The sequence below is a fragment of the Alosa pseudoharengus genome, unplaced genomic scaffold (assembly GCF_046254945.1).
Source record: "Alosa pseudoharengus isolate Yale_2024_CS ecotype anadromous, Long Island Sound unplaced genomic scaffold, YU_APseudo_1.1 YU_APseudo_1.1_scf_1, whole genome shotgun sequence".
In the NCBI taxonomy this organism is placed as follows: Eukaryota; Metazoa; Chordata; class Actinopteri; order Clupeiformes; family Clupeidae; genus Alosa; species Alosa pseudoharengus.
This window is the reverse complement of record NW_027468564.1, coordinates 41,792,756-41,926,898: the sequence shown is the minus strand read 5'-3', so window position 1 is coordinate 41,926,898 and position 134,143 is coordinate 41,792,756. Positions and strand designations below refer to the sequence as shown.

Here is a 134,143-nt window from a genome sequence, read left to right as displayed (position 1 = left end):
ACTCTGTCCACCTCTGCTTGACACTATATCATCATTAAGGTTACATTTTTATTTAGTCATGAAGCACGGCACATAAAGAGTAGTCCTATATACCAGTGGTCTCAAACTTCCGGTCAACGGGGCAAATCTGGCCAGCAATTTTTGTGCAGCCCCTGCCCCTTGGTTGATTTCGATTTGTAATAAAAATTCGGCCTTTTTTCTGTTAGCTTTGGGAGCGCAGTTGCACAGACTAACATTAATTGTGTAAGATGATGTTGCTGTGGCTCAGTAGACCATCAAAAGAGCTAACCAGCAAACCAGAGCTAACTAGCATGTATTGAGCTATCCTTTACAAGGGAACCAATAGAGCAATTCCTTCCCATCAAAAGAGCTAACCTTTACAAGGGAACCAATAGAGCAATTCCTTCCCATCAAAAGAGCTAACCTTTACAAGGGAACCAATAGAGCAATTCCTTGTCAATACATGCTAGTTGTCAAATTAAATATTAACGTAAGCAAACATGTCTTTTTGAAGTAAAAAGGAAATGTTGACTAGGAGCATCGCCAGTTTCTGATTTGCAAAGAGAAACACCACCAAACATGCAGAAGAGTAGCACTACGAGAGTCAGAGAAAATAACTCCAGAGACGTTTCCTTTTAACTTTCCCAAGAGCCATGAGAAGAATGTGATGCAGCAGTGAAGCTAATTTTGTGGTACACAAAGCAATAGCCAAAGCAACTAGATGTACCGTATAGTGGTACAAAATATGACCGCCACTCAGCCCTGTACATCCTCTCCCTCTTGTCACGCTCGTCAATTTGTCTCTATCTCCTACTCCACCCCCTACTCTTCTCTTGCAACATTTATGTATGCTTGTATGTGCGTGCCTGTTAACCGATATTTCAGCCAATAGTCATTTTTAACAAACACAATGTAAAAATTTTCTCCCATAACAAGGTTCTAATCAAGGTGGGGCATTATGTATTTGAATAGGCATAACTATCTAGATTCCTAATGAAAGGCTCTTCATATACAGTAATTTATTTGTTAATTAAAGAGTGTATAGAATAGAAAGAATAATAATAAGAATAAGAATAAGAATAAAATAGGTCTTTGTTCTGAATTAAACCACATTGGCATAAACTACATTGTGAGCAGTTTATACTTGCAGTGCCCGTTCAAACATGCTATTTCTGTAGAAAAACCATAGCCTGCAGGTAGGCATGCTTTAAAATAGAATGATATGGAAAAGCATCATTCCAGCTAAGCATTCAATAATGAACATTAAGTATTATATTATAATACATTAGCAGTGTTGGGCAAGCTACTGAAAATTAGTAATTAGTTACAGTTACTAGTTACTTCTTTCAACTTTATGTCAGAGTTCAGCTTGATAGACTACAAAACATTTGAAAAAACGGTACAGAATCAGCTCTTCTACATGTGTCTTAGACACTATGCCTACCAATTTCTTAAAAACTGTTTTTCACTGTTTTTCATAGCAGCAGATGTCCTTCAAACTGTAAATGTATCACTGCTGTCTGGCACTTTTCCTAAGTCACTGAAAACAGCTGTTGTAAAGCCACTTCAAGAAAAATAGCCTGGATGCCTCCATACTAAACAATTACCCATATCCAATCTACCTTTTATTGGCAAAATTATTGAAAAAGTAGTCTTTAAACTAAAACATTTTGTCCCAAAAATGGATATCATATGGTGTGACGCCATATTCCTTTTTTAAAATGGGCAATTGTTTGGAGACCTTTGGGGAGTGGGGGTCCTCCTTCTTTCAGGAGGAAGAACAACACCTCAGAAGGACACTGAAAGTTACAAGGTGATATATCAGTATATCAAGTATATGGGGCACTCCTGCTTAAGTTCCCTTTTGCACTGTTTTTTGGTGTGACAAAAAAGCCCAAATTAAATGACTTTTCAGTCAATATTACCTTTAAAACTGTATTGCCATATTGCAGTTAGCATTGTTTTAGGATGATAGCATAAAAGCACATTGCTTAATGTCATGCTAAGTGCATGAAACCTCATATGGTGTGACCCCATATCATAATGTGTGACCCGGTTTTGTTGTCACACCATATGATTTATTTGTCACACTATATGATATAAACTGCATTTTCCAACATAAAAAATGTTTTTTCATACATATGTTTAATATTATTAAGTATTATATATATATTGACATATTTAAAAATGTTTTAACATTTATTATTTATTGTATATATTGTGCAACTATTACATGTATGGTGAATCACACACACATAAAACACAGAAATCAACCCCACACACACTCACTCACTCACACTACAACAAAAGGTACATGAGACTCACTCATTTCATTGGCTTCACACACTCTCACACCACACCCCCGATTTTCTCACGGTGAAGTAGTGTCAACCCAGTCAGTCAAATACTGAGTTTATCTGTGCTAGGGTGACCAGATGTCCTCTTTTCCCCGGACATGTCCTCTTTTTGAGACCTAAAAAAGTGTCCGGCCGGAATTTCAAAATTGTTTTTCAAAACAATTGTATTTCAAAATGATTTTGTTCTTCCTCAGCAGGGGCGTCACTAGACCCTTTTTACTGGGGCAACTAGAAAATTAACATTGAATCATATTTGTATTCTGCACACAACTCTGCACACCCATTACTCTCTATGAAATATCTCACAAACTCTTCACTCAACACATGACAAACCCTACATCACAATAAAGAGCAGACCTTACCGAATATGAGGATATAAAGCATTCCTCTATACAATAAGAGGTTCCTGAGTAATCCGGTTTTGAAAATGCATTCTAATGTAAACTATTTACATCAGTACATACATTTTTGTAAATTGCTTAGCCATAGAGTATCCCACCATCATGGTTTTTACAGTGTTTGTAAAAAGTATTCACCCCCCTTTCCACTTTTACTGCTTTTATAAATGGAATCTTGATTAATCTAATTTGGCCTTTTTTACAATCATTTACAAAAATGCCCTTTTTAATGTCAAAGTGGAAGCAGATTTCTACAAAGTAATGTTAATTAAGTGATCAAGTGATTACATAAATATTCACCCCCTTCAAGTCAGCATTAAGTAGATGCACCTTTGACTGCAATTAAAGCATGGAGCCTGCGTGGATAGGCCTCAATTAAGCTTGCACATCTCTGGGTATTGCAATTTTACTCCATTTTTCTTTGCAAAGCTGCTCAAGCTCTGCCAGATTGGAAGGGGATCGGGTGTGAACAGCCCTTTTTAAGGCCACAGATTTTCTATAGTATTGAGGTCTGGGCTTTGACTCGGGCACTACAGAACATTCACCTTGTTTTTCTCTAAACTATTTCTGTTTAGTTTTCACTGTAGGCTTCGGCTCATTGTCTTGCTGGAGAGTAAATCTTCTCCCAAGTCATAGTTCTCTTGCAGACTGAATCAGATTGTCCTCCAGGATTTCCATATATTTTGCTGAATTCATTTTACTTTTACATTTACAAGCCTTCCAGGGCCTGGTCTTCTGTCGAGAAATATCCCCACAGCATGATGCTACCTAGCCTGGGTGCCAGCCAGGGGCGGAGCTACGTGGTGGCCAGGGGGGGCCACGGCCAGGCAGCTGGTCAGGCAGAGGCAGGCTGCTTTGCCTGAGTTCTTGTTACATTGCTCCAGAACTGTTCATCGCAGCGAGATGAAACCTTAATTACGTGACAGAGCAGAAGTGGGGCTTTCCAACGAGACTAAACACTTGTCTGTGCGATCAACTATGAAAATAAAAAATCATGAAATTAAATCAAATTGATTCATATTTACAGTTCACCTGTGCACCCATTACTCTCGCTTGAATTACTCGCGAACCCGTGATCGTATAGCCTAGATATGGCAAGCATATCAGAAGAAAGAGGAGACACAGGGCTATATACAGGGCTACGAGCCTACTTCAGTCCATCAGCCCGACCATCGCACCAGCTATCACACACGTGATCAATGCCTCGCTAACCTCCGGCACATTTCCAACAGCGTTCAAAATGGCCGTTACCGTTACTTAAGAAAGCTTCTCTCAACCCTGCTCAAGTCGAGAACTACCGCCCTGTCTCACTCCTGCCTTTCCTATCCAAAGGCATTGAACGAACAGTCTCCAAACAGGTCCCTGACTTCCTTTCACAGAACAACCTTCTGGATCCAAATCAGTCTGGGTTCAAAAGCGGTCACACTACTGAAACGGCTCTGCTGTCTGTAACAGAAGCCTTAAAAGAAGCCAGGGCGACCGCTCGGTCATCAGTACTCATTCTGCTTGACTTATCGGCTGCCTTTGACACGGTTAATCACTGCATCCTTCTCTCTATACTCGCTAACATGGGAATCTCCGGTTCTGCTCTCTCCTGGTTTGAATCCTACCTCACAGGACGCTCGTTTAACGTATCATGGCTTGGTCAGCTATCTGCACCTCACCATCTCACCACAGGGGTCCCCCAGGGCTCAGTACTGGGCCCCCTTCTCTTTGCTATCTACACCACCTCCTTGGGACAGATTATCCGTTCGCATGGCTTCTCATACCACTGCTATGCAGACGACACACAGCTCTATCTGTCCTTTCCACCTGATGACCCCTTGGTTTTAGCACGGATCTCGGATTGCCTCTCAGACATAGCTACATGGATGAAGGCACACCACCTCCAGCTGAACCTCTCAAAGACTGAACTGCTGGTCCTCCCAGCTAAACCTACCATACACCACGACATCAACATCAAATTTGACTCCCTGTCTGTTTCACCTACCAGGACTGCAAGAAATCTAGGAGTTGTTCTCGACAACCAACTAAACTTCTCAGATCATGTTGCCTCAGTCGCCCGGTCATGCCGTTTCGCACTCTACAATATATGGAAAATCACTTCACTCAAGATGCCACCCAACTTCTGGTTCAGGCAATAGTCATCTCACGACTCGACTACTGCAACGCCCTCCTGACAGGTCTCCCAGCCTGCGCAGTGAAACCACTTCAGATGATCCAGAATGCGGTGGCGCGCCTGGTCTACAACCAACCCAAGAGGGCACATGTTACCCCGCTACTCATCCAGCTACATTGGCTACATATGGCGGCCCGCATCAAATTCAAGGCTCTAACGCTTGCCTACAAAGTAGTCTCCAGTTCTGCTCCCACCTACTTGAATGCCTTCATACAGACATACGCTACCTCCAGACCGCTGCGCTCCTCAGACGAACTACGTCTAGCTCTACCTCCGGTACGCTCAGGTCAATCCAAACTTTTCTCATCTGTTGTTCCTCGTTGGTGGAACACACTGCCAGTTCCTACAAGGGCAGGGACATCCCTCTCCATTTTCAAAAAACTCCTGAAGACCCAGCTCTTTAGAGAACATCTCCTCTCATAGCAACACTTACAACAAGTCTTGCTGATCCTAGCACTCACCAGCCGTCTTAAACTGACACGTAACTGTTAAAAACAGCACTCACTGATGCACTTATTCTTACTGTACTCTAATGTTTTTTAAATTGTCCTAATATTGTTGAGAATTGCTCTAAAACTTAAACTGTTTACCATGTTGTTAGTCGCTTTGGCTAAAAATGCGTCAGCCAAATGTAATGTAATGTAATGTAATATATTGGTACCAAGTATATTGATGCTTCTGGGCTATAAAAACAGACAACGTGACTGCAAAATAACATCATGTACAAAAAACCAACGCTGCACACCCATTACTCTCGTTAGGCCCTACTCACGAACCCGTGATCGGATAGATGTGCCACGCATGTCAGATGAAAGAGGAGACACAGAGCTATAATTTGATACCACGTACATCCTCCGGACCTAGGTTATAAAACAGACGAAATGACATAAAAATAATAACTTCATATAGCTCAACTTACCCCACGTTTTTGTGTGTTGTGGTGGCAAAGCATGTTCATAATCCAACGCTATCATGTGTTTCTCTATGGCAAAGCATGTTCATAATCAGGTTCTGAGATCCTAGCAAATTCCTGCATGGCATCCAATTCAAAACTCACATTGCATCCCAATTGATCTGACAAAGAAACACCTTTTTGCCTTCACTTTGTTCATGACAATGCAGTAAAAAGTTGTTCTAGAATCATCATGAGTGTACACACAGAACACACAAACTCAGGTTCAGTCAGGTCAGATCAGTTCATGTCACAGAGCGCAGAAAGGTCATTTTTCATTACTAAATTAAATAAATGGCATTTAATTCTGTAAGGCGCACACCACGTGTCTGTAAATTGCTCAGCCCCAAAGCCCCCCTCCACCATGATTCTTATATTGCCAGATTCAGGACAGTCTGCCCTACACATACATGAAAGTCATGTCCAGCTGACAGAGATACATTTTTTAAAATAAGAATGGTATAAAACGCTTTTTGTCTTTGTATTATTTAAAAATCAAAATCAAATCAATGCAAGTATTAATATGAATTGGTGGCAGATCTGGGTAGCCTAGACTTTTCTGAAAAAATATAGCATGTGTAAATGGCACTTACAATGACCAGGATAAATGCTTATAACTAAAGGTAGTGAAAAAGCCCTTAAAACAGTCTAGGGTTCTAAGGGTTAATTTCTTAATTCAGAGCCATGTTACTTACAGCCAAGTACTTGGAGTGGATATCAGAAAGAAATATAGTTTGGCCATCAGTATAAGATTAAATATCTGCCTACAATATTTGTAGTATTTATTATTGTTCTTTGAGTTAACATAATTTGAATAAGACTGATTAAGTAAGGTGCATTATCATAATACTTTTTTATAGCATTGGCCTATTTATGGAAAATGTGTTGGAGTGGACAACAAACTGACCTGTGTATCAGTGTTGGCTTTACACAATTTATTGCCATTATTAAAATAGGCTATCCTAATCTTCAAAACTTTTTGAGTAGTTTTCAAATAGTAGTTTTGATTCCCAAGTGCCACCCCAATAAAAAGTCTGGACCCAGCTGGCCCCCCCTATAAAATAATCCTGGCTACGCCCCTGGTGCCAGCAGAATTTAGTCCCGCCCACAACATTTGAGGTCAGGAAGTTCGGTCTGGCATTGCTCCATTGTGGCAACTATGCTCTCCCCAGAGCTGGCGGACCAATCAAATCGGGCTGTACGATGATAGACAGGTGAGCATCAGCGCCTCGTCTATCACATCATCTGAGCACACATAGGTTGATTATGTTTGCAACAAAACGCTGTGGCTAGGAGACAGATGGCTTCTAAGACCCCATATGGAAAATTCATATTATTTCAATGAGGTTTTATCACTGAAAACGATTATTTCTGAAAACTTAAAAACTGAAAAAGCCAAAGTTGAGATGAGGGAAAATTCATGGTTTCACTTTCATCAAGAGAAAACAGCGTGTTGCATTGTGACATGTTGTTCCCTCGTTCGTTTGAAATCTCTGATTGACCACTTGTTCGAGGGATTTGCAACAGCCTTTCCCAGCTGTTTATAACATGTTTGTAGTCAGTGTTCAACAGAATTATTTTTAAAAACAGAGGGGATAGTTTTTCCTAATAGCCTACCCTACCACGTATCTCTTAGATTTCACTAATGAGTGTTGTAGGAGATATTGACGGCACAATAACTTTTACAAAAGACCAGAAAACAATGTTAAGGCATTTGTGGAGAAGAAGGATGGTTTGTGTGTTCTTCCTACATCTCACGGTAAGCAATTTCGTTGCTCTGATTGGTTAGGTCTATCCAATTGAGTGCAGAGGCATTCCCCCCTGTATCAGTTGAAACACACCCCATAATTACGTCCCAATGGAGCAGTATCAGACTCATATTCTGACTAGAATTTGAGTATGACAACATCAGGCTAGATGCTACCACCACCATGCTTCAAATTAAGGATGGTGCGTTTTTGGTGATGTGCAGTGTTTGGTGCCCACTAAAACTCTAGTCTGATGGCCAAAAAGCTACATTTTGGTCTCTCCAGACCAACAAACCATTTGACCTTGGAGTCTCCCACATGTGTAGCAGCCAATAATGTAATAATGGCCAATAACGTAATAACGGCCCATAATAATGTAATAACCTGGCAATAATGTAATTATATTTCAGAACCAATAACATAACTTTTTGGCAGGTTATTGGTTATTGGCTGCAATGTAATAACTGCAGCCAATTATGTAATAACATATAGATATCACTTTATTTAAGGTTTATTTACTGGATATAAAGTGTCTCCATGGCAGTCTACTTAGCTCTTTCAAATAGCTGCTCAAAAACATTACCATACAAACACTCCTACCCTTTCTCTCTTTTATTTTCTTCCTGAATTTTTGGTCAATGATTCCGGGGACACCGAAACACCGGGGCTCATTAAACTTGGTGGGCATGTAGCCCCACTAGCTTTTTAGGAAAATAAGGGTTTGGTCCCCAGGGACATTCCGCACTGGGCTCCCGAAAGCCGAGAAATACCATTTTCGCTAAATAACTACCGAACCGTTGTGGTATGTTGGTCTCAAGGGCCCGCATCAACCTAGCCCATTACCACTCATTTGTGATTTGCACCTCCCCCTCCCCCCCAGCAAAAAATGACATTCCATCCATGGTGGGCCATACAATAAATTAATTTATGTGTAAGTTAGTGACTGTACACCCATCGGCCTGTAGATGGTGGTGTTGAGCGAAGGGTTGCCGGTAGAGGATGATGTTGAAATGTGCTTTCTACTGAGATAAAAGGCACAACTGTCACACACTCACGTAAGGGATAATGGACTCCACTAATGGATAATGGAGTCCATTATCCCGCTTATTCCACTGTTGCCACTTGCGTTCAATGTGTTCATTTCCTGTTACAATTTAAACGTTTTAAACTGTCTTGTTTGTAGAACTAATTTCTTCCGACACATATCAACTAATTTCTCAACTTGCAGGACAAACTGCCGTTACTAGTTCTAAATGGATGGTTGCTACGGCCAAAGGCCAGTCGTTAGTTCTATCTATCCGGTTGGCGTATCCCAAGATTCTGATGAACTTTAGCTTTGAAACATCGCTATTTTACTTAGCCTGCTGTAATCCATCTAGCTAAAAGCCACCTCCGTCATATGCTACAATGTTACTATGTTCTGAACGTCTGCATTTTACAGCTCGGATGCAACGTGACAGTTCATTTAAACTTCACAACGAGTTCGGCGAATTAATATACAAGTGTGATACGGCCAACAAAATGGATCTACTTCATAAGTGTGCAAATAACATACGGTTAATGGTCGTTCTAAATTACGTAGGACAATGGGAAATTCAACCAAGCAGTGGAATAAACACACCTAAAGACACACGTGCATGCACATGCACGCATGCACACACAAACACACATAGACAAACACACTCAGGCACACACACACACAGGCACGCACGTACATGCACACACACATAACCCCCCCCACACACACACACACAGAAGCACACATATACACAAAAGCAAACTCGCACATACACACATGCACACTCATTTACATACACATGAGTTGCAAGTGCAGGGGATGGAGTAGGAGATGGAGACAAATTGACAAGTGTGATTTATTTTTGCAGAAAGAATGTGCAGGACTGAGCGACGGTAATATTTTATACCGCATTGTGGTACATCTAGTTATAATTATGAAGTTAAGTTAAAAAAACAAATGTTGTAATTTCCAGGGAGAGAGAGAGATTAGGGGTGTTTGTGTGTGGTCAGCAGTGGTTTAGTCTAGTTAGTGGTATCACAGTATACCCGTCGCGCTGTATCACCGGGAATGGAAAATGACCACGAAGGGTAAATATAAAGATGTATTTACAAAAATAGAATAGGAAAAATAACTAGAAAAGCATTTCCTGAAGGAAATACAGTGCATGAAAATGCAAAAAATATGATGTAAAATATCATACAGAGTAAAAACAAACTATATTGGTTGCTAGGTAGATGAGGTTTAATATAGTTGGAATGACTGAACAGTTAAATAGGTGGATAGTTTAAAAGGTTAGATTATTTGCTAGGTAGATGAGGTTTAATATAGTTGGAATGACTGAACTAGGTAGATGAGGTTTAATATAGTTGGAAATGACTGAACAGTTAAATAGGTGGATAGTTTAAATGGTTAAATTATTTAGGTAGATAGTTGACGATAACTGACAGTTGGAATGGCTCTAATGTTTGCTAGCAGTTATGTTAACAAAGATAATAATGTTAACCAAGTTACTATGCTAACTAGCATGCTAATAATGTTAAAATGATAACTAAGCTAACCATGTGACTTAGCTAACCTAGCTAATCATTTTTAGTAGTTATGCTAACTATGCTAACCATGTGACTTAGCTAACCTAGCTAATCATTTTTAGTAGTCGTGTTAACTATGCTAATTAGCATGCTAGCATGCTAACTATATTAACCATGTTACTTAGCTAACTTAGCTAATCATTTTTAGCAGTTTTGCTAAAAATGTTAGCTAACATGCTAGCATGCTAACTATGCTAACCATGTTACCAGAGCCCGTCTACGGAGAGCCTTGCCACTCCGTATTAAGTCCCATTGTACCGAATTTTGGTTGCAGTTCCACCAGATTTCCACTGGGGGCGATCGCCATGAGTGCAGAATGAATGGGAGTCAATGGAGCTAGACGGCTAAATTTGTCTCTTTAACCTGATTGTCGTTGACAAATCTCAGATTTGATTGTAGTTTATATAACTTCAACATGGGTTATAGGTCAAAAGTTGAATGAACGAGTACTTATGTCCTTTTGATTTCTTACAGTTTGGGTCGTTGTTGCCCATAACACGCTAGCATTGTGCTAATGAGTGACGTCATTGACACATTTGAAAGGCTTTTTAGAACAATTAAGTGACTTTAAAAAATATAATACTCCACCAAGTGTATTTCCTTTGCCTCCCCTTTCGAATACAATATTCAAATTACTTGAAAAAAAATTATATCCTGAGAAAAGTGGATTTTGAGGGGTACAGCTCCATAGACCTCCATGCATTCTGCACTCGTGGACGAGCGCCCTCATGTGGAACCACAGAAGGAACTGCAACCAGTTCAGAAACCGGAAGTTTTCCGAGAGTGGCAGTTCTCCCCTTATTAGACATTCTCTGATGTTACTTAACTAACTTAGCTAATCATTTTTAGCAGTTTTGCTAAAAATGGTAACTAGCATATTAGCATGCTAACTATGCTAACCATGTTACTTAGCTAACTTAGCTAATCATTTGTAGCAGCTTTGCCAAAAAATGTTAGCATGCTAACTATGTTAACAATGCTAACATGCTAACTATACTAACCATGTGACTCAGCTAACTTAGCTAATCATTTTTTAGTAGTTACGCTAAAATGTTAATTATGTTAACAATGCTAATGATGTGAACTAGCTTACTAGCTAGTGAGGACTTTTATTTTGAAATAGTTGAAGGCAGAGGATACAGTTGATAGGAGTCATAGTTGACTGACAGTTACAACAGTTGAACAGTTGACAGTAGTTGAACAGTTAAAAAGTTGGATAGTTTAAAGGGACTTTTATTTTGAAACAGTTGTGGGCACAGGAAGCAGTTTAACAGGATCTGTAGTCTTTATACAGCCATATTGTATGCTTAAAGACTGAGACAGCCTGAGACAGTTGGCCTGAGCAGGTGGCCTGAACACCTGGCATAGGATTCTAATTAGAGTGCACTCTACTGTTATCCGAATTATTAGAGTGCATGAAAATGCACTCTATTGTTATCCGAATTATTAGAGTGCATGAAAATGCACTCTATTGTTCTTCCTAGGCTTCTTATTATAGTGCATGAAAATGCACTATACTGTTCTTCCTAGGCTTCTTATTATAGTGCATGAAAATGCACTATACTGTTCTTCCTAGGCTTCTTTTTATAGTGCATGAAAATGCACTATACTGTTCTTCCTAGGCTTCTTATTCTTCTTCTTCTAACGCGTTTAATGCAGCTTCAACCGTTTAACGTAGAAACTTCATTCAAACTATGTTACGTAGGTCTTACTTAGGACATGGGTGCTATGTATTTTTCAACTTTGTAACTTTTATACTTTTTAAACTATTAATTAAAAACTATCAACATTTCCCCATTGACTTAACATTATGATTATGACATCACAATAGAGCCGTTAAGCAATTAGAATCCTATGGCAGGTGTTCGGGCCACCTGGATACACTGCCAGTCTCAGGCTTTAACCCTTAAAGGTATAGCAGAGACGGTTGATAAAGCGAGACGATTCACAGAAGGGTTCTTCCTGTTCCCCTATGACGTAGGGTTCACTAGCGCCACGCCTTTTTAGGAGACTAGCGAGAGATTCTTTACACTGTGGCCCTATGGAAGAAATCATTTTTTCTCGGATTATGCCCCAGCCCTTAATTATACAGCTCGAGATTGGGCATTTTAATGCATTTTCTGTAATTCACATGTGTTCCTTACATTCTGACATCGACATGGCGTTTTTCAGATGAACAGTTAATGAGAAAAACGACTTTGTTTGCCACTTGTCTGTCTGTTTCTGTAACCCACTGGCACGCGATCTACTAAGTAGCCGAAGGTTCTCTGGAATAAGTTACCGTTGCTTACCACTTCGATGTTGATCGATCACTCAATCGCGAAAATGGATTGCGTTCAAATAGGCTGTATAGCAGACGGCCATACACATAAACTAGGGCAGTGGTTTCTCAACCTTTTTTCAGTGATGTACCCCCCTGTGAAATATTTTTTCAGCCAAGTAGCCTTCCCCCTAACCAGCGCAAAGTATTTTTGGTTGAGAAAAAAAAGATTTAAAACAGAGCACTGTGCCATCAGTGTCTAATTTATTAAACTTTGGAACTAATAAACACATACAAAATTCAAACATTTGGATAGTAATCCATGACTACATTTATTGCAAATTATTTGTATATTTTAAAATCTCACGTACCCCCATTTGAGAACCACTGTACTATAGTATTGCATATTATTGTTTAACAAGTAGGTCATATCACATAATAATCTGGACAGCCAGGGGTGCGTTTCCCAAAACCATAGTTTGCATTGTAACCAACAAAGTAGCTAACTTAGTTAGCAACTATGGTTATGGGAAACGTGCCCCTGGTTAACAAGTTGCTAACTAGCACACCTAACCAGACGTCTGCTTTCTCAATTAGCCTTACCTCTGATGTTTGATAAAGTAGCGCCAATCGATGTATCCCACAGCGCCGCCACACGGCCATATCTTTAGGCCTACTACCCACGCAAATTACAATGGAAATACACCACTTATTTTTTCATTGACATAAGGCTAAAAATATGATGAACACTGGCATTTCTCTTTCAGATACCATATTATTGAACTAGTAGAAGAAAGAGGTAGCTTGTTAATATAAGGAGTGCCGACTTGTCCATCCGATCCAAACAAGTAAACCTGAGGAAAGGAGGGTATAAAGTGTGTGAGGCTAACTTTGAATGGTATGGTTTTATTTGAAATTCACATTTTCAACAAATCCCACAATTTAACACCTGCATACATAGCCACATTCTGCAGTCTACCCACAAGGAAAAGAATAGCACAACTGCCCTAAACCCCCTCCATCAACTGCCAGTAGATGTGTCCTGCATTGAGTGGTAGTTAAGCATTTACAAAACTAAATACTGTTATTGTCTTTGAATTAACTAACATCCTGAATAGAGTGTAGGAAAGCAGGATCTCTTCGTTTGGTTGGATGAAGGTTGAAGTCATATGGCCAGCATTTACAGCACCTAAAACAGAGACAACACCACGCAAAGTAAAAAAAAAAAAAAAAAACATCATGAATTACAATTATGTTCTTATGTTCTTGAAATTAAGTTACCTGCACATTGCTTTGCTTAATATGATCCTTCATACTATAAATGCTGTGATAACACAATAGGACTGAAGACTATGATACAGCTGGAGAGGCTGCCAAGTTAGGCAAATACTACGACTGACTTCTTTGAGGCCATGAACAGGCTTTTTGATGTCTTAAATTCACGGTATAAATGTCCATTCAAATCCCCTACTCCAGTTTTAGCATCAGTCAAATTGTGATTACAGCACTTGATTACAAACACAAACACTTACTTCTCAGGCGCATCTCTGACCCCAATCCATGGCGTCGTCCTATAGGACCACAAAGCAGACATCAGATCCACCATCTTACGGAGAGCCTTCAGTGGATTGAGTCTTGGACCTTCAGGTTGCTAGAGAACAATACATATAGTGCAGCAATCATTCTCAGTGTGTTAACTAATGTTGAATAATAGATCTTTTTTTCCATACAGAGGGAAGTTTAAATCTAGTTACAGAGTTTCATAGTGACAGGCTGTTGGTCGAAACATGTTGGCCAATGCAGCCAAAAAGGCTTTTCCTTTGGAGTGCCTTTTGTAGAATTAGTTTCAACTTTATTTTGGTAGTGTTTCATTAAGTCTTCAGGTCTGATTGTTAGTAGCCTATATGAAATTATATTTGATATGTTTAACTTTGAAAGTCTGTAACTTGTATAGGGCAATTCCACGCAAAACTGTCACATCCATAATACTAAACTACTAAATACCATGGCATTGTGTTGGTGTTATGGATGTTACAGTTTTGCGTGGAATTGCCCTATACATTTGAATGGCCACAAGAGCGGACAGTTACAGAACACAGTACATAGCATTGACTTATCCTCTGAATAACACAGGTTCAAGTTCATTCCTCCCTGTCATCGCGGGTTCATCCTCACCATCCATAGCGTCCTTCTGCTCGTCCAACAACTGGGGAGAGAATTAGCAAACATGACGTTCATTTTAGTGCTGCTTGATAAGGGTCTGTGCAAGACCATCCGAGAAAAACTACTCACAACTGATGTAACGTTATTCAACACAATCGTTGAGCGCCACCCTGACTACACATTTGCCATCAGAGACAAACTTAATACAAAAATATGTAATGTGCAGGATCGGGGCAGAGATCAGAAGAGAAAATCGTCGCGTCATCAAGGACAGACAGAGAATATGGCGTAAAACTAAATGTTTCACTAGCTGCTACGCTAGGCTGATAATAAAATTCAGTGCACCAACAACTGTGTACATACGGTAGCTACTCATTTTTTACTAGCAACTAAACACATTTCAAAACTGCTAAATCAATGTCGCTTGCAGTAGATCTGATCCACAAGCTATAGTGATGCCGATTTAGGTAGAGCAAATATCAGGTTCGTAAATTATCTTTGTAGCCTAACTACCAAATTAATCTGGTAGCTAGTGCCTCAGCTAGCTCTGCTATCGGTATCAGATGGTTAGCTAGCTAACGTCAACTAACGTTACTCCTCAATGAGCTAACATTCATGACGGCGACACGAGATAATAATAATGTTATTACCTAAACTCCGCAGACATTTTACTACATAGATAACTCGTTACACTGACACAGACTAATCACAAATACCTTGCCACATTTCAAACTGCCACTTACCTGGAAATCAGACCGCATCTTGCCACGACGATGTACCAAATTCAGTCACCCAGGCCAGCTCCAGTTGGTCACAGCAAGAGAGAGGCGCGAAAATGAAAAATATTTGACGTTTTCATCAACGAGGTAGCGTCAGCGCATTCTGACCACGCCTTTTTAGGAGGCAGGAACTGTGTACAATTCCATTCCATTGTAGAAGCCTGTGCTGCTTTATCTTTGTATATTAAGGATCTTTGGGTATAGGTTTTTGAACATTCTAAGTTCCGCAACAATTGAAGGTTCCAAAATTCTATGTTGAATTCAATGAACCCAGATATTCTTTAGAATGTTAATTTCCCAACATTCCCGTCACACCGGTGTGACGGTACTCCTTTAAGGGTTAAGCATACAAACTGGCCCTATTAAGACTACACATCCTGTCCAACTGCTTCCTCTGCCAAAAACTGTTTCAAAATAAAAGTCCTCACTACAATATTTCACTGTTAAACAATTTAACCCTTTAAACTACTGAACGTTTTAACTGTTCAGCCATTACTTGTCATCAACTATGACTCTTACCCACTGTAGCTAGTTAGCATGGTTAACATAGTTAGCATGTTAGAATACTAGCATGTTAACATGCTAATTAGCATTTTTAGCTAAGTCACATGGTTAGCATAGTTAGCATGCTAGCATGTTAACATGCTACTTAACATTTTTAGCAAAACTGCTAAAAATGATTAGCTAAGTTAGCTAAGTCACATGGTTAGCATAGTTAGCATGTTAGCATGCTGATTAGCATAGTTAACATAACTACTAAAAATGATTAGCTAAGTTAGCTAAGTAACATGGTTAATATAGTTAGCATGCTAGCATGTTAGCATGCTAGTTAGCATAGTTAGCATAACTGTTAAAAATGATTAGCGAAGTTAGCTAAGTCACATGGTTAACATAATTAGCATGTTAGCATGCTAATTAGCACAGTTATCATAACTAATAAACATGATTAGCTAGGTTAGCTAAGTCATATGGTTAGCATAGTTAACATTTTAACATTGTTAGCATGCTAGTTAGCATAGTTACTTGGTTAACATTATTATCTTTGTTAACATAGTTAGCATAACTGCTAGCAAACATTGGAGTCATTCCAACTGTTAGTCATCGTCAAGTATCTGCCTAAATAATTTAACCATTTCAATTATCAACCTATTTAACTGTTCAGTCATTCCAACTATAGTAAACCTTATCTACCAAGCAAATAATTTAACCATATGAACTCATCATATTTTTGCATTTTCATGCACTATATTTCCTTCAGGAAATGCTTTTCTAGTTCTTATTTTTCTTCATCTAACGCAGTTAATGCAGCTTCAACCATTTAACGTAGAAACTTCATTCAAACTTTGTTACGTAGGTCTTACTTATGACATCCGGGCTTTGTATTTTTCATCTTTCTAACTTTTATACTTTTTAAACTATTAATTATTAACTTTTAAAAAATCCCCATTGACTTAACATTGGGCCTTTATGACATCATAGCAATTAGAATCTTCTGCCAGGTGGCCAGGCCACCTGCATCAACTGTAAGTTTATCAGGCTTTATGACATCATAGCAATTAGAATATTGTGCCAGGTGGTCAGGCCACCTGGATCAACTCAGTTTCTCAGGCTTTAAGCATAGGCCCTACAGTCTCATTCTATGCTATAAGCCTGAGAAACTGTTCAGTCATTCCAACTATATATCTAGCAAATAATTTAACCTTTTAAACTATCCACCTATTTAACTGTTCAGTCATTCCAACTATATTAAACCTCATCTACCTAGTTCAGTCATTCCAACTACATTAAACCTCATCTACCTACAGTAGTTCAGTCATTCCAACTATATTAAACCTCATCTACCTAGCAAATAATTTAACCTTTTAAACTATTCACCTATTTAACTGTTCAGTCATTCCAACTATATTAAACCTCATCTACCTAGCAAATAATTTAACCTTTTAAACTATCCACCTATTTAACTTTTCAGTCATTCCAACTATATTAAACCTCATCTACCTAGTTCAGTCATTCCAACTACATTAAACCTCATCTACCTAGTAAATAATTTAACCTTTTAAACCATCCACCTATTTAACTGTTCAGTCATTCCAACTATTTTAAACCTCATCTATCTAGCAAATAATTGAACCTTTTAAAACCTCATCTACCTCATAACTGCTAAAATGATTAGCTAAGTTAGCTCACATGGTTAGCATGTTAGCATTGTTAGCATTTTTTCCAAAACTGCTAGAAAACATGAGCTAAGTTAGCTAAGTAACTTGGTCAAAATAATTAGCTTTGTTAGCATAACTGCTAGCAAACATTAGAGCCATTCCAACTGTCAGTTATCGTCAACTATCTACTTATATAGAGCCTTTGAACTATTTGTCTATCAACACACATTAAACTATCAGTCTGTCAACTACTTTTAAACTATCTACATTTAACTTTTAAACTTTCAACATTCATTAAACTATCTGTCTATTAAACTATCTGTCTATTAACAACTGTTAAACTATCTACATTCAACTTTTAAACTGTCTACGTCTAAACTATCATCTTTTTATTATCTATGCTATGTCTGTCCTAGCTTCATTTTCATGCACTCGTAATTCCCTGGAATTACATTCTCTAGTTCTTCTTCTAACGCTTTTTGTGCGTTTAATACAGCTTCAACCGTTTAACTTAGAAACTTCATTCAAACTGCGTTGCGTAGGTCTTACTTATGTGACTTCAGCTATGTATTTTTCAACTTTTGTACTTTTTAAACTATTAATTAAAAACTACTAAAATTTCCCCATTGACTTAACATTAGATTATGACATCACAATAGAGCAATTAGAATCCTATGCCAGGTGTTCAGGCCACCTGCAGCCTCTGTCTCAGGCTGTCTCAGTCTTTAAGCATACAATATGGCTGTATTAAGACTACAGATCATGTTCAACTGCTTCCTGTGCCCACAACTGTTTCAAAATAAAAGTCCTTTTAAACTATCCAACTTTTTAACTGTTCAACTACTGTCAACTGTTCAACTGTTGTAACTGTTTGTCAACTATGACTCCCATCAACTGTATCCTCTGCCTTCAACTATTTCAAAATAAAAGTCCTCACTAGTTAATTAGCTAGTTAGCATCATTTACATTCATTAAACTATCTGTCTATTAAACTATCTGTCTATTAACAACTGTTAAACTATGTACATTCAACTTTTAATCTGTCTACTTCTAAACTATCAACTTTTATTAAGCTATAATATGTCTGTCCTAGCTTCATTTTCATGCACTCGTAATTCCCTGGAATTACATTCTCTAGTTGCTCTATTGTGATGTCATAATCTAATGTTAAGTCAATGGGGAAATTTTAGTAGTTTTTAATTAATAGTTTAAAAAGTATAAAAGTTACAAAGTTGAAAAATACATGGCTGAAGTCACATAAGTAAGACCTACGCAACGCAGTTTGAATGAAGTTTCTAAGTTAAACGGTTGAAGCTGTATTAAACGCACAAAAAGCGTTAGAAGAAGAATAAGAAGAAGAAATCGGATAACAGTAGAGTGCATTTTCATGCACTCTAATAATAATCAGAAGAAGAAAAAGCCTTGGAATAACAGTACAGTGCATTTTCATGCACTGTAATAATGAATCAAAACTAAGGCTGCAAGTCCTAAGTCCAAACGAAAGGCCTCAAAAGCAGGCCCAGGCAATCCCCAGCCTTTTCTCAGACTCTCACTCTGAGAGCTGGCAGTAGCGACGGTGACAGCATTGCTGGTGTGCGTAGCATGCGCTGAGCAGCGGAACATGACAGTGTCAACCCAATCCAAATAGTTTCTTCCCTCTCAGCTACTGAAGCTTTTAACTTCTTCAGAGTTGTCATAGGTGCCTTTGTGGCCTCCCCCACCATTACTCTTCTTGAACGATCACTCAGTTTGTGGTGAGGACTTACTCTAGGCAGATTTGCATATTTGACAAATTCCTTACATTCCTTAATGGTGGATTTCAGGGGATGTTCAGTGACTTGAAAATGTTTTTGTATCCATCCCCTCACTTATGCTTGTCAATAATCTTTTGTTTGAGTTGTTTGGAGTGTTATTTTGTCTTCATGGTGGAATTATAGCCAGCAATACTGATTGACCAGTGACTGGACCTTCCAGACGCAGGTGTCTTTATATTACAATACTATACACATTCACTGCACTCAGGCAATCTCCATTTCACTAAGTGTGAGACTATTAGCACCAATTGGCTGGACCACTGTTGATTTAGGTCAGTTACTTTAAGGGGGGGGGGGGTGAATATTTATGCAATAGCTTATTTTCTATTATATATTTTTAATTAATTAAGCTTACTTTGTAGAATTTTGCTTCCATTTTGACATTGAAAAGGGGGAAATTATTGTAAATTATTATAAAAAAAAGGCAAATTAAATTGACAAAGATTCCATTTATTAAAGCAAAAAACTTTTTATAGGCACTGTATATTGCCAGATTCCAGACAATCCTACACAGATATGAATATGTCTACTGGCATGCTTCCTAGTGACATTAATGCAAAAACATGAAGAAGAAAAAATAATGAGACACAAATGATTTTGGAAAAGGACTCTGGAAGGTCCGGTCAGAAGAGTTACTGCTAAAACCCAGAAAAATAAAAATAACATACATACATAACGGAACATATTATACCCAAGCCATGGATGTAATCAACGTTTTAAGAAGTTGCATATAGAAAAATCTATTTGTTGATTTGCTTCTTATTGCTCCTAACTCCTCACACTCAGCAGTTACCACTCAGCTCCTATCCTAGAGAGAATTGACACAAAAGGATATCAGACAAACTAACTTCATCAGCATAAAATGACAAACCACATTTCATAACATTAGACTAAGAATACACAAACAGTCAAGTCTTCTAGGAATAAAAACATATAAGACAATGGTATAAACTATGGTTTAATATTTTTCCCGAAAATTAGATGAATCAGATCCTGGGAAAAGACAACTCATAACATAGCTGTTTTTTTGTTTTGTTTTGTTTTTATGTATCGATATCATTCACATGTGTTCCCAAATCCCAAACTGACATTATTTGTTAGCCTGGAGATTCCAGACCCAAATCCGAAAGATTAAGGGTCTGGCCACGAATAATGTAAAGGCCAAACTTGAGGGGCGGCACCAAGCATGCATTTGAAAATCTCACTGCACGCAATTGGATAACACTATACAACCAATGTTTACTGACTGATTCCAGACTTCGACGCAATTGGATAACACTACGACTGTCATCTGTTTAACTCGCCTCTGGCCCACCCATATCAGATAATCGATGTGATTGGTTCCCCGCGATGCAAGGGGCAAAAGTAACGTGCATCATTACTCATTGCCATTGTCTCTCGCTGAGCAAATTGATATTGTGCTCCCGTGAGAACTCTGGATTCCCAGGGTAATTATTTGTATCATTATTAGGGCAAAAAAACACAGTTTATGTCCATCATCAACACAGTTTGCAATGATCAATTTTGCTGCTTGATCAAGTGAGCTGCGTGTGTGACATCTGCTGCAGCGCTAATTATGAAATGCCAGGTGGATTGTCTGTGACTTCTAGGCAACCCTTATAAAACCAATATTTTACAGAACTCCATTATACAAACTAACAAAATCTGCTAAAGTAGGCCTAATGATGATTCCTAAACCATTATGTTAAACGAAATCCATTCTGTGGCTGTTGAAATCTGTAAGCGGCTGCAAACGAGAAGAATCAAATTTTCTTTGGCAGGGCAGGCATATTTCTCTCTTAAACACAAGTTCAACTAAATTAAAGAAAACGACCCACATAAATGTACAACTTTGCACTGCAAAAAGACAGGGCCATAGGCCTATGTAAAACTGAATAAAATAATAAAAATGCAATATCAGCATTGCATTGAACTCATGACAACTTAGGCTACATATTTCTTTTAGTTTACAATTCATTCTCACTCTGCCCTTCTTTCTTTATTTTCTGGAAGTGCACTTTCAAGAAGCAGAGAGCATCAATAGATCTCTGCGTTCAGGCGGTTTCGGATTTTCGTGACAAATTGGCCAGATAATAAACGTTCTCTCCGTCTCCACGGATGTAGCCTTAAAAGTACTAGAGCTTCAAACAACTGTTGCGGGTGAGGTGGTCTCCTGTTAGTGACCTCGAAGAGGGCCTACGGCACCGTCGCCTGCATCAACGTTACAGCATGACAACAATAGACGTGCACTCCTTGCATTTTTTATTTTATTTTATTTCCCGTTTCCGTCATTACCTTTCCCGGGAATCGAGAAATAGTATCAGTTTCCCGGGAATCCCGTCTCCCGGAATTAAACCCTAGTATAAAGTGCAGTATGAAACATACCGTGCAATGGGATTGGAGGTTCAGATTCTGAATCGGACTCTGTGAGATGTTTGAAACACATAGGAAACAAAAACATGAATCATAACAAGAATTAAAACAAATACATTATAACAACATTCTAAGTTGCATATTTTTTTCTAATTAATTTTGTTGATAATACAAATCAACACAATGCCTTCTCATAAATTAAATGCAGTATTACTGTAATACAATGAGACAAACATTTTAAGGTTAAGAGACTGATGATCAAGATTCTATCAAAATAAGTAAACTAGAAGTGAGAGCATCTCAAATTTTGTCAGGTTAGTTTATTGTATCAGGTTTATAGTTGTAAGAGATACTCACGCTCTGCCTTCTTGTAGCCTGTAAAGATACAACAGAATGATTATTACATTGATGCATCATTGAGTCTGAAAACAGTTTAACACTGAAAGTGCATGATCAAGGTTATTCTAACCTTTGTTCTTCATCATTACAATGCCAACAATCACACCAATCACGACAAGAGCAGCAATGACACAGCCAATGATGATACCAAGGGTATTGCCTACAGAAAAAATGCATATTTAATCACCTTCGCAACAGCATAAAATACACATATATGACCCTGTACATCCTACAATAAGCCTGGGAGTGAATAGCACACAGACTGATTAAATGTGACTAAGTAATAATTTCTCGTCTCTGTTTACAGAACAACACTGTGTCCCATATGAAAACCCAGAGGGAGACTAATTTTACAAATTAACACTGATTTTACAGAATTACAAGATGCGAAACAGCCTACAAATCCATCAAGAGTGTAAATAAATGATACTCTGTAATACGCATGATTGTGTTATTGACAGATCAGTGGCACATCAATGTTCTCATGAATTGTGTTCCTCCTTATCATTTATACAGTGGTGTGCATAAGTTTAAACACCCATGCTAACTCATGCTACCATACCTAGAGATTGGCATGGGGTACTTTCCATAAGATCATCTCTCAGTGCAAATCAAACCAGCTATTGGGCTAACTGAAATTAAACCATGCCAATCTCTAGGTATGGTGAAGAGTATGTGATGTGTGGCTATTTTAATTCCAAAGGCCAAGGGAACTTTATCAGGATGCATAGTATCCGCCTGCCTCTATGGGAATTTAACATAGGGGTGTGTATCCTTATGCCCCCTGTATTTTAAGGAAGAGCATTTATTTATTTACGATACATTCACAAAGAACATTGGTGTCCTTAAAGGTTGGATTTTTCCTCATTTTTTTAAATTAAGGCATAAAGATGAATTTGCAAAAGATGATTTTTCATTCCTCTCTTTAGTCAACTTTAGCATGGGTGTGTATTAAACTTGCATGCCACTGTAACTATTTATTATTTCCTGATTGGACAAGAGGCATTCGAGTAGGGATATACTGGCCATAACCTCTCTCGGACAGCTAATAACTGCTGTGTAATAATATTTTATACTTGTTGCTGGGGGGGGGGGGGGGGTATTGAAATTCAACTGTAGGCATGAGGATGGATACCCATGAGACAAATTATGGCTTTGGATCATCAGAAGGCATATAGAGTTACAGTAATTCATTTGACCAAAATTACATACAACAGGGCAACGGTCCATCTCAATGATCAATCAGTAATTGCTGAGTAAGATGTTCTTACCATCTTCTACAGTCAGGGTCATAACAATGGGAGGTCCGCTCTTGTGGGCCACCTCACAGGTGTACTGCCCCTTCTTCCTCTCTTCAGGTGACACAGTAAGCACAGCTCTCTTCTGGAAAGTTCCATCCTCATTGGGCAGCGTCTCCCCCACATAAACATCCTCCTCCCTCTCCTCTCCATCTCTCTTCCAGATGATCATTACTGCTTCTGGGTAGAAGCCTGTGGAATGGCACACCACTCCAGAGCCTGCTTGGAAGAGAGTGACCTCTGGGCGAACTGGAAAGACAAGGTAGTAAAAATGAAAATAGAAACAATACAGCAGTAAAAATGAAAATGGTGGCAATGCAGGAAAAAGAAGACACATGGTGGTATAATGTTTGTCAACATGGAATAACTATTTGAAAACTAGAGAATGTAATTCCAGGGAATTACGAGTGCATGAAAATGAAGCTAGGACAGACATAGCATAGCTTAAAAAGTTGATAGTTTAGACGTAGACATTTTAAAAGTTGAATGTAGATAGTTTAACAGTTGTTAATAGACAGATAGTTTAATAGTCAAATAGTTTAATGAATGTTGAAAGTTTAAAAGTTAAATGTAGATAGTTTAAAAGTTGTTGACAGACTGAAAGTTTAATGTGTGTTAAAAAGTTGGATAGTTTAAAGGGACTTTTATTTTGAAACAGTTGTGGGCACAGAAAGCAGTTTAACAGGATCTGCAGTCTTAATACGGCCATATTGTATGCTTAAAGCCTGAGACAGTGGCTCCAGGTGGCCTGAACACCTGGCATAAGATTCTAATTGCTCTATTGTGATGTCATAATCTAATGTTAAGTCAATGGGGACATTTTAGTAGTTTTTAATTAATAGTTTAAAAAGTATAAAAGTTACAAAGTTGAAAAATACATAGCTGAAGTCACATAAGTAAGACCTACGCAACGCAGTTTGAATGAAGTTTCTACTTTAAACGGTTGAAGCTGCATTAAACGCACAAAATTTGTTGAAGAAGAAGCAGAATAATAAGAACTAGAAAAGCATTTCCTGAAGGAAATACAGTGCATGAAAATGCAAAAATATGATGAGTTCATATGGTTAAATTATTTGCTTGGTAGATAAGGTTTAATATAGTTGGAATGACTAAACAGTTAAATAGGTTGATAATTGAAATGGTTAAATTATTTAGGCAGATAGTTGACGATAACTAACAGTTGGAATGGCTCCAATGTTTTCTAATAGTTATGCTAACTATGTTAACAAAGATAATAATGCTAACCAAGTTACTATGCTAACTAGCATGCTACCAATGTTAAAATGTTAACTATGCTAATCATATGACTTAGCTAACCTAGCTAATTATTTTATTAGTTATGATAACTATGTTAATTAACATGCTAACTATGCTAACCATGTGACTTAGCTAACTTAGCTAATCATTTTTAGCAGTTTTGCAAAAAATGCTAACTAGCATGCTAACATGCTAGCATGCTAACTATGCTAACCATGTGACTTAGCTAACTTAGCTAATCATTTTTAGCAGTTTTGCTAAAAATGCTAACTAGCATGTTAACATGCTAGCATGCTAACTATGCTAACCATGTGACTTAGCTAACTTAGCTAATCATTTTTAACAGTTTTATAAAAAATGCTAACTAGCATGCTAACATGTTAGCATGCTAACTATGCTAACCATGTGACTTAGCTAACTTAGCTAATCATTTTTAGCAGTTTTGCAAAAAATGCTAACTAGCATGCTAACATGCTAGCATGCTAACTATGCTAACCATGTGACTTAGCTAACTTAGCTAATCATTTTTAGCAGTTTTGCTAAAAATGTTAACTAGCATGCTAACATGCTAGCATGCTAACATGCTAACTATGGTAACCATGCTAACTAGCTACAGTGGGTAGGAGTCATAGTTGATGACAAGTAACAGTTACAATGGCTGAACAGTTAAAAAGTTCAGTAGTTTAAAGGGTTAAATTGTTTAACAGTGAAATTTTGTAGTGAGGACTTTTATTTTGAAACAGTTTTTGGCAGAGGAAGCAGTTGAACAGGATGTGTAGTCTTAATAGGGCCAGTTTGTATGCTTAAAGCCTGAGACTGGCAGTTGATGCAGCTGGCCCGAACACCTGCCATAGGATTCTAATTGCTTAACGGCCGTATTGTGATGTCATAATCATAATGTTAAGTCAATGGGGAAATTTTGATTAGTTTTTAATTAATAGTTTAAAAAGTATAAAAGTTACAAAGTTGAAAAATACAAAGCTCACATGTCCTAAGTAAGACCTACGTAATATAGTTTGAATGAAGTTTCTACGTTAAACGGTTGAAGCTGCATTAGCTGCGTTAGAAGAAGAATAATAATAACTAGAAAAGCATTTCCTGAAGGAAATACAGTGCATGAAAATGCAAAAAATATGATGTAAAATATCATACAGAGTAAAAACAAACTATATTAGTTGCTAGGTAGATGAGGTTTAATATAGTTGGAGTGACTGAACAGTTAAATAGGTGGATAGTTTATATGGTTAAATGATTTGCTTGGAAGATAAGGTTTAATATAGTTGGAATGATTGAACGGTTAAATAGGTGGACAATACTTAACTTAGTTAACTTAGCTAATGCATTTTTAGTAGTTAGCAATGCTAACATGCTAACTATGTTAACCATGTGACTTAGCTAATCTAGCTAATCATTTTTAGCAGTTTTGTTAACTATGCTAATTAGCATGCTAACATGCTAGCATGCTAACTATGCTAACCATTTTACTTAGCTAACTTAGCTAATCATTTTTAATAGTTTTGCTAAAAATGCTAACTAGCATGTTAACATGCTAGCATGCTAACTATGCTAACCATGTGACTTAGCTAACTTAGCTAATCATTTTTAGCAGTTTTGCAAAAAATGCTAACTAGCATGTTAGCATGCTAACTATGCTAACCATGTGACTTAGCTAACTTAGCTAATCATTTTTAGCAATTTTACAAAAAATGCTAACTAGCATGCTAACATGCTAGTAACTATGCTAACCATGTGACTTAGCTAACTTAGCTAATCATTTTTAGCAGTTTTGTAAAAAATGCTAACTAGCATGCTAACATGCTAGCATGCTAACTATGCTAACCATGTGACTTAGCTAACTTAGCTAATCATTTTTAGCAGTTTTGCTAAAAATGCTAATTAGCATGCTAACATGTTAGCATGCTAACTATGCTAACCATGTGACTTAGCTAACTTAGCTAATCATTTTTAGCAGTTTTGTAAAAAATGCTAACTAGCATGCTAACATGCTAGCATGCTAACTATGCTAACCATGTGACTTAGCTAACTTAGCTAATCATTTTTAGCAGTTTTGTAAAAAATGCTAACTAGCATGCTAACATGCTAGCATGCTAACTATGCTAACCATGCTAACTAGCTACAGTGGGTAGGAGTCATAGTTGATGACAAGTAACAGTTACAATGGCTGAACAGTTAAAAAGTTCAGTAGTTTAAAGGGTTAAATTGTTTAACAGTGAAATATTGTAGTGAGGACTTTTATTTTGAAACAGTTTCTGGCAGAGGAAGCAGTTGAACAGGATGTGTAGTCTTAATAGGGCCAGTTTGTATGCTTAAAGCCTGAGACTGGCAGTTGAAACAGGTGGCCCGAACACCTGCCATAGGATTCTAATTGCTTAACGGCCGTATTGTGATGTCATAATCATAATGTTAAGTCAATGGGGAAATTTTGATTAGTTTTTAATTAATAGTTTAAAAAGTATAAAAGTTACAAAGTTGAAAAATACAAAGCTCACATGTCCTAAGTAAGACCTACGTAACATAGTTTGAATGAAGTTTCTACGTTAAACGGTTGAAGCTGCATTAAGTGCGTTAGAAGAAGAATAATAATAATAATAATAACTAGAAAAGCATTTCCTGAAGGAAATACAGTGCATGAAAATGCAAAAAATATGATGTAAAATATCATACAGAGTAAAAACAAACTATATTGGTTGCTAGGTAGATGAGGTTTAATATAGTTGGAGTGACTGAACAGTTAAATAGGTGGATAGTTTATATGATTAAATGATTTGCTTGGTAGATAAGGTTTAATATAGTTGGAATGATTGAACGGTTAAATAGGTGGATAATACTTAACTTAGTTAACTTAGCTAATGTTTTCATTTTTAGTAGTTATGTTAACCATGTGACTTAGCTAACCTAGCTAATAATTTTTAGCAGTTTTGCTAACTATGCTAACTAACATGTTAGCATGCTAACTATGCTAACCATGTTACTTAGCTAACTTAGTTAATAATTTTTAGCAGTTTTGCTAAAAATGCTAACTAGCATGTTAACATGCTAGCATGCTAACTATGCTAACCATGTGACATAGCTAACTTAGCTAATCATTTTTAGCAGTTTTATAAAAAATGCTAACTAGCATGCTAACATGCTAGCATGCTAACTATGCTAACCATGTGACTTAGCTAACTTAGCTAATCATTTTTAGCAGTTTTGTAAAAAATGCTAACTAGCATGCTAACATGCTAGCATGCTAACTATGGTAACCATGTGACTTAGCTAACTGAGCTAATCATTTTTAGCAGTTTTGTAAAAAATGCTAACTAGCATGTTAACATGCTAGCATGCTAACTATGCTAACCATATTACTTAGCTAACATAGCTAATCATTTTTAGCAGTTTTGCTAAAAATGCTAACTAGCATGCTAACATGCTAGCATGCTAACTATGCTAACCATGTGACTTAGCTAACTTAGCTAATCATTTTTAGCAGTTTTGCTAAAAATGCTAACTAGCATGCTAACATGCTAGCATGCTAACTATGCTAACCAAGTTACTTAGCTAACTTAGCTAACTAGCTACAGTGGGTAGGAGTCATAGTTGATGACAAGTAACAGTTACAATGGCTGAACAGTTAAAAAGTTCAGTAGTTTAAAGGGTTAAATTGTTTAACAGTGAAATATTGTAGTGAGGACTTTTATTTTGAAACAGTTTTTGGCAGAGGAAGCAGTTGAACAGGATGTGTAGTCTTAATAGGGCCAGTTTGTATGCTTAAAGCCTGAGAATGGCAGTTGGGCCAGCTGGCCTGAACACCTGCCATAAGATTCTAATTGCTGTGATGTCATAAAGGGCAATGTTAAGTCAATGGGAAAATTTTGATAGTTTTTAATTAATAGTTTAAAAAGTATAAAAGTTACAAAGTTGAAAAATACAAAGCCCACATGTCCTAATTAAGACCTACGCGTCAATGTTTGAATGAAGTTTCTACGTTAAACGGTTGAAGCTGCATTAACTGCGTTAGAAGAAGAGGAATAATAAGAATAAGAAGCCTAGGAAGAACAGTACAGTGCATTTTCATGCACTGTAATAAAATGCCTTGGAATAACAGTACAGTGCATTTTCATGCACTGTAACTAGAAAAGCATTTCCTGAAGGAAATACAGTGCATGAAAATGCAAAAATATGATGTAAAATATCATACAGAGTAAAAACAAACTATATTGGTTGCTAAGTAGATGAGGTTTAATATAGTTGGAATGACTGAACAGTTAAATAGGTGGATAGTTTAAATGGTTAAATTATTTAGGTAGATAGTTGACGATAACGGACAGTTGGAATGGCTCTAATGTTTGCTAGGAGTTATGCTAACTATGTTAACAAAGATAATAATGTTAACCAAGTTACTATGCTAACCATGTGACTTTGCTAACTTAGCTAATCATTTTTTGCAGTTTTGCTAAAAATGCTAACTAGCATGTTAACATGCTAGCATGCTAACTATGCTAACCATGTGACTTAGCTAACTTAGCTAATCATTTTTAGTAGTTTTGCTAAAAATGTTAACTAGCATGTTAGCATGCTAACTATGTTAACCATGTTACTTAGCTAACTTAGCTAATCATTTTTAGCAGTTTTATAAAAAATGCTAACTAGCATGCTAACATGTTAGCATGCTAACTATGCTAACCATGTGACTTAGCTAACTTAGCTAATCATTTTTAGCAGTTTTGCTAAAAATGCTAACTAGCATGCTAACATGTTAGCATGCTAACTATGCTAACCATGTTACTTAGCTAACTTAGCTAATCATTTTTAGCAGTTTTATAAAAAATGCTAACTAGCATGCTAACATGTTAGCATGCTAACTATGCTAACCATGTGACTTAGCTAACTTAGCTAATCATTTTTAGCAGTTTTGCTAACTAGCATGCTAACATTGTAGCATGCTAACTATGCTATTCAACTTACTTAGCTAACTTAGCTAACTAGCTACAGTGGGTAGGAGTCATAGTTGATGACAAGTAACAGTTACAATGGCTGAACAGTTAAAAAGTTCAGTAGTTTAAAGGGTTAAATTGTTTAACAGTGAAATATTGTAGTGAGGACTTTTATTTTGAAACAGTTTTTGGCAGAGGAAGCAGTTGAACAGGATGTGTAGTCTTAATAGGGCCAGTTTGTATGCTTAAAGCCTGAGACTGGCAGTTGATGCAGGTGGCCCGAACACCTGCCATAGGATTCTAATTGCTTAACGGCCGTATTGTGATGTCATAATCATAGTGTTAAGTCAATGGGGAAATTTTGAATAGTTTTTAATTAATAGTTTAAAAAGTATAAAAGTTACAAAGGTGAAAAATACAAAGCCCACATGTCATAAGTAAGACCTACGTAACATAGTTTGAATGAAGTTTCTACGTTAAACGGTTGAAGCTGCATTAAGTGCGTTAGAAGAAGAATAATAATAACTAGAAAAGCATTTCCTGAAGGAAATACAGTGCATGAAAATGCAAAAAATATGATGTAAAATATCATACAGAGTAAAAACAAACTATATTGGTTGCTAGGTAGATGAGGTTTAATATAGTTGGAGTGACTGAACAGTTAAATAGGTGGATAGTTTATATGGTTAAATAATTTGCTTGGTAGATAAGGTTTAATATAGTTGGAATGATTGAACGGTTAAATAGGTGGATAATACTTAACTTAGTTAACTTAGCTAATGTTTTCATATTTAGTAGTTATGCTAACTAGCATGTTAGCAATGCTAACATGCTAACTATGTTAACCATGTTACTTAGCTAACTTAGCTAATAATTTTTAGCAGTTTTGCTAAAAATGCTAACTAGCATGCTAACACATTAGCATGCTAACCACGTTACTTAGCTAACTTAGCTAATCATTTTTAGCAGTTTTGCAAAAAATGCTAACTAGCATGTTAACATGTTAGCATGCTAACTATGCTAACCATGTGACTTAGCTAACTTAGCTAATCATTTTTAGCAGTTTTATAAAAAATGCTAACTAGCATGTTAACATGCTAGCATGCTAACTATATTAACCATGTGACTTAGCTAACTTAGCTAATCATTTTTAGCAGTTTTGAAAAAAATGCTAACTAGCATGCTAACATGCTAGCATGCTAACTATGCTAACCATGTGACTTAGCTAACTTAGCTAATAATTTTTAGCAGTTTTATAAAAAATGCTAACTAGCATGCTAACATGCTAGCATGCTAACTATGCTAACCATGTGACTTAGCTAACTTAGCTAATCATTTTTAGCAGTTTTGTAAAAAATGCTAACTAGCATGCTAACATGCTAGCATGCTAACTATGCTAACCATGTGACTTAGCTAACTTAGCTAATCATTTTTAGCAGTTTTGTAAAAAATGCTAACTAGCATGCTAACATGTTAGCATGCTAACTATGCTAACCATGTGACTTAGCTAACTTAGCTAATCATTTTTAGCAGTTTTGTAAAAAATGCTAACTAGCATGCTAACATGCTAGCATGCTAACTATGCTAACCATGTGACTTAGCTAACTTAGCTAATCATTTTTAGCAGTTTTGCAAAAAATGCTAACTAGCATGCTAACATGCTAACATGCTAACTATGCTAACCATGCTAACTAGCTACAGTGGGTAGGAGTCATAGTTGATGACAAGTAACAGTTACAATGGCTGAACAGTTAAAAAGTTCAGTAGTTTAAAGGGTTAAATTGTTTAACAGTGAAATATTGTAGTGAGGACTTTTATTTTGAAACAGTTTTTGGCAGAGGAAGCAGTTGAACAGGATGTGTAGTCTTAATAGGGCCAGTTTGTATGCTTAAAGCCTGAGACTGGCAGTTGATGCAGCTGGCCCGAACACCTGCCATAGGATTCTAATTGCTTAACGGCCGTATTGTGATGTCATAATCATAATGTTAAGTCAATGGGGAAATTTTGATTAGTTTTTAATTAATAGTTTAAAAAGTATAAAAGTTACAAAGTTGAAAAATACAAAGCTCACATGTCCTAAGTAAGACCTACGTAACATAGTTTGAATGAAGTTTCTACGTTAAACGGTTGAAGCTGCATTAGCTGCGTTAGAAGAATAATAATAATAATAATAATAATAATAATAAAATGCCTTGGAATAACAGTACAGTGCATTTTCATGCACTGTAACTAGAAAAGCATTTCCTGAAGGAAATACAGTGCATGAAAATGCAAAAAATATGATGTAAAATATCATACAGAGTAAAAACAAACTATATTGGTTGCTAGGTAGATGAGGTTTAATATAGTTGGAGTGACTGAACAGTTAAATAGGTGGATAGTTTATATGTTTAAATGATTTGCTTGGAAGATAAGGTTTAATAAAGTTGGAATGATTGAACGGTTAAATAGGTGGACAATACTTAACTTAGTTAACTTAGCTAATGCATTTTTAGTAGTTAGCAATGCTAACATGCTAACTATGTTAACCATGTGACTTAGCTAATCTAGCTAATCATTTTTAGCAGTTTTGCTAACTATGCTAACTAGCATGCTAACATGTTAGCATGCTAACTATGCTAGCATGCTAACTATGCTAACCATGTGACTTAGCTAACTTAGCTAATCATTTTTAGCAGTTTTGTAAAAAATGCTAACTAGCATGCTAACATGTTAGCATGCTAACTATGCTAACCATGTGACTTAGCTAACTTAGCTAATCATTTTTAGCAGTTTTGTAAAAAATGCTAACTAGCATGCTAACATGCTAGCATGCTAACTATGCTAACCATGTGACTTAGCTAACTTAGCTAATCATTTTTAGCAGTTTTGCTAAAAATGCTAACTAGCATGCTAACTAGCATGCTAGCATGCTAACTATGCTAACCATGTTACTTAGCTAACTTAGCTAACTAGCTACAGTGGGTAGGAGTCATAGTTGATGACAAGTAACAGTTACAATGGCTGAACAGTTAAAAAGTTCAGTAGTTTAAAGGGTTAAATTGTTTAACAGTGAAATATTGTAGTGAGGACTTTTATTTTGAAACAGTTTTTGGCAGAGGAAGCAGTTGAACAGGATGTGTAGTCTTAATAGGGCTAGTTTGTATGCTTAAAGCCTGAGACTGGCAGTTGAAACAGGTGGCCCGAACACCTGCCATAGGATTCTAATTGCTTAACGGCCGTATTGTGATGTCATAATCATAATGTTAAGTCAATGGGGAAATTTTGATTAGTTTTTAATTAATAGTTTAAAAAGTATAAAAGTTACAAAGTTGAAAAATACAAAGCTCACATGTCCTAAGTAAGACCTACGTAACATAGTTTGAATGAAGTTTCTACGTTAAACGGTTGAAGCTGCATTAAGTGCGTTAGAAGAAGAATAATAATAATAATAATAAAATGCCTTGGAATAACAGTACAGTGCATTTTCATGCACTGTAACTAGAAAAGCATTTCCTGAAGGAAATACAGTGCATGAAAATGCAAAAAATATGATGTAAAATATCATACAGAGTAAAAACAAACTATATTGGTTGCTAGGTAGATGAGGTTTAATATAGTTGGAGTGACTGAACAGTTAAATAGGTGGATAGTTTATATGGTTAAATGATTTGCTTGGTACATAAGGTTTAATATAGTTGGAATGATAGAACGGTTAAATAGGTGGATAATACTTAACTTAGTTAACTTAGCTAATGTTTTCATTTTTAGTAGTTATGCTAACTAGCATGTTAGCAATGCTAACATGCTAACTATGTTAACCATGTTACTTAGCTAACTTAGCTAATAATTTTTAGTAGTTTTGCTAAAAATGCTAACTAGCATGCTAACATGTTAGCATGCTAACTATGCTAACCATGTGACTTAGCTAACTTAGCTAATCATTTTTAGCAGTTTTATAAAAAATGCTAACTAGCATGCTAACATGTTAGCATGCTAACTATGCTAACCATGTGACTTAGCTAACCTAGCTAATCATTTTTAGCAATTTTGCAAAAAATGCTAACTAGCATGCTAACATGCTAGCATGCTAACTATGCTAACCATGTGACTTAGCTAACTTAGCTAATCATTTTTAGCAGTTTTGCAAAAAATGCTAACTAGCATGCTAACATGCTAGCATGCTAACAATGCTAACCATGCTAACTAGCTACAGTGGGTAGGAGTCATAGTTGATGACAAGTAACAGTTACAATGGCTGAACAGTTAAAAAGTTCAGTAGTTTAAAGGGTTAAATTGTTTAACAGTGAAATATTGTAGTGAGGACTTTTATTTTGAAACAGTTTTTGGCAGAGGAAGCAGTTGAACAGGATGTGTAGTCTTAATAGGGCCAGTTTGTATGCTTAAAGCCTGAGACTGGCAGTTGAAACAGGTGGCCCGAACACCTGCCATAGGATTCTAATTGCTTAACGGCCGTATTGTGATGTCATAATCATAATGTTAAGTCAATGGGGAAATTTTGATTAGTTTTTAATTAATAGTTTAAAAAGTATAAAAGTTACAAAGTTGAAAAATACAAAGCTCACATGTCCTAATTAAGACCTACGTAACATAGTTTGAATGAAGTTTCTACGTTAAACGGTTGAAGCTGCATTAAGTGCGTTAGAAGAAGAAGAATAATAATAAAATGCCTTGGAATAACAGTACAGTGCATTTTCATGCACTGTAACTAGAAAAGCATTTCCTGAAGGAAATACAGTGCATGAAAATGCAAAACATATGATGTAAAATATCATACAGAGTAAAAACAAACTATATTGGTTGCTAGGTAGATGAGGTTTAATATAGTTGGAGTGACTGAACAGTTAAATAGGTGGATAGTTTATATGGTTAAATGATTTGCTTGGTAGATAAGGTTTAATATAGTTGGAATGATTGAACGGTTAAATAGGTGGATAATACTTAACTTAGTTAACTTAGCTAATGCATTTTTAGTAGTTAGCAATATTAACATGCTAACTATGTTAACCATGTGACTTAGCTAATCTAGCTAATCATTTTTAGCATTTTTGCTAACTATGCTAACTAGCATGTTAGCATGATAACTATGCTAACCATTTTACTTAGCTAACTTAGCTAATCATTTTTAACAGTTTTGCTAAAAATGCTAACTAGCATGCTAACATGTTAGCATGCTAACTATGCTAACCATGTGACTTAGCTAACTTAGCTAATCATTTTTAGCAGTTTTATAAAAAATGCTAACTAGCATGCTAACTATGCTAACCATGTGACTTAGCTAACTTAGCTAATCATTTTTAGCAGTTTTGTAAAAAATGCTAACTAGCATGCTAACATGTTAGCATGCTAACTATGCTAACCATGTGACTTAGCTAACTTAGCTAATCATTTTTAGCAGTTTTGTAAAAAATGCTAACTAGCATGCTAACATGTTAGCATGCTAACTATGCTAACCATGTGACTTAGCTAACTTAGCTAATCATTTTTAGAAGTTTTGTAAAAAATGCTAACTAGCATGCTAACATGTTAGCATGCTAACTATGCTAACCATGCTAACTAGCTACAGTGGGTAGGAGTCATAGTTGATGACAAGTAACAGTTACAATGGCTGAACAGTTAAAAAGTTCAGTAGTTTAAAGGGTTAAATTGTTTAACAGTGAAATATTGTAGTGAGGACTTTTATTTTGAAACAGTTTTTGGCAGAGGAAGCAGTTGAACAGGATGTGTAGTCTTAATAGGGCCAGTTTGTATGCTTAAAGCCTGAGAATGGCAGTTGGGCCAGCTGGCCTGAACACCTGCCATAAGATTCTAATTGCTGTGATGTCATAAAGGGCAATGTTAAGTCAATGGGAAAATTTTGATAGTTTTTAATTAATAGTTTAAAAAGTATAAAAGTTACAAAGTTGAAAAATACAAAGCCCACATGTCCTAATTAAGACCTACGCGTCAATGTTTGAATGAAGTTTCTACGTTAAACGGTTGAAGCTGCATTAACTGCGTTAGAAGAAGAGGAATAATAAGAACTAGAAAAGCATTTCCTGAAGGAAATACAGTGCATGAAAATGCAAAAAATATATACTATATAAACTATATTGGTTGCTAGGTAGATGAGGTTTAATATAGTTGGAATGACTGAACAGTTAAATAGGTGGATAGTTTATACAGTTAAATGATTTGCTTGGTAGATAAGGTTTAATATAGTTGGAATGATTGAACGGTTAAATAGGTGGATAATACTTAACTTAGTTAACTTAGCTAATGTTTTCATTTTTAGTAGTTATGCTAACTAGCATGTTAGCAATGCTAGCATGCTAACTATGCTAACCATGTGACTTAGCTAACTTAGCTAATCATTTTTAGCAGTTTTGTAAAAAATGCTAACTAGCATGCTAACATGCTAGCATGCTAACCATGTGACTTAGCTAACTGAGCTAATCATTTTTAGCAGTTTTGTAAAAAATGCTAACTAGCATGCTAACATGCTAGCATGCTAACTATGCTAACCATGTGACTTAGCTAACTTAGCTAATCATTTTTAGCAGTTTTGCTAAAAATGCTAACTAGCATGCTAACATGTTAGCATGCTAACTATGCTAACCATGTGACTTAGCTAACTTAGCTAATCATTTTTAGCAGTTTTGCTAAAAATGCTAACTAGCATGCTAACATGCTAGCATGCTAACTATGCTAACCATGTGACTTAGCTAACTTAGCTAATCGTTTTTAGCAGTTTTGCTAAAAATGCTAACTAGCATGCTAACATGCTAGCATGCTAACTATGCTAACCAAGTTACTTAGCTAACTTAGCTAACTAGCTACAGTGGGTAGGAGTCATAGTTGATGACAAGTAACAGTTACAATGGCTGAACAGTTAAAAAGTTCAGTAGTTTAAAGGGTTAAATTGTGTAACAGTGAAATATTGTAGTGAGGACTTTTATTTTGAAACAGTTTTTGGCAGAGGAAGCAGTTGGACAGGATGTGTAGTCTTAATAGGGCCAGTTTGTATGCTTAAAGCCTGAGAATGGCAGTTGGGCCAGCTGGCCTGGCCACCTGCCACAAGATTCTAATTGCGATGATGTCATAAAGGGCAATGTTAAGTCAATGGGGATTTTTTAAAAGTTAATAATTAATAGTTTAAAAAGTATAAAAGTTACAAAGTTGAAAAATACATAGCCCCTATGACACAAGTAAGACCTACGTAACAAAGTTTGAATGAAGTTTCTACGTTAAACGGTTGAAGCTGCATTAAACGCGTTAGAAGAAGAAGTATAATAAGAATAAAATGCCTAGGAAGAACAGTACAGTGCATTTTCATGCACTGTAACTAGAAAAGCATTTCCTGAAGGAAATACAGTGCATGAAAATGCAAAAAATATGATGTAAAATATCATACAGAGTAAAAACAAACTATATTGGTTGCTAGGTAGATGAGGTTTAATATAGTTGGAGTGACTGAACAGTTAAATAGGTGGATAGTTTATATGGTTAAATGATTTCCTTGGAAGATAAGGTTTAATATAGTTGGAATGATTGAACGGTTAAATAGGTGGACAATACTTAACTTAGTTAACTTAGCTAATGCATTTTTAGTAGTTAGCAATGCTAACATGCTAACTATGTTAACCATGTGACTTAGCTAATCTAGCTAATCATTTTTAGCAGTTTTGCTAACTATGCTAACTAGCATGCTAACATGTTAACATGCTAACTATGCTAACCATGTGACTTAGCTAATCATTTTTAGCAGTTTTGTAAAAAATGCTAACTAGCATGCTAACATGCTAGCATGCTAACTATGCTAACCATGTGACTTAGCTAACTTAGCTAATCATTTTTAGCAGTTTTCTAAAAAATGCTAACTAGCATACTAACATGTTAGCATGCTAACTATGCTAACCATGTGACTTAGCTAACTTAGCTAATCATTTTTAGCAGTTTTGTAAAAAATGCTAACTAGCATACTAACATGTTAGCATGCTAACTATGCTAACCATGTGACTTAGCTAACTTAGCTAATCATTTTTAGCAGTTTTCTAAAAAATGCTAACTAGCATACTAACATGTTAGCATGCTAACTATGCTAACCATGTGACTTAGCTAACTTAGCTAATCATTTTTAGCAGTTTTGTAAAAAATGCTAACTAGCATACTAACATGTTAGCATGCTAACTATGCTAACCATGTGACTTAGCTAACTTAGCTAATCATTTTTAGCAGTTTTGTAAAAAATGCTAACTAGCATGTTAACTATGCTAACCATGCTAACTAGCTACAGTGGGTAGGAGTCATAGTTGATGACAAGTAACAGTTACAATGGCTGAACAGTTAAAAAGTTCAGTAGTTTAAAGGGTTAAATTGTTTAACAGTGAAATATTGTAGTGAGGACTTTTATTTTGAAACAGTTTTTGGCAGAGGAAGCAGTTGGACAGGATGTGTAGTCTTAATAGGGCCAGTTTGTATGCTTAAAGCCTGAGACTGGCAGTTGATGCAGCTGGCCCGAACACCTGCCATAGGATTCTAATTGCTTAACGGCCGTATTGTGATGTCATAATCATAATGTTAAGTCAATGGGGAAATTTTGATTAGTTTTTAATTAATAGTTTAAAAAGTATAAAAGTTACAAAGTTGAAAAATACAAAGCTCACATGTCCTAAGTAAGACCTACGTAACATAGTTTGAATGAAGTTTCTACGTTAAACGGTTGAAGCTGCATTAGCTGCGTTAGAAGAAGAATAATAATAACTAGAAAAGCATTTCCTGAAGGAAATACAGTGCATGAAAATGCAAAAAATATGATGTAAAATATCATACAGAGTAAAAACAAACTATATTGGTTGCTAGGTAGATGAGGTTTAATATAGTTGGAGTGACTGAACAGTTAAATAGGTGGATAGTTTATATGGTTAAATGATTTGCTTGGAAGATAAGGTTTAATATAGTTGGAATGATTGAACGGTTAAATAGGTGGACAATACTTAACTTAGTTAACTTAGCTAATGCATTTTTAGTAGTTAGCAATGTTAACATGCTAACTATGTTAACCATGTGACTTAGCTAATCTAGCTAATCATTTTTAGCAGTTTTGCTAACTATGCTAACTAGCATGCTAACATGTTAGCATGCTAACTATGCTAACCATGTGACTTAGCTAACTTAGCTAATCATTTTTAGCAGTTTTGTAAAAAATGCTAACTAGCATGCTAACATGTTAGCATGCTAACTATGCTAACCATATGACTTAGCTAACTTAGCTAATCATTTTTAGCAGTTTTGTAAAAAATGCTAACTAGCATGCTAACATGTTAGCATGCTAACTATGCTAACCATGTGACTTAGCTAACTTAGCTAATCATTTTTAGCAGTTTTGTAAAAAATGCTAACTAGCATGCTAACTATGCTAACCATGCTAACTAGCTACAGTGGGTAGGAGTCATAGTTGATGACAAGTAACAGTTACAATGGCTGAACAGTTAAAAAGTTCAGTAGTTTAAAGGGTTAAATTGTCTAACAGTGAAATATTGTAGTGAGGACTTTTATTTTGAAACAGTTTTTGGCAGAGGAAGCAGTTGAACAGGATGTGTAGTCTTAATAGGGCCAGTTTGTATGCTTAAAGCCTGAGACTGGCAGTTGAAACAGGTGGCCCGAACACCTGCCATAGGATTCTAATTGCTTAACGGCCGTATTGTGATGTCATAATCATAATGTTAAGTCAATGGGGAAATTTTGATTAGTTTTTAATTAATAGTTTAAAAAGTATAAAAGTTACAAAGTTGAAAAATACAAAGCTCACATGTCCTAATTAAGACCTACGTAACATAGTTTAAATGAAGTTTCTACGTGAAACGGTTGAAGCTGCATTAAGTGCGTTAGAAGAAGAATAATAATAACTAGAAAAGCATTTCCTGAAGGAAATACAGTGCATGAAAATGCAAAAATATGATGAGTTCATATGGTTAAATTATTTGCTTGGTAGATAAGGTTTACTATAGTTGGAATGACTGAACAGTTAAATAGGTTGATAATTGAAATGGTTAAATTATTTAGGCAGATAGTTGACGATAACTAACAGTTGGAATGGCTCCAATGTTTGCTAGTAGTTATGCTAACTATGTTAAAGATAATAATGTTAACCAAGTAACTATGCCAACTAGGATGCTAACAATGTTAAAATGTTAACTATGTTAACCATATGACTTAGCTAACCTAGCTAATCATTTTTATTAGTTATGATAACTATGCTAATTAACATGTTAACATGCTAACTATGTTAACCATGTGACTTAGCTAACTTCGCTAATCATTTTTAGCAGCAGTTTTGCAAAAAATGCTAACTAGCATGCTAACATGCTAACTATGCTAACCATGTGACTTAGCTAACTTAGCTAATCATTTTCAGCAGTTTTGCAAAAAATGCTAACTAGCATGCTAACATGTTAGCATGCTAACTATGCTAACCACGTGACTTAGCTAACTTAGCTAATCATTTTTAGCAGTTTTGCAAAAAATGCTAACTAGCATGCTAACATGCTAGCATGCTAACTATGCTAACCATGTGACTTAGCTAACTTAGCTAATCATTTTCAGCAGTTTTGCAAAAAATGCTAACTAGCATGCTAACATGCTAGCATGCTAACTATGCTAACCAAGTTACTTAGCTAACTTAGCTAATCATTTTCAGCAGTTTTGCAAAAAATGCTAACTAGCATGCTAACATGCTAGCATGCTAACTATGCTAACCATGTGACTTAGCTAACTTAGCTAATCGTTTTTAGCAGTTTTGCTAAAAATGCTAACTAGCATGCTAGCATGCTAACTATGCTAACCATGTGACTTAGCTAACTTAGCTAATCATTTTTAGCAGTTTTGCTAAAAATGCTAACTAGCATGCTAACATGCTAGCATGCTAACTATGCTAACCAAGTTACTTAGCTAACTAGCTACAGTGGGTAGGAGTCATAGTTGATGACAAGTAACAGTTACAATGGCTGAACAGTTAAAAAGTTCAGTAGTTTAAAGGGTTAAATTGTTGAACAGTGAAATATTATAGTGAGGACTTTTATTTTGAAACAGTTATTGGCAGAGGAAGCAGTTGAACAGGATGTGTAGTCTTAATAGGGCCAGTTTGTATGCTTAAAGCCTGAGAATGGCAGTTGGGCCAGCTGGCCTGGCCACCTGCCACAAGATTCTAATTGCGATGATGTCATAAAGGGCAATGTTAAGTCAATGGGGATTTTTTAAAAGTTAATAATTAATAGTTTAAAAAGTATAAAAGTTACAAAGTTGAAAAATACATAGCCCCTATGACACAAGTAAGACCTACGTAACAAAGTTTGAATGAAGTTTCTACGTTAAACGGTTGAAGCTGCATTAAACGCGTTAGAAGAAGAAGTATAATAAGAATAAAATGCCTAGGAAGAACAGTACAGTGCATTTTCATGCACTGTAACTAGAAAAGCATTTCCTGAAGGAAATACAGTGCATGAAAATGCAAAAAATATGATGTAAAATATCATACAGAGTAAAAACAAACTATATTGGTTGCTAGGTAGATGAGGTTTAATATAGTTGGAGTGACTGAACAGTTAAATAGGTGGATAGTTTATATGGTTAAATGATTTGCTTGGTAGATAAGGTTTAATATAGTTGGAATGATTGAACGGTTAAATAGGTGGATAATACTTAACTTAGTTAACTTAGCTAATGTTTTCATTTTTAGTAGTTATGCTAACTAGCACTATGTTAACCATGTGACTTAGCTAACCTAGCTAATCATTTTTAGCAGTTTTGCTAAAAATGCTAACTAGCATGCTAACATGCTAGCATGCTAACTATGTTAACCATGTGACTTAGCTAACTTAGCTAATCATTTTTAGCAGTTTTGCAAAAAATGCTAACTAGCATGCTAACATGTTAGCATGCTAACTATGCTAACCATGTGACTTAGCTAACTTAGCTAATCATTTTTAGCAGTTTTGTAAAAAATGCTAACTAGCATGCTAACATGTTAGCATGCTAACTATGTTAACCATGCTAACTAGCGACAGTGGGTAGGAGTCATAGTTGATGACAAGTAACAGTTACAATGGCTGAACAGTTAAAAAGTTCAGTAGTTTAAAGGGTTAAATTGTTTAACAGTGAAATATTGTAGTGAGGACTTTTATTTTGAAACAGTTTTTGGCAGAGGAAGCAGTTGAACAGGATGTGTAGTCTTAATAGGGCCAGTTTGTATGCTTAAAGCCTGAGACTGGCAGTTGATGCTGGTGGCCTGGCCACCTGGCCTAGGATTCTAATTGCTTAACGGCAGTCTTAATAGAGCCATATTTATTGTATGCTTAAAGCCTCAGACAGAGTATATAGTTTAAAAGTTAAATGTAGATAGTGTAATGGATGTTGATAGACAGAAAGTTGAATGGATGTTGATAGGCAGATTGTTTAATGGATGTTGATGGATAGTTTAATGGGTGGATGAGTGAATGGTTTGAAGAGGATGAATGGATAGAAAGTTGGATGAAATGTGTCTTATATCCTTGTAGAATGGAGAGACAAAGAGAGTTGGTCTAGTTCAGTAGAAAGCAGTTGATACAGGTGCAATCAGTTGAACTGATTCTTTGATGGGGCCTAGATGAGCAGCTGGAAGATGATACCAGGTGCAAATCAAGTTAATTAGTCCATTGTGATGTCATCAGCCCATGTTAAGTCTATGGGGAAATTTTGAGTAGTTTTTAATTAATAGTTTAAAAAGTATAAAAGTTACAAAGATGAAAAATACAAAGCCCACATGTCATAAGTAAGACCTACGCAACGCAGTTTGAATGAAGTTTCTACGTTAAACGGTTGAAGCTGCATTAACTGCGTTAGAAGAAGAAGAATAATAATAAGAAGAAGAAGAAGCCTAGGAAGAACAGTAGAGTGCATTTTCATGCACTCTAACTAGAAAAGCATTTCCTGAAGGAAATACAGTGCATGAAAATGCAAAAATAGCATGCTAATAATGTTAAAATGCTAACAATGTTAACCATGAGACTTAGCTTACCTAGCTAATCATTTTTAGTAGTTTTGCAAAAAATGCTAACTAGCATGCTAACATGCTAGCATGCTAACTATGCTAACTATGTGACTTAGCTAACTTAGCTAATCATTTTTAACAGTTTTGCAAAAAATGCTAACTAGCATGCTAACATGCTAGCATGTTAACTATGCTAACCATGTGACTTAGCTAACTTATCTAATCATTTTTAGCAGTTTTGCAAAACATGCTAACTAGCATGCTAACATGCTAACTATGCTAACCATGTGACTTAGCTTACTTAGCTAATCATTTTTAGCAGTTTTGTAAAAAATGCTAACTAGCATGCTAACATGCTAGCATGCTAACTATGCTAACCATGTGACTTAGCTAACTTAGCTAATCATTTTTAGCAATTTTGTAAAAAATGCTAACTAGCATGCTAACATGCTAGCATGCTAACATGCTAACTATGCTAACCATGCTAACTAGCTACAGTGGGTAGGAGTCATAGTTGATGACAAGTAACAGTTACAATGGCTGAACAGTTAAAAAGTTCAGTAGTTTAAAGGGTTAAATTGTTTAACAGTGAAATATTGTAGTGAGGACTTTTATTTTGAAACAGTTTTTGGCAGAGGAAGCAGTTGAACAGGATGTGTAGTCTTAATAGGGCCAGTTTGTATGCTTAAAGCCTGAGACTGGCAGTTGAAACAGGTGGCCCGAACACCTGCCATAGGATTCTAATTGCTTAACGGCCGTATTGTGATGTCATAATCATAATGTTAAGTCAATGGGGAAATTTTGATTAGTTTTTAATTAATAGTTTAAAAAGTATAAAAGTTACAAAGTTGAAAAATACAAAGCTCACATGTCCTAAGTAAGACCTACGTAACATAGTTTGAATGAAGTTTCTACGTTAAACGGTTGAAGCTGCATTAAGTGCGTTAGAAGAAGAATAATAATAACTAGAAAAGCATTTCCTGAAGGAAATACAGTGCATGAAAATGCAAAAAATATGATGTAAAATATCATACAGAGTAAAAACAAACTATATTGGTTGCTAGGTAGATGAGGTTTAATATAGTTGGAGTGACTGAACAGTTAAATAGGTGGATAGTTTATATGGTTAAATGATTTGCTTGGAAGATAAGGTTTAATAAAGTTGGAATGATTGAACGGTTAAATAGGTGGACAATACTTAACTTAGTTAACTTAGCTAATGCATTTTTAGTAGTTAGCAATGCTAACATGCTAACTATGTTAACCATGTGACTTAGCTAATCTAGCTAATCATTTTTAGCAGTTTTGCTAACTATGCTAACTAGCATGCTAACATGTTAGCATGCTAACTATGCTAGCATGCTAACTATGCTAACCATGTGACTTAGCTAACTTAGCTAATCATTTTTAGCAGTTTTGTAAAAAATGCTAACTAGCATGCTAACATGTTAGCATGCTAACTATGCTAACCATGTGACTTAGCTAACTTAGCTAATCATTTTTAGCAGTTTTGTAAAAAATGCTAACTAGCATGCTAACATGCTAGCATGCTAACTATGCTAACCATATGACTTAGCTAACTTAGCTAATCATTTTTAGCAGTTTTGTAAAAAATGCTAACTAGCATGCTAACATGTTAGCATGCTAACTATGCTAACCATGTGACTTAGCTAACTTAGCTAATCATTTTTAGCAGTTTTGTAAAAAATGCTAACTAGCATGCTAACATGTTAGCATGCTAACTATGCTAACCATGTGACTTAGCTAACTTAGCTAATCATTTTTAGCAGTTTTGTAAAAAATGCTAACTAGCATGCTAACATGCTAGCATGCTAACATGCTAGCATGCTAACTATGCTAACCATGCTAACTAGCTACAGTGGGTAGGAGTCATAGTTGATGACAAGTAACAGTTACAATGGCTGAACAGTTAAAAAGTTCAGTAGTTTAAAGGGTTAAATTGTTTAACAGTGAAATATTGTAGTGAGGACTTTTATTTTGAAACAGTTTTTGGCAGAGGAAGCAGTTGAACAGGATGTGTAGTCTTAATAGGGCCAGTTTGTATGCTTAAAGCCTGAGACTGGCAGTTGAAACAGGTGGCCCGAACACCTGCCATAGGATTCTAATTGCTTAACGGCCGTATTGTGATGTCATAATCATAATGTTAAGTCAATGGGGAAATTTTGATTAGTTTTTAATTAATAGTTTAAAAAGTATAAAAGTTACAAAGTTGAAAAATACAAAGCTCACATGTCCTAATTAAGACCTACGTAACATAGTTTGAATGAAGTTTCTACGTTAAACGGTTGAAGCTGCATTAAGTGCGTTAGAAGAAGAATAATAATAATAATAATAATAATAATAAAATGCCTTGGAATAACAGTACAGTGCATTTTCATGCACTGTAACTAGAAAAGCATTTCCTGAAGGAAATACAGTGCATGAAAATGCAAAAAATATGATGTAAAATATCATACAGAGTAAAAACAAACTATATTGGTTGCTAGGTAGATGAGGTTTAATATAGTTGGAGTGACTGAACAGTTAAATAGGTGGATAGTTTATATGGTTAAATGATTTGCTTGGTACATAAGGTTTAATATAGTTGGAATGATAGAACGGTTAAATAGGTGGATAATACTTAACTTAGTTAACTTAGCTAATGTTTTCATTTTTAGTAGTTATGCTAACTACTATGTTAACCATGTTACTTAGCTAACTTAGCTAATAATTTTTAGTAGTTTTGCTAAAAATGCTAACTAGCATGCTAACATGTTAGCATGCTAACTATGCTAACCATGTGACTTAGCTAACTTAGCTAATCATTTTTAATAGTTTTGCTAAAAATGCTAACTAGCATGCTAACTAGCATACTAACATGCTAGCATGCTAACTATGCTAACCATGTGACTTAGCTAACTTAGCTAATCATTTTTAGTAGTTTTGTAAAAAATGCTAACTAGCATGCTAACATGCTAGCATGCTAACTATGCTAACCATGTGACTTAGCTAACTTAGCTAATCATTTTTAGCAGTTTTATAAAAAATGCTAACTAGCATGCTAACATGTTAGCATGCTAACTATGCTAACCATGTGACTTAGCTAACCTAGCTAATCATTTTTAGCAATTTTGCAAAAAATGCTAACTAGCATGCTAACATGCTAGCATGCTAACTATGCTAACCATGTGACTTAGCTAACTTAGCTAATCATTTTTAGCAGTTTTGTAAAAAATGCTAACTAGCATGCTAACATGTTAGCATGCTAACATGCTAACTATGCTAACCATGCTAACTAGCTACAGTGGGTAGGAGTCATAGTTGATGACAAGTAACAGTTACAATGGCTGAACAGTTAAAAAGTTCAGTAGTTTAAAGGGTTATATTGTTTAACAGTGAAATATTGTAGTGAGGACTTTTATTTTGAAACAGTTTTTGGCAGAGGAAGCAGTTGAACAGGATGTGTAGTCTTAATAGGGCCAGTTTGTATGCTTAAAGCCTGAGACTGGCAGTTGAAACAGGTGGCCCGAACACCTGCCATAGGATTCTAATTGCTTAACGGCCGTATTGTGATGTCATAATCATAATGTTAAGTCAATGGGGAAATTTTGATTAGTTTTTAATTAATAGTTTAAAAAGTATAAAAGTTACAAAGTTGAAAAATACAAAGCTCACATGTCCTAATTAAGACCTACGTAACATAGTTTGAATGAAGTTTCTACGTTAAACGGTTGAAGCTGCATTAAGTGCGTTAGAAGAAGAATAATAACTAGAAAAGCATTTCCTGAAGGAAATACAGTGCATGAAAATGCAAAAAATATGATGTAAAATATCATACAGAGTAAAAACAAACTTTATTGGTTGCTAGGTAGATGAGGTTTAATATAGTTGGAATGATTGAACGGTTAAATAGGTGGACAATACTTAACTTAGTTAACTTAGCTAATGCATTTTTAGTAGTTAGCAATGCTAACATGCTAACTATGTTAACCATGTGACTTAGCTAATCTAGCTAATCATTTTTAGCAGTTTTGCTAACTATGCTAACTAGCATGCTAACATGTTAACATGCTAACTATGCTAACCATGTGACTTAGCTAACTTAGCTAATCATTTTTAGCAGTTTTGTAAAAAATGCTAACTAGCATGCTAACATGCTAGCATGCTAACTATGCTAACCATGTGACTTAGCTAACTTAGCTAATCATTTTTAGCAGTTTTGTAAAAAATGCTAACTAGCATGCTAACATGCTAGCATGCTAACTATGCTAACCATGTGACTTAGCTAACTTAGCTAATCATTTTTAGCAGTTTTGTAAAAAATGCTAACTAGCATGCTAACATGCTAGCATGCTAACTATGCTAACCATGTGACTTAGCTAACTTAGCTAATCATTTTTAGCAGTTTTGTAAAAAATGCTAACTAGCATGCTAACATGCTAGCATGCTAACTATGCTAACCATGTGACTTAGCTAACTTAGCTAATCATTTTTAGCAGTTTTGTAAAAAATGCTAACTAGCATGCTAACATGTTAGCATGCTAACATGTTAGCATGCTAACTATGTTAACCATGCTAACTAGCTACAGTGGGTAGGAGTCATAGTTGATGACAAGTAACAGTTACAATGGCTGAACAGTTAAAAAGTTCAGTAGTTTAAAGGGTTAAATTGTTTAACAGTGAAATATTGTAGTGAGGACTTTTATTTTGAAACGGTTTTTGGCAGAGGAAGCAGTTGGACAGGATGTGTAGTCTTAATAGGGCCAGTTTGTATGCTTAAAGCCTGAGACTGGCAGTTGATGCAGCTGGCCCGAACACCTGCCATAGGATTCTAATTGCTTAACGGCGGTATTGTGATGTCATAATCATAATGTTAAGTCTATAGGGAAATTTTGAGTAGTTTTTAATTAATAGCTTAAAAAGTATAAAAGTTACAAAGCTGAAAAATACATAGCACCCATGTCCTAAGTAAGACCTACGCAACGCAGTTTGAATGAACTTTCTACGTTAAACGGTTGAAGCTGCATTAAATGCGTTAGAAGAAGAAGAAGAAGAAGCAGAAGAAGAAGAAAAAGCCTTGGAAGAACAGTGCAGTGCATTTTCATGCACTGTAATAAATCGGATAACAATAGAGTGCATTTTCATGCACTCTAATAAATCGGATAACAATAGAGTGCATTTTCATGCACTCTAATAACAATAATTCGGATAACAGTAGAGTGCATTTTCATGCACTCTAATAATATTAATATTAAGAATAATTCGGATAACAGTAGAGTGCATTTTCATGCACTCTAATAAGAAGAATTCGGATAACAGTAGAGTGCATTTTCATGCACTCTAATAAATCGGATAACAGTAGACAGTAGAGTGCATTTTCATGCACTCTAATAAAATGCATGTAATAAAGTAAACATATCTGATTAGATTTTGAAAAGATTAAGGAATGAGTAATGAGTAAATGAGTAAAACATAAAAAATGGAATCCTTCCCACTGTACAGTAACAGTTGTCAGGGTTGTGTGCTGCTGTACCTTTCCTCTCCAGAATGCTGTTCCTATACTGCACATACTCCTTCCCCCACTTAATTCTCCGGTAGAAGTAGGATTGTTTCATTTCAAAATGACCTGGTGTATTCTCACGATTTAGCTTTGACAGGACACTCTGTGGTTTTATGGCAATGTATCTCCGGTTCTTCAGATCCAGAGACATCCAGTCCTCTCCATCATAACCATAGTGCATAAATCCATCTGTAGCTCCACTCTCATCATCCCACTGATAGCCGTACATTTTCTGGAAAGTGTGCACACCTTAGGATGGGATAGCAGGGAGATTTTTTAGAACAATCAGAATGACACATCTGGTTAATTAATCCAAATCTCATCCACAAGCTTTATAACCACCATCAGCTTGTATCTGCTTCCATGTGTGTATGACCTGCATGCATGTGTATGCAATCTTAATGTAGGAGTCACAAAACCGATGAGTCACAAAAATGCTTCAGTCTCTCTGTGGTGCATCTTTCATCATTGAGGATTTGTAATACATTACAGGTACTACTACTGCACAACTATTTCAGTGCATGTCATTATTTTTAGAATTTCTCATAATCGCATTAGTGTGTGTAGGTTAACAAGTGATTTGGGGAAGCAATGTTTTGTTCAGGGCATTACAGGGGTTGATGTATTTTACAGACTACAAACCAAGTGACATAGGGCCCCATCTTGGCGATCTGAAACCTCTGGTCAGAGACGAAAAGTTGAAAGACATAAGGTGTGTCCAGTCCACATTCGCTAATTTAATGGCATGGTGTTGTGATTAGAGTTTAGATTATCTGCCCGAGCCCGCGGGCCGGGTCGGGCCGATATTTCCAGCCACTATCCTCGGGCCGGGTCCTTGATCAGGCATTTAAAAAAAAAAAATCATTAGCCTACTTGGGTGGGGAGCTAAAGTTATGCCATAGTCAGAAATATTAGATATTTAACAAGTGTGCCTAGTAGGCCTAATTAACAAGTGTGTACACAGTTATACAAGTTAGGCTCAGAGTTACAAAATGTCATTTGTAATGTCATCTGCGCAACACGTGTCATGCGCAGCTTCTCCACTCGCACGCATCACACTGGGCCTGCTGTGCTGTATTGTGTAGCTTAACAATAATGCAACAATATGATACCTGCCAAAATTATCTTGATACTAATGCTAAAAGGATTGTAGTAATGGGAGAAAACCAAAACATCAGCAAAAGTACAGGAATGACCAACATGGAACTTAACATTTTAAAAAATTGCCTATGTCAATGTAAGACTGTTCAGAGATAATGATATTAATAATGCCATGATTATATGTTGATACCATTGAAAGAGAAGGATCAATTCTGGCGTTGTTGATCTGAATGTTTGGCATTGTTGATCTGATTTATTTTTACAGCTTGTATGTTACAGTAAAGTTAACGTTACCAGTGTGCGGTATTTGCATATAAAGGTGTTTGCCACATTGCTAAAGACAAATTAAATACCCTAGTTATCATTTACCTTGTTAAAATCGGACAGTGATTTTTTTCATGGCTCTCACCAACTCCTACATGCGATGCGATCAAGCATTAGCGATAAAAATCAGTTTAATTAGACTATAGGGGATCAATTCTGGCGTTGTTGATCTGAATGTTTGGCATTGTTGATCTGATTTATTTTTACAGCTTGTATGTTACAGTAAAGTTAACGTTACCAGTGTGCGGTATTTGCATATAAAGGTGTTTGCCACATTGCTAAAGACAAATTAAATACCCTAGTTATCATTTACCTTGTTAAAATCGGACAGTGATTTTTTTCATGGCTCTCACCAACTCCTACATGCGATGCGATCAAGCATTAGCGATAAAAATCAGTTTAATTAGACTATAGGCTACTTTTCAATTGGAATACCCTGACAGTAGGCCTACGTGACGTGAAGTTGGTGTGCTGTGGTATGCAGCACGATGCAACGCATCGTTTAGAGCAGACCTTTTGTTGGATGCCCCGTTTCTATTTATATTTCTGTCACTTGCGTTACTCTGCTATTTTAATTGAGTAATAAGAGGCATATAACGGAATCAATGTGGACAGAGGGCATTCAATGTTCCACAACAGTCGGATGCAGTTAGGATTCTCTCTATGAAAGCGATGGTTCGGAGTAATTTCACCCTAGGGTCCTTTGCACCATGACCCCGAGCCAAACACCCTCCCAGAACCTGTTTTCCCTTGGTCGAACCCTGGTCGAGTAGTGCTGTCAGAAACTAATGACTTTCTGCAGGCGCTTTTGGAAGTATCTCGTAAATTACCCCTCTAATAATTCACTGAATGGTACGAAACAGTAGTATAAACAGTAACAGTAGTATAACTATGTTCTTTACTCATAAAACGAGGCATTGGAAAGTTTGTAAGTACACCAGGAGTTTATTTAAATAACACTTGCCTGATGGCTTCTACTCTGCTGCTATTTACCGCTGCATCGACGTTACTTCTGTGATTTGGGAAAAGCCCGTAAAAGTCCTGGAAGGAAGCGACTACTTCATAGCCTGGCCTTGCCTTCCCACGTACTTCCGCTCGATGTTCATCTCCCTCCACGACTCCGTCTGGGATTCCGGCCATTGGCCTTGCTCGCAACGTGGAATTCGACTCCGAGCCAATCAGTGAGCAGGAGGCGGGAGTTGTGAGAGACGACTTTGAGATTCTGCGCTGTGTTTGAATTGTAGTCCTCGAGGAGTTGGCAATGGCATAAGTTAATGAAGCAATTCAGTCCGTGCTGGCTACGCTTCCAAATATTCAGGAATTGAAGTCCGAACAAAAGGAGTGTTTAACACATTTTATTTCGGGCAAAGATGTCGTGGCCCTACTCCCTACGGGATTTGGGAAACGTTTGATTTGTATCGCGCAGTAGCCTCGATATTAAATTACAGCATGTGCGGCAGACCCGGTATGAACAAAGCGGCGTGTTTTCAATGATCACATCTAGCTTTGACAATGGTGATGATATTGTAGCGCCGAGGCTATTTGCCCCCGTGTTGGGCTTTCCCCTGTGTTCCCCTGTGTCTTCTGTTTTCCCGGTGTGTGTGTGTGTGTGTGTGTGTGTGTGCGTGTGCGAGTGTTTGTGTCTCCCTCTCCCTCCTGTGTCATAGAATGTGTCAATGAGTTCTGATGTGTTTTGATTGGGGGGAGGTGTCCGGGAGGGAATATTTAGGGGTTCAGATAGGTTAGCGATTGATAAGGGGAGGGAATAGAATAGGGGGTTCTAAGACGTCTAGTAAGTTTAGTCAGAGTAGAATTGGATTACTTGCGAGTGAGTTGTGTTGCGTTGCGTTGTGTTGTTGGCCGATGAGTGTGAATGACAAGTGATTGAGACCATGATTTATCAGCGATCAGTTTGTTGTTTTGTAGTGGACACCTCCTGTTGCCCGTGCACTAGCCTGTACATCTATAGGAAATAAACTACCGGAGTTTTGGAACGATATATCAGCTTCTCCGTCTCCTAACTTCTAATCGGCGTTACAATACAGTATGTTATCTTCAACCTTACTGTTGAATAGTAATCTGCTATTTGCTATTCTTCCACTAACTCTTACATTTGTATCGCAAAGCTGGCATCGGTCATTTACATCCATCTTGTTCGCTCTGGTGGGGAATGGTTGTTGTAGGCTACAGCGCACGCAATTGAGCGTTGTAGTGTAGCTTACTTCACGATGGAGCTGGCGCATAACATACGTCACGGCCAAACGTTAGCGATTGAGTGAAATTAGATCCAATCGTTTCAAACTTCTACAGAGTCCACGCATCCAGCTTGCAAACGTTCTTCAATAGCCGAGATCCCAGACCCTTGTAGAAGCGAAGCGTACCAAAGGGAATAGCAAATGGCCAGTCTAATTACAAAATTATCAAAGTTATATCCAGTTTTTAATATTTTTTTCTGAAGTGTTTACAACTTAGTGTTAAAGGAACCATATGTAAGATTGTGGCCTAAACTGGTACTGCAATCACTTTCAAAATACTGAAGAGCGGTGTATCCCCATCCCCTCCCCCCTGACTCGAGGTTGCCAACCCTGATGGCGAAACACTACTGACTTTGTGATTAGGAGATAGGTGGAGGGTGGCGCATCAGGCCAAAACACAACATGACATGACAAAACACAACATCAACAACAGTTGAGGGCTGCAACTTCACTTTTTAAATGACAATATCCTGGCTGGACTACTGTTGTCAGTGATATAAGTATTTGAAATTAACATGATTTCTTAATGTCTAGTGACATATCAGGGCCATTTTATGATTAATTGATATATTTTTCTTACATACGGTTCCTTTAACTAATAATTGTTGCAAACTGGTACTACGAACAAAATATTAGTGCATTCCTGGATCTACATCCTTATGCATGCTTCCTGCCAGGACTTTTACGGGCTGAATCACGGAAGTAACGTCGACGCAGCGGTTAACAACTAAAGCAGACATCCTTAGGACGTAAGGCTATTCAATTTGCATCATTGGCTGCAGATAGTTTCGATTGAAGATGCACTCTTAAAAAGGTAATAGCAGCCTCCTCACATTCCTTCTCATTTTGGATTTAAAACACACAACAGGGCATTACATTAGACTAGGCCTATTATTTAAATGGACATTTAAAACGCTTTTCCTTACGTTTTCCATCTCGTGAACTCCACTAGTAGCCTTAAGGCGCATTATCGTTCATCTTTCAGCTATTTTGCAAAAGCCTCTTGTTCTGACATTTATTCATTTCATATTCTTACAACATAAACACAACACCAATAACTAGGCTACAATATAACGACTTCAGTTATTTGCTGTTTACATCGGAATTGTTCACAGTGTTATGGATCCATTTGTCTGCAACACAACATCTATCTTCAGAAATATAGGAGCAGCTTAGGCTACTATATGCTATATATAGTTAACATGGTCGAGAACTCTTGAAATTTGGCACACACGTCAGGTGTCACGCAACGCAGTTAGGTACAAGAGCTTGACCCCGGGCGTGGCCCAGGGACTCGCTAGCGCCCCCTTAGGTGACTGATCCCGTGGTTGGCAAAAATTTTGAGGTGGTTAACATAATCGAAAAGTCTTGAAATTTGGCACACACATCAGGTGTCACACAAAGCAGCTAGGTAAAAAAGCTTGGCCCCGGGTATGGCCCAGAAACTCGCTAGCGCCCCCTTAGATGACTGATCCCGTGGTGGGCATATACTTTCAGCTACACACACCAAATTTGGTAGGTGTCTGTATCTCCCCAAGATGAACGACTTTCGTATGTACAATGAATTGCCCAACAGGAAGTGAGGTATTTGGGATTTTGTGCAGACTAATATGTGATGAAATATGTGATGAATCATGATGCCAAAAGAGGTGCTTCCCATGAGTGAAAACGCATGAAATTTGGCACACACATCAAGTGATATAGTGAATAGACAGGGATAAAAGCTTGGCACCGGGCGCTGCCCAGGAACTCCATAGCGCCCCCTTATGTCACTGTGACTTGTGGTTGGCATATAGTTTTAGATACACACGCCAAATTTGGTGGGTGTATGTAACTCCCAAAAACAAACAACTTTTGTATTAACATGCCATTAGCCACGCCCACAGGAAGTGAGGTAATTGAGATTTTGTGCGTTGTGGACATGATCAATTTTAACGTACTCCTCCTAGACGGTTGATCCGATTCATGTCAAAGTTGGTATACATGACGCCGAGATGTTCCTGATTATAAATTGTGAAGCTTTTTTTGGATATGTTGTAATTTGACGAAATGGCGAAATTATTAATTTTAATACCCTTCCACATAAACAATAAATGTGTCATAATTCACCATGCATGGCTTGAAATGTTTTAAATTTCACAGGTCATTGAAGACCATGTTAATAAATAATATTCACATGCCAATAATGCATGTTTGGCATAGCGCCACCAACTGGCAACAGAAAGAATGACGATTATACTGATGTCATTTAACATACTGCTCCTAGACGGTTTGTCAGATTCATGTGAAATTTGCCGAACATTATGCCAAGATGTTGCTGATATTAAATTGTGAAGGAATTTTTGATATGGTGAAATATTATGGTCACAGTGCATTGAAAGAATGGTCTGAAACTTCTCAGGTTAATAGATATTATGATTATGATGATATCCAGACACCCAATGGGCCTGCCTGGCATAGCGCCACCACCTGGCCAAGCAGGAAATGTGCCAGAAATGGACAATGCCTTAAGTGATTGATCTGAAACTTTATAAAATATTGGATATCATTATTGTGATGATATTCACACATATAATTCACATGCCTAGCATAGCGCCACCATCTGGCCAAACAGGAAATATGCCAGAAATGCTCTATGCTTTGAATGAATGGTCTGAAACTTCTCAGGTTAATAGATATTATAATTATGATGATATCCAGAGACCCTATAGGCCTGCCTGGCATTTCGTGTCGCTGGCCCTTGTCGTTTTCGCGGTATTCCCGTTTTTCTGCGTTTTTTGGGCCCATTGAAATGAATGGCGGAATGCTGGGGCTTTATGACATCACAGCACCTCATTACTTGCACCTGGTAGAGCTCTGCTGCTAGAGTTGATTACTTGCACCTGGCAGAGTTCTAAGCCATCTGGCAATGTCTAATGGGCTGGGCTGGGCTGTCTGTGTATATGAAGGTGTGTGCATGTAACTTTTGACCAGTATGTCCGATTTTCATGAATGAGGTACCGTTGGAATCCTTGAATGAAGCCCAGTTCAATGCCTTGCCAGCACTAAGTGTAAAGGTAATGTAAAAAAAGATGAGACAGCGCGAAGCGCTGTCTCATCTTTTTTTTAAAGCCAAACCATGTTGATACAGGTCATTAAAAATATATATATATTTTTTCCAAATCCATTCAGCCCAGTTCAATGCCTTGCCAGCACTAAGTGTAAAGGTCATGTAAAAAAAGATGAGACAGCGCTTTTTTTAAAGCCAAACCATGTTCATATAGGTCATTAAAAAAATAAATAAATAAAGTATTTCACCAATCCATTCAGCCCAGTCCTATGCCCAGCTAGCTCCATTCGAACTTAGTCATGTGTACAGTTGTATAGATTATTACATTGAGAAACACACTTTCATACAGATATCATGCACATCCATGCATCATTATTATTCAAGTTACCCATCGTTGCCCAGCAAGAAGTCCACAATCAATTCAATTGTCTTGCCACGATCTGTGGAGCTTACAGACAACGTTATATTACTATTGGTTCTGTATGCTGTTTAAAGCCGACCTAACACTGAGTCCCTTCTAGGGTGCTGTGCTGTGATTCGACGGCTCGTCACCTGACCCACCAAACAACAACTCTCTGGGATGTGGCGTAAATATCGCGTAAAAACCTTGTTGCCGGAACAACAGGGAAGAGGCAACAGGATAGCAGCACGAAAGATACACTGGATACACACGGAATTTTGATGGACGTCCTTATCATTCTATGGTCTAACTTATAAACGTGTCGGGTCAACGTCAACGATATGTAAGTTAGGCTAACGTAAACGTTAGCTATTTGCTGTTGTCATATGCTTTACGTGATGGCCATTCATCACACTGAATCAGAATTACCTTAGCTCTCAGTAAGTTACAGTTTATTATAGTCATGTGATTTACATAAAGTAGTAAACAACAGTAATGTTAAACGTGTGAACAAGTTAAATTCTACCCCACAAGCCACAATAGGAACGTTCAAGTAAGCGTTAGCACATGTACAAACCTTTTAATGTTAGCTAACATGCTAAGCATTGAAAATGAATGCGTTAGCAATAGCCACTGCTTTTTTTGAGCTGACAAGCCCTGGAAATGCGTTAACGTAATCAGCCAAATTGACTCACTTCTTAAGACCCTTGGTATGGTGTTACAAGGATGTGGAGTCGACATGTCAATTGTTAGTATGGTTTTAATGTGTAAACAGACCAACCGTGATTTTGCAATGAAGTCATTTTAGGTACTACTTTCACGAAGTCTGTAGTTCTGTCAAAGTTTATCTTATCATTCAACAGACTACATGGTTATCTTCCTTAGACTTCGTAGATGTAGTTACTACAATTTGGAAGCGAAATTCAAAGTGTAAATATTGTTTTAATGTGTAAACAGACCAACCGCGATTTTGCAATGAAGTGAATGGAGACATTTTAGGTAGGCTACTACTTTCACGAAGTCTGTAGTTCTGTCAAAATTTATCTTATCGTTGAACAGACTACATGGTTATCTTCCTTAGACTTCGTAGATGTAGTTACTACAATTTGGAAGCGAAATTCGAAGTGCAAATATGGTTTAAATGTGTAAACAAGACGCCTGATGTTTAATATATGTTACTGAATGGGCACAGTATTATTGTGTACAGTAATGGGCTATCAGTAGTATGTAAACAGTTCATGTGTTATGTGATTTACATAAACTAGTAAACAACAGAAATGTTAAAAGCTGGTATTGTGTTTCCTGAATTCTTACATTCAGGCATTCAAATGAAATGTAATTAAATAGCATATATATACTCTATCAGTGTATGATGCTTGCATGAGGGAAACATCCCAAAACAACGGCACCCATATAATTGCTGTTGTTTTGAGAAGTATTTCTCATGCAAGCATCATGCAACAATGCAAAAACAAAGAAACTAGTGTAGGTACTACTTTCACTAAGTCTGTAGTTCTGTCAAAATGTATCTTATCGTTAAACATACTACATGGTTATCTTCCTTAGACTTCGTAGATGTAGTTACTACTACAATTTGGAAGCGAAATTCGAAGTGCAAATATGGTTTAAATGTGTAAACAAGACGCCTGATGTTTAATATATGTTAATGAATGGGCACAGTATTATTGTGTACAGTAATGGGCTATCAGTAGTATGAACAGTTCATGTGTTATGTGATTTACATAAACTAGTAAACAACAGAAATGTTAAAAGCTGGTATTGTGTTTCCTGAATTCTTACATTCAGGCATTCAAATGAAATGTAATTAAATAGCATATATATACTCTATCAGTGTATGATGCTTGCATGAGGGAAACATCCCAAAACAACGGCACCCATATAATTGCTGTTGTTTTGAGAAGTATTTCTCATGCAAGCATCATGCAACAATGCAAAAACAAAGAAACTAGTGTAGGCCTAATTATATTTTACATTAGTAAAGCAGTACTCTGATGTGCATGCTTTCACAAACTTTTGTGAACAATCTTAGCACTTTAAACATTGACTGTTTTAAAGTGCATGTATAGCAATATAGTATAAAAATAATAATTGTGATATCATTACAATTTGATAGGGGTTGGGAGGAGGGGGTGGGTTCATGTAGGTGGGCCCTATGACCCCAATGTATGCCTTGACTGGGCCTCAGGTCAAAGAAGTTTGAGAAATGCTGATGTAGACAACAAAGCAGCAAGGAGGCGTCGTGTGATCATTTAAACAAGTTTTATGACAAGGTCGATGAGGGTGGGAAAAATCGTACATTTCTGTGCAAACTTTGCCCGCACTTCAGTCACATTGTCTTTTAAGAAAATGCAGTCCATTTTTCGGTTTCAGCAGTCAACAACCTTGACTATTCGAAGATACTAATCTATTGTGTACAGTAATGGGCTATCAGTAGTATGTAAACAGTTCATGTGTTATGTGATTTACATAAACTAGTAAACAACAGAAATGTTAAAAGCTGGTATTGTGTTTCCTGAATTCTTACATTCAGGCATTCAAATGAAATGTAATTAAATAGCATATCAATCATGCAACAATGCAAAAACAATGAAACTAGTGTAGGCCTAATTATATTTTACATTAGTAAAGCAGTACTCTGATGTGCATGCTTTCACAAACTTTTGTGAACAATCTTAGCACTTTAAACATTGACTGTTTTGAAGTGCATGTATAGCAATATAGTATAAAAATAATAATAATTGTGATGATATTACAATTTGATGGGGGGTGGGAGGAGGGGGTGGGTTCATGTAGGTGGGCCCTATGACCCCAAAGTATGCCTTGACTGGGCCTCAGGTCAAAGAAGTTTGAGAAAGGCTGATGTAGACGACAAAGCAGCAAGGAGGCGTCGTGTGATCGATCATTTAAACAAGTTTTATGACAAGGTCGATGAGGGTGTGAAAAATCGTACATTTCTGTGCAAACTTTGCCCGCACTTCAGTCACATTGTCTTTTAAGAAAATGCAGTCCATTTTTCGGTTTCAGCAGTCAACAACCTCAGAACTGACCCTTCAGGCCTCTCAGGAGGCACTGGCCTTCTAACCTAGCGACCACCTGAGCAACCAGCATGATTGCCCTAGCAACCAGTATAGCAACCACGTTATTTATGCGTTTTAGCTTATTGGATGTTGCGTTGATGCAGATAACTTTTGATCCGTGTGCCCGATTTTCATAAATGAGGTACCGTTGGAATCCTTGGATGAGGCCGAGTTCCATGCCCCTGATCAAACCCACTCTTGCAGTTCCTCGGAACCGCAATTCTAGTTATTATTATTTTTCTTTTTACCTTTTTGTGCGCGCTATTCAGCCCAAACCGCTTAACGTACAAATTTGGTTCAAACACCGTTCCGTAGATCTTCCAAGGCTTTACCGTCCTATCCGTTTCTCATTTTTGAGAAGTTTATACTTTTTGAGATATTTGTAATTAAAAGTGTATTTTTCCCCCATAGACTTGAATGGGGGCTGTGATGTCATAATAGAGCCAGCTGCGCTCGTTAAGTAGTTCTCAGAGCAGTTCCCAGGCTAATCAGAACACTGGCACAGGTGTCACCTGTGAGGAATTCAACTGTCTCAGCCTCTAAGCATACAATCTAGCTATACCTGAACTACACATCCTGTTAAAGTGTTTCCTGTGTGTCAAAATAAAAGTCCCAGCCATATCTCATGCATTCAGCATTATATCTCCAGAATGGCTTGACGTACATGCTTCAAATTTGGTACGAGTGTTTTTATGGACTCAAAGGTGAAGTGAGATGATGTTGGAGGTTGAAGGTCAAATGTCAAGGTCAAAAACACCTTGAGTGTGATATCTCAAGAATGCCATGTCACACAAGATTCAAATTTGGTTACTCCAAAAGCACCTTTGCAGGTATCACAATTACCCTATCAACCAGCTAGCAGCAAGCTCAACAGCCCCACCAACACCCTAACCAGCAGATTGCATCCCCTCGTGTAATTCCTCGGAATTGCATTTCTAGTTATTTATGAAAAGTCAAGTGGTGACGGTGTTGCTGAAAGCCCTCAGCAATCCATAGACCTAGGCCTAGTTAATGGCTTGTCCCCAGAACTCAAACCAGTGTCCAGCGCCACTCTTCAAAGCCCAGAGCGTTAGTTACGACATAATAGAAGACATCCATGTCTGCAAGGGAGATTGCTTGTTAAGTCTAAATGAAACCGGCGTAGGCTTACATATTCCACCAACTTCAAAGGAGATATGCGAACATCTTAGTACAGACGATGTTGCTATATTAAAAAGTCTTCGATGGTTAAATGATGTAATTATTGATTCTTACCTCGACCTTTTAAACAAACAAAGTAGGTCTAAAGGCAACACCCTAACAGTGCCAGCGACGTTTGTAAGTCAAAGTCTATACAAGTCATACATGTCTGATCCTGGGTCGTTACCCCTTCCCTCTAAACGAAAAAAGAACAACTGGTGGCAGTATCATGAAATAATTGTTCCCATAAATATTTCGTCCCATTGGGTGTGTGTCATAATCAGGATTGATGCTCATAATAAAAACGGCAATGTAGTAGAGATATCTGTAAAAGTAATGGATTCTCTAGGTAAATTCGACAATGAGTTTCAACTCAGATTACAATTAATTCAGAGGTATCTCACGGTATAATATTTAGATCTTTTTAGCGAGATTGTCAAGGTTACATTCCTTGTTAGCATAGAGCATGAATGCTCCACATTTATTAAACAATCTGATAACAGCAGCTGCGGTTTATATGTGTGCTTGTTTGCGAAAAAAATATGTACAGGTATAAATCAAATGAGTGGCGATGGGCAGGACATGCGTAATGCAATAATTGGTGACTTTGAATTTTTATTGGACCATTCTTTGCCATCGAGATCTGGGTATAAAGGCAGACGGTGTAAATAGAGAGATCATAACACGCGATAAACGTCATGATAAGGAAGGTGTCATTTCAATGAGAAGCAAGAAAGCTCAGTGTGTAAGCTTAGTCGAAAAAGGAGACTTTACGCCAAATCTGTCCTATCATTCAACCATATGAATAATTGCTGGTTTGATATTGTAACTCAAGCCATTGTAAATGCAAATTATGTTATCCAGCACTTGGCGTGCCGTAACCCTGTGCTGTGGTCAGAGGTAGACTATCAGACTTCTGTTTTCATGTGCAGTTATACATAATACTTATGTCGACAATGGTGAGAATGTATGATCGATCGCAAAGCCATACATGGTTAGTGTAACGGTCAGTGTTTTGTAAAGGTCAGCTGTGTGCGGTGTGAAAAAAAATTACAGCGCAGACAATTTGAGGTCAGTAGGGAGAGTAAAAATACAATGTAGGCTATGCAATGTTCTAACTTTCCAGCATGGCAAAGGAATTGTTTTTGTAGGGTTCGAATGTTGGCATTGTTTACCACCTCCTGGGTGTAGATGTGCTCCGCCATCCCTAAGCATTAACTGGGCAGAGAGAAGAAACCATAAGAAAAGAAAAGGCATAAGACCAGACAGTCAGGATAGGAAGGTAACAGGTACTGTAGGGACAGTTGGAGGAAGGGCAAGTCATATATGGTTACAAGTAGAGATGTCCGATAATATCGGGCAACCGATATTATCGGCCCGATATTAGCATAAAAATGTAATATCTGTTAATATCGTTATCGGATTTTTTTTGCCTTAAAACCGATAACATAATGCTTGCGTTACACCCAAATAGTGCCTATGCGCTTCTGAAGCGTTTACCGGCGCACAGATGATGACCTCATCAATCTGCGTCTTGAAGCATACAAACAAGCGTGGATGGCTGCAGTAACAAACTTGCTCGTGGCCGTAGTAGCCCCTTGCGTTGGCCGTGACACCCCTTTGAAAATCAGAGGTTTACAGGCTACGGTGGCATTGGTGCCCCCTTCTTTAAATATTCTGCTTTGCGTCCTACTAATAGCGATATATATTTAGCCTATGGCCTATGGCCAAATTACGCAGTGGAGAAAGTGACAGCGCAAGAAAGAAAGTGCGTCCAAATTAACCCATCCTACTCATCACACAGACATCACAAGTATCACATGAAAGAGCTTTTTCTCAGCTTTTAATCGATGTTAGCCGCTAATTGCTGTGGTGAACGGTTCACGAGAAAAGTAAATAATATCATTCAATTTAATCATAAATTCTACCGAAGGTTTTGCGTCCATCTCCCTACCCATTCATCTCGGTGGAATACTTCAGAACCCTTCGTTTAACACATGACAAACCATATATCAGAATAAACAGCAGACCTTACCGAACAGAAAGGTGTAAAGCAGTCCCCTGTACAGTTAGCCGTTCCAGACTAATCCCGTTTTGAATTTGCAGTAAATTTCAACATACATGGATGTCTCCAAATTTGGGATTTAAGTTTTACACTGTGTTTAAATTGTTCCACATTATTTCATAACGGGCCAAATACAAAACAAATATTACAAATGTCGCCTAGATATCGGTAAATCAGAGGACAGCGGACTATAAGAGTTTGTGAAAGTAGCCTTCATGATCACAAAATGCTAAGCATGCATCTAGGCTATTTGAGTTTCTTAAAGCTGAGCTGTGCTTAAATTGTTCAGTACATGATTTCATAACAGGCCAAATATAAAATAAATGTTAAATATAGCCTAGATATCTGTATATGAGGAAGGACGGGTTTAGAGTGAGGGTCTGTCTTGTCTGTAAAAACAGACACCCGTGACTCATATTTGTGCATTAATTCAATTAAGGTGATTGAGTTTTAGTTAAAGAAACAGTTCATGAAGCATCCTACAAATGCAGGCTCATTTAACACAGAAAAAGGGTAGCCTGTCATACACTATGCCTGTTATTTTAGTTGGCTTTACATTCTGCTATGTTGCACATAGTTGTTCAGGTACAATGTTTTATCATTTGCCCTATTTGTTGTGGGCATTGTCAAGATTATCTCAGGGAGAGTGTAATCCAAACTGTTGTTTGAGACAATAAAAAAAAAATAAATAAACATGGCACTTTTTCCCTAAATTAAGTTGAAGTATTTTTCTTATTTTGCACAGACAATGTTAACATTTGGAAAGCCTTGTTGCATTCAAGAATGCATCCAGTGGGGCATCACAATAACATTAAGCATGTTGTGTTAATTCCATAACAGGAGATATGTGATGTTACCTAAATTAGTTTTGAGGAAAAATAACCCACATATCGACATCGGTATCGGCTGATATCGGAATCGAAATTTGAGAGTTGGACAATATTGGCATATCGGATATCGGCAAAAAAGCCAATATCGGACATCCCTAGTTACAAGTGTTTTGTAATTGTCAGGCTATGTGTGGTGTGAAAAAGATTGCTGAATTCCTGTAGTGCAGCAGCTCTTTTGCATTTCGATGTCAGATTTTTCTTTTGTAGCACTGTGCATAGTCAACTGATGTGATCTATGATCTTAAATCAATACTATGTCACAGGGGAACACCAACACATGGACATCATTGGACCATTCTTTGCCATCGAGATCTGGGTATAAAGGCAGACGATGTAAATAGAGATCATAACGTGATAAACGTCATGATAACAACGGTATCATTTCACCTATGATCTTAAATCAATAATGTCACAGGGAAACAAATCCCAGAGCGTTAATGTGAACATAGAAGACATCCATGTCTGCCTGTTAAATGAAACCAGCATAAGCATAGGCTTAAATATTCTACAGACTTGTAAGGAAATATGCAACGTACCTGGCGATGTACAAGACTTGCGAAATGCAATAATAGCTGACTTTTGAATATTTCAAAGTAATACACAAATAGGCCTAATTTGTAATCTAATGTTATGTATTATACTGTACTGAATGGATGGTTGCTATGGGCAGAAGCCAGTCGTTAGTACATATTTAGATTGTTTATTGCGCTTCTCAACCAGAGGAGGGACCCCGACAGCGAACACGTGTCATAGGTGTGCAAATAACCTATGTTGTAAAGAGCAAATGACCATGGGAAATTCAACGAAGCAGTGGTATACTATACTATACTATAACCTACCTTAATATGAATACTCTTTTTCTATCTGAATACTCTTCAATACTCAGTGTGAATTAGGCCTATGTGATGCAGACACTTGCCACAAGTTGTACAGAGTGTCATGAGTGGTAGCCTAGCACTCTCAGGTCACATATTATTTGTATTATTATTATTGCCTGAAAGTGTATAACTGCCTATTCCCTGCGTTAGCAGGTTAGACATGAAGCTTCTCTGGTCCTCCCAGCTGGTGAGACAAGGAATGGACTATGTAGTTTATTTACAGACATAATTTCTGAAGTACATTGTATTTGTTTAGTGCCAGTTGTATGCACTGTAAGGTCCTTCAGCTCTCGGAATAATGTACTAGGCTATGTTGGTAGAAACCTGACTTTAAAGCTACCAAAGGGTACCACACACACATTTGCATGTTATGTCCATGTAGCTTCTTATCATATAATGTCAGCTTAAACACAAACAATTCAGTTTACTGATTAATGTCTACATTTGAAGGCTAATTGGTTTCGTTTTCCCTGCATTACATATGTATGTCATTAATTAGCTTAACACTAGGCTTAATTGTATCATATTGTGTGTAATGCAGGTTTTGCTTTTCCCTACAATAAGGCAAAAAATGCTGATGGTGGCACTTCTGGTTTTACCAGGGTGGGGTTCAACTCCCCATAGCATTGCCTTGTGTTGGTAGAAAAGTATTTGGCCAATTGGGTCACTAATTGGCTAATTATTATGTATTTTTTTGGAAATTATAATGTACTGTAGGCAACTTTATGTACCATTTACTGAATTACCTGGTAAACTGCCTTAGTGTTATTTTAGGTGTAGTGTCTTTTGCTATATTTAACTACTGTTAACCGTTTTGTACTTTCTGTGCTGTACGACATTACTGTGACTTGACCCTCAGATTTTCAATATAATGCATGTGTCTTCCAGCTGTTCACTGTTCCTGAAGGATGCACCGCAGGATGAGAGCTACGACTCCAGTGCCTGAGTGTGGTCATCATCATTGATCAAGCATCTGCATAAGATGACCACAAATTCGTTATTACTGAAGTTGTGTGGATTAACAAAAGTATTGATTTTATACCACTAACATGGGGTTAAAACATCAGCTTAATTAATACATGTGCATGTTTTGTACTGTCTCTTCTGTTTTTAAACTACTCTACATTTCAGTGCTGTACAACGTTACTGTGACTTGACCCTCAGATTTTGAATATAATGCATGTGTCTTCCAGCTGTTCACTGTTCATTGGGGTTAAAACATTAGCTTTATTAATAAATGTGCATTCTAAATTGCGGCATTGTATCATTAATTCTTCAGTATTTATGTGTAGCCTAAATAGGCCTAAACAAACAACTGATTGTTGATAAGGAAACAATGAAACTACTTGTGCAATAGAATTACACATTCTTAAACCTATTAAATATTTATTGCAAATGAAATGAAGAACAATAAAATTAAATTTAAACAAAACATTTACCACATTTGTTTCGCTTATTTTTTATTGTTAGGCATTTGATTTCTGGTCTTGTGTCCTGTAAACAATAAAGCATATTAAATGGATATAAAGCAAATCAAATGGACCGATATTCTGTATGTAATTAGTGTCTGCACGGACCCGTTTGGGTGTTGCACCTAGTGAATCAGTACGTTACACTCAGAATAGCGACAGGTTCAAATTTCTCCATTTCATCTGACAAGTCAATCGAACTTGAGCAATTATACACGGGTTTGCGTACCTACAAAGACGGAATCTGCTAAAAAACAGGTCTAGAACACGTTGTGTATTACGCAACTTTTATTTAGCAAATTCTGCTCAACCGGAAGTCTTATTTTCGCTGAACAATCGCTAATTTCGCTAGAATACACAAATCCGGCGAAACACGGAAGTAAAGCAGTGCCGCCATTACTGCGTTGCCTTGCTGCTAAGGAAGTAGCGAAGTAATGTGTTGGTCCTGTAGGCGGCTGTAGCAGACGTTAGCTGTAGATGCGAAATCTTCTTCTTTTTCTTAATTTTTATTTAGTACGTATGTGTTATGTCTCCACGACATGGTTTTATATGGTGCCTTTATTTTGATATGACCGCTGCTGGTTTCCGGTCTCTGTGTGTTCGTTCATACGAGTGAAAGTAAACAGCTGAACATGCCGCGGCTCTCCCAATTCTTTTAGTGTTTTGCACACATTACATTGGCGACGAGGATGGAGCTTGCACTCCCACCACCTACACCTTTCCTGGCATTACCGGGCGAGCCTCCGGTACCGTGGATCCGTTGGCTGGAGTCGTTTGAAACTTATCTCGCAGCTCTCGGCCTGGAGGAGGCTAGTGACCCGCGACGGAGAGCACTTCTCGTGCATTGCCTCGGTACCGAGGGACAGCACATTTTTAGAACCCTGGGACAAGGGAAAAAGTATAAGGAGGCTACTAAACTACTCGAAGCACACTTTGCTGCTCCACAGACTGTCATTCTCCGCCGAATTGTCTTCCGGCAGCGCAAGCAAAAAGTGGGTGAGTCAGTTCAGCATTATGTAGCCGACCTCCGCAGTTTAGCTGTTTTCTGCAAGTTCGGTGATATGGAGGAAGAAATGATAAGGGACCAGCTTACCCACCCCAAAATTCGCGAGAAGCTTATCATGTCACCGGATGATCTGACTCTTAAAAAAGCGCTGGAAATAGCCTTGCAAATAGAAAAAGCTACCGAGCTGACATCACAGCTAGCTTCCCGCGCACCTCCTCAGCCCGCCTTAACTCAGCATGTAGATCCTGAGCGCTCACCTAGCCCCGCATCATCAGACACGGACACAGGGATAAATTACACAGCTTGCACGCGTAGCCAGCCACGTCGCAGCTGTGGCAACTGTGGCTCCTCTTCTCACATGAGCAGAGCCCCAACATGCCCTGCCAGAGGACAAGCATGCCAGCGCTGTGGGAAAGACAACCACTTTGCCAAAGTCTGTCGTTCTGCACCGGCTGGGGTCGGCCCACGGTCGGGCCCACGACAGGCTGGGGCTAGCTCGTCAGCCCCAACACCAATACACTCAGTCAGCTCTGCCCGTGTGTCCTTCAAGACGTGCACGGTGGAATTAGATGGGGTCTGTGTACCGTTGCTGCTGGATACAGGAGCGGCTTTATCTCTTCTCAACTGGGCCACAGTTAAGCGCTTCCTGCCCCACGTCATGCTGCAGACACCTTCGGCCGTTCTCCATGGATATGGCAATGCACAGATCGACTTAGTTGGCTCCCTCAGCTGTTCAGTGCGACACGGCAACAAATCCATGGCTTCCTTCACCTTTCAGGTGGCGCGGCATGGAGCTAACCTCATGGGCTTGGACCTCATCACCAGCTTGGGCTTCACGTTCATGGACAGCTGTGGGGCTAAGATTCTCCAGGTCAGCACACCATGGGAACAGCGATGGCCAGCACTCTTTTCAGGCCTTGGCTGTATCTCGGCTTTCACCCATCAGCCTCTACTCCACGTGGACATACACCCGGTCATACAGCCTCTCCGCCGCATTCCCCTGGCACTACGAGATGACGTCACAGCAGAGCTGACAAAGCTGTTGGACATAGGCATCATCGAGCAAGTCAACGCCTCGCCCTGGATCTCTAACCTGGTCATTGCGAAGAAGAAGTCAGGGGGTTTGCGTGTGTGTGTGGACCTGAGGGCGGTGAACAAGGCCGTTGTGCCCGACAAATACCCGCTGCCCACAGCAGAGGAACTGACTTCTCAGTTTTACGGCTCCACAATGTTTTCAAAGCTGGACCTCCGCCAAGGCTACCTGCAGGTACCTCTGCACCCGGACAGTCGTAACCTCACCGCTTTCGTCACACACGCAGGCGTCTTCCGTTACACGAGGGTCCCTTTTGGCCTATGCTCCGCCCCTAGCTGTTTCCAGAAAATAATGTCCACCATCTTCGCTGGTATCCCAGGGGTGGTGATATTTCTGGATGACATAGTAGTACATGGACCAACACCAGTCATCCATGACCAGCGACTCACACGGGTGCTCGACACACTGGCCTCCCATACTCTCACGCTAAATGGGGAGAAATGTATTTTTTCTGCGTCCGAAGTGGAGTTTGTGGGGTTTCGTCTGAGCTCAGAAGGCCTCAGCCCACTTCATTCTAATGTGGAGGCCATTCAACGGCTACCCATGCCCTCCAGCCCGGCCCAAATTGCCTCTTTCCTTGGCATGACAGCCTACTACTTGCGCTTTCTTCCCCAGTACTCCTCCACCACCGCCCCTCTACGGCAGCTCCTCAAAAAGGACGCCCAATGGGTTTGGACCCCTGCCTGCAACGATGCTGTCATACAGCTGAAGGCCCAGCTCATCGCACCACCAGTACTCACACACTTCGACCCATCCAGCCCAACGTTTCTCACCTGTGATGCCTCCAACTACGCAGTGGGGGCTGTGCTGTCTCAGTTCCACAGCGGCACGGAGCGACCTATTGCGTTCGCCTCCCGAGCCCTCAGTTCTGCAGAACAGAAGTATTCCGTTGGGGAGAGAGAGGCCCTGGCCTGTGTCTGGGCTTGTGAGCGGTGGCATATGTACGTGTATGGCCGTTCATTCACATTACGGACGGATCACCAAGCACTTACAGCCTTGCTGGCAACATCTGGTTCTGGGCACAGGCCTCTGCGCATCCACCGATGGTACGAGAGACTTCACCAGTAAAATTTCACGCTACAGTTCACACCGGGGCGAGAGAATGTGGTGGCGGACTTACTTTCACGCTCCACGCCACCTTCAGCTGTGGACCCGAATCCAGACAACAGCGACCTGGACCTCATCCAACTCCTCCACTCCCCTCTGGAGGCGACAGTGTCACTTCACGAGCTCCAACAGGCCTCTGAACAGGACCCAGTGCTCTCACAACTCCGCACTTTCATCCACTCTGGGTGGCCTCCAGCCTCCAGCCTACCAGAGAGTCTGGCGCCATTCCGCCGCTTTAAAGATGAACTTTTTTGCTGGAACGACCACTGCGTTGCAAGGGGCCATCGCACAGTCGTACCCTCCGCCTTACGGGCACGCGTCCTGTCCATGGCTCACGAAGGCCACCTCGGCATTGTCAAGGTGAAGCAGCGCTGCCGAGAAGTGGTCTGGTGGCCAGGCGGTGACGGTGATGTTGAGGCTATGGTGAGAGACTGCACAGCCTGCTTGGTGAGTGGGAAGACTGGCCCCCCACCAGCTCCGCCCCTTCAGCCACTGCAGTGGCCAGCTGGGCCTTGGGACCACATCCAAATGGACATTTGCGGTGAGCTCCGTGGCGTCCCACATCACCAACGGTTCCTCATCGTGGCCTATGACCTGTACTCCAAGTGGCCGGAGGCAGTCTCTACCGGGTCGGTCACCACACAGGCGGTCATTGACTTTCTGGAGGTGCTTTTCGCTCGTTGGGGCATGCCCAAGACAGTCACCACAGACAATGGGCCGCAATTCATCTCTGCGGAGTTCACAACTTTTCTGGGTGAGCGGGGAATCAGACACTTACGTACAGCTTTCTATAACCCTCAGGCGAATGGGGGTGTGGAACGCATGAATCAGACGCTGAAGAACGGTATTAGAGCTCACTTAGCAGAGGGATTTCAGTTCTCAGCAGCACTTCTGCGGACCCTGCTGCACTACAGAGCGACTCAACATACCACAACGGACAGCTCACCAGCACTCCTGATGTTAGGGCGTGAGCTACCACTGCCCCTGGATCGCCTGCGTGTTCCTGCTCACCTGTCATCACAGAAGGCCCAGCGGGAAACAGCTGGCCAGCTACGCGACCGGGTCTCAGCACGACAGCAGGCAACTAAACAACGCTTTGACCGGTCCCACAGGGTCAAACACCCAAATTTCACCATTCTGGACTGGGTCAGGGTCCGGAGGCCCACACGGGGCCATAAGCTCCTGTCATTTTGGTCAGCGCCTTACCAGGTGACTGAGCAACTGGGCCCTGCCACCTTTCACCTTTCAGACGGAACGCGGTGGCATGCACGCTGTCTCCGCAAAGTGGCCCCACCTACCGCAACAGACCTGGAGGTCAGCCGAGATCCTGATCCGGACTCTGGAGGCCCAGTTAACCCCGCAGCACGACCAGTCCGTGCCCGCACCAAACCGGGCTACCTTGAGGATTATGTTGCAGATTTTTAAGATTACTGCTGTTTACTATGCGTTGCGAGTACCAGCTCATCCAGACTGTTCCAGAGTCTGGTGTTTTAAGGCACTTTAGGCCAAGTTCGAAATACTGTAGCCTTGTAATGATTAGTTAAAGTTGGACTGTCACAGTAGTCATGCGTAAAGTATCCGACTGACACCTACTACAGGTTTTATTTAGGATTTATTAATTGTGTTGTATTTCACTCAGGGATATAAGTTGTGTCTTCCCTGGGGAGGGGAAAAAATGTTATGTCTCCACGACATGGTTTTATATGGTGCCTTTATTTTGATATGACCGCTGCTGGTTTCCGGTCTCTGTGTGTTCGTTCATACGAGTGAAAGTAAACAGCTGAACATGCCGCGGCTCTCCCAATTCTTTTAGTGTTTTGCACACATTACAGTATGCTGTCCAGTGATGCCGGGAAAAGCGTGTTGTGTGGTCGGCTGTTTTGACAACAGTAGGAATAATACAGACCTAGAATTAAACCGTTTGTGAAATTCACAAACCTTTGTTGCACATTGAGTGCCCATGTTCACAGGCTTACGGATGACACAGAGTTCCTTGTCGAGTGGAGGACCAAGATGTGCGTTAAAAGTGGATGAAATACATACGATTAATAAAATAATCCTGAATACCTGTAAGAACATGTATTTTACTGCTACAAGTGGTCGTGGCTAATAGTTATTTGCAACTTCTGAAGCTTGTGAACATATTAGCAACACAGCTACTAATGATAGCATTCGGCTTATTGTTGTCATTAATTAATACACGTCTTAATACATTATGTTGTCAATAAATTACCTTCATTGGTAAGTTTTGGCCACTGCCTGACATCATCTACCCAATGTTCCCTTTCACCTGACATTTTTTCATGAGCAGGATCTGCTATTTGATATTCTCTAACAGGATGCTTTTATTGAAAAGCCATTAGAAGGCACTGGCAAGTGTCACACCGTCACACACCGCAGGCACGCAGTAATGGCGGCAGGTAAGATGGCAGCGCCCATAAAGTTTGCGGCGGATTGGTGTATAACGGAACTGGCAACAAGGTTTCACGCGAGATTACGCCACATCCCAGAGAGTTGTGTTGTCTCAAGATGGCGCCTGTCTGTGTAAACGAGACGTGAACGGTACTGTTTTTCTTTTTAATAAACTGCCTGTAGACTTACACAGTTCTGAATGCTTCGGTTTACATGTAGATACCCTCATTATGCTACGGTGTAGTGTGTTGCTATTTGGAGCCTTGGTAGCTATTTATTTTTACTACGTTTAGATCAAGCGCTCTGGTTCAAGCATCGTTGTGTTTGGTGGGTCAGGTGACGAGCCGTCGGATCACAGCACAGCACCCAGAATGCATTGCAACACACCGTCATGAAGGGACTCATCGTTAGGTCGGCTTTAAATAGCATACAGAACCTATAGTAATATAACGTTGTCTGTAAGCTCCACAGATCGTGGCAAGACAATTGAATTGATTGTGGACTTCTTGACGGGCAATGATGAGTAACTTAACTTGAATAGTAATGATGCGTGGATGTGCATAATATCTGTATGAAAGTGTGTTTGAATGGAGCTAGCTGGGCATAGGATGGAGGCTAGCTGGGCATAGGACAATATTTTATTTATTTATTTTTTTAATGACCTATATGAACATGGTTTGGCTTTAAAAAAAAGATGAGACAGCGCTAGGGCTGCACAATTAATCGAATTTTAATCACGATCACGATTTTGGCTTCCCACGATCAAATTTGCGTGATCGAGCGATATTTCAAATGCGTGCTCTACCCATAGAACCAACCTGGCAACCCATAGAACGCTTCGCTACAAAACAAATCAAGCGCTCCTTAAACCTGTCTGACCATGTGCCTGCATGCAGCCTACCAATGACAGCTGTTCCCTGCACTGCTCAGTGATGCACTGCGGACTAGTGACATTATGTTAACTATTAGTAGGCTAGTTAGACTATACAATAAACGACAATCAAAAATCAAATGTGTGGCACAGCAGAAGGCCAAGAGCTTGTCCCTCGAAGCTCTTCCATTGTTCGAAAATATTTCGGATTTCAGGCAAGTTAAGTTAACCAAAAATATAAGCAAGGCAGGGCTCTCAACTCCGTGAAACACATCACATGACGTAAACCACACGTCTTTTTTTATCACGTTAACTTTTAGTCCTTGTTTGCTTCCTCTTATAGCCTATACTGTAATAAGAGTTGAGCTAACGACGGGATCCGTGAATTTTATTCATGTATTTTATAAGCTACATGTGCAACCTACAATGCATATGCGTTTCAAGGCACAGCCTACTCAAAACGAGTGAACAATAATGAAAATGTAGCCTACACGTCAGTGTTTTACATATCAACGAATGACTAAACCAGGGGTGTCCAAACTGCGGCCAGCCATGCACTTTAATCCGGCCTGCCGAGCATTTATTAGTTTATCATAGGCCGCTCGCTATTTTTTTCCAGCGATAGACGACGTTGTGGTTAACTTTAGGCTACTGCAAACTGCTTTACACTCTTCTTAGAGAACGTTTACAATGTCAATGTCAAAACAGCTTGTCACATCGAGATACATAGAACCTCCATTGCAGCAGATCTAACTACGTTATGCTAGTCCATTTAATTGGGGACGCATTTGGGCGTGGGAGAGAGGGAGATGGCAACAGTAGTTCCCATTACTGACCATTTATAAACTGTGAGAGGGCACAGCCATACGCACAGCACTAGCCATAGGCTATATTTGAGTGGAGCTGGCAAAGAGTCTTAAAGTGACAGTGCACCATTTATAAATGAATTAAACAGCATCAAATTAACAGTATTTCTTAAGAAATTAATTTTCTAAAAAAAAATTATTTTGTCATTTAAATAATACAAAACATTATTATTATTATTATTATTATTATTATTATTATTATTATTTGTGTGTGGCCTGCTGGCCAATTTTCAAAACCCAATGTGGCCCTTCAGTCAAAAAGTTTGGACACCCCTGGACTAACGATTACAGTAAACTTATGAACATGAATTTCCAGAGCGTGTTACAACACACTCAGCAATAAGACTCCTACGGACTTTCCCCTCAAGGTGGCGGCAAAGATTGCAACATTTCCGGAAAGGTACTGGCTTGATGAAATTCATTCTGGACTCTCTATTCGACCACATAAAGACCTCGGGATCGGTTTGGCTTTAGGGACCCTCTACTCACTACCACGTAAGTGTTATGTTGTTTGGAACTGTAGAAGAGGTATAAAAATAGCGTTTTGTAGCGGCGCAATTGAAATGCCCCGCTCACTTCCAGGCTACGAGTTGTGACTGAAAACGGTACAATCGAACTTTCTCAAAACACATCCGAATGACATCATTTTGATGTCAACTCAACGTATGTACCCCCAATCATCCGGAAATCGATCTAATTACTCCGGATAATTCCTTTAAGTGGCTAATGAGGAGCGTTGGGAAGATTCCCGGTGGGCGTTTTCCCAAATATTAACAAAGTAGCACGCACAAAACATTTGTTTGGAAGTTTGGAAGTCGCAGTCAAATCTATATTTGCAGTAATTTAGGGGAGTAAATGTGAGGGGAAGAATTTGGGTGAGCCAGATAGCAAGTCCAATATGTTTAGGGGAAAAATATTTTTGTCAATAAAATTAATTAATAATCGTGATAAATAATCGTGATCTCAATATTGATCAAAATAATCGTGATTATCATTTTGGTCATAATTGTGCAGCCCTAGACAGCGCGAATCTTTTTTTACATTACCTTTACACTTAGTGCTGGCAAGGCATTGAACTGGGCTTCATTCGAGGATTCCAACTGTACCTCATTCATGAAAATCGGACATACGGGTCAAAAGTTACATGCACACACCTTCATACACAGACAGCCCAGCCCAGCCCATTAGAGCTCTGCCAGATGGCTCAAAACTCTGCCAGGTGCAAGCTTAAACAATTAGAGCTGTGATGTCACAATCGGAATTAGAATCCTTGAACATTCCGCCATTCATTTCAATGGGGCCCAAAAACGCTGAAAAACGGGAATACCGCAAAAACGACAAGGGCCAGCGACACGAAAGTAACAAGCAAGTTACACCGGTTCGGCCCTGAATTTTTGGAGTTCGAACTGCGTCGATAGCTCAAACGGTCTAGGAGCAGTAGTTCGGCCAAAAAGTGGGTGAAAAGGAATAATAAACTAGAATTGCGGTTCCGAGGAACTGCAAGAGTGGGTTTGATCAGTGGCATGGAACTCGGCCTCATCCAAGGATTCCGACGGTACCTCATTTATGAAAATCGGGCACACGGATCAAAAGTTATCTGCATTAACGCAACATCCAATAAGCTAAAACACATATATAACGTGGTTGCTATGCTGGTTGCTATGGTGGTCGCTAGGTTGACATTACAGGGGTGGTTTCTAGGTTGTTGCTAGGGTAATTAGTTAGTTGCTAGTAAGCCATCTTAAGCTGACGGCATAAAGTGATTATTTTAAGAGATACATTTTCAAACCAGAACTGTGTATAAGTGATGGTTAAAAACGTATCAGAATCTCAGAAATAATCACGTAATGCAGCCAGTTTAAGATTTTTTAAGAAGTCAGATTTTTTAAAGGCAATCAAATTTCTGCTGACTCTCTTCTGGCTGCGGTTAAAGGCCAGCGCCTCCTGAGAGGCCTGAAGGGTCAGTTCTGAGGTTGTTGGCTGCTGGAACCGAAAAATGGACTGCATTTTCTTAAAAGACAATGTGACTGAAGTGCGGGCAAAGTTTGCACAGAAATGTACGATTTTTCCCACCCTCATTGACCTTGTCATAAAACTTGTTTAAATGATCACACAACGCCTCCTTGCTGCTTTGTCGTCTACATCAGCCTTTCTCAAACTTCTTTGACCTGAGGCCCAGTCAAGGCATACTTTGGGGTCATAGGGCCCACCTACATGAACCCACCCCCTCCTCCCACCCCCCCATCAAATTGTAATGATATCACAATTATTATTATTTTTATACTATATTGCCTACATGCACTTCAAAACATTTAATGTTTAAAGTGCTAAGATTGTTCACAAAAGTTTGTGAAAGCATGCACATCAGAGTACTGCTTTACTAATGTAAAATATAATTAGGCCTACACTAGTTTCATTGTTTTTGCATTGTTGCATGATTGATATGCTATTTAATTACATTTCATTTGAATGCCTGAATGTAAGAATTCAGGAAACACAATACCAGCGTTTAACATTTCTGTTGTTTACTAGTTTATGTAAAGTACATAACACATGAACTGTTTACATACTACTGATAGCCCATTACTGTACACAATAATACTGTGCCCATTCATTAACATATTAAACATCAGGCGATAAGATAAGATACATTTTGACAGAACTACAGACTTTGTGAAAGTAGTACCTAAAATGACTCCATTCACTTCACTTCCTTTTTTCTAGCTTGCAAAATCGCGGTTGTTCTGTTTACACATTAAAACCATATTTACACTTCGAATTTTGCTTCCAAATTGTAGTAACTACATCTACGAAGTCTAAGGAAGATAACCATGTAGTCTGTTCAAGATAAGATCAATTTTGACAGAACTACAGACTTCGTGAAAGTAGTACATAAAATGACTCCATTCACTTCATTGCAAAATTGCGGTTGGTCTGTTTACACATTAAAACCATATTTACACTTCGAAATTCGCTTCCAAATTGTAGTAACTACATCTACGAAGTCTAAGGAAGATAACCATGTAGTCTGTTCATAGATAAGATACATTTTGACAGAACTACAGACCTCGTAAAAGTAGTACCTAAAATGACTCCATTCACTTCATTGCAAACAGTGTGATAAATGGCCATCACATAAAGCATATAGCATATGACAACAGCACATAGCTAACGTTTACATTAGCCTAACTTACTTATCGTTGACGTTGACCCGACACGTTCATAAGTTAGACCATAGACTGATAAGGACGTCCATCAAACTAAAAGGGTTCGTTCTTCGATGTCTTCAAATTCGTTCGAATTCCGTGTGCATCCTGTGTATCTTTCGTGCTGCTATCCTGTTACCTCTTCCCACTGTTCTGGCAACAAGGTTTCATTTGTAATTTTGTAAAAATTAAATTGTTTTACATTACCTTTACACTTAGTGCTGGCAAGGCATTGAACTGGGCTTCATTCTAGGATTCCAACGGTACCTCATTCATGAAAATCGGACATACTGGTCAAAAGTTACATGCACACACCTTCATATACACAGACAGCCCAGCCCAGCCCATTAGAGCTCTGCCAGATGCCTCAGAACACTGCCAGGTGCAAGCTTAAACAATTCATACTTTGCACGTGACGTCACAACCACTGGCTGGCGGGCAAGAACGTCGTTCTCCAGCAATGAAATCCAGTAAATGAGTCTAGGATCTGGCCAGGACGTCGCCAGTTTTACTATACAAAAGTTGGTGTTTTGAGGTGTAAATAACATGTCAGATAGTTGTTGTGCGATTGGATGCACTAACCGCCGAGGAGATAAGCCGGGGTTATGTTTTTACCGGATCCCATCTGATAAGGAGAATTCAGAGAGAAGACAACTAACGTTATGAATACAGGCAGAGGTGCAATCGTTTCAGGAAAAGGGACCTGGCAACCTTCACAGTATACACTGTGCAGTGACCATTTCATCAAAGGTAATTTCAACATTTGTTTGAATACAATGGGTGTATGATCATGTAATTAACCATGTCTTAAGTTACCCTGTAGTTTCGTCAATCAACACCACCAGCTGGTTCCGCGAGTCAGCTGTTTGTGTTATGAGTCTAAGCTAGGCTAAGATGCCGTCTTTTGCTAACAACAAAAGTTGTGTGATAGGTTGTTTTGACTTTTGAGGTTTGTGATATCTATGGTTTTCAATGAGAACCAGAGATGAACCAACAGTAGGCCTAGAGCTAGATTATTTACAGAGGAATTATTACTGCTCGATTATAAAAAAAATTAAAAAAACTTGTCTGCTTCACACAATTTAGCTACCTTGGAGTTAATCTTAGTCCATGCAGCTAGCTCGCTAACAGACTTGATGGCTACTAGAAAGACCTGGAACTAACGTTACAGGACTCAATGTTGAACATACCCAAAACCTTGTGTGGCAATAACGTGTTTTATCTATTATATTATCTTATTTTATTATTCCAGGTGCCAAATCTGATGACCCCTGATTGGGTTCCATCTGTCTTCTCTCACACCCCTGCCACCAAAAGGAGGAAGAGGGAGAAAGACATGGAAAGCTTGTCCCATCATTTTTATTTTGGACACAGAGAGAAGAGCTTCGGCTGTCAATGCCCATGATATTTAGACAAACTTACCCTAGATGTGCCTGCATAATTAGTTTATAGAAAAACCCAAAGACTTAGAAGCAAGAGCACAAACATATTCAACCTATAAGCACCCTCAATCATTCCTTCTGGTTAAATACTACAATAATACAATGCAAATATGCAATGATTTATTTATACAAACACACACTGTAAATAATAATAATAATAATGAATATACGACATTTTATATATTACAATAATACATGTATTACATTTTCACTTTAAATACCTGTGTGTATTGTATTTATTTGTATTCATCTGTTTTATTTATCTGTGTATGTGCATTTTATTTATTTATTGAATAAATCTCTATTTGTCTGTCTAACAGTACAATTCAAAATGTATTGTATTGTTATTGTTTTCTTTGTGCACGCTTGCGTTTTGCCAATTCCTGTTTGCAAACACTGCACCTCCAATTCAAAACACTAAGATCAGTAGTCTGCAAACAACTTCTGTGCATGTACAGTCTCTTACAGATTCCTGATGTACACTACATGTGAGCACACTTCACCTAACCCGGCCATACAGATGCATCGGCCAAATCGAACCAGTCCCTCCTTTTCCACAGCAACCCAAGCTGTCAGAGGCGATTCATTCAAGCTGTGGGAATGATGTAGCTAACATAGAAAAAAGGTTTTAGTTAGCTAAAGTAGCCTATATCATTCACAACCACAATAGCCTACCACAGATATATTTTAAAGCTACACATTTCTTTCCTTTTTTTAATTAGGTATACCATATGTTTACATGGCATCACGTCGGTAGACAAATCAGATGAACCAAGCTGACCAAGCTGTGCGTCCAGCTGGGTTTTACTTCTAAGTGATGGTCATACATTTTCCTGTCATAGAGAGAGTTGACGTGCATAATTTCAGACTTATGATTCGCTGATGTTTCATGTAAATCGTGTAATCTTAACATAAACGTGCTTACACGTTCGCCAGTAGGTGGCGAGAACGCGTTATCATCTGTACGTGATTTGATATGAGAAGAATACATGGTGAATGAATGACACGTTACTGTTGTACTGCGTTATTACTTACAGTTACTTTGCATGCATACTATCGTACACTTATTACTACTACATTACAACCTAACAGATTGCTAACAGGATTATACGCATTTCGCTGCCCCAACTGCTCTTGTCTGTTGTCTGATGCTATGTGGAGTGAGTGGATAGATAAGCACTAAGCAGGTAGGCTACAATGTTGACATCCTGCTATAATACAGTTGGCATAGTAGGCGGGTCAATATATGAAAAAAAAAACACCTAAGTTCAAAAAAATGTATACAAAAGGTTTTTCAACTGATTATGATACCTTTAGATGTACTTAATAACATATTAAAAATCTAGTAAAATCTGACCCCACTAAAGGGGTCATTTTCAAGATGGCGTCCAAGATGGCCACCAGAAGCTAATTTTGGCTATGAAGCATTATTCAGCTTAGGAAAGTATTTTTCATGTTTAATCAGATTTAGCGGTCACTGAGTCATATATGTCACACTAAAGTATCAGATTATCATTTTCAAAGACTTAGAATTTTCAAGATGGCATCCAAGATGGCCACCAGAAGCTAATTTTGGCTATGAAGCATTATTCAGCTTAGGAAAGTGTTTTTCGTGTTTAATCAGATTTAGCGGTCACTGAGTCATATATGTCACACTAAAGTATCAGATTATCATTTTCAAAGACTTAGAATTTTCAAGATGGCGTCCAAGATGGCCACCGGAAGCTAATTTTGGCTATATCTGATGCATTTTTCAGCCTAGGAAAGTGTTTTTCGTGTTTAATCAGATTTAGCGGTCACTGAATCATATATGTCACACTAAAGTATCAGATCATCATTTTCAAAGACTTAGAATTTTCAAGATGGCGTCCAAGATGGCCACCGGAAGCTAATTTTGGCTATATCTGACGCATTATTCAGCCTAGGAAAGTGTTTTTCATGTTTTATCAGATTAAGAGGTCACTGATGACTCTTCATCTCCACCTTTTTTAGTGTTCTTATAGTAGGACCTGAGGATGCATGATGTTTTCTCTCTCAGTGTCACCATGCCTTCAAAACCTTTCCCTTCTGTGAAACATATGTCATTCCCGTACCGCTCCCTCAGTTTAGCTTTCAGATACTGATTACCGAATGGAATGGAATCAACCTCAATCAAATACTCTTTCATGTTAGATCCAAGTACAGAGACAGTCAACTGTTCTTAATTGTGTGCATTTCTGCAAGACACTCCGCTGTTCGTGTAGAAGATATGGATTACCTTGCACTGCTGCCTGTGGAACGTGTCAAAATGAACAATGTGACAATCCACACAAGTTCCTTTCAGAGGAGTCAGAGGATGATGAATAATGATATAATAATTATTTCTGATCTACTTATGCATATAGTTTAAGATTTAGGTTAATTAGCTCCCCCCTAATGATAGATGCCAACAATTATTGATCTACACAAATATACAATGCATGCCTAAACAGTACATGGGTCATGGTTCATTAAAGTAAAAAAACAGCCACTTACTCGCAAACTCTACTCTACATATTGTAAAAGCATACCTGTACATGAAATATAACATTAATCAACAAAATAACATTTCCATCTTCCTCCACACCAAGCATAATACATACTCTATTCTGTATAGGCAAATATAGTGTAAAGCCGATACATTTTGGCATATACAGTCCAGGGAAAACAAATGAAACACCCTAAAATATCTATTTTCTGAAAGCATATAATCTGTAGATAAGATATAGCATCATTTAAAACATGTCCCATCTTCCTCCATGCCATGGACGATGCATTGCCCTCTATTCTGTATAGGTGAATCTAGTGTAAAGGGGATACATTTTAGCCTATATTGTCCAGGCAAAACAGATTAAACCCCCAAAACCATATATTTTCTAAAAGCATATAACCTCTAGATGAGATATAACACCAGTTAAGACATGTCTTATATTCCTCCATACATGCACAATACAATGCCCTCTATAATGTATAGGCGAATCTAGTGTAAAGGGGATATATGTTGGCATGTTAAGTCCAGGGAAAACAAATTAAACACCCTAAAATATATATTTTCTGAAAGCATATAATCTGTAGATAGGATATAACACCATTTAAAATATGTCCCATCTTCCTCCATGAATGCACAATACAATGCCCTCTATTCTGTATAGGTGAATTTAGTGTAAAGGGGATATATGTTGGCATGTACAGTCCAGGAAAAACAAATTACACACTCTAAAATATATATTTTCTGAAAGCATATAATCTGTAGATAAAATATAGCACAATTTAAAACATGTCCTATCTTCCTCCGTTAATACACAATACAAAGCCCTCTATAATGTATAGGCGAATCTAGTGTAAAGGGGATATATGTTGGCATGTACAGTCCAGGAAAAATAAATTAAACACACTAAAATATATATTTTCTGAAAGCATATAATCTGTAGATAAGATATAGCACCATTTAAAACATGTCCAATCTTCCTCCATGAATGCACAATACAATGCCCTCTATTCTGTATAGGCAAATCTAGTGTAAAGGGGATATATGTTGGCATGTTAAGTCCAGGGAAAACAAATTAAACACCCTAAAATATATCTTTTCTGAAAGTATATAATCTGTAGATAATATATAACACCATTTAAAACATGTCCCATCTTCCTCCATGAATGCACAATACATTGCCCTTTATTCTGTATAGGCGAATCTAGTGTAAAGCGGATACATGTTGGCCTCTTTTGTCCAGGGAAAACAGATTAAACATCCTAAACTATATATTTTCTGAAAGCATTTAACCTGCAGATGAGATATAACACCAGTTAAGACATGTCCCATCTTCCTCCATGCCATGAACAATACATTGCCCTCTATTCTGTATTGGTGAATCTAGTGTAAAGCAGATACATTTTGGCATGTACAGTCCAGGGAAAACAAATCAAACACCCTAAACTACATATTTTTTTGAAAGCATACTGTATAACCTGCAGATGAGATATAACACCAGTTAAGACATGTCCCATCTTCCTTCATGCCATGAAAAATGCATTGCCCTCTATTCTGTATAGGCGAATCTAGTGTAAAGGGGATACATTTTAGCCTATATTGTCCAGGCAAAACAGATTAAACACCCCAAACCATATATTTTCTAAAAGCATATAACCTCTAGATGAGATATAACACCAGTTAAGACATGTCTTATCTTCCTCCATGCCATGGAGATGGTTAATAATCCTGTATTGCACTTGCTCTGTATTAAAACACATTGATTTTAATTTATGGCTGAAAAAGGTAGAGCATTGAAACATTTTACATTTTAACATTTAAAATCCTATTCTTGTTTAATTTGACCATCATTTGATATCAATTTCACCCCTGTAGGCTGAATAGTAATTGAGATATAGCCATTCTAACCTGTTGACAGCCATTTTGGCGGCCATTTTGAAAATGACCCCTTTCCCAAGGTCAGATTTTACTAGATTTTTAGTATGTTATTTAGCATGTCCAACAGTACCAGAATCCATAAAAAAAACCTTTTTTTATCAATTTTTTTGACGTTGAACCCTATATTGACCCGCCTAATAGGTTTTTTAACTACTTATCAAGCTGTCATTCGCCGGCAGACAGGGTCTACATATTCAGATGAAGACTTCATCACACGATGGAACAGATGTCACTTTGTGTAACTTATAGCTACAAACATGCAAACATTAGCAAACAGGTAACGTTAACGTTAGCTAACTAGTAACACTCACCTTTTATGAAGATATTCCTGTTTTTCACCTCCCATACGACAGCGTTGTTAACCCATCCACTCTTGAAAAAAAGATAGCTATCTGTACTTTTGTAGGCTTTAATTTTTTGTGCGGTGTAAGGTGACGGATTCTCTATAAGATATATGTAAATATCTCCAAACTCCAAGTCTGGTATAGAGACTTTGCCAGCTTCAAAGCAATGAAAACATCAGCGGGTGCTGTGTAACGTTATGGATCACACGTTCTGATTAACGTTATGCTAATCTTTTCTTGATATCGATTTTAAGATTTGGTGACATATGGTCTAAATAGTTAATTGATTGTAGTAGGCTATTGGAAATCTGCAAGGCTGCAATTCCCCTGGCTGGCCACTGTTCGTCACCATTTTGCTAGCGTTTCTTGCCCGCCAGGTATCCATGGTAATCACGTGACTGCAAAGTATGAATTAGAGCTGTGATGTCACAATCGGAATTAGAATCCTTGAACATTCCGCCATTCATTTCAATGGGGCCCAAAAACGCAGAAAAACGGGAATACCGCGAAAACGACAAGGGCCAGCGACACGAAAGTAACAAGCAAGTTTCACCGGTTCGGGCCTGAATTTTTGGAGTTCGAACTGCGTCGATAGCTCAAACGGTCTAGGAGCAGTAGTTCGGCCAAAAAGTGGGTGAAAAGGAATAATAAACTAGAATTGCGGTTCCGAGGAACTGCAAGAGTGGGTTTGATCAGGGGCATGGAACTCGGCCTCATCCAAGGATTCCAACGGTACCTCATTTATGAAAATCGGACATACGGGTCAAAAGTTACATGCACACACCTTCATATACACAGACAGCCCAGCCCAGCTCATTAGAGCTCTGCCAGATGGCTTAGAACTCTGCCAGGTGCAAGCTTAAGCAATTGACCGATCCCAAGCCCCGCCCCCTTTTACTATGTCACAATGAGGACTTCGGAGGACCTCGGTCAATTTTGAATTTTCTAGTGTCCGTTCTGTATGACAATACGGCAGTTATGCGAATGCTATAATGCTTCTTTTGCGAGTAGCTTAAGTAACTAAATAACTAAAGAGCTCAAAAAGGTTCAAAGATAAGCCTGGGATACTTGTAGAAGTGACATCCGATATCCTGACCGTGTGAAACGTTAACACACATAGGCCTAACTTTGCATAACTTTGGATAGGCTGCTACTTTTCAGTAAAGAAATCTGAGTGTGTACGAAAATGTTCCCTTTATTTGTGTTCATAACTACACACAAAAACACACTGATGAAACGACAACATAAGCCTACGCAAAAAAATATACCTAGGCCTACCTTGCAGGAACTGAACTCGCACATACGATTGGAAGACGCGCAAAAGGCTACACAATCACGTATCGCCTTACACACATCAAGAACATACTTTCAGCTTTGCTACATTGCCATGTTTAACTTGGGATAGAAGACTGTTGACAGAAATAGGCTAATGATCATTTTTTCAACAAAAGCAATAATAGTCGCCTACTGCGATGCATTATTAATTGCTGAACGAGAGATAGACAATGTCTTCTAAAGATCGAATCATGTGCTGATTCAAAACTATGCCTTGCTATAGGCTATGCAGTCTCGAAATCGCCAATATTAGACCTAGCCTACTACATTGCCCACGTTTAAATTAATTATAGCATAATGATGAAGTCTAGTGCAAGACAAACCACGTCTGCAAACTGCAGATAGCCTATAGGTAGGACATAGATGTCATGCGTGGTATGGGTTTGAACTCGGAGTGGGTTCTTTTTTTAAATACACTTGTATCATGTTTATTTGAACTCTTCCTTCTAAAGCAGCCATTCAAAATAATAAGTAGACTCTCGGCCTACCGAAGAGAAGCCATCTCTCCACCTCCCCAACATGAGCTGCTTAACAGGCTAGTCACTCTCCCAAGTTGCGTGAACTTGGATCTGCAGCACTTGGTCCCGTCTTACTAATCCTCGAAATATGGTTAGATTTTGTTATGGACACGTCAACACCATATGTTCGCAAAGACCTGTTTATTGAATCAGAGTCACATCTGCAGCAAATAAGGTAAACTACCTGCTCCGAATAACGTGCTAATTGTTTATCCAGTTAACATGCATCCCATTAAGATCCACGACACCGGATTTTTTTTGTCCTCAATTTGTGGTGTTCCACCTCGTTGATGACAGCGGACATTGTGAATGTGTCCTTCTGCATACTGAAGGCCTTTCTGACCTCTGTTTTTTGAATATATCAATATTACTTTACGCCCAGAAATCCAGCATACACTGTTGCACTAGGCTAAATGGGGGTGCTGCGTCCCCATGTTGAACAAGCGTTCTCGCACACTTTTTCTGCAAACTTGTCCGACTTAGCAACAGTAACTATGGGACTGACAATGGGAGGAGGGGCTTGGGATCGGTCAATTAGAGCTGTGATGTCACAATCGAAATTTGAATTCTGAACATTCCGCCATTCATTTCAATGGGGCTAAAAAACGCAGAAAAACGGGAATACCGCGAAAACGACAAGGGCCAGCGACACGAAAGTAACAAGCAAGTTACACCGGTTCGGGCCTGAATTTTTGGAGTTCGAACCGCGTCGATAGCTCAAACGGTCTAGGAGCAGTAGTTCGGCCAAAAAGTGGGTGAATAAGAAGATATAACTAGAATTGCGGTTCCGAGGAACTGCAAGAGTGGGTTTGATCAGGGGTATGGAACTCGGCCTCATCCAAGGATTCCAACGGTACCTCATTTATGAAAATCGGACATACGGGTCAAAAGTTACATGCACACACCTTCATATACACAGACAGCCCAGCCCAGCCCATTAGAGCTCTGCCAGGTGGCTTAGAACTCTTCCAGGTGCAAGCTTAAGCAATTAGAGCTGTGATGTCACAATCGAAATTTGAATTCTGAACATTCCGCCATTCATTTCAATGGGCCCAAAAAACGCAGAAAAACGGGAATACCGCGAAAACGACAAGGGCCAGCGACACGAAATCAACAAGCAAGTTACACCGGTTCGGGCCTGAATTTTTGGAGTTCGAACCGCGTCGATAGCTCAAACGGTCTAGGAGCAGTAGTTCGGCCAAAAAGTGGGTGAATAGGAAGATATAATAACTAGAATTGCGGTTCCGAGGAACTGCAAGAGTGGGTTTGATCAGGGGCATGGAACTCGGCCTTATCCAAGGATTCCAACGGTACCTCATTTATGAAAATCGGACATACGGGTCAAAAGTTACATGCACACACCTTCATATACACAGACAGCCCAGCCCAGCCCATTATAGCTCTGCCAGGTGGCTTAGAACTCTTCCAGGTGCAAGCTTAAGCAATTAGAGCTGTGATGTCACAATCGAAATTTGAATTCTGAACATTCCGCCATTCATTTCAATGGGCCCAAAAAACGCAGAAAAACGGGAATACCGCGAAAACGACAAGGGCCAGCGACACGAAATCAACAAGCAAGTTACACCGGTTCGGGCCTGAATTTTTGGAGTTCGAACCGCGTCGATAGCTCAAACGGTCTAGGAGCAGTAGTTCGGCCAAAAAGTGGGTGAACAGGAATAATAAATAACTAGAATTGCGGTTCCGAGGAACTGCAAGAGTGGGTTTGATCAGGAGCATGGAACTCGGCCTCATCCAAGGATTCCAACGGTACCTCATTTATGAAAATCGGACATACGGGTCAAAAGTTACATGAACACACCTTCATATACACAGACAGCCCAGCCCAGCCCATTAGAGCTCTGCCAGGTGGCTTAGAACTCTTCCAGGTGCAAGCTTAAGCAATTAGAGCTGTGATGTCACAATCGAAATTTGAATTCTGAACATTCCGCCATTCATTTCAATGGGCCCAAAAAACGCAGAAAAACGGGAATACCGCGAAAACGACAAGGGCCAGCGACACGAAATTAACAAGCAAGTTACACCGGTTCGGGCCTGAATTTTTGGAGTTCGAACCGCGTTGATAGCTCAAACGGTCTAGGAGCAGTAGTTCGGCCAAAAAGTGGGTGAACGGGAATAATAAATAAAGTAAACTTAAGAAGAACAATAGTGGGTTTGCTCCGCAAGCCCACAGCATGGCGAAGCTGTGGTCTTGCTGGATCAAACCCACTAATAAGAAAACTTAAGAAGAACAATCCATGCTGTGGTCTTGCTGGATCAAACCCACTAATAAGAAAACTTAAGAAGAACAATAGTGGGCTTGCTCCGCAAGCCCACAGCATGGCTTTCAGCCATGCCGTGGTCTTGCTGGATCAAACCCACTAATAATAATAAGAAAACTTAAGAAGAACAATAGTGGGCTTGCTGGATCAAACCCACTAATAAATAAAGTAAACTTAAGAAGAACAAGCCCACAGCATGGCGATCAAACCCACTAATAAGTAAACTTAAGAAGAACAATAGTGGGCTTGCTCGATCAAACCCACTAATAATAAGAAAACTTAAGAAGAACAATAGTGGGCTTGCTGGATCAAACCCACTAATAAGTAAACTTAAGAAGAACAATAGTGGGCTTGCTGGATCAAACCCACTAATAAGAAAACTTAAGAAGAACAATAGTGGGCTTGCTGGATCAAACCCACTAATAAAGTAAACTTAAGAAGAACAATAGTGGGCTTGCTGGATCAAACCCACTAATAAGAAAACTTAAGAAGAACAATAGTGGTCTTGCTGGATCAAACCCACTAATAAGAAAACTTAAGAAGAACAATAGTGGTCTTGCTGGATCAAACCCACTAATAAATAAAGTAAACTTAAGAAGAACAATAGTGGGCTTGCTGGATCAAACCCACTAATAAGAAAACTTAAGAAGAACAATAGTGGTCTTGCTGGATCAAACCCACTAATAAATAAAGTAAACTTAAGAAGAACAATAGTGGGCTTGCTGGATCAAACCCACTAATAAGTAAACTTAAGAAGAACAATAGCCCACAGCATGGCGAAGCCTTGCTGGATCAAACCCACTAATTACCTTGAGTTTGGTTGGTACGCTGCATAGCGGTGTTGACTCTTTCCTTGTATACTTGAGCATTATACATCAGGAGGTTTGTTTCTCTCTCCTCATAGTCCTGCCACGGGGCCCCAACCATCCAGCCCTGCTTGCTCTCAAAGCGTTTGGCCTTGCTGTCGAAGTAGCCCATAATCTCATTATCAAGTATATTTAGGGCCACAAACTCAGGAAACTCACTCAGCCCCGTAGTAGCGGTCCAATAGGATTTCCAGCTGTGAATCACTGCAACAGAATAAAATAATCATCAGTCCAAACAGACTTTTCAATTGTTTTAAATTCTAGTATGACAGTTAAAATATTCTCTTGATATGATGTGATCACCACAACAATTTAAGCATTATAACCATGACACTCAGACCATCACATTTATTTTCTATGAGCTTTACTCTGTAGAAGTGGCTGTTTGGACCTGATATATTCAAATAAACACTACACTGAAAAAACAGTGCATTTCTTTATCACATTTGAAATTATGTCAGGGATTTTTAGAGGTTTTTATTCACCACAATGGGATGTACATAAGGTCACAGTGATCTTGACCTTTGGCTACCAAACTTTTACTTTACTTTTAAGTTATTATTTTAGTCCAAGTGACTGCTTCTAGGCCTGAGATATATTTGAGATAATACATTTGCAAAAATTGGACCTAGGGGTATACGGGTGTATATCACCCGATGATGTCACTTTGAGCTACCTTAAGGAATATGTTGCACTCAGGACATACAATCTAGCTTGGATTTAATCAGTAGACATGATTGATGATAATGTATCTCAATTTGTCCACCATAGATGACATAAACATTATTTTTCAACCAATCATTGAAGTAGATATGTATTTGAAATAGGGCTGTCAAAATAACTGATTAATTTCGATTAATTAATTTGAGAAAAAATAACTGATTAAAAAAAATTGTGCAGATTAATCGATTCTGTATGACCTTTGACCCCGAGTTCTAGTCAGTAAAAATTAGACTGTAAAATGAAGGAGAGAGAAGAAAACGTGCTGCCTGGATCATTGATTGGAACATTTACTTTAAAAAAACGGCCTAATGGTGTTAATAAAAATAAAGTGTTGAAAATAAAGTCCTCTAATGTCTGCAGCAAGGAATGTGCTCTTTATACATCAATGCAAAGAAATAGGTCTTGACATTGAGGGGAGTGTTAATTTATTTTCATTGTGTCCCCTAGGTCATATCTGTGGCCTGAAATGCCTTGTATGTGATAATATATCATAGATTATTATGGCAATTATTTGAAGAGTGAAAATAATAATAAAAGAGTTTTTGAAGTCAATGTCACAAATGCTGATTATTCAATGATTCATTTGAATTTAAAATACTTTCACAGCAAAAATTATATATGCGATTAATTTAGATTAATTAATCACAGAGTATGTAATTAATTCGATTAATTATTTTAATCGATTGACAGCCCTAATTTGAAATCACTGGCCGGATCACACTATTTAGGCGGATACAGAAAAAAATAATAAAAAGGCAGAGCATTTTTCTTTTGATTTATATAGTCCACTGATGTGCTGAATGAATTTTGAAAAAAAGTAGGTTGCTCATCGAAGATATTCAGGTCTGAATATTGTAGTTTTTTCTGCGTTGTTTCAAAATGTGTACTATTTTGGCTAAACTGGCCAAGTTTCATCAAAATCGGTGACGTACCATGTATCACCCCCCGCCTGGTCCTCTCATGGACACACTCTTAACAAAACATTAACAATTGTTCAAGGATTGTTGTTGGCACATGGAAGCATTGCATAGAAGACGAAGGGCTAAATTGCTATTTAATCCGCATCATGACCATGCTGCGCAAATTTGTTCAAAACTGAGTTAAGTTACTCAAGCAAGCCGTATCTCTAAGGTAACCAGTGTTGGGAACGTTACTTTAAAAAAGTAATTAGTTATAGTTACTCACTACTTGTTCCAAAAAGTAACTGAGTTAGTAACTGAATTACTCTATGATAAGAGTAACTCGTTACCAGGGAAAGTAACTATTTGCGTTACTGTTAAAAAAAAGTTGCTATATGTCAAAGAATTTGGATTTTTTGAGCAGTTTTGAAAAGCCAGTTGAAATTAGTAGAACAGACAGGTGTTTGTAGGCTACATAACTTTCGATATTTATTAGATAGATAGATACTTTATTGATCCCCAAGGGGACATTCAAGATATTGCACATCGACAGACCTACGGTTGACTTCAGCCTGTGTCATAGGTTTTTGTTGTGAGGCAGAAAGATCTAGCTTTTGCTGCTTGGAGGACTTTGCTCCGAGTCCTTCTTTGCTAGTGGATGGCGAGCTATCATCTGTGGTGGAGGTAGGCTATCGGTGTTTTTGGCCACTAGCTTGGAATTCGTGTGTGAGATGCCTCATTAAATAAGAGTTGCTCACAACGGATGTCGACAAAGTCTTCGCTCCTGGACATAATGTAGCCTACACATTACATGAACGTTCTTGCCTTTGACCACAATGAATTTGAAGTAGTGCTTATATCTCCACCTTGAAAATGCCAACTTCGGATTGCTCCTGACCTCTGCTGTTTCATCGAATCTCTACTTTAGCTGTTGCGTGTGTGTGTGGCGCGTGTGCTGGCAAGTGTGTAAAAACACTGGCTCTGATTGGCTATCATGAAACATGACTCTGCCTTAGCCAATCATAATCGCTTACGTCGTTATTAACCCACCTCCTCACCAGCTGTGAGCCAGGGGTGCGTCCGGATTACACAGTTTATTTAATCAATGCAAAGTAAGTAACGCACCGCATTTAATACCCAGTAACGTTAACGGCGTTGTAACGTTGTAAAAAGTAATTAATTCGATTACTCCGTTATTGACAAATTAACGCCGTTAGTAACACCGTTATACTTAAACGCCGTTACTCCCAACACTGAAGGTAACGTTAGAATACTTTTTGGATGTCGAACTTAGCAAGCTTGGTTACAACTGGTTGTCAATATCGACTAGGCTACTCATGCAGGGCTACAGTACATTTTATTGACTCTGACACTGAATGTTTGCAAAATTCCAATGTAAATTGAAAAGTATTTTCCAAGACTCAAAAGGGCTTGTCCCAAACATTGTTGTAACTAATTATATTGAAAACATTATGAATTGCATCCGCACTTTTCAGTAGCCCATAACTGTGTGACTGTTAAAACTGCAAGCCTTCCTCCCTCATGAATGTCTTAAAGTGAGACGCACTCAATTAGACCTACACACGGGAAACGGGATTCCCGGGAAGTCTGATCAATATGGCCCTGTGTTTTTGCAGTGCGAAGTTGTACATTTCTGTGGGTCGTTTTCTATAAATTAGTTGAACTTGTAAAGAGAAATATGCCTGCCCTGCCCTAGAAATATTTGGTTAACTTCGAGTGATTATTCCTGTTTGCAGCCGCAGGGTTTCCCGCAGCACTTTGCAGCTAAGCAACACATGCTTTAGCAACACACGCCTGCCGCCTTAACTAGCCTACGTTGTCAAAAAAAAAAAGTATAGGTAGGCCTATATGAGCGATATGCGCCATTTTCTCCCTTTCAATTCAAAATGTGACCACCACCAGTCTCCCTACTCTGCAGAACGCATAAAAAATAATAATAAAAAACGTGCCGTGAATTGGAAGTTCTTACAATTTTTAAATGCCGTAAATCCTCAAATTATGGCCAGGTTGTATTATTTACTTAGGCTGCACAAATCACAGGGCTTTATTTGGGACAGGCTTGTAATCGAGACAGGCCTTTATTTCTACGTTTTATTGTGAGGCATGCGTTTTGCTTGGAGCGGCATAACAGCGGTAGGCTATCAAAAGCATACGATTTTCGGTTTGGTTTGGGATTTAATTTACTTTTGGACTGTTTGATTATAATGCTAAATGTTGGGACTGATGGGCACTGAAATCTGGGGGGTATTTGATGGTTCACTATTAAGTTTCATGTAGTTGAAAGAGTGTCGGGATTTCCACCCGCTGCGTTTATTGCAGTAAAGGTGGTCGCTTTAATTCATTCATTGAACGTGCGCTGTGCTGTAATGAAAACCTTATTGCGTATAGCCAAGTAGGCCTACGGTAGCCTAAATTTAGTTATTTTTTTTAATTATGCATGATTTTGCCTACTTTTTTTATTAAATTCGTAGGCTGGAATGCCTCGCGGCAACAATTGTGTTTAAATGTAGTAGCCTAAGGGCTTCAGCCTCTGGCAAGCTTAGAAGGTCATATAAAACGAAGTCCATAGAATCCAGGCTGCCTAGCAGCGTGAATAAAATTGTGTGCATAAGCCAGCATGGGAAAACCCAGGCTACCCACGCAGCAGAATTGATCATTGCAAACTGTGTTGATGATGGACATAAACTGTGATCTTTTGCCCTAATAATGATACAAATAATATAAAAAATGTCAGTTTGGGATTTGGAAATGCATATTTGAATGATATTGATACATTGGGTTTGAAACAAAACAAAACAAAAAAACAGCTATTTCCCGGGATTCCCGGGAAATGGATTGTCTTTTCCCAGAATCTGATTTATCTACCGTATTTTCCAGACTATAAGTCGCTCCGCAGTATAAGTCGCATCAGTCAAAAAATTTGTTATGAACAGGAAAAAACATATATAAGTCGCACCTGACTATAAGAAATGTATTTCACAAAATCCAAAATCAAAAACAGACAGAGACTAAGTAACTGGACTATTGAAGCCAAAAAGATTAATGTCAATGAAGACGGTAATTGTAAAGCAATTGTGACCCTGCAAGGCGAAACCAGTCGCTTTGCGCACAGTGCTATTTTGAGAAAATCCACGATAAACAAACGTACAGGTTAAAATGTCGAATTTCACGTTTTCGCATAATTCGACAGTATATAGTCTACACTTTCATAATGTGAACAAATTTCACGGATAAACATATGTTTTGACTGTTAAACCCTGACTTTATTTAGGTGAAGATTCAACACATTAGCAGTCATTCCCTTTGTCCACGCCGCTATAAGGTTTTACGGTAGAGCTAAAATTTACTCATTACTCGTTACTCAATGTGTCAGCTCTCTATCGTTCTTGGCAGATCTAACCGAATATGAATGTGAAAGACTTGCCTTTCAGGGCCCGAACAGTCAAAAGCACGAACTTTTAGATATATCCTGGCGTCATTTTACGGACCAGGAGAAGTTTTCCATTGACATAGCGCATTTTAAAAGTAGGCCTATACACAATCTGTGTACACAGAACTTCCTCTCTCCTTACTTCCCCCGAAATACATTTATTATATTCTATACTGACACCTTATGACCGTCCCAGGTATTCACTAGGGGGCAGAAAAAGACACTCACTCGGTTGATGAAACTGGACATAGTCAGTCATCCGCTTCAAAGTCACGCTACCGTAAGGCTAATAATAGCTGTGTCCTCACACTATCGCACGTGACAATTTACTTAAAAAGGTGATTTTCTCTTCTTCTGGCGTATCGTGACAGGAGAACCATGGCAACTTTGGATGCGATTATCTTAGCGATACTTTTTTCCAATACCCTCGATATACATATAGTTGGAACACTTAGTTAATGGCCGTTCATGTGAGCACAATAGCGACTGGTTTCGCCTTGCAGGGTCACAATTTACAAAAGATTCACTGAACAAAAATGCTGATGTGGTACATGAAAATTTAGCTAAAATGTGGAGAATGCAATGCAATCAAGAATTATGGGCGATGCGGAGAGACAAGGCGGCAGCAGATTAAATGCTCACGAGAGAGAAAAAGATGCGGTTTTTAAAGGATGTGCAGACCAAAGCTGTAGCAAGCAGGTGATATTTAGAAATGTATTTTCACAAAATCCAAGACCAAGAACAGACAGACTATGTAACTGGACACATAAAGGCCAAAAATATTGAGAATTCTACCGGGAATGTTAATGAAGACGAAGGAGTGAATGAATAGTGGCAAGCTGAGGCAAGCCGAAGGCTGGCAACAAGGGCCCGACGCTAATTGTAAAGCAATTTACAAATGATTCACAGAACAGAAATGCTGCTGTGGTACATGAAAACTCAGCAAAAAATGTGGAGAATGCAATGCAATCAAGCATTTTGGGCAACATGGAGGCACAAGCCGGCAGCAGTGCAAATTTTCGGGAGAAAAAAAGATGCACATTTAAAACCAGGGCCTAAATTTCAGCACGGGATTGCGTGTATTGCGCAGAAGTTAGTAAGTACAGTATTGCGCATAATAATAATAAAAGTCCCGCAACTCTAGCCATCATAATGCGAGAAATTCCCGCACACATTTTACAGTGCTGTCTGAACGTTAATCTAATAATGGAGCGGCCTGAATGCGGGACTATTGACTGGGCAGAGACGCGCATGCGCAGGACCACTTTGCGGGTGCCTCCCTCTCTCTCTCTCTCTCTCTCTCTCTCTCTCTCTCAGCAGCATTTGTCACCGCTGAAGTCAAATTATAGCCGAGGTGCTTCTACATCAACCGCTATTGACAGGAAAGGAAAACAAAAGTTTAGCGATCAGGAACCGTCAGGAAGCCTATAACGTGAGAGAATATGGATGTGTTCTTCATTTGAGGAACGTTATCATTATCTATTACACCTTTACATGGTATAATTGATTGCGGACGTGAACAGACAGCTACAGACACAGAGCGCATAGTAGGCCTACTTTCACTTTCTAGTGTGCGCATTCATTACATGAAAGATAATTTGTAGCAAAACAGCGATTAAATATTACATATAAGTTTTGTTTTCAAATGTTTTCATGCATGTCTGGATAACAGGTGAGGAATGTTTAGGAGACAGACTATCGTAAATCCTCAAATTATGGCTGGGGTCTTTCATTTAGGCTGTGCAAAGCACAGCACCTTTATTTAGGGTAGGCTTGTATTCGAGACAGCTAGGCCTTTATTTCTTACGTGGTGCGTTTTATTGTGAGACATAGGCCTACTTTTCGTTTGAAGCAGCAGAAGATGTTCGATTTGGGATTTAATTTACATTTGGACTGTTTGATTATATTGCTAAATATCGGAACTGATGACCACTGAAATCTGTGTGGTATTTGATAGTTCACTATTATAGGTTGTATCAGCGATTGCAGACCCCCAAAAGGCCCAAACATAAATGATCACATTCATCTAAACTTTCCTAACGATCCACTAGCTGTCTGCCCCATAAGCAGGCTGTCAAGAAAACGTGTCTCTGTTGGCAGCCTAGGCTCCGAGATATGTACACAAAAACAATTGCTACCAACAAGGGCTGGCAACCCACTCAAAGGCAAAATAAAGTGTTTCAAACATTAACCGACGAGATGCGCGTTTAGGAGAGATATAATTGCATGGGAGGGAGGGGGAGGGACTAGCGAGCTAGCTCTCTGTTTTGAACATCAACAGAAGTGACGTATCCCCACTATCGCTGATACAACCTTTAAGTTTCATGTAGTTGAAAGAGTGTCAGGATTTCCATCCGCATTGCTAGATAAGGCATCCGCTTTCATTCATTCATGAAACGTGTGCTGTGCTGTAATGGAAACCTTATTCCATATAGCCAAAGAGGTCTACGATAGCCTAAATTGCGTTATTTTTTTAATTATGCATGATTTACTTTTTCATAAAATTCGTAGGGTACGCGAGCCGAGTCAGGATGTAGCAGTTTGGGAACCACTGGTGTAGGACAATGACTTTTCATTGGCAACAATATTAAACCAACCAACAATATGAAATATTAAGAAGAGCTCTTTTATGAGTTAAATGGAAACAAAATTATTACTGGCCTTATTTGTCCGAATCTGAGGCCCGGCTATCAATAGAATCCAGGCCATAATTTGAGGATTTAGGTATGTATGTGTGTTTCAGGCATAGTGCAAGCACTAATCTCTGACTGAAAGTTCACAGAACTTGTGCATTTGAGAGCGCTCTCTTGCGGCTGTAGACGGTTTCATGTAGGGTTCATGTCAGTTAAAGCTGCAGTTGGCAAGTCTGACAGATTGAGGAGACTTAGACAAATTGTTGAATGTTTACAACTCTCATGCCCCTCCCGCACTACCACCGAGCACCCTCTCATCAAGTTTGTGCTCGTCAGTGCGCACAAGACTGCACCAGACTTTGATTGACAGTCAGATCTCACTCAGCCCTGCTCTGATTGGACCAGAAGAACCGGGAGCTGTGGATTTTTGCAAAACAAATAACAAGCTCTAGGTGGAGGTAGAAGTGCAGTTTTTTTTATAAAACTGGCTGATTTATGATGTTCTGTCGTTCTGTGTCAGTTTCAGTGAATATGATCAAAAAGATCTTGCCAACTGCAGCTTTAATATGAATTAACATTTAAAAACATATATCTTTTCATATATAAGTCGCACCTGACTATAAGTCGCAGCCAAACTATGAAAAAAAGTGTAGTCCGGAAAATACGGTAAATTATTTTGCACTGTCTCTCTCAGTAAAATCTGACAGGGCAACAAAACATGATCTCATGTGACTCTAATGTTACTACTAGAGACCTTTGTAAAATTGGTGTGGCTCCTTTAAGAATTTAGAGCGAGCGGCCACCGAGAGAGGGAAAGAGAGAAGATGCTTCTGCCGTCTACTGATTGCTGCCAAAACAGAGAGACTTATGCATTGTCTAAACTATTGCCCATTGAATAAAGTGGTGATTTTTCACACGTCTTGCATCTGCCTGTTGCTCATGACTTCGGATACAGTAGAAGTTGGGCGCTGACTTTGGTCTTGGAGCATATACATTAATTATAAATTATCCGACTAACGTGACGATCTGGACTGAAATACAGGCAGGGAAGGTAACATTTCTCAGTATAAATGACCAAAATGTGTGATAACAAAACACTATGCAAACAAATCACATATATCTACTAAAACGGAAACCCCACGGAGTTTGTTTTGTATGCCAAGCTACTTATTCCCAACTAACGCGAAGTACAGAGCTACACCTAAGATTGTTGGCGACACTACACCAGCGACGCTCAACAACAACTAGGCTACACTCATGCATAGTTTAGGTAACAGAAAACCATACATGCGAGGGTATTAGCTGCATTCAACGCAGATACATGAATCTACAGTGGGCATCGCTTTCAAATGGCCACTTCAGTCGCGCATTACGAGGCGTGAAGCTGCGTGAAGCTTTAGTACCACTTTCAGCCACTGTGCGTCGCTCTGCCACTGTACATCGCTCTGTCAGTAGCCTGACTGCCGTTCCTTCTGAAAAAGCAGGAGGCTAGGCTACCTTTAAACGTAATTGTTACAGAGAGGAATCCCAGCCTACGAATTCAATAACAAAATAAATCGTAATTAAACATTACCTCGATTAAGGCTACTTGTATGGCTTAAAGGAACCATATGTAAGATTGTGGCCTAAACTGGTACTGCAATCACTTTCAAAATACTGAAGAGCGGTGTATCCCCATCCCCTCCCCCCTGACTCGAGGTTGCCAACCCTGATGGCGAAACACTACTGACTTCGTGATTAGGAGATAGGTGGAGGGTGGCGCATCAGGCCAAAACACAACATGACATGACAAAACACAACATCAACAACAGTTGAGGGCTGCAACTTCACTTTTTAAATGACAATATCCTGGCTGGACTACTGTTGTCAGTGATATAAGTATTTGAAATTAACATGATTTCTTAATGTCTAGTGACATATCAGGGCCATTTTATGATTAATTGATATATTTTTCTTACATACGGTTCCTTTAAGGCTTGACTATACGGTGGTAGCGAAAATCGAAATCTGCTTTTGATAGCCTACCGGTGCCGCTCCACAAAACGAAAAAATATCTTAATTTGCTGTCTATGTTATTGTCAGTGTTGAGGGTAACGCAACTACGCAAATCAAAACAGTGTCTTAATTTGTCCTACTTCTTGACTGCAATGTAGTCAATTGACTGCTTGACATGTCATTTTTATTTTTCTGTACAATAAACAAATACATCTGCTTTATGCTGCAGAATTACATTCATATTTGGCTGACTGCAGACGCGCCACTTCCCTCCCCATACTCCAATATTAAGATAGTAGTCTATACAAAAAGCACTTCATACTATCATAAAAAAATAGTTAAAACGAATAGCTATTTGCAATTTGACAAAACACTGGTCCTCATTTTGCAAATGCGAGGACGATATGAGCCTGTTGCATTTAGTTAGATGTCCGAGTCACGCATAATGTTTGAAAACCACTGGCTCGTAATCACAATAATTATGACCGCCGCGCAGCGAAGCGGCGGTCATATAGGTTTAGTCAGATTTTTATTTTTATTTATTTATTTATTTATTTATTTATTTATTTTTTCGTATGCCCAAATTTCATTTCTAATTTTGTAATTAACAGTACACTTGGGGCATGGAAGAAGATTAAAAATATTATAGGAGTGCATATTAGTCTCCCTAGGAATACACACCTGTGGAACAATCCATCTATAACTATTCAAAGTTTAAAACTAGAATGGCAATCATGGATTGATAGAAGTAGGACATTCTCTATCTCTGACATTATATCCCAAAACAAAATTCTGACTTTTGAACAGCTCAAAAATAAATTTAACTTAACAGATAATGAAACATTTAGATATCTACAATTGAAAAATTGGATATCACAGAATGTTGAGCTAAATTATAATACTCAATCAACAACATTAGAGAAGCTTTTTATGAAAATTGGAGAGAAAAAGGAACTAATTGGTAAAGTATCACAGATACACATACAAAATGGAAGGAAGGACTAAACCTAACCAATAATATTGCCATCAATGAAAACCTGAGGCTTACACAATATAAGCTCATGACGAGAATATATTACACAAAATCTAAAATACATAAATTTGACCCATCATCCTCTGCTTTGTGTGTGAAATGTGGCTCTCATGTGGACACTCTTATACATGCCTTCATGGAATGTAAGAAAATTAAACAGGGTTGTCTGGAAATTCAAAAGTTGTTGACTGAAACCTGCAAAATTGAGTGCAAATTAACACCTATACTATGTATTTTGCAGAGAACAGATAACCTGAAGTATCCAATAGAATGGCAGATTCTTTTGTCCTCCTTGGTTTATAAGAAAATCATTTTGAAACATTGGAAAGACACACAGGCCCCATCCATGCAGGCATGGAAGGGATTGATGAAATATTATTTAAGTATAGAAAAAGCAATGTGTGAGGACAGAAATAAAATAGAACAATTTAATAGAGTATGGCAGGACATTTATGAATCTTTATAATCAAATGTTGGGCAAGTTATAAAGACTATACGGGAGAACCTCATGGAGAACAATGTGTGAGTGTAGGGTTGTTAGTGTGATCGGGTGTGTGTGTGTGTGTGTGTGTGTGTGTGTGTGTGTGTGTGTGCTAGGGCATCCAGCAGGTATATAGATGTATGGAGTATGAATGGGTATGGGTGTCCTAGGTATATATAGGTGCATGGGTGTATGAGTAACAGAATGTGAATACCATGCCTGAGTAGGATTATAAATTGATAATAGTTAATATGTCTGTACTGGTATAAGCAATTTCTGTTACATGTATGAAATCAAATAAATATAATTATAAAAAAAGAAGGCATTAGAGGATGTTGCCAACCGTGCCAAGCTTCCAGATTTGTTTTAGGACAGACACTGGCAACTGGTAAGAGAGATAGCAATGATTAGTAGGGTGGTTTTTTTGCAAAATGTAACCTCTTAAACTGTTCCTTTTAACTTCAAAATTAGAAATATGCAAACATTTTGACCTTTGACCAACCCCCAACTGAGAGAGCTGAGGTGGCTATCAGTAAGTATATTTGAGTGGACAAACATAATTTCTCTGACAGGTGACATGTTGAAATCTTGCTTTAGACCTCAATAATCTTGTAATATATATTATTTTTTACCTTAATGCAGCAACAGAAAGAGAAGGAGGGTGGCAAAGGTTGCTGCTGTTGAAAAATACTTTGAGAGTAAGTGTGTGTATGTATGTGCGTGTGTGTAGCTGGGTAGGTCATGGTACATGATACAAAAATACAGAATTTAAAGCTCTAACACCACACTTAACTCACAACCCACTACTGACAATGGAATAACTCTTTTAGAGAGAAGTGTGTATGTGAGTGAGGGAGAGAGACAGAATATTTCTGTAAATGTTTAACTATGTGAAGTAAGGGATAACGGCCGCCGAGTTGTCCTGTTATACGGAATTAATGGACGAGGGCAAGGGGCAAAGAACTTCATTCAAGAAGTCCTTTAATTCCGTATAACTGGACACACCTCGAAGGCCGTTATCCCGCTTATCACCCAGTTGCCACTGTAAAGCCATGCCTTTATAGCACGCAAAGGAAACACGTGGTATCGTGTAAAAAGAAGCCCACTAGTTCAGCTTCTTGTACAACTTTCGTTGGCCCTATAACAACGATAGCATGGACAGTTAGCTTGTTTACAGTTGATTCCATTGTTGCGACCCGTCGTCCTACTATCGTTGTTATAGTTACCATTCATAAGCATTGATATGGAACGGCGATTAAACTTTTTTTTACCAGATCTACTTCATAGGTGTCCCGTTATTCAGAATTAAAAGCCACCCCGCAAGCCAATCAGAAAAGAGTAATAAGTAATTTTACTGTGTGTGGGCCACAACTGGGCCAGAGCAAACTCTTTGTGTCAGTTATCAGTGACTGGGCCATTTTTGGGCCGGGGACCAAGCCAGAAGTGGGCCAACACTGAGGCAACCCATAGGCAAGGTAGTGGCCCAGAAGTGGGCCAGAGAAATTTTGCTATAATATGATATATATAATTCTTTATTTCAGACCCAGGGGGATCCATATCACAGTAAAAAACACAGGGTAAAAATACAACAATACAAAGAAGCCTCCCACAATATTCAATGTCTAGCATATCAGACATTTTCGCCAATGGTTCCACAGTCTGGAAGAAAATCTAACAGAACTGCGTATAGGATTAGCCAACACAGCAATTAAGTCATTTTCTGACACAGATACCCTACACATAAATCTATACATCAGATTACGTAAAACAGCAGAGCAGGTAGGTACCCCAACACTGACAAATAACTGGATTGCACTGGAGCTTCTTGGCGCACTCAGCAGCAGCCTCATGCTGTCATTATACGCCACTGTGAGTTTTCTAATGCTGCCTTGTTTATAACTACACCATAGGTGGGCAGTATACAAAGCTGTACAGTACGCTCTGAAGAGTGATATCTTCACAGATACGGAGCACATGCTAAACTTACGACCCAACATGTTTGCTTGAGCATATAGCTTCCGTCGCTGCCTATAGATATCTTTGTCATCAGACAGGTCATTTGCAATAATATGGCCCAAATATGTAATCTCACTACACACACTGAGTACAGTGTGTAACGGCGTGGGCTAATTTACGCCATCACATAATGAGGGACAAGAAACAGTTGTAAAGAATAATTTATTTAAAGAAGTGCAATCAAATCAGGTCAATACTATGTGTCTAGGGTATTTTGGTGCAATGTCGTGCGTGTATGGATGTAGTGAGCGTCTAGTAGATCAGTATCAGGATGTTAACTGTAAAGGAAGAAAATTATCATTACGATAAGAAGAGTGAGATGAAGAATGATAGAGAGCGTGTCCGTGAAGGAAGGAAGACAAATAGTGCCTATATGAAAGGAAAGAGTGCCCCCCTGTTAGAGAGAGAGAAGCCCTTTTATAGCCCAACCCCTAAGTGCAGGTGAAACCAATAAGGCACTTAGGCTGTCCAGGACACCTAGGCATAGCACCATGGTTCGAATTACGGGGGGTATTGGGGGGGACCGACCCCCCTAGATGAGACTTGGACCCTCCCAAAAGGGATGAAAATAATAGTTTGGGGGGTACTGAAAAAAATTAATAACATTTAATGTTATCCAATATTGCATGTAATTAAATGCAGCATTGCCATCACATACCAACAATTCAGGATATAATCTAATGAAATACGATTTTCAAACCCTCACCCCCATTGGGCTGTACCATTACTCTGGTACGTTCAGACTGTGTTCTTTGCTGTGATATAATACTGACGAATTAAAACAAATGCACAGTGTAGGCTGCAAAAGCCTGATATGCGTATGGGTTAACAAGCGGTGGCCAACTGGCCATACATTTGTCTAATATTTCACTGCCTTTGTAACATAGTGATAGCCAACCTTAGAAAAACATTGAGTAGCAAGATCCCTATGGTTTAACCGTAGGTCTCCCTTCCACTCAGCGGCCACGACCATCGCTGCTGTTTAGCTTAAAAATCAGGCCTACAATCACACACCATAGGAGTTCCATAGATATACTGACACGGGAGAGATTTAATGAGGCGATTTATTTATCATTTTGTGCAATTTCATTCTTATGTTCATATGATATATAATATCATGTCTAAATAAATGAGGGAATTTGCACTAATATTCAGGAAATTTCGCATGTAGATTTGTGGTTCTCAACCTTTTTTAAGCAAATGCCCATACACCCATAATTGCAGCGTTACCTGCAGTTTGTTTGAAACGCTACGTGAACGTATAATAATCATTTGGACCTGAAATGTCTTTCCTAGTTGCCATTATTAGCGATCAGCCTTTCTTAAAAGCGTATTGCTGCACAAACGTTTTGTGATATAACACCAGGCGCACAATGCACTAGGCCAGTGGTTCTCAACCTTTTTTCAGTGATGTACCCCCTGTGAAATATTTTTTCAGCCAAGTACCCCCTAACCAGCGCAAAGCATTTTTAGTTGAGAAAAAAAGACTTAAAACAGAGCACTGTGCACCGTGCCATCGCTACACTTCAACCACGACTCCATCGTTTGAGTTTTGACAGTGATTGACAGGTGATGGCGGGTGGCATGTGACAGGTTGGGTCGAACCATCCTAGTATGTTTTTTTTTTAGGATAATGAAATTGAAAAGCCTACAGAAATATAAAATTCATTTTGTGAAATTATATTTTCCTTAAATGTCTATTAAATAATTGTTTTTAAAGTATTTTTGCATGGATTCTACTTTTTAAATATATGTATATTTTTAAATCTCACGTACCCCCTGGAGTGCCTTGACGTACCCCCAGGGGTACGCGTACCCCCATTTGAGAACCACTGCACTAGGCTACATTATATGAAATGCCCTACGCTAAATAACGTGAAGATATTTGTTTTCCAACCGTGAACAAGTCTTTTTTTTTTATTTGCTTGATGTTTGGCAGGCTAGCTATCCAAGAAAAACGAATCAAATGAACCAAAGGCTGGCCTTGTATTAGGCTAGGTGAACTTGGCTATTAAACGGGAGACTTTCTGTGGCCCATCTGTAAACAACTCTGGGTCTTAAATTTAAGCTGCATGTTTGCCATTTTCCGTGCTATTGGTCTGTATACATTTCCATGTTTGCATTGCACTATTTTTTGACTGTGGCGCGCAATTTTACGCACGGTGCGCACCTTGAAACATTGTTTACCCAAATTCAACCCTTCCCATAACGTGTAAGGTATATTGTGCTTGCTAGTATGATTAGTTTATTTTAATTTGTCGGCCAGCCAGTAACGGTCATATGACCTACCGGTATATTTCGAAGGGAAATTGACTGTGAACCACAAGTGTGAAATCATGTGTGTACGCCTATAAAATGGAGAGTGACGTCACCAATCGAAATAGCTGTACCCCCCGAAGCTCACAGTATAATTCGAACGCTGTGTGTGGTCCTAATACTCCGTCGTACAAACGAAAGTGTATCTAGTGCATGATCCAACAAACGAATAACTCAGGCCGTTCAAACTCCTGTGACTGCGCCTTACCGCAAATAAGCAATGGCAGTTTAGGACAGAAGACGCGTCCATTAGACCTGCTGTGAGGCAGAAGTTGCTTTATGAACTTGAAGGCAATTAATGTCCAGTCCACAACAAGCAACATTTTGCACTAATTAAACACCGATGTCACACTAACTGCAGTTCAGTTGCACTTAAATGTGAGATCCACAATACAAAGATAGGCCTACATTTTTAGTCAGTAGAAATGCAACAACCAAACAAACAGAAAAGATTACCACATGTAGCCTAAACATAACAAAAAACTAACCTCCAGATATTTGATGGACGCAATATACGCCGAGGAGAAGGGCAAGTACGGTTAACTTCATCTTAACATGTAACTGATGCAAGTGCTTACTAACCACCTGCCAGTGTGGCCTAGCACAGAACAAGTAATGACAGTGGGACGGCAAACCGGAAACGATAAAATAAGAGATCCAACGACATCGTAGAGCAGCACCTGCGTCATCTGTTTCGTGGAAGAAGTTTCTAGGTAAGGTTGGGATGAGACAAAAGTGCAGCCAGAGAAATGTGTAGCAAAGGGCACTGCCGCGGGGGGCAGGGGGCGGGGTCCGTAGGCTAGTGTGCGCTCGTCTGTCATGCCCTATACGCTGCAAATTAAATAGCATGCAATGGGCACTCTCCCTCTCACGCTACACTGTTGGGTTTTAAAAGCGAAACTGATGACACAATTGACTGGGTTTACTGTAGCCTAGGCCATTGTTTCGCAAAGTGTGGTCCGGGAACCACTGGTGGTCAGCATCGGCGTCAAGGGTGGGCCTTAGGGGGGATTGAAATAAAATCCATATTGAACACTGATGTTCAACACTTAGCCTACTCAAAATGAAACATGACACGTGTGTCAACTATGCTACTGTTGATTTTGTGCGCAAACTGCGCGATGAAGAGGGATTCTGCACACTCGGACACAGTTGCAGTGAGTGCCACCGATACATTTACCACCACTCCTGCAACGCCAAATGAGCATAAATCTCGACCAGTAGGGTTTTTAGACACTGCTGCATAAGAAATTAAGTAAAAGGTCTCAAGATAGATCTGGGAGGATAATGGAAAATACAAGGTTTTGTTTCTGACCGCAGGATGACCCAAGCACAAGCTGAATGCATGAGCTGTTAATCTAAATTGCAGAAACCGTAAATAAAGGGCCAAACTGACACGTCGCATTTCTTATATTTTCCAATATTGTCCAGTGTTAATGATAAACTCGAGCAACGGAGACATACTGCTTTTGATCATGTAGGCTACTTTAAGGGGAGATGGAATCGCCCTTAAGTGAGCGCAACACAGCACGGGTATTAAACTGCTTTATCCAGAGGGAGACATTTTTGGATGCAGTGACAAAAAGCCTTTCATGGACCTGGCTGGGAAATGCGACAGTTGTGGAGTCGGCATTCATAGCCTGTCGCTGCAAAACCATCTCCAAACTCAAAAACAGTAGAAACCAGTCAATAAAAGTGGACTGTCAGAGCAGCACAACATACTAAAAGCCATGCCGAGTGTCCTGTTCGCTCTTAAACTTTCCATCACAGTTGGTGCATCTAGCCTACCTAGCCACTTCGTAAATGTGTTAGAATTTGTTATTTAGCCTACTTTAAGGAACATTTTGAGCGATCACATAGCCTACATGCAATGTTGCGATATTATCAGTACGTGCAATTTGCTTTTGAGCATCTTACAAGAACATTTCGAAATGAATGGAAAGACACAGTGAAGACTAGTGTAGCCTAGGCTTGCTAGATGAGTCTGTTACAGCCTATTTACAAGTATTGTAGCCTTATGCAATGCTATTCTATTAAAATTATATTATTCTAAACGTTGTGTGCTAGTCTATTCAACGCTATAGGCTATGACCACTATGTTCTTACACAATTTCACCCATTATCATATTGTTTCAGTTATCCAAAAGGCTCGAAGGATGCTCTTTATTATATGGCAATTTTGGAAAAATAACTAATAAAAGTGAGGTGAAGTCCCCCCCGTCAGTTGCCCGTCAGTGCTCATAGCCCCCCCCCCGTTGCTCTCTGGCGCCGACCCTGCTCTATAAGTATCTATCTTGCTGACTACATTAGGCAAGACACAGAGCTGATATAAGCAGGCCTTGCTCATAGTAGACAAAAATTCTCAAGTGCATCTTCAACCCACACTAAACAAGGCATTCCAAAACCTGCTTCTGTCAATTCTGCGTAGCAACACCTGAGTCATCTTGGGAATCATACATTTGTAACTTTGCATCAAATCATAATGCATTTCATAACTTAACCCTTGTTGAAGTAGGCTTTATTGTTTTAATAAGACCTTTAATGCGTTTTTAATATGCTAAATACAAAATCGAATTCAAGACAAACAGAATATATTTCATAGTTTACTAGTTAGCAAAACTTTTTATATCCAGCAACTACACACTGATCAAAGAACTTTGGCAGGTCATTGCCTAGTATGCATTTTTCCTCCACGCCTGTTTTATCAATGGTGACAAGATTAGCCACACATCACCACTGGAACCATCTTGACTCAGCGCCATTGTCAGAGCTGCAAAGAGAGACTTTCAACCATGGGCGGATTATGAACTTTTGGGCCCCTGGGCCCAGATGTATTAAGGCCCCCCCCAGTAATTGTCGTATATGTGGGAGGGGGGGTTTGGGGGTCCTCCCCCAGAAATGTTTAAATTAGTTTGATGTGATTTCCTGTATTCTGGTGCATTTTGGGGATGGTCAATACTAAATTCAATCAGATTCATAGCCTAAATCCTGATTTGTTGATATTGAGGCAATGATTTCATGCAAAGGCTTGGGCTTCAGGGCCCCCTGACCCCTTGGGCCCCTGGGCCTGGGCCCGGTAGGCCCGTGCAGTAATCCATCCCTGCTTTCAACTTAGGCTATTTTACACTAAACAAGAAATAATTAACATAGCCTACCCATCTAGCCTATGCATGCAATAATTATTTATTTTATTTTATTTTTTATATTTTAATATTTATTTTATTTATTTATTTTATTCGTCTACCAATATTTACACAACTGAGAGGCATACAAGACATTTCTATAGGCCTACTTTACTTGCAGATGGGTTTCTCTCCTACTGAAACTGAAAGTAAAATTTGATTTTAAAGTTGAAGAACATGCCCATTTCAGGGCGAAGGAGACAGTAGGCTACGCCGGTTCATGCGACAACGGAATCGTACTTGTAGACGAAATAGTTCTTAATTCCTCTGCTACAACACGTGGGGTTTGGGGACGTAGCCTAAATTGTCTCACACCAAGATGCGCTGTGCTTACGTTTTTACTTTGGCGGTATGTGTGGACTTAATCGTGTATTATGTTTTAGATAACCGATTGTTGGTGGGTACATTTCATGAAGAAAATACGAATTTGTTGCGGCAGTGCGTCTCGTCGGGAATTCGATGGGTGGTATTATATGGAGTGTCACACATGGTCACTAATGGGTCAGGCGTTGTTTTGAAACGCATGCTAACAACTCATTGTGTTCTTCCTGTATTTTGGACTGGACGCACGGTGTTGCTTGACAGCCATCCACTTGGAAAATCGTGGTTTTGGTTGTTAAATTTTCTTGCAGCTGCATCAGCCTGTATATTTTGGGAGCTGTCATGTCCCGACAAAAGTTGTCAAAGTAACGGAGAGAAGAAAGGACAAATGGCATCACGTGTGCTCTTTAAGCGAGTCATCCTTCTCTATAGGCCTGACTATATACTTATTTTCGGAGCGCTCGTCTTCCTTTCATTAGCTGTTCTATGTAAGTATCATAACTCCACTCTGACTACTTTTAATGACACTCATATGCTAGGCTATAGCAACCCTCTCCTCCTACTCAAGCGAGTAGGACGCATTTCACACTGCTCCTGCTCACCTATCCTTTTTGCAATTTCCACTCTTTTTCATTCTTTTATTTCATTTACAAGCTAGTTTAGCAAAGACAGTGAAACCAGTACATTTAAATCTGAAACTTTAGTAGTTAGTTTTTTACTTTAAACGAGCCAGCCAAATCAACGAGCAAAAACTGAACGGCAATTCACCTTGAAGTTAGATTAAAACAAAATGCGCTCCTCCGGCCAGAGACCCAGGAGATCATGCCGAAAATGTACTGAGCTAGAACAGAGGATTTCTACTTTGGAATCAAAGATGCATGCCCTTCCATCAACGACAGATGAACTACGAGAGGCATCTCATGAAGTGAGTAGCCTACAGCAACTACTGGAAATGCAGAGAATGTAACCCAGCAGTCTAATATCACTGCAGATGAATGCATCGACCTCACAAAGGGAAATGTGAGTACAGAGCCTTGGCACAGGCAAGGCATAGTTCGAATTACAGGGGATACTGGGGGGTACTATACCCCCCAATGAAGACCCAGTACCCCCCAAAGAGAAAGAAATATCAGTTTTGGGGGGGTCAGATAATGTTTCTGATATTGTGAAAAAATAGCATTACAGTTACAATACAAGTAAACTCCTGTTTTCACTGTAGGAACATTTCAATGTAAAGCGATTTCAGAAACCCCTATTGTGGACCGTACCATTTTTAACCACCGTGGCGCTAGAAGCAACTGAGCAAGTGTCAACATTGAATGACAAAACGCTAGGCAAATTCCTCCAGTAGGCTAAATTCGGTTTGCTGCTGACGTGCATGGGTAAATGTAAGTTGCTAACTGACGTCTAGCTTGTTGAAAATGTGTTATTTTACAACCTTCATTTATAAACGTGTTTGTTCTTTCATAGCTCATGTCACCTCTTCATACATTGAATTACTGCTACTTACCTGCTACTTACTTACCCACTGAGGCTAGTAAAGTGGACCTTGGTTAGTTACCAAGGTTAATTAGCAAGGTAATTCTCTATTTAAATAAACCTTTACATTGTGGTGAGGTAAAATCGATTGTCATTTCCAAGGAGATGAACTCCATAGCCTACATGTAGGTGTCCATTCTCATTATATCTTGAATAAATGATTGTGCCCTTTTGAAGTTTGGCACAGATCCTGTGTTTTTATATTACTGGTAGGCCTATGCACAAGAGGGTCTGATGTAGCTAAGCTAAACCTACATAATATCAGTGAAACCTGTGGAAACATAAAAAGACCCAAGTAGCCTAGGCTAAATATGTGCTAGTATTTAAATGTGTTTTTAATTGGTTGGTATTGTTTTTACATTCTATTATTTCCAATTTTTAGTTTGATAAATGTAGTTTCATCTGAGAACCCTGATACTATCTTAATGAAACTATTTTCTATCTACAAACAATTACATTAAAAGTGTAAGTGCAGTTAGGTTTTATACACTGTTCATGTGGGCACGATGAGGGCAGAGGGCAGAGTTGATCTCTTTTGGATATACAGTATAAAAACGATGAGATATTCTGTAGCCTACTGATTATCAGTTTGTCGCATGTTTAGACCTTGTATGTGTGTTGCACATGTTGCACTTGGCGATCACGGTGGGGATTGATATGGTAATGGACCATGATGGTCAGAAGAAGTGAAGGAGCAGTACCCCCCAATTATGGTGGGGTAATTCGCACCCTGAGGCAAGGTGCCAGACCAAAAAACAAAAAACGTAATACAAGAACTGTAATTACCTCAACACCAGTAAATTCAGATGTTAACTTCAGGCCTCGTATCAGAAATACAGACAGATCGGCAAACTACTACAGGGCTTGTGGTCCTAAGGGAAGCCCACAGCCCCTAACACTATGGAACAGATTTGAATGCCTCCGGGACGTGAGAGAGGAATTTCCCAGGGAACAGACCCAAAGCAGGCAGCAATCAAACCACAACAATTCACCATATTCACACGGCGGCCATCTTGTTTTGACGTCATGCTCAGGGTGGGAAGTTCGAGTTCTTTACGGTTGTGTGTGTTGTGGATTGTATCAGTTACGAATATGTCTGCTGTGTGCCTGGGTGTAATTCCTACTACAAAAGACGTGAAAAAGACAAAACACGTTCGTTCCACCGGTTCCTGACAGACACCAGATTGAAGAGAGAGTGGATTTCAAAAATTAGAAGAGACATCGGTACATTTTTCCAGGTAAGTGCATAATTATCTAGCTAGCCAACCGGTTAGCTTAACCCCAGGCTAATGTTAGTTATAAAGATAGCCACTGTGTAACGTTATCATGCTACTTGTTAGATCAAACGCAAACATGATGTCGTTTTATTTATGTATGGTAACGTTACGATGATGCCTTGATAGAAATGCCACGTCTCAAGCAGTAAGCTTGTCTTTTGCTGACTTCAGGGAAAGCCCTGGTCACTGTATGTAGGCTAACTGCAGCTAACGGGCAGGCTGTTTGTTGTTCGTGGAGATTAACGTTACGTCCAACACAAAAGTTTGTGCCAAACATTTCACTGAGCAGTGTTTTGTGCACCATGATGAGGCTGGAAAAACGTGCCTCCTGCCAGGAAGTGTCCTGTTCGCTTGGACAAAAACGACTCATAAAAGACCAATGCGAAATAGAGGGAGAGAGGTCAGTTAGTGAAAATTGTTTCACACGTCTCCTAATGTCATGTTTAACCTAGGTCTGTCACAAAGAGTTGATTTATTCAGTTGTGCAAGAACTAATGTTTTATTATTACATACACAGCAATGAACCTGCTGGAGAGACAGAAGATGCCAGTGTAAGCTTAGACCTGGCTGGAGTTGACACTGGGTAAGACACTTATAAAGTATTTCCTATGTCCATCTTGCAAAATATCACACAGCTGCTGCATAAGACATAGGCTATGTGTAGCAGCAGGGTATAACATGTAATCTCCATTAATGAAACAAATTCACTGTAGTAGGTTACATGGTATACTATACAACTTACGTGATACACATGCAGTTGGAACTGAACCTTTTTGATTTGTTATTGTCTCCTATAGTGCAGACCAAGTTGTTAAGCCAGCACCCCACTCTGACCATGACTATGCTGAACTCTCGGTCACTGGAAGAGCAGTTAGAAGCAGCACGGAAGGAGATCGCCCGCCTTAAGCAGGAGAATACCATCCTCAAGGCATCCCGTTTCAGCTTGAAGCAAAAATGATTCAAAGTTCTTCACATTCTACACTGGATTTCGGGTGAATAATTATCCAACATGAAGTCTTTTTCTACAGTGTTGTTACTATAGTACTTTCTACAGTATTAGCAATACTTTGGACACAAACTCATACAGTAATTTATTTTCCTTGTGCATTAACATTGTGCTGATCTCTGTATTGTACAGTAAAAAATAAAAGGCGTCGATTTTCTATTTTCTTCTATTCTATACTGTTCTTGTCCCTTCAGCCAATGGCAGAGGGCATGTTTTTTGCATCTTTTAGGCATGGAGTTATGTCAGTCATGACATTTCACATTCTTAACTGGAAATTAAATAAACTGAATAGATTCTAAAGCAACACAATGTAGTTATTTTACTTGTAATGCATTTAAACTTTGGCTTTAATGTTGATGCTACATTAGCTTACAACATGGACATCAATAAGGTGAACACAGTAGCTACAGATGAAGAAATACATTTTTAATGATAAAGTTTATGTACATAACAATGGGGCTGTGGCCACTTAAGACAGCATCAAAGTGCACTCTCTCCAGATAGTAATCCTCCTGGCACATTACAAAAAAAAATTAAACAATTTTGCTCCTGTAAGAGCCATCTGTCCCATGACTTGTGAGTGATATTCATGGTCATGCTTGAAGGAAAAGGTTCTATCCACTGTTCTTCTCAGGTATGAGCAGTTTGACTCTTGGTTTGGGCATTTGATTTCAAGTAGGCCATGGCCATAATCTTTTTTTACTTAAGTGTGACAACTGTAGGTCTTGTTGGATTTGACCTTGTTCATTTTTAAGAGTGACAGGTTTGGGCCCTAGGCCTAATTCTCAAGAAGGGATGTGCCAAGTTTGGGGGAAGGAGGTCTTACATTTGGTTAGGGGGACTGATTTGTATCCTAATTTAGAGTAATGAGCAAGAGTATACAGGAGGCCAACAAGGTGTGAGCAGTGCCCGAGACGTGCTTCACAGGCACAGCTGGTTTGTTGAATCCGCTGATCAATTCAACCTGAAAAAAAAAAGAAAATATGTAAAACTAGTTCATGGCTAAGTATTTATGCAAAGCCTGTTGCTCAGACCACACACAAAGTGTTAAGTTCATCTTGGGAAAAAATATATAGTATGCTAATTTGACATCATTAGCCTGTACCCTGTAAGCTGGCTCATTTTTAAACATACTGGGGTATGCCTTCGCCCTGACCCTGACAATATTGGCATTAGTCCCACCCTCCTTAACCCTGACTGAAAGCAGAACATAACTTGCATTAGTAGACAACTTTGCCTTTGTTAAATCTCCGCGAAAATAAGCCAATAAAATGAAAGGATAAACAGGGAGATAAATAAGCTACGACGTGGGTTGCACACAAAAAAACAAACTATAGCCTAGTTTGGTTAGGAAGACAGCCTGACCGGCTAACAGAGTATTCTACTGTGATACAAGAAGTTTACATCTTGAATCTGTCTGCAGTTTAAGGCTAACGATAACACTAGAAGCTACGTTACCTAGAGCTCAAAATTCAATAGTAGGCTATATCCACGTGAAACGGTCTCATGGCTACTAAAATCAGGCTGGTTTAAATGCAAGCCTGAGTTGTTCTGAACAGAAATGATAGACAAGGCCGTGCCTTTATACAGGTTTATCGGTGCAACCCAGTTAATAAAGTGGTATTAAGTTAGCAGTTAGCCATATCGTCTTACCTTTAACATCGTGGATATAACGTTCAATCCAGTTGCTGTATCCTTTTTTCTTTATTCATTTAGAGGTGCTGACCTGTTCATCTGTCCATGTTTCGATTTCTTGGCATGTCAAGGCTGGTAGATAGGTTACGTTTTTGGACCATCTTGCCATACGTAATTGGGCTAATCACAAACACCGGACAGCTGACAGTTTTTGAGCTATTATGTTTGGACTTCCCCAGAGGATTCCCATCCTGAGCATGACGTCATAGAAAGATGGCCGCCGTGTGAATATGGTGAATAGAAAGATGGGCACAGACAAGAAGCAGCACTCGACACCTATTCATCCCACAACCCTCGTTCTAGGCGACTCTGCTGTGAGACATAAATGGGGAAAGGATGATTGTATGTTGTCACCCAAATGCTTCAGTGTGACACAAAAAACAAGCTTGCAGAACTGGTGTCAAAATATGCAACTATCAAGCGCATCATTGTGCATGTTGGAGCAAATGACATCTACAGAGAACAGCTGTATGTCAAAGAAGATTTCAAGGAACTTTTCTCGGCCCTATATGAGCTTGGAATACAAATTTTCATCAGTGGCCCACTCCCAGCAGAGGGAAGCTTTGTATTTTCCAGACTATTCCTGGCTCGCAAAAACATGCTTTTCAGTTGGGATCAGGCTTGGAATTTCACCATTCTGGGGGCAAGGCCACTTGGCCTTCAGTTGGGCATATTTGGTGGGGGGCACAAAGGCCACATGTCAGGGCACCAAGGCCAAAGTTAACTATACAGTAGTAGGCTATAAAATGATCAAAGTTGTATTTAGCCTATTCACTGCAGTAGACCTGCATCACTGTATGAAACATTACAAAAACATGAAACATGACATATTACATATAACTGTAAATCATCTGATCATCTAATAAAAACAGATATCTAGGCTATATATAAAATGTATTTTATATTTGGCCTGCTGTGAAATCATGTATTGAACAATTTAAATGTAGCACAGCTCAGCTTTAAGAAACTCAAATAGCCTAGATGCATGCTTAGCATTTTGTGATCATTAAGGCTACTTTCACAAACTCTTAGTCAGCTGTCCTCTGATTTACCAATATCTAGGCGATATTTGTAACATTTATTTTGTATTTGGCCCGTTATGAAATCATGTGGAACAATTTAAACACATTGTAAAACTTAAAGCCCAAATTTGGAGACATCCATGCATGTCGAAATTTACTGCAAATTCAAAACTGGATTATTCTGGAACGGCTAACTGTACAGGGGACTGCTTTACACCTTTGTGTTCGGTAAGGTCTGCTGTTTATTCTGAAATGTGGTTTGTCATGTGTTAAAAGAAGGGTTCGTGAAGTATTCCACCGAGATGAATGGGTAGGGAGATCATGGACGCAAAACCTTCAGTAGAATGTATGATTAAATTGAATTATATTATTTACTTTTCTCGCGAACCGTTTAACACAGCAATTATCGGCTAACATCGTTTAAAAGCTGAGAAAAAGCTCTTTCATGTGATACTTGTGATGTCTGTGTGATGAATAGGCTACTTCGTGAGTAGTTCAACTGAGAAGAATGGGTGAATTTTGACGCACTTTCTTGCGCTGTCACTTTCTCCACTGCGTAAAAGACTAAATTAATTTGCGCTGTGAATGCTAAGATTATTTTGACAGGCCACAGGCTAAATAAAAATCGCTATTAGTAGGACAAAGCAGAATATAGTAAGAAGGGGGCACCAAGGCCACCGTGGCCTGTAAACCTATGATTTTCAAAGGGGCTTCACGGCCAACGGAAGGGGCTACGACGGCCATGGCCGTCGTGGCCGCCGTGAAATTCCTACCCTGGTTGGGATGAATTTTATTGACAATTTTAACCTTTTTTGGAATCGCAGGGAATACTTCAGACCAAATAGCACAGAGCTGAGTTGGACTGGGGCCAGGATCTTAACCGAATACTATCACCTCTCTCTCCTGCATCCAACATTTTTTCTGCCAACCTTGAGCCGAGCCTCTGATAAGCGCTCAGTGGCCATACAGACGGAACAAGCGGATGACATCAACAACTCAGCTAAACCAAAACACTCTGCACAGGCTGAAACAGAGATATGCCCAACCCCCACTGCTGTGGGGCCCTCTGGTAACCACCCGCTAGCCTCCACTGAAATGCAGACCTTGGAGAAACATAAACAACCAGCTCAACAATGCCAAGCCATGTCCACTGGACAAGATAAGATGGGTGCTGCTAAAATGACTCAAAGTCATTTTATGACTAAAAAGTCAATCACTGGCGTCAAACTCCCTGGAATCTCAGCAAACAAATGGATGTGATGAGCATGAGGAGATAGCACCTATCAAAGCTGCTGAGAGGCTATCAGAAAGGAAGGGTCATGTTGTAACACCACTACCAATACCCCTCCCCACCTCCGTCGTCTCCTTGTCACCACAAAGACACAACAACATGGAATACACTACTGGAATACATGCTGAAAGCGGAGCATCTGCAACAAACTTCCCAGAACCTCAGCAGGCAGATGGAGACTCTGGATCAATTTTCAACCCCAACCTCCTTGATTTCCCATCACCACCCACACCCAATCACGTCCCCACCCAATCAAACTCCCCAGGCCACACAAACCCCCCTAATCTCCAATCACCATCCCCACCCCGTCATCCCCACCCCTATCCACCACAGAGTTTAGAATCCATGCTGGATCGACCCTCAGCCTCTCCCTCCCCTCAGAGCGAGAGAGAGGCACACACACTAGAGTAGGGTGACCAGACGTCCTCTTTTGCCCGGACATGTCCTCTTTTTGAAACCTAAAAATGTGTCCGGGCGGAATTTCAAAGTTGTCCGGGATTTTCTTATTCTAGCCTCAAACGTGTTTACAGCGAATTTGCATTGCTCTCTCTTTCATTCATATATAGCCTATCTATGTCTTTCATTCACATATAGTCACGCCCTCCCCCTACAGTTCACTTTGCATTGAGTGGAAAGTGTGTAGAGCCTGACCTTAGCTACCATCATTGGTCGAACATTTAATTGGTCAGTCAGTCACCTCAATAGCGCAAACGTCCTTGTTTAGTGTAAGTTCACTGACGAATTAAAACGTACATTTCCATGTTTTTGTCTCGGTCGAGATCAACATGAAGCTGAGTGCTGACCTGCAAAGCAGGCACTTACTGGTCTACTTGTCGGTCGCAAATAAAGGTGTCAATGACCTTCAGGTAGGCTACACAATGTTCAGCAAAGCATCGAACGGCAGCGAGGGGTGAGAGCTTATCAGCTAAAGTGACAGAGTTTTTCGACCTTAACATTACGTCTCCAAAATCATTTTGATGGCACATAACCTCATAACTAGACTGTAGAAAATATAAAATGACGAACGGCACTTCTGCATTGTCTGAGCGGCCTTCTCTAGACAATTGCCGACCTAGCAACTTTCCAATTTCGGGTAGGAAACTGCACTTTGGTTATCCATTTAAACTGCCTTTAAAGGATAGCCTGCACACTGACAACAGCAGATGTCAATAATTCTCTATCTACTGTAGCCTAAATTCAGGTGAATTAAATATGTTGGCATAACATGAGGGATAGATGTAGGCCTTTTTCTTTACAAAAGAAATATCTAATAATAATGGATTGAAAAGAGGCAGGCCTAATAATAGACCAGACATGATTGAATAAGAAAATGGACAACATCCACATCAGTCCCCATCAACACAACTGTTTTCACAGGTCAGGATTATTAAACTCTAAAACAGATTGTCAAAATTATAGAGCTAGGCTACTGTAAAAGATTCAGTTTGTATTTTCAGAAACATCTTGGATCAAATTTAGAGATATGCAACATTAAAGATGGGTCGCCATCCAAATGTATCTTGCATGTATAGAGCTCAACAGCCCTGCTTTTATTGTAATTATTGTTTATGCACATTTAAAACTTTCAAGTGTTCAAAATAGTCTTTTGAGGCAGTGTTTTTCTGTTAGCGGGCCGGCCAATAAAGCTCATTATCATACATAGTCACCACCATACTCCCCCCCCCCCCCCCCCCGCCCACCATCCGTTGGTTGTTTTAATATGGGTGATGCAGCGCTGCTGACGTGAGGCTAGAAAGCCCTTGCCTGTTCTAGAAAGACTGATCTAATGGGACATCTAACATCTGTAGATGACTCAGAAATGACATCGGAAGAATACAAGGAGTGAAGCAAGAGGCAAGCCGAAGTCTGCTGACAAGGGCCCGACGGTAATTGTAAAGCAATTTACAAAAGATTCACTGAACAAAAATGCTGATGTGGTACATGAAAATTTAGCTAAAAATGTGGAGAATGCAATGCAATCAAGCATTTTGGACGATATATTGTCACAAGCTGGCAGAATAGGCAACAGGCCGATGTGCGTTTTATTTGGAGACTGTTTTGCGCGACAGAGACTGAGTTTGCTGCTGATATTCTGGGGATAGGCCTAGCCAATGTACGACTTCAGCCTTTTAATATATTTGCTGCATTAGGTCAGTCTTTCTAGAACAGGCAAGGGCTTTCTAGCCTCACGTCAGCAGCGCTGCATCACCCATATTAAAACAACCAACGGATGGTGGGCGGGTGCCTTTTTGAAAATTGGTCAACAAACTTTGCTGCTGATGGATGGCTGATGGATGATAAGTTTTGCTATGCAGTTATGGTTGAAATAATAGCCCATCAGCGCATCTCTAGTGTGTGTGCCTCTCTGGCTCAGAGGGGAGGGAGAGGCTGAGGGTCGAGCATGGATTCTAAACTCTGTGGTGGATAGGATCTACAATTAGGTGTTAATAATATTACCACGCTAGGTCGAAGTACTCCCAAGTGCTATTGCGCCACACATTGTAGTTCTCCTGTTTATTCGCTTGGAAAATCGCCACGTTTCATGTTGTGTGACGTACACATTTTTATTAACTACTCGTGCATCTGTATTTAAGTAGGGAAAAAATGGAGGTGTTTGATTACTGCTATGTTCCTCTCTCTACGGCCACGGCAGAGCCCGCTAGCATAGCAACATGCTAACACATTCGCGCTGCGCGACAGAGCGTTTCAGTGCACCTACCGGCGCGGGAGAGGTATGACTCAACTCGTGAAAGTTAAGGTAAGAACATATATTACTACTGATTTTGGGTGGCGTGTTCCTTTAAAGACCTGGCCTTATCTGATCATTTCTGCGTGTTCTTTGATGTGTCTATGTCCCCACACACTCAAAACACAGCTATGATGGTAAAAAGGAGAATCATAAATGATCAGACAAGTGCTCTCTTTGAGCAAGCACTTTCACTAAAGTCAAGTCAACTGTCAGACTCTGAAGACTTATTTGATCGATCACTTTAATGCAAAAATGGCAAACATTATGGATGACATTGCTCCATTACAATTCAAGAAAGTTAAGGACAAACAGAAAGCACCATGGAGGCAAAATCCAGCAGTTAAACTTCTAAAAAGAGAGTGTAGGAAGACTGAAAGAAAATGGCGTAAATACAAACTTCAGATCCACTATGAAATCCATAAAGAGATGCTCCGCACATATAACTCTGAAATATGCAAAGCAAGACAGTCTTTCTTTTCTAACATTATCAATAGAAGTTCAAATAACACTCGTATTCTATTTTCAACTGTTGATAAGTTAACAAATCCCCCCTCACAATTAGCGCCTGAACTTCTCTCAACTAATAAATGCAATGAGTTTTCATCTTTTTTTAAAGGTAAAATTGACAAAATCAGACTCAACATATCTGCTCAATTACAAATTCAACAACCTGAACTTCTTGCAACAAACAGAGGAAAACTAAACTTGATGTCAGAGTTCAGCTTGATAGACTACGAAACACTTGAAAAAACGGTACAGAATCTCAGCTCTTACACATGTGTCTTAGACACTCTGCCTACCAATTTCTTCAAAACTGTTTTTCACCTCATAGCGGCGGATGTCCTTCAAATTGTAAATGTATCACTGCTTTCTGGCACTTTTCCTAAGTCACTGAAAACAGCTGTTGTAAAGCCACTTCTCAAGAAGAATAACCTGGATGCCTCCATGCTAAACAATTACAGGCCCATATCCAATCTACCTTTTATTGGCAAAATTATTGAAAAAGTAGTCTTTAATCAATTAACCACCTTCCTAACATCAAATGGGTATTTTGATTACTTTCAGTCTGGTTTTCGGGCAAATCACAGCACTGAAACAGCTCTCATTAAAGTTTCCAATGACATAAGCCTCAACACAGATTCAGGTAAAACATCAGTCCTAGTGCTACTGGACCTTAGTGCAGCATTTGACACTGTTGATCACAATATTTTACTACACAGACTAGAACACTGGGTTGGATTTACAGGCATAGTTATCAGCTGGCTAAAATCATATCTACAAGAAAGGAGCTTCTTTGTTGCCATCGGAAACTGTACCTCAACACCAACGTCCTTGACCTGTGGTGTTCCCCAGGGGTCAATCTTGGGGCCACTATTATTCAACCTCTATATGCTCCCACTTGGACAAATCATTCAAAATAATTTGATTTCATATCATAGCTATGCAGATGACACACAAATTTACTTAGCTCTATCACCAAACGACTATGGTCCTCTTGAATCTATGTGGCAGTGTATAGAACAAATCAACACCTGGATGTCTCAAAATGTTCTTCAGCTGAACAAAGAAAAAACTGAAGTAATTCTATTTGGTAAAAATGAGGAAAGACTTAGGGTTGCCACTCTCCTTGGCACAAAAGGGTTGAAGGCAAAGGATACTGTTAAAAATCTTGGTGTATTAATTGACAGTGATCTAAATTTCAACAGCCACATAAAAGCGATAACTAAATCAGCTTTTTACCACCTCAAAAATATTGCCAAACTCAGAGGGCTGATGTCAAAATATGACTTAGAAAAACTCATTCATGCATTTATCTCCAGCAGGGTTGATTACTGCAATGGACTGTTCACAGGCCTTCCTAAAAAGACTATTAAACAGCTTCAGGTGATACAAAATGCAGCAGCTAGGATTCTAACAAAAACTAAAAGAACTGACCACATTACTCCAATTCTTAAGTCCTTGCACTGGCTTCCAGTAAGTCACAGAATTGACTTTAAAGCACTATTGCTTGTTTATAAATCAGTAAATGGAGCAGGACCTAAATACTTGTCAGACATGCTTCAGCAGTACACACCTTCTCGTCCTCTCAGGTCCCAGGTGAAAAACCTGCTAGTAAAACCTACAGTTAGAACTAAACATGGTGAAGCAGCTTTTAGCTGCTATGCGGCTCAGCTGTGGAACCAACTTTCGGATGACATCAAAAAGGCCCCAACTGTAGCCAGTTTTAAATCTAGACTTAAGACCAAACTGTTCTCAGATGCTTTCTGCTAACTGTGCCGAGTTACAAATTCTGAATCTGCCTTGATAATTATTCTACTTTGTCTTTTATTACTTTTTTTACTACTTTTGCCTTTGTTTTGCTTACTAATTATTCTTTATTTTTAAATGATTTTACCTTGTTTTATGTTTCCTTTTTATTATGATCTTTACCTTTTAACTATTCTTTGACTATATTGCCCTTCTATGCTTTTATTTGTTATTATTGTTTGGTTTTGTTTATGTAAAGCACATTGAATGACCTCTGTGTATGAAATGCGCTATATAAATAAACTTGACTTGACTTGACTTGACTTGACTTGACTTGACCTCTGCTCTTCTATGTGTGTGTGCGTGCGTTTAGGTGAGACGTTCATTCCCTTCTACACTGGACAAGTGATTGACATCTTGCGATCACAGTACCAGTGGAATGACTTCCTGACTGCTATTTTGTTCATGGGCCTGTTCTCTTTAGGAAGGTCAGTGTACTCAAAAGTGGGATGCACATGTCATACAAAGTTGGATTTGTTGAATAAATTGAATGGTGATGTGCAATTCTTTGTCCATATAATTTATAAAGATCTCTTTTAGTTATTGTAGGGACTGTAGCTTTGAAATTGATCAATGCAAAGCTGAAAAACCTGTTTAAATTCTTTATTTGTGCCCCAGCTCAATCTTTGTGGGGTGCCGAGGCGGCCTCTTCAGGTGTGTCAGGTACAATTTTGCCTGCAGAGTTAGATTCAAGCTGTTCAGATCTCTTGTTAGTCAAGAAATTGGCTTCTTTGAAACCACTAAGACTGGTAAGTTGTTTCATTTCTGTTTTTGTTACGATATGTACGTGCTTGGATTATCCACTTGTTTGTTAAAGTTGTCTGCGCTGAATCCGTCAGGGTGCGGCAGGACCCAAGCCCAAGACTCGTTGAAGGCAGACTCTTTATTGACTTACAGAATTAGACTGACAAGAGAGACGAACTGACAAGAGACAAAGGAACAGGGGAGTAGAAATACACAGACCAATTAACAGAGACAGAGAACCGGATGAGACCAACAAGACAATAACGGGGAACGATGCGAGCAGAAAATGGAGGGAAACAAGACAGGAAGTGCAGACCAAATAGGGAAAAGGGGTGGAGACAGTGACATGACAGCAGACAGGTGAACAGAGCACATAGACCTCTGATGTTTGCCTACAAAAAAGCTACCATCTTTGCCCATATAAGGAGATCCTGTATCTTGACATTTTTCCTGTGAGAAAATAACATGGGGATTTGGAATTATCACACCTTAAACTCTCGTGGGGACGAAGAAATAGGAAATGTAAACGTTTTGCTCTACACACTTTTGTCCTCTGCCTACTGTGATCTCCGGTACTTGAAGGTGGCACACTTAGATTTTTGCTACCCCAGAGCTAACGTGCGATGCAACTTGACATTAAGTTAGTTAGCAAGTTACCGGATGTCAAAGATGGCAGCTTTTTTGTAGGCGAACTTCAGAGGTCTATAGGGAACAGCAAAAGCAAACAAGCATAAGACAACACACAAAATGGCCTCCAGGGTGGCACAAAGTCAATCAGTCCCTGCCGGATCCTGACAGAATCAGTGCTGAAATGATTGGTATTACTGAAGTAATGGTCTGGCATGGACATCTTCTGCACATCTCTTGCAGGTGACCTGACTTCCAGGTTGTCCACAGACACCCATCTCATGGGTCGAGTGGTGGGTCTTAATGTCAATATCCTGCTCCGAACATTCATCAGGACCCTAGGCATGCTCTCCTTGATGTTCAGCCTGTCCTGGAAGCTCACATTACTAATGCTAGTGGAGACACCAGTGACTGCCTCGATTCAGAACATATATAACACCTTCTACCAGGTTGGTATCAAATATTTTCCTCTAAAGTCACAATGCCCTTGTAGGTGTATCATCATATGCAAATGGAGAATCTCTATTAAAAGATGCAAACAGGAATGAAATAACAAGCTGAAAGTGGGACAAGAATAAGGAAGAAGCCTTCTCAGTTTAGAAGAAATGTACCACCCAAGGAGCACAATACTATACTCATATACGTAACCGTATAAGCAGGCTCGGACTGGCAATCTGGCCAACAGGGCAAATGTGGGCCGGTGACCTCCGAGATTTTTTTTTAAAAAGTTATTTAGCCTATTTGCGGCCCTTCACGTAGGCCTAGCCTATAAATGCGGTTGGATCCATTTGGCTTGGGGGGATGACAGGTCAATATTTTTGGCCTCTTCATGACAGGTTCAGTGTGTGTTACGATCGCGCCCCCCTGCCCCACCCCTCAAGTGGATTTGTCCAAGCAGCCGCTAGGTTTGTGGGGAAATATAGCCTACTGCATGGTAGCCTATAAGTGCCCTCCGTTGGCTCCAGGCTGGTGCTCACATCATCACAGTTTAACCGTAAACAGCAATCAGAGATGTCTAGTTTTATTCCATAAATATATTATTTTTATAGATGTTAGTTGCACGCGCTACCAAGAGCTTCCATTTACTGCACCATGTAGGCTACTGTAGTGCGGTTTGTCCGTCAACATAAAAAAAAACTATGGGTACAATTTTCGCACAACTTGGTGGAAAAGTGTAGCACAGAATAAAGAAAACCCATTCATTTTTGGAGCTGATCCTATTCAAAAGGAACTTCAAAGTATTTCCCATACAGTAGCCTTTTAGCTCACAACGACAGTGAAAGTGAAACTTGGAAAGTGGAAGTCTCTCCACCGAGTATTACATTAGATGCACAATCAATCGCGATTCGATGCAGGTAAAAAGTATCAACTGGTAGGTTAGTAACGAAGGTAATTTTGCAAAATGTGGCGACGGCACACAAACTTGGGCAAAAACGTTTAGTATGCACTTGTGGTGATAGCCTACAGTTAATGTGAATCGCGGACTGTAACCAAAGAAAGTAAAGGAGATGATTTGCACCAAATAAAGGCTGGTTGTGTTTCTACAACATGTTGGCACAAAACTTAATTTCTGTCAACTATGACAATGTCCATGTTCAGTAGCCTATGTTTTTCATTTCAAGCAGTGACATGTGGTTTAGATAGATAGATAGATAGATAGATAGATACTTTATTGATCCCCAAGGGGAAATTCAAGGTCTCAGTAGCATACAGACATCACACACTTGTGCTTAGGGGTGATTAAGCATGAGGCGCTTGCATTGACTAAGGCAGGGACTGAGCCTGTGATTCTCTGTGCATAGTAAGGTAAGGTGAGAGTGAGTGCCATGGTGATGATGGTGCAAATGAGTAAGTCCAACAGTGCAACAGTGCAAGAATAAAGTCTAGAGACCAGCATAATTTTTTTTTTATGGGTTTATGGGTAACAAGACGTGAGACAGACAGAAGATGAGCCTGTCTTTAGTAGCCTATCCCTGAATCCTGTCCCTCTCAAATCACTTTAAAATGGTGTGATTAGCAACCAGAATTAAAAAAAAAAATACCGGAGAGAACCCTGGACCCCCGTGCTATTGTGATAGGCTATAGGTCCAAATCTAAATGTTTGAGTTCAGTTTATGAAGTGTTGCTACAGCATAATACTGTGTGTTTGTGTTTGTTATTTATGGGGGGAATCAGGGCGGTGATTTTTGGTATTGGTGGGCTTGTGTGTGTGTGTGTGGGGCGGGTCGTCGGTCCAGTGGTGGGCCGGTCCAGGAGAAAATTGCCAGGGCCCGAATTTTGTTTCCAGTCCGACCCTCCGTATAAGCGTATATACAGTAGGTGCTGACTTTATCTAGATGTGCATTGACAGTAGTCTGTAATTAGTAGTTACAATCAGACTGCATTTTCAGAGCTCAGTATTTGATGTTTTTGACCCATTAGAAACTCTCTAAAGAGGTGCAAGACTCTATTGCACAAACCAATGATGTTGCAGGAGAGGCTGTCTCAGGCATCCGGACTGTCCGAGGATTCAAAACAGAGAAGAACGAATCATGTCGATATGACGCCTGTCTGATGGGCACTCACAACTTGCAGACTCGAAGGAACACTGTCAGAGCTGTGTATAAGCTTGTCCGAAGGGTATATCTTTGTTTTCAAATTGGTCTGATTTTGTTTTTGTGTTACAGATTCTGTCACATATTTTACCTGTCTTCTACCTGTCCCTCGTTTTCCTCTTTTTCCCCTTATTTTTAGTGCATTATTTAATGTTTTATGTGTCTCTAGCAATATGTAAAAGTGCCAAAATATGAAGCTGCACATAAAAAGATCAATATGTAGTAATTAATTTCAATTGAAGGGCTTAGAAACAGTGGGATACCCATATGCACCTCGGTTTTAATGTGTGTGTCTGTGTCTGTCATTCATCTTTGTTAGATTACAGAATTTGGCATGAAAGTTGCTATACTCTGCTGTGGCAGTCTGCTCATTCAGTCAGGACAGATGAGCACAGGAAACTTGGTGTCCTTCATCCTGTACCACTCTCGTCTGGCCAATAATATTAGAGTAAGTGTGATGCACAAGTGGTTTATTGCTGTGTGAGAATGCTTTACTTTGTAAACTCTCAAGGTTGTGAATTATTACGGATAATCTTTACACTGTGCATACAACCAGATAACAGTTGCAATGTTACTTGTGAACACAACAAGTGAACAGGCTTGCCAAGTATTATTGGTATACAGTAATGTTTAAATATTTTCACTGACATCTATATACTGTGATTCCACAGACCTTAATTCTTGTCTTTGGTGACATGCTAAACTCTGTGGGTACAGTTAGTACGGTCTTTGATTACCTGGACAGAAAGCCTGAGGTGAGTACTGAAGGAATCCTTCAGCCTGATTCTCTGAAGGGACATGTCCAGTACCACAACCTTACCTTCTCCTATCCTACTCGCCCTGACCAGAAGGTGCTAAAGGTAAGGCTAATGCATTTCAGTCATATTCCATGTCCAAATCAGCTTTAGTATCATACTATAGAGTGGCATTGTGCAGTGTTGTAAAGTAACCATGATTACTTTAGTGTAGCAGGTCTTTGCACTGTTTATGTTTGTGTTTAGGGCTTTTCTCTGGAGCTGAAGCCAGGGCAGATGACAGCTTTGGTGGGGCCCTCAGGTGGGGGTAAGACCACCTGTGTGAGTCTGCTGGAGAGGTTCTACCAGGCCCAGGAGGGAGAGATCCTCCTGGATGGACAGCCGTTGCAGAATTATCAGCACAAATATTTTCACAGAAAGGTGAGTATTCGGTTGTTAAGTCCGACGTCATGGGCCCAACAGTTTTTTCGCCCAGGTTTGAATCCGACCTGTGGTCATGTCCCAATCCCACCCCATCTCTCTATCTCCCACTCACTTCCTGTCTATCTTCAATGTCCTGTCGGCATAAAGGCAAAAAGCCCAAAAATATACTATAGAAAAAAAACATTTACTAGCGCAGCCAGCCAGTTTTCGCAATTTGTAAACCTTGTCACCATCACCTCCGTTTTAGTGAGAGTAAAACAAAATCGCTTAACTTTAACAGAGTAATTACTGTAGCTGGGCAACCAGATGATACCATCAAGGCTAATGTAACGGCTCCCACACACAGTTGCGTGTGTTGCAGTCAGTGTTGGGAACGTTTCTTAAAAAAAGTTATTAGTTATAGTTACTCACTACTTGTTCCAAAAAGTAACTGAGTTAGTAACTGAATTACTCTATGATAAGAGTAACTATTTGCGTTACTGTTAAAAAGTTGCTATATGTCAAAAACAATTTTTTGGCAGTTTTGAGCAGCCAGTTGAAATGAGTAGAACAGACAGGTGTTTGTAGGCTACATAACTTTCGATATTTATTAGATAGATAGATAGATACTTTATTGATCCCCAAGGGGAAATTCAAGATATTGCACATCGACAGACCTACGGTTGACTTCAGCCGGTGTCATAGGTTTTTGTTGTGAGGCAGAAATATCTAGCTTTTGCTGCTTGGAGGACTTTGCTCCAAGTCCTTCTTTGCTAGTGGATGGCGAGCTATCATCTGTGGTGGAGGTATCAGTGTTTTTGGCCACTAGCTTTAGATGCGTGTGTGAGATGCTTCATTAAATTTATTAGAGTTGCTTACAACGGATGTCGACAAAGTCTTCGCTTCTGGACATAATGTACACATTACATGCACATTCTTGCCTTTGACCACAATGAATTTGAAGTAGTGCTTGTATCTCCACCTTGAAAATGCCAACTTTTCATCAAATTGCTCCTGACCTCTGCTGTTTCGTCGAATCTCTATTTTAGCTGTTGCGTGTGTGTGTGTGTGGCGCGTGTGCTGGCAAGTGTGTAAAAACACTGGCTCTGATTGGCTATCATGAAACATGACTCTGCCTTAGCCAATCACAATCGCTTACGTCGTTATTAACCCACCTCCTCACTAGCTGTGAGCCAGAGGTGCGTTCGGATTACACAGTTTATTCAATCAATGCATAGTAACGCACCACATTTAAAGGTAAACTATGCAGTATTGGCAATTTCCTTACTGTTTTGCTTCTTTTTCGCTGGCTCTGTCATGACGAATGTCTGAGAAACTCCATCGCTACCTTTTTCTAGCCGGTGCCTGGCGTGTATGTGTATTTGAATGCAGTAAAGCAATTCGTTACACTTGTTATACTTACAGTTGCAAGGGTGGTTTTTCCGCTCACAGGGGCTAGGGGGAAGCGACACGGCCACCATTCAACCCAAAAAAAGTCATATATCCATTCCAATGACTCTAAAGCTGTTAAATGAAGGTAAATTAAGCTAAAAAACTTGCATATTAAACTAAAAAACCTGCATAGTGTGCCTTTAATGTCCAGTAACGTTAACGGCGTTGTAACGACGGGAAAAGTAATTAGCTAGATTACCCCGTTACTGAAAAAATAACGTTCTTTTAAACGGCGTTATTCTAAACACTGGTTGCAGTGCTGTAGACGCATCCCGTTCACTTTACATGAGCTTACGTCATCCGTTGCCGAACTGAATTGTGGGTCCGTTGCGTTGCGTTGCTCCCGTCGCTCGGGTTGAGAAGTTCAACTTTTGCTGCACCGACGGACTGCACCAGCCAATCAAATTACAAACAGGTGAACAACAGACGGCAATCCATTCCACGCATGTACAAGACGTTCGCGCATGCGCATATGATAATCCTGTTCTACGACGATTTACGACACTACTCGATCTGTTCTGCTGGAATTTCATTCATTCACTGAGTCATTCTTTGGTTGTCTTCCTTCCTTCCTTCCATTTAAGACAAAGATGTTGAAAGAAAGTGATTGAATGGTATGAGGAATCATAGATAGGCCTTTCAGTATTTTGTTACAGTGCCATGTTGGCGAGAGAAACCTGTGAAAATAAGGCTCTTGTTTACTCAATGATTCTATAGTTAACAACCGTCTTTGTTTTACTCTTCTACAAAGAACAACACACAAACGTTACAAATGTAGCGGGTTGGATCGTTAGTCAGCACTTCATTGATGAAGTCGATGTGAACAGCAAAACTCAACGCAAAGACATTCCAGTTTGTCTTCTTCCTCATAAACAATACTGTTGTTGCTCCATGTCTCATATCTATGGTTCCGCTTGACCGTCAAGAACGGATTGGGCAAGCGGCACAGATCGGGTACCCACACGCCGGTGATTCACTAGCATGCGATGCGAACTCCGCGACGCAGTATCCCTATTCATCTCTATCGCCCCTGATCCACTAACACGCGATGCGAATTCTCCAAATCGCGACGCTACCCTCCATGAAGACGCTTTGATGGGCGTCCCCTTTTGTAGATGTGTGGAAACGGCAGGGCAAGAGCAGGTAGCCTAGTAAACAACCAAACAAAATGTTTCCCTCCACTATTTTGAAATTACAAGGGAAAGGGAAAAGGGCAATTTCCGCATTGACAAATGGAGTATAAGCCATAAAATCCTGTCCATGGTAGACTTAAAACCAGCTATGACATGACTAAGAGATTGTATGTTAATATAGACGCCAAAAGTTCATGGGGCAACTATCTTGTTTTGAGAAAAATGTGTTTTGTTCGCAATTTCACGTGAAATCACGACACTACTCAAAATCGTAACATGTAAAAGCAGAGCCTTTGATTGATAGAGATCACCGTTGCCATGGAAATGTTTATGCCTTAACTCCCGCCGTTACTAACGTGGTTGCTCCTTACTGAACAAGATGGATGCAATGTGTGACCATCCGATGAAAACTGTTTTTCTCACCTTTAAAGTTTAATTTACTCAATAGAAACGGTAGGAAGTTGGTCATCTTGTTGTCTCAAAATTAAGCATATTAAACTATTGTTATGTTGGAATGTATAATTCGCGATGGCTGATGGGATGATAGTTCCTTCGCTCGGAAATTAAAATATGTACCGGTTCACAGTCTTGTACCTTTGCCTTTTCTGTTATTTTCTTTGTTTGACATGAAATGTTGTGTGATTACGAGTCACGTCATAGCTGGTCAGCCTAAGTCAGGGTCTAAAACTCTTTATATATGGATTTTGCCAGATGCGATTGGAAAAATGAATGGGAAACTTACTTCCGGAAACTAAGCTCTCTCGGAGGGGCGGGACTGCTGAGCTCTATTAGTAATGTTACTCTCCTTCACTAACGTGACCCACAACTTTATTTTCATACATTAATTTGACAGACTAAAAACACATTGAAGAGGCTTTCTGTTCATTGTATCACTTTTTATATTCAGTTGTCAAAAGTGGTGAGGACAAAATTAGTGATGGCAAAATCCCCAGCTAAACTGATGCATGTCAAAGCTTGTTTTGAAATCATGCACAGGTATGACAGGGCCATTGTTCGTTGTGTCAATTTTTCTCCTCCTTTTTAGACAGGTAATGCGGCATAAAGACGTCTCTTCTCCCCGTGAATCTTGCGCGATCTCTATCTAAAAACGCCTATTGTTAGCTTTTAACAGGTTTATTTTAATTTACCATGAACTGCATTTATCATCTGCATTCATCTAAAAGGTCTAAAGGGCCTGTCAGTCCTTTAGTGCAGATATTATTGAATACTGACATTAAGGCAGGTTCAGTATTTTTCAACCTGGGGACCTTGGGACCAAAACAATGTCAATCGATGCAGTTTTATATCATTATAAATATCATTACACTTCTATGCTGTTATGAAGAGGCTCTGTGTAGACAATTGCAAATCAAAGTGCTTTTACCATTGTAAGTATAAAGATAGGGTATAAAAAAGGACAGTTGCATACAGTCACTGCATTACCTTACTCTTATGCCAGTTGCTGCCATCTTGCAAGGAGAAAGTCGATTATCTAATGTGTGCAAACTACTGTCAATGGTCATGAAAGGAGGAGAGTTCGGTAATCAACCTAGGTTAAAAATACTTAACCTCCTTTTAGATTAAGATTTGCTGTGTCACACAGGTTGCCATGGTGGGTCAGGAGCCTGTGCTTTTCTCTGGTTCTGTGAAAGACAACATCGCCTACGGGCTGGGAGAGTGTTCCCTACAACGAGTACAGGAGGCGGCCTGCAAAGCCAATGCCCATGGCTTCATCTCCCAGCTGGAGAAAGGCTATGACACAGGTACCCTTCAAGACAGTGTTTCTCAAACTTTTTCTGACCAAGGACCACTTAACCATAAAAAAAAACTGACGGACCACTTAGCTAAAAAAAAAAAAGAGTAGACCTACTTCAACAGTATATTTACACAATAGGCCTACTCAGTGAACCACCTTGCTTATTGTCTTTGCAAGTTGCTTATTGTGTCAGAGGATTTATATGATTTAAACTGGCGTACATAGGCAGTGTTACAGAACTGTTTGGATTTAGATACAGGTTGTTTCAATATTGCAAACAACTCATCTATATTATATTTTACCACGTATGCTCGCGGACCACTTGGGATAGCTTGCGGACCACCAGTGGTCCCCGGACCACACTTTGAGAAACACTGCTCCAAGACAAAATGTATAATTAAAATATGGTGCAAATGTTCTGCTACTATTTTAGCCACAATATCCCTTCTTTTTTTATCCTGTCTTTTGCATGGTCACATATGCAAAAATAAGTAAAGACACAGTTCAAATAAACACGGTTCATTCATTCATTACTCTGTCCCATCAGATGTAGGAGAGAGGGGAGGTCTGCTGTCGGTTGGTCAGAAGCAGCGCATTGCCATCGCCAGGGCGTTGATCAGAGAGCCACAGGTGCTCATCCTGGATGAGGTGACCAGCTCTCTGGACACAGAGAGCGAACAAATGGTACAGTTCTCCATTTTATATGTGATATGAGGCTGTATATTATACATGGTTTATTACACATGGAAATTCCACACACAAAAATGGTTTTCTCAAATAAATGGTAAGACATGTACATTGAGCTTTTCCCCTTTAAAACAAGATGTCTTACAACTGGTTGATATTCCATGTTTCACAGGTGCAACAAACCTTGGCCTCCTGTCCCAACCAGACCCTGCTAGTGATTGCTCATAGATTGAAAACCATTGAGAGAGCAGATCAGATTGTAGTGATTGACAATGGGACGGGAATTGAAAAGGGCACTCATAAAGAACTCATGGAAAATCAGGGCAACTACTACAGGCTAAGAGAAAGGCTCTTCACTGACAGTTAACAAATTTTAACAAATCAGTTTCCTGTTCCCATTTATGTTGTTTCAGGCTGTTGTAGCGTGACTTTACAATGTGAAGATGTGATAATAATTAATAATCAAACTCATGATTTACTATTAAAAGAGTTTTAGTCATATAACTGCTTAAATCCAGCTTGCTCTAAAACAAATCAAAATGTGCAAATGCTGCAAGATAATGATAGACAACCAGTGTGAAACAAGTTAGACTTATAATGTTTAAAAACTTAGAAGTTTAGAATTTAAGTGTGTTTTCTTAATTAAAATGTTTTGCTACATAAAATGTGTTTGCTTAGATATGAAAAGGTTGTGTTAGAATTAAAGTGTGTTACTGTATGCTAAATGAGATGTGCTTTGAACAAAATGTAAAGACAGAATGTAAGAACATAATGTACCAGCTGTAAGAAACTGTTTGTCAGCAAAACAAAAAGCTGACTGGCAACCAAACAAAAACAAAAAAGCAGAACCAATATTTCATGGCAAGACACAATACCAAATTTGGACATGTTCTATCTGACCGAGAGGGGTATAAAAAGAGAACGGCCCCTTGTTCAGGGCTTTTTGATCTTCTTTTTTCTTTGAATCGAGCATTTTGCTTTTAGACTTAGACAGTTTTCTTTCTTTGTACTTTTTTTATTTGTATTTAATAAAAGTCAAAATCCTAACCTTTGATTAGGGGTTTGTAAAAAGACCGTCTAGCGTTTTCTCGTATTTTTCTGCCTCTCCTGTGTTGCTGAGAATCCCGGACGCCTTACAACAGGGGCTCTGCCCGGGTGCGTAAGCGTCCGTTTGAGGGCTACTTTCTAAGACACTGTATATGGGCAACAAATATACTGCGCACGCACTGACACACACAGGAGTAGAGAACTCAGCCAGGCATTTAGGAAGGAAAGTCCTATGCTCCAGGGCAGACAAAAAACCAAATAGGCTTTGTTAGCAAATTTATTTGTTGTGAAAAATTGTTTGTGAAACTAAGGTCTAGGACCCATTGTGGTCTAAACGCACATCACACACCCAAGCGAGGATACGGAAATCTGTCTGATAAATACATGTGTATTTAGAGATAGGACTTGAAACGGTTATAGATCTGTTGTGGTCAATTGAAGTGCTTATATGTTACAAGAATTGTCATAAAAAGGAGCTTTAATTTAATTTTGACAAGAATCCCCAAATAATAGGGTAGTTGATTTTCTCTCAAATCTGGACGGCCAGACGAACGTCCGTAGTGAGTTTTTGACCTCTCTCAGATTTTGATGACAAACAACTCTTGCAAATACAGCTCTGAATTTCTTCCTCTTTTAGTGAAGTTAACCACATATTGAAGTACGAACCAAGGGAATAGGGAACAGCGACTAAGAGATAGAAAGTGACTCTGAAGTAGTCCACCTTCCTTAGCCCCCAAACCCCAAATTAGGGAATTTGATTCAGATAGAGAAAACCTCTCAACAAAGTCAACCCTATTGTACATCCTAAACCCGTTGAAAAGGGGCCCTCGCATGAGACACATACACTGAAAGATACTTCCTCTTTTACCCTGTGATATTATCACAGTCCGAAGACAATTACACACAGGAGTAGCGATCTCAACTGTGTTAAAGGGAATCCCTTTAGACACCAGAGTAGTCACAAAACGCATACCTCCTCTTTTACCCTGTGAAATCCTCACAGTCCGAAGACGAGCGCACCCACACCTACAGGAGTAGCGATCTCTACTGTGTTACGGGAGCCCCGTAGACACCAGAGTGGACACAAAACGCAACACTGTATAGAAGTTTGTAGAAAATAGGCCAGTGTATGTTTGATGTCATGTTTAAAGTGCCCATATTTTGACTATTTTTCAACAAGTTCAAATAGGTCTTTGAGTTCCATAAAACATGTTTCAGAAGTTGTTTGGTGGAAATAGCGTGTAGGAAACGATTGTTACCTACCTCTATTACCCTCTGTTTCAGCCCCTTCCAGAGTGTGCTGTTTTCTGCTGCTCATTACATATTCATGATCTGCAGCTAATTTGGCCACGCCCAAAGCTTCTAGAATCTTTGCCCACGCCCCACTGACTCTTACCACTACTACTACGTTAACTTTCACATGGACATGGCGGCAGTAGTTCAACCATACAGGTTCGAACCAGAATCTGATCCTGAAGGAGGGGAGTCTCCTGCACTACCCTAGACTCAGAGAATTCAGCAAGACGCTTCTAAATGGTTAGTGAAACTTTCTATTTTTTTGAAACTTAGATAGTCAGTGTTTAGCCCGTGAAAGCTAAGTTAGGCTAGTCTAGCTATCGATAGCTAACGTTAGTGCCAGGTCAGGCACTATTATGAATTATTATTCATTATTTATTAAACTTAATGAATTTGTATTCACACAGTAGTAAACTATATTGTGCTTCTTGTTCACTAAACGTGAAGTTATGTCTTGTAAACACCCCGCTGCTTCAAGCTTCGCTCGGTTGGCAGATCCTGTAACCTGCTCTAACTTATAATATTTAATAACGTTAACGTTACAGTTTTTTCACTGTACTGAGTGTTCCTAAAGTACAGTAGTATTTTTCTGTCATACTTATGAGACTTGCATGTATGCGCTTGATATATTGGTGTATACTGATGTGTTCGCATTGTAAACTTGAGAAAGTCTAGCCTAGCACTACTTACCATTCACCTACTTACGTCAGGCTGAGAAAAAGTACTAGCTAGCTGGAGCACGCTCGTTCAAATGTAATCGTGGGTGCTATTATTGGGTAAAAAAATACCAGGTTTATTATTTCTTTAGCTTTATTCATGCATGACTCCTTTTGTATTTGTTTGTTTAGGTGCACATGTGGAAATTGTGCAACAATGCTGCCAGGAGGTACCACAGGTAACATGATCTTTCCTATACTTATGTCAGCAATGTATGATTGCAGACAAGATGCCACTGCAGATACTTACCTTATGTTATGCATAACAGGTTACAAGACGGCTGCAGCAGCTGGATGAAAGGCCTCCATGTATGATAGGCAAACAGGTTCTAAACCTGGACGGTCTAAATGTGTTCTCACTGCAGAATGCATGCAACATTTACAGGGCTGACTACGGTCCTTTACAGTTATGGGGAATAGAGCAGTGAGTTATCTGTAATAACCTACTTACATTCACTGTTCATACAACATAATAAAGCAAATATAGTCTGCCAAAGCCTCTTTCAGATTTTTTTCTTGAACATAGCCAAGTATTTCCTTAGCAAACTGTATATTACACAAATTCACATGAAGCATTTTACACATGCAATAAACATTTATTTACCACTGTCATTGTACATAAAAATACAGTATTGAATGATTCACTGATTCCAAATTAGACATACATTATAAAACCTTTTGACTAGCAATGTTCATTTTTCTCAGTCGTTACAGGTATTAAGCCTACAGAAGTTTTGTGAGCTGGTGCTGGGGCTTCCTTGGTAGAAAGATACGGGTAGTGATCGCCTCATGTGTCGTGACGGGAGTTTCCTGACGCCCATGGAAGATATGTAGGCTTCAAACTCCCGCCCCTTGATTGAATCTTGAGACATAGCTGGTGATGACCTCCTCCTTGTCTGGATGCTCATATTGTGAAGACAGGTCCGGCGGGATGTTTATCTTCAGAATCTTGTCTCCATACGATGATGGGTCAACAAAGACTTTCTCCATGATCATGTCCATCAAATCAACATACCCTGTGCAATACACATACACACAAAAAAGTGAATCACTAGTATAATTTACTACATTATTCAACAACTGTTCATTTTGCACATGAGATTTTGTAGTTTCTCAGGTATTTAAATACGTTTGTTTGGTTTTATTTATTGTGTTGAAAGCACTGTTGCAGTAATTTGTCATGTACAATGTAAATGTTTGTTTTTGTGTAAAAAAAAAAAAAAACTTACGGAATGTAGCATCTGTCTTCACTGGTCTGGCTCTGCACTCTCCCTTCCTGGATTTTGGAAAGCGCAGTTTGTAAAGAGGATCCCCTGAAGATGTGGTGGCTTGTCCTCGATTAGCATTCTCATTATAATGCAGTGCAGCCAGTCTTGGACAGTAAAAAGAAAATCAGACATGAAGACAATTTCAAGGAATGGGCAAATATTATCAAAGAATAAACAGTTTCATTTACCTGCACAGCATTCCCAGATATGGATAGACCATGTTTTTGGGTGCGAACCGCAGAATGACACTATGGAACGCCTCCAAAGAGGACGTCTGATAGTGGGGACCGAGTTTGGCAATATCCTTCAGGACAGTCTTCTTGGTCAGCTCCTTTTTCTAGATTGTAGAATGCAGGAGTTCCTGCAAGACAAAAAAATATATATATAGTACATATCATATTTTTGGTAATGACCAAGAAGACAGTTGTGTGCCAACACTCTTTCTTTCAGGGGGCTCAGTCTGGCAACCAATATATTTTGTAGCTGGTCTTTCTTCTGTATGTAATGTTTATGATGTACTGGCCTATACAAAAAGAGAAATGACATCAACTTCATCTTACATGTATGCCAACAGCTACATCAAAAAAAAGGATCACTAATAAATACTACACAAGAGAAGAAACTAATTACAAATAATGGTTGGCTTTGAGTGTAAATTGTCCAGTGATGTAGCAATTTCAACCATACACTCGTTCTACCCTGGACAACACTAACATATTCCAGTTCAGAAAACATTTCCAAACGCATTATTTTAGCAAATTCCCCGAAACCGCCGAGGATGTGTACTGCATGACCGATTTTGTCACAGGGTTTGAATGTCGAGACAATGCAGATTGCTAAGCTAGCGGTTAGCGTTGCCTTGTACGGTGGCAAAACACTACCTACTTGGTTAGTTTAGCAAAACACTGCTTGGTTAGTTCGTGTAGAATTGCAAAATAAACACAGGTAAATACGTGCACAATTTGACATCTCCCTTATACATGAATTAGC

The 134,143-nt window shown here is 39.1% G+C and overlaps 2 protein-coding genes and 1 long non-coding RNA gene across 3 annotated transcripts; 1 reads left to right on the top strand and 2 right to left on the bottom strand.

Annotated features, from left to right (window-relative positions):
• Nucleotides 1-13,387: 13,387 nt before the first annotated feature.
• Nucleotides 13,388-15,652, bottom strand: LOC143141829 (uncharacterized). Its single transcript, XR_012990806.1, has 4 exons — nucleotides 15,408-15,652; nucleotides 14,677-14,707; nucleotides 14,034-14,152; nucleotides 13,388-13,690 (listed from the first exon to the last, which is right to left on the bottom strand). It is a non-coding gene; the product is annotated as an uncharacterized LOC143141829 (long non-coding RNA).
• A 4,190-nt stretch (nucleotides 15,653-19,842) lies between these two features.
• LOC143128184 (patr class I histocompatibility antigen, A-5 alpha chain-like) lies at nucleotides 19,843-102,883 on the bottom strand. The gene is made up of 8 exons (XM_076289835.1): nucleotides 102,776-102,883; nucleotides 86,684-86,944; nucleotides 48,217-48,492; nucleotides 23,457-23,732; nucleotides 22,256-22,345; nucleotides 22,144-22,161; nucleotides 21,799-21,837; nucleotides 19,843-20,221 (listed from the first exon to the last, which is right to left on the bottom strand). Exons 1-8 carry the CDS (start codon nucleotides 102,834-102,836, stop codon nucleotides 20,217-20,219), a joined length of 1,026 nt encoding a protein of 341 aa, XP_076145950.1. The 5' UTR covers nucleotides 102,837-102,883; the 3' UTR covers nucleotides 19,843-20,216.
• Nucleotides 102,884-105,676: 2,793 nt separating this feature from the next.
• On the top strand, nucleotides 105,677-129,900 carry LOC143128109 (antigen peptide transporter 2-like). The gene is made up of 11 exons (XM_076289786.1): nucleotides 105,677-106,278; nucleotides 118,990-119,104; nucleotides 119,295-119,425; nucleotides 120,291-120,496; nucleotides 122,469-122,666; nucleotides 122,961-123,089; nucleotides 123,313-123,501; nucleotides 123,643-123,816; nucleotides 127,987-128,146; nucleotides 128,687-128,823; nucleotides 128,999-129,900. Exons 1-11 carry the CDS (start codon nucleotides 105,789-105,791, stop codon nucleotides 129,191-129,193), a joined length of 2,124 nt encoding a protein of 707 aa, XP_076145901.1. The 5' UTR covers nucleotides 105,677-105,788; the 3' UTR covers nucleotides 129,194-129,900.
• The last annotated feature ends 4,243 nt before the right edge of the window (nucleotides 129,901-134,143 follow it).

Coding starts and splice junctions, on each gene's coding strand:
- LOC143128184 (XM_076289835.1), bottom strand. CDS start 102,836: ATGAAGTTAACCGTACTTGCCCTTCTCCTCGGCGTATATTGCGTCCAT. Junction 23,733..48,216: donor CAGCATTCTGGAGAGGAAAG/GTACAGCAGCAC, acceptor TTGTCTTTCCAG/TTCGCCCAGAGGTCACTCTC. Junction 22,346..23,456: donor GACCCTGACTGTAGAAGATG/GTAAGAACATCT, acceptor TTTTTTCTGTAG/GCAATACCCTTGGTATCATC.
- LOC143128109 (XM_076289786.1), top strand. CDS start 105,789: ATGCGCTGTGCTTACGTTTTTACTTTGGCGGTATGTGTGGACTTAATC. Junction 119,105..119,294: donor GGCCTGTTCTCTTTAGGAAG/GTCAGTGTACTC, acceptor TTTGTGCCCCAG/CTCAATCTTTGTGGGGTGCC. Junction 119,426..120,290: donor CTTTGAAACCACTAAGACTG/GTAAGTTGTTTC, acceptor CATCTCTTGCAG/GTGACCTGACTTCCAGGTTG.